The sequence below is a fragment of the Crocodylus siamensis genome, chromosome 6 (assembly GCF_052110815.1).
Source record: "Crocodylus siamensis isolate JL-2025a chromosome 6, ASM5211081v1, whole genome shotgun sequence".
Classification (NCBI taxonomy): Eukaryota; Metazoa; Chordata; order Crocodylia; family Crocodylidae; genus Crocodylus; species Crocodylus siamensis.
The window spans coordinates 93,980,067-94,110,698 of record NC_143400.1 but is presented as its reverse complement, the minus strand read 5'-3'; the positions used below and the strand labels follow the sequence as shown (position 1 = coordinate 94,110,698).

Below are 130,632 nucleotides of genomic sequence, written 5' to 3'. Positions count from 1 at the left end.
GATCCATGCATGAACTCACTGGCCCTCTCAGCCCACAGGATGACTTCACCATGGGGCCAGGCCCAAAGGGAAAAATCCCACCCTGGAAACCCAACCTCAGGAATGCCGATGGGTGTGGCGTCTCCATTCCCCCCTCCGGAGGGTTTCTCCTTGCCTGGAGCAATTGTAGGAAATCACAGGCTCGTGATGTATGATCGCCACCTCTTTCAGGGAGCGACAATGGCGCGCTAGCGACTTGCCCAGGAAATGGGTAGGTGGAAGGGTCATCTGGTCGAGAAAGGGTTCAGCCCTACGAGACGTCCAGGCTCGGGTGCACAATGGGATGGATGGTCCCTCTTCCCCCCAAGACGCGTGGTGTCCCACCAGTGGAGACGCAACGCCACTGTGCTGGTGCGAAGTTCCTGTAGATCGCTGGCTTTCAGGGTAACCTTTGCAACGACTCCGACCCAGCAGATCTCTGTCCTTCCTCCCAGAATGGATCTCGCTCCGAGAGTGAGTAAGAGATCAGCAGGAGCACGGCACACAGCTGCACACCTGGCGTAGTGACAACAGGAGGTGCAAGGAGCTGGGCGAAGTTGGTGGAGGGGCTAGGATTACAGGAAGGGGAGCCCTGGTGCGATGTTCGCTGCCCCCAAGATGCAGAGATGGAGTCAGCGAGGGATTTTTTTTCCTTCCTGTTGCTACAGGTGTCAGGACGTATTTTCCACCTTCCTCCGCTGCGCTGGGTGCTGGCTGCAGCCCAGGCTGGGGGTTTTGCCTGGGGTGTGCCCAAGACTACACCTGGAGGTTCCCGGCAGAGGCTTAGCAATAAGCCGTGGGGCAGCCCCGACCCCCGTTGCACCTTTTGAACAGCCCTTGCACAGGCAGTGCCCAAGCCCAGTCACTTCCCCCCTCAGTTATATGTCTGGCTCCTTGATGGAGGGTCTCGTCCCCCTGCTCAGGGTCAGCCCCATCTCTGCATTTGGGAACTGTGGTCGGATCAGGAAGAATTTGGGGGCTGTAGCCCTCTGTAGCCCTCTTCCTTGGCTCTCCTGAGTGTGTTTGAACCACCCCTGCAGCAGTGGCGGGACCTGGCCCGTGCCCTAATCCCCCTGCTTTGCCTGTTGGCGGCTCGGGGTGTTGGCGGTGGCTTGGGGCGACGTGCCTTGCATCTGTACAGCAGGGCTGACCGTGCAGGTGCAAGGTTAGACGAGCCCTTGTATGGGCTGCTGTGTTTCAAGGTGCAGAGGGCTGGGCGAGGTGACCGCCGAGGGGGCAAGGCCCCCCCCAGCAATGTGATGGGTGCTGTGTCTCCTGGCAGCCAGGACATGGTGGGCGCGAGGAGGCTGCTCAGAGCCTTGGGCGTGAAGGCGATTGGGTGAGGACAGATGCCCCGGGGTTTGCCTCCGGGGATGCCTCGCGCTCTCACCGAAGCTGGAAAGTGAAAGTCAGCATTTCTGGGCCTGAAGGACCTGGAAGGAGCCCAGCCGTGGGACGCTGGGTCCCCTCCAGAAGTGGCACTCCGCCGTGTCTGTATGTTTTTCCACTTTCCTTGGAGCGCGGGGCCTGAGCACGGCCAAGCCACGGTGCTCAGGTGACTGCTGAGCCCGGGTTTCCATCTGACTCATGAGAAAACATACAGGCACTCTGCTGCCTTGATGGAAACGCTGCATCAGCTGGCTCGCGGCCGCCGGTTCGGGGCCAGCCCTGGCAGGGAGGGCGCAGAAGACAGCAGCATCTACCTGATGTCTCTGCGACTTCGGCGAATACGGGCGGGCGGGCTCATCCCTGCGAGGCTCCGTGTCCTGCTCATCCGCCAGCTGTGCTGGCGCGTAGGAGCGACTGGGCTGCGAAAGCCGGTCCTCGCATCTCCGAGGGGCGATCTGGGGGAGTCCTGCTGCTTCGGCTCCAAGGGCGGTCACCTCAGCCCTTTTTGCTGGTGCAAAGATGCCTTGAAAAGCCTCCAGTGAGCCATTCCTCCGGCAGCCCTGCTCCTTTCCTCGGGGGGTCAGGCATAGCGTTTCCAAATTCTCCGTGGCCTAGAACAAGGGATTTTCTTCTTCTCCAGATGTTTCCCCAGCAGATTGGGGGGGGGGGGGGGGGGGTATAACGAAAGAGCGTATCCAGTCCCAGCCCTCCCACTTTGGAAGGTGACACTGGGACCTCTGCCTGGCGTGCAGCTTCGGCAACCGTTGCTTTGGCTCGTTTCGAGTGGCTCGGAGCCCGCGTTGCGGCTTTGGAGCGGCTCCGGCCTGGTGTTGCCAGGATGAGGCAGAGGAGCGAGCTTGTTGGAGGAGACATGAAGTCAACCCGCGGGGCTGAAACGCGTCTGCCCCCATGCCCCACGGAGCCCAGGGCCTTGCCAGCATCTCAGCCGGGGAGCCCCCGAGCAAAGGGGAAACTGAGGCAGGAAAGTGCCACGCGCAGGGCCGCACGGGGGGCCGGGGCCACAGCCCAAGGAGAGCGTGGAGAAACTCCTGGCTCTGTAACCAGGGGCCAGTGCCGAGATCCCCTCTCCAGCTGCCGATCCCATTGCTGCAGCCGCTGGCGTCTCCCTGCCCTGTCTCCGCCGCCAGCATCGGGCTCCCTTCGGCCCGGCGCAGGGCAGCGGTTCATGTTCCCTCCCTCCGCTGAGAGCCAGCGCGAGGCCAATTTCCCCTGCGCGCGCCAGCCAAGTGCTTGCGGGGCTCTCTCCGTGAGCCGCTGGAAAAGGAATAAAAAGCTCTCTGCTGCATGCAGGAGGGTTACTAGCAGTCAGGGCCGAGGCTGAGGATTTAAAGCAACAGCCCGGCTGCATCGCGGAGATCCCGGGGCATCCCCAGGAGCAGTGCTGAGGGGGGACCGGCGGCCCCCCAGCTCGGGGCAGTGCTCTGAGGGACCCTCTCAATTTCGGGGCATACTGGGCTTTTCCTCTCCCCCAGATGCCCTTTGAAAGTCCAGGCTGCTTGCGTGGCCTGTGGCCTGCGTTTTGTCCAGGAGCCCAGGCTGGCAGATGGGGTGAAACTTGCTCTCTGAGTCCAGCTGAGCGGTGCCCGCCGCTCCTGCCTGATAACCCGGTGAATCAGGAATCGACCTCCCCGCGCGGCACTCGGCCCACGCCAGCGCGACACATCCCCAGCCTTGGCCGTGTCCGTCCCTCGCTGTGGCCCGTGGCAGCGTGAAGTCCTGTTCCCAGCCCACAACCCAGCACGGCTCCTTCCCTCCCAGCCGGTGGCATCACGGCATCCCCCGCCGCCCGGGCCTGGGGTTTCTCTGACGCCTGCTGCAAAAGCACCATGAGACGTCAGGGCAGCGTCTGCCCACCCCCGTGAAGGGTCTGCTGAAAGGGGTCCCTGCTCCGCGTGTTTGGGGGGTTCGGTGCGGTCAGTGCTCGGTAGGGCTTTGGTTGTGCGCTCCTGAAGACAGGCATGCTCCCCTCCTGCCTAACCAGCGCCACCAAAATTAAAGGGAGGCTTCAAGCCCAGCCTGTTTCTTGCAGAACGTGCAAGAAGCTCACCGCTCCGGAGCAAAACGTGAAGTTTTTGCTTTGAGTGTCAGCAGCCCGCCCCTGCTCCTCGGGAGACTCGAGCCGGATTCAAGCTCAAGGACTTGGGTGCGACAGGCTGACCTTGCCGGGGCAGATTTGGGCCCGAACACACGGAGACTAGAGAAGTGCTTCCCTCACCCCCACCTTGATGGGACATTATTTCTTCCCAGGAAAAGTCCCCTTCCCAGAGAAGGCAGGCTCATGAATGAAAGGGCCCCCTGGGCTGGGATGTTCATATGCAAAAGCTTCCGGATGCTTTGCTTCTCGTTATGGAGCTGTTAATGATTGGCGAGTAGGAAGGACAAAAACGATCTTTCAATGCAAATAAATGGATTTTCCTGATGAGGGGGGATGGGGTGGGGGGTGGTTAGCTCTGTTTCTGGGCTGCCGTTCCTCACAGGTACCAGAGGCAGGTGGCAATGATCAGTACTGAGCTGGTGATGCCCTTCCAGAGGGATCCTCACCTGCCGAGACCCTGGCGTGTTGCGGGGAAGGAGAAGCTGGGGAAACTGAGTCACAGTGAGTCAGTGGCAGCAGTGGGTGCAGCTCCCAGGTGTCCCAAGGGCTGGACCTGTATTGGCACCAAGAGTTGCAGTATTAAGACCAAACAGGTTTCAGCGGTGTGATGGAAAGCCTATGATAGAGGATTTGTGTGTGTGTGCGCACGCGCGCGCGTGTATTTTATTAAAAAATAAATAAATTGGGTGTCTCGGGCTGTGTGGGGGTGGCCCAGGGCCCGCCAGGCCTGGAGATTGAAGCTGCTGGCGCTTTTCATACAGACCTGGTGTCACAGCTCAAGCCCTGAGCTTTCAGCTGTCACCTGGGCACAATCTTCAGTCCTTTTCCCTGCCAGACGTCTGCAGGAGGTCGGAGGCACTTGCAGCTTCGTTCCCGACATGGAGGCATTTGCTGCACCTCCCTACACAGGGGCACTGGGGGAAATGCAGAAGCCCTTGTGGTCCAGGCAATGTGCATTCACCCGTCGCTCTGGAAGAGCTGCAGCCTCTCTTCAGGGCCATTTTTCCTGGGAACAAAGCTAGGGACATTCCTCCACATGGCCCATCTGTTGGGGGTTTACATGGGCTGGAGAAGGAGGTGCCACTCCCCACATCTCCTCTCCCCTCCCCACTCGCTGCTGGTCCCTGCCTTGGTGCGGGTCTGGTGCCAGGGGGTTCAGGGCATTAGACGCGGGGCACGAGGGCCTTTTGCCCACCGCATGTGGCTGGCAGCTGGGTGCACGTACTCGCTGCCATGCCTGCCACTTCCTGCAGCTGTTCTGTGTCGGGCACAGGGGCCGGGCACAGCCTGGGCAGCCGTAGGACAGCCCTCACCCACGCCCTGCCCCTCACCAGGCCTCTGCCATACGTGGGAAGAGGCATCTCTCCGTGGGCGAGGGGCTCTCCATCCCACAGGGTCGCGGCCCGTCCCTGCTGTCTTGGTGGCGCCCGGCAGAGCGTGTGACCCGAGCCACGGCCTGCAGGGCAGCTCAGCAGACCGACCCGATGAACCGCAGGCTTCAGGTCCAGGCGAGACCACCCATCCCCCTCGTCTTTGGCTCTGTGAGCCAGCACCAAGGACGGTGCTGGCGTTCCCATGCCTCCTCACCTGTGTCTGCTTCTCCGCGGTGCCGCAAAAGTCTGGGCCGACCCCTCGGACCCGTGCTTCCGAGTCCGGGGATCCCTGGCGGTCCTCAGCCCTCCTGCCTCTAGCAGCAACGCTTCCCCCGCCCCTCGCCAGCACAGCTCTGCACCGTAGCAGAGACTCACTGGCTACTGTAGGCCTCCCTGGAGCATTGATCAATAGATAGATAAAAATATCTGTCTATAGAAATCTCTCTCTATGTCTGTGTGTAGATAGATAGATATATATTATATATATATATATCTGTATATGGATGGATGGATAGTTAGGTGGCTGGATGAATACTGCTCGCACAAAGGCTTTGCTAAAGTGCTGGCACGCTACCTGGTTGGCTGTTACCTTGTAGTCCCGTGCAGGTGTCTTGCTGTAGCGTGCAGACCCGCAGCACCTTAATACTGGTGTAATCTGCCTTTATCCCGGTGCAAAGGGGGGAGTAGACACTTAGGGGACAGGATAGCAGTCTTCAAATACCTGAGAGGCTGCCATGAAGAAGAGGGAAAACTTTTGTCTCTTGCTGCAGCGAGAGGGTGTGGCCCAATGGCCTGAAGTTGCGGCGGAGTCGGCTGAGCTTGCAGATCGGGAATAACTTCTTCGCTGTTCGAGCAGGGAGGCGGTGGACTAGATGCCCAGGGCAGGCATGGACTTTCCAACGCTGGAGGTGCTCGCCAAGGGGTTGGGCAGCCCCTGGTCAGGGATAATCGAGGCCTGTCTTCTACTATGGGCATTTCTCAGACTTCTGGGTTTTGCTGCTTGCCCCGTGATGCTGGGAAGGAATTTTTGTTCTTTTATTGTTGCTGCATGTGTCAAGGGTGTTGCCCCTGCTCCGATATTGTGTCACTCCTCTGGTCCCCATGAAGTGACTCATAGGGCAGGAATGCATTTCACTTTCTTGCATAAGAGTAGGTCATTCACCTCCCCAGGGGCAGGAATCTGCTGAAACTATGCATGCTTTTGCAGCTGAAGGAACTTTAATGCCTTCCGCTCTACCTGTGTCCAGCAGCTGGAGACATGCTAATCAAGGGTCTCATTCAGGGCTGCAGATAAGGTGCTTTGCGCCAATCCCTGGGCTCTCTTCTGCATTGCTCTCCCCTGTCTCTGGTTCAACGGGTCAGGGAGGAATTTCCTGATGAGCCTCCCTGAAGCCACCTGAAACCCAGACAGAGACTGGAGGGGAGGGCAGGTGGATGGGGCCTGCTTTGTTTTCCCTCCTTGTAGGCATGATCTTGCCCCAGGCATGTGGGAAGGGCAGAAAGCATGTTGACCCATGGCTTGGGTGGAGAAATCTGACCCATGGGGAAGGAAAGCGCAGGGAAGATGGATGAAGCAGTTGTCTGAGAGTGTCTAGGAGGCCTCTCCGAAGGGGCAAAATCCGCTGGAGAGCTGGGTGAAGCGGGGTTGTAGGACGAAAAGGAAAAATACCCCCCCCCAAAAACAAACAAACAAAACAAACCTCAAGGTTCAATTAAAACAAAACAGAAATCTGGTAAAATTTTCAGTAGTAATAGTGTGTCCCCACCTTGCATACTGCCCCCAGGTCTGGTCCCTGCACCGCAAAAGTCATGTAGAAGAGCTAGAGACGCCTTGTTGGACCTGGTGCTGGCCACGGGTGATGACCTGGTGAGGGGGCTGCGGGTGATGGGCCACCTGGGAGACAGTGATCATCGCTTGCTGGAATTCACCATCCAGCGTAAGGTGGCAAAGGGCTGCAGCAAGGCAACAGCCCTAGACTTTAGGAGGGCTGACTTCAACAAGCTAAGGAGGATCGTTGGGGAAGCGCTGAGGACCCAGAGGGGAAGGGAATCAGATGTCGAAGGTGAGTGGTTGCTCCTTAAGGAGACGATCCTCCATGCCCAAAGGGAGGTAATCCCAACAAGGGTCAAAGGGAGCAGGAGGGCACATAAACCCCCATGGCTCACTAAGAGCATCCGGGAATGTCTCCTTGCTAAAAGGGAGGCATATACCCAATGGAGAGATGGGGTCATCGCCAAGAAGGACTATGTTATAGTCGCCCGAGGATGTAGGGGGGCAGTCAGGAGGGCCAAGGCAGAGTTGGAGATAGGACTAGCTTCCCGGATTAAGGACAATAAGAAGTCCTTCTTCAAATACATAGGGGGTAAAAAGAGGGTCCCGGGTAATGTGGGGCCCCTGCAGGACACGATGGGCAACTTAGTCATCACGCCAGATGACAAAGCTAACATATTTAACGATTTCTTTGCCTCTGTCTTCCTAAGTAGGGACCAGTTCAGCCACCTCCCTGCTGGGCCCCCCTCGGGCCCCGGGAGAGACACGCCTGGGCCAGGGGTTAGCGAGGAGTTAGTTAGGGTACTTCTGGAGAGGCTGGACGTGTTCAAGTCCGCTGGTCCGGACGATCTTCACCCTAGGGTTCTACAGGAACTGGCCGAGGTCATTGCGGGACCCCGGCGCGGCTCTGTGAGCACTCGTGGTGCTCTGGCGAGGTGCCGGAGGACTGGAAGAGGGCCAATGTGGTCCCTATCTTCAAAAAGGGAAAAAAAGAGGACCCGGGAAATTACAGGCCAGTTAGTCTTACCTCAATCCCGGGTAAGCTCTTTGAAAAAATTATCCTGGCACACATCCAGGAGGGCCTTGCGGGGGAATGCATGCTCAGGGGCAACCAACATGGGTTCATCAGTGGCAGGTCATGTCAGACCAACCTGGTGGCCTTTTACGATCAGGTCACCAAATCATTAGACGCAGGGGTTGCTGTGGATGTAGTCTTTTTGGACTTCCGGAAGGCTTTCGACACTGTCTCTCACCCTGTCCTCATCAAAAAGCTGGGAGACTGTGGTGTCGATGCCCACATGGTCAAATGGGTCGCCAACTGGTTGGAGGGCCGCACCCAGAGGGTGGTAGTGGATGGGTTCTTCTCGACCCGGAAGGACGTGGGCAGTGGGGTCCGCAGGGCTCGGTCCTCGGGCCCGCGCTGTTCAACATCTTCATCAGTGACTTGGATGAGGGGGTAGAAAGCACCCTGTTCAAGTTTGCTGATGACACTAAGATGTGGGGGGATGTGGGTGCACTAGAAGGGTGCAATAGGCTACAAGCTGACCTTGACAGGTTGCAACGGTGGGCGGATGAGAATAGGATGGGGTTTAACACTGATAAGTGCAAGGTGTTGCACATGGGGAGGAAGAACCGGCACCACACTTACAGGTTGGGGAACTCCCCTCTTGCCAGCACGGAGACGGAAAAGGATCTTGGAGTCGTCATTGACTCCACGATGAACATGGGCCGGCAGTGTGGGGAGGCAGTCAAGAAGGCCAACCGTACCCTGTCATGCATCCACAGATGCATCTCGAGCAGGTCCAGGGAGGTGATCCTCCCCCTCTATGCGGCACTGGTCAGGCCGCAGCTGGAGTACTGCGTCCAGTTCTGGGCGCCACACTTCAAGAGGGACGTGGACGATATGGAAAGAGTCCAGAGGAGGCCACTTGTATGATCAGGGGTCAGCAGGGCAGGCCTTATGAGGAGAGGCTGCGGGACCTGAACCTGTTTAGCCTCCACAAGAGAAGGTTAAGGGGGGACCTTGTGGCCTGCTACAAACTGGTCAGGGGGGATCAGCAGGTATTGGGGGAGTCCCTGTTCCCCCGTGCGCTGCCAGGAGTGACCAGGAATAACGGTCACAAGCTGGCGGAGGGTAAGTTTAGATTAGATATTAGGAGGCGCTACTTCACAGTCAGGGCGGCTAGGGCCTGGAACCGGCTTCCAGGGGAAGTGGTGCAGGCTCCTAGCCTGGGGATTTTTAAAAGGAAGTTAGATGAGCACCTTGCCGGGGTCATCTGACCCCGGTGCTCTTTCCTGCTAAGGCAGGGGGTCGGACTAGATGATCTACCTAGGTCCCTTCCGACTCTAGCTACTATGAAACTATGAAACTATGACCACAGCCACGATCCAGTCTAGCGACCTTTAGACTGGCCAGTGGCCACCCTCCCTGGGGCACAGTGGTGCCTAGTTCATATATAAAAGCCTCATTTCATTTGCAGATGAACTGAAGAGGTGGACGCTGGTCCAGCCATCCTCCCCACCTGCCATGCAATATGTATAATATATGCACTGATGGCTGCCAGCTGGCAAGAGCCTGTAGCAGGACCTCTCCCCCAGGGCCTGCTGCTGGGGGGAGAGATGCCCTCCTGTGTTTCCCAAGAGTTTCCAGGGGGCTTGGAGCTGGCTGAGTTTCAGTGAATTCAGGAGAGGAATGGAGTCCCTGTGCTGGAAGATGCTCAGCAAATGCAGCAGCTAGCCTGCACCCTGAGTGCACTCGGGTCTATCAAGGAGGATGGGGTGCTCCCACATTCAGGATTTTCCTCCTCGCTTGGCAGCACATTGGGCCTTGCCCTGCTGCTACCTGCTCTCACTGCTTTCTGTGTGACCTGCCTTTGATGGGTGGCAGGACTCCTGTTGTAACTAGCCCCCAGCTCCTAGCAAGCTCTTGAGATCCTGGGCTAACACCCAAATCCAGGTCTAGGGACCCAGGAGCTCAGATGTCGTCTGCACTGGAGAACTGCTGGCAAAACATCGAGCGTCTCCGCCTCCCAAGCTCCTGGGTAAGCACAAGAAGATGCTTCCATGACTTGCCTCAGCCCCTGCGGACCATCCGACCGCCTCCCAGACTGTCCTCTGCTCCCTCGCATGCTGCAGGGACTTACCCGGGCAGAGACAGCCTGGTGTGGACGAGACCTCGGTCCTGGGCTTGAGGTCGCCCAACTTGCCAGGGCACCTGGGGCAGCACGTGGCAAAGCTTACCTCCTGCCGGGGAACGCCTGCAGTGACTTCCATTGAAGGGCTCGGGATGCAGCTCTTGGCAGACAACTCCGCTGTGTTTGTGCCACCCATGCTTGTCACGGGCCAAACCAGCGGGTTTTGCTACCCTGAAACTATTGCATATGTTGGATCTGCATTCACCTGTCCTCAGTGAGCGACTTCCAGAGGAGCTGAATGCAACTCAGGATCCTCACCCATGAGTTAAGGCTCTTCAAGTACAAAAAAACCCCAACTTCCTGCATATGCTCATAAATCTGGAGTTATGTCAAATGCATTACAGAGCAACCGCTCCGGTTCCCAGCTGCGCCCGCTCACTGGGCACCGGCCTCATTCATGTGCCTGGGCAGACATCTACCCCAAGCTGCCTTGAGCCCCGCAGGCTTCGGCTCTTTGTTCCCGTCTCACTTAGGGGCAAGATGTTATCTTTTGGGACGGGAGTTTTTGCATGATCCTTGCAAATCTCCAGCTCTCCGTCCCTGCCTCCCCCTACGTGCTGGGTGCGCCGGGGCCATGCAGCTCTGTGCTTTTCTTCCTGGACTGGGTTTGAAAAGAAGCCTTCAGGTGTAAAAGTGAGACCTAGTGCCTCGGGCTGGCTGCCAATCACATTTTATTTTTGCAAACAATTAAAAAAATGGTTCTGGGTTTGCAGTTTGTCACAGAAGGAACCTTCCTTTCCTAGAGGTGAATTCTGTGTGAAATAACCTGGGTTTTTTCCCCCTTTGCCCTTCAGAAAGAATTGGTTTTTTTCAGTTTTTGAGAAAAAAAATACTAGGTTTTGAATTTTATTTTGGGGTCCTTACCTCTCTCCCCATTTTTTTTTTTTAATTTTTAAATTGGGAAAAGGGAGAAGAGGTGGGAAAAATTATTTTTCAATTTTTGAGCAGAGATAGGTGTTAGACAGAGTCAGTTCACCATGCTAGTCTGAAGTCAGGCCAAGGGCAGGGTAATCTAATTACATGAATGGTTTTTAATATACGTCTCTGATCCAAATAGTCTATAAGGTGCAATCTCCCCTGCTTCACCGGTTTGGTCACTTTTGCTCCTTTTTGCTCATTTATCTGGAGAAGGAGGGGAAAGCAAACAAGGGAGAAAGTGGGGGGAATTGATCTTAAAAATGTTTTTAAAAAACTCCCAAATCCCCAAGACTGGGGTTTTTGCTTTAAAAATGGAAACTTTTACTACAAAACACACCGAGACCAAAAGTGGTTTTTTTTATGGAGCTGTCTGCACTGGAAAAGGGGGACAGAACTGCAACTTTTCTTCAGAAAGATGTTTCGTTCTTTCAGAAACTCTTTTTTCATCTTGTTCTTAAAACTTCAGCCCCTCTAAAAAAACAAACAAAGGAAAAAAAACCAACAACAACCCAAAAAACCAGATCCTTTTGATATGAGACTTGATTGTAGGTCTGAGGCCTTGGCTCTAGGCGCTCAGGTTTTGAGGGCAACGAATGTATAACAGCAGCTGCCAGCTCCCAGCAGGGGGGCTGCAAAGAGGAGGGAGCTGGACTGGTCTCAGTGGGGGCAGATGGCAGAAGGAGCAATGGGCTCAAGCTGCAGCAGGGGAAGTTGAGGTTGGATGTTGGGAGAAACTTTCTCACTAGGAGGGCAGTAAAGCACTGGAGCAAGCTACACAGAGAGGTGGTGGGATCTCCATCCTTGGAGGTGGCTAGACAAAGCCTTGGCTGGGATGGTGTAGCTGGGGCTGGTCCTGCTTGGAGCAGGGGTTGGACTGGATGTGACCTCCTGAGCCACCTTCCGACCCTCCTTGTCTGTGATGCTAATGGGAGCAGCTTTCTTACAGCCCAGAGAGAGGCTGTTTCCTACTTCTGATCGTCCCCGAGGAGACGGCCGCGGTGTTATGACTTAGCCGGGAGCTGTTCGGGTGCCTGAACTCAGCTGTATGATGCTGCCCTGCCACCTGCATGGGACATGGCATCACCGATCACCACGGCCGTTACGCTTGAAATAATCTTGCGATTCGCTTGTGATCTGCCAGGGAGCTCAAGGGAAGCATCACATGGCGAAAGCTTCGTAGACCCAGTGACTTTCCGGCCGGAAGGGACCACCCTGCAGGTCCTCCCGCCTTCACCGGGTAGAGACAGCCGTGATGCTGCATAGGAGCCAAATGGGGAAGCCCTTTAGAAGTGGCTGCATCCTCGCAAGTAGCTTGAGAGCAGCCGGAAAACCTCCTTCCCCTCTTGTGTGCACCTCTGAATAATCTCCCCTTGCTTTACTCAGCGGAAACTGGGCCGCAGCACTGGCTACATGCTCCGAAACCTCCTTATCCAGGACAGTCATCCTCCCAAAGGCGGAGCAGATCAGCTGCAGGGCTCCTTGGGGTGAACCCCCTGCAGCTCCAAGCCGGGCGGAGGTCATTGGAGTGTGGCAGAAGTACCTGCCTGTTCCCGGGCCCCGTTATTAGATCAACTTACTAATAAAAGGTGTCATTTTGGAACCAAGAGGTCTAGTTTTTGTACGTCTGCCTGTTCCCAGGCGCTGGACCCAATTCGAGGGGGAGGTAGGTGCAATTTAGCGCAGCCCCTAGGGCACCCGCGTTAGGGACTGAGCTCTCACCAGGGGTTGCAAACATGGCATGGAGCCACCTTGCCTCGCCACCCCATACTCTTGTGCTGCCAAAGCCATTGCCAGGAAATGCTGGGAGCGAGCCCAGGCAGACCCCCACAGCGACGGCAGTGCCCCACGCTCCTCGGCTCCCCAGCCTGCAAGCCTCTCCTGTGACTGGGCCAGGGCGCGGGTCAGTCCATGGCCGTCATGGGTTCGAGAGGGGATGGGACGGAGTTGCATTTCCAGCTGACCAAGTCCCAAATCCCCTTGAGGTGGTTGCCAGGCTGGGCCTCCATCCAGCCCAGGTATTAGTGTCCCTCCCCCCTGCCCCGGGCAGAGCGGGGAGAGAGGAACGGCCTTGCGGATGCTCTCGTGGCTCTGCCCTCGCATTCCTTCTCTGTCTCCATCCTGGGGCTGTGGACTTTCCCACCATGCAGGGCTCATCCCGGAGCCGGGTGAGCTCCCTGCTAGTGAGAAACTGCTTTGGAGAACAGGTGCCACGTGGCCCATTCCTGGCAAGGGGGGAGCCTGGCATCTCCCCCCTCACCCCGACATGTCCTTCTGCACTCTCTGCAGGATAAACCCATTTTCTCCCTTGGCTCCAGGCTTGCAACAGCCCTCCTGCATGCAGCCCAATGACAGGGTGGGCAGGGCCTGGGCCAGGGCCACCCCATGTCTCGGATGCCAGAGAGAGCATTGCTGCAGGGGCACCAGTGCCCGGGTTTCAGGTGGATTTGCTCCTTTCCTGATGGCCCTGTTGGGGTAGGGGCTAGATTTGCTGGAGCACAGCTCTGCTGGGCACAGCGCCAGGGTGGAGCGCTGCCATCTGCATAGTTGGGCTAATAGAGAAGGCGCTGGTGTACCCCAGGGCTGGCAGCAGGGCTTGCTTTCCTGGGACCGTGCTGCCTCTGGATGGCTCAGCGGCTGCGGAAAAGGATGGGACAGTCTGGTGGGCCTCCGCCGTGACGTTGTGGAGGGTTGGGGGCAGACGAGGACGGCATTGACCGCTCTCAGCAAGAAGGCTATGGCACCGGAGAGTTCGCTGGGCTGGTCCAGGCTGGCAGTTTCCTGGCAAACTTCCTACCACGCGGTATTGAGTGCCGTGATGTACAAGGCAGACCAAGTTCTTTAGGTCAGTCTGGTATCTTTTATTAGGCCGACTCAAATAGTTGGAAAAATGCTTCTTTGCAAGCTTTCGGTACAAGCGCCCTTGTTCTGGGGCAGGGAGATGGACAGATCTGGGCAAGATCTGCCGTGCCGTGATGCTTTTCACCAACACGCCCATTCTCCTCTACCTCGCTGCTGCAGTTCAGCGGATCGCGGCCTCTTTCGGCTCTCGGGGGTGCTGAGTCCAGCCGGGCCGGGGAAGCAGGAGGTCTCTGTGGAGAGACGCGGGCCAGGTGCCTGGCGGGTGGGTTTGTGTGACGACTGCAATTGGGAGCAGGGGTTTCTCTTAGGGGCAGAGAAAGAGAAGGCCTTGTGGGGTTTCCTGGGGATCGCCCAGCGTCTTCCCCCCAGGGATGCAGTCCAGTTGCGTGGCTCGGCTAGCGGGGGAGACTTTGCTCCTGGTTTTTCATGCCTAAAAAATTGCTGTCTTCAGCGGTTTCATTCAAATTCATTCAAGCTGAATTCTCTGCCAGTGAGTCCCCCTGCGCATAACAGGCTTGGCAGGCCCCCTCCCTGGAAATGCCCCTAGCCCTTAAGGAAGGGCTGGGAGCTCTAACAGGGACATGTGACACCTTCCCATACGGTTATAAGGTGCAAATCTACCCTGCCCCTTGGCCCGGCTTCAGCCTTTCTTCTGGAAAGGGCCCCAAGGGATTGCATGAAAGCATCCTGCCTTCGAGGGCTTGCTCTGCAAGCTCTGCAGCTCCAGGAAAACTCCCGCGCTGCCCTCGGGAAGCGAGGCGCTGCGCTGCGCGTGCATCATCCCAGGGGAGAGGGTGGGAAAGGACCATGGCAGGTGTTTTTTGCATCGTGTGCACACAACTGGAAAGCACTTGGCTGTGGCCGTGGGGAGTGTGGTATCAGAGCAGAAACAAAAATAGGAAGGCGGTCTTCTTCCACTTCTCGCAAAGACTTTCTCTGCGGGTCCGCGAGTCCTTCTTGGCATGGCGAGCTACCCTGTTTAAAACAAACAAACAAAAAAACCACTGAGCTGTTGAAGCCTATTATAGATAAAAGCCAGGGAGGCAGTGTTGATCTTGTACACTTGTACGTGGGTGCATGTGCGATACGGTTAAACAAACATGAATGAATCATTTCCAGGCATTTATCAATTTGTGGCCCAGTAGCTGCCAGGGGGGACTGGGGTGGGACTCTTAAACCCTAACTGAAATGCTGGGCCGGGGCTGTCGGGTTCCTGGTGTGTTTGCTTTGGAGGTGGGTTACACAATGGCACATTACCCACCATCCCTGGGTTGTCAAAGTACATGGAAATAAAATCAGATCCTTTATAGGTGGTGTTTTCATAGAGTACAGACACCGGCTTGGGCTGTTTTGAAGTTGTCAAACAGTTGCTCAGCCCCACTCGGCGCTGGCACTTGTGGGAACGCCAGCGTCGACAGTGCGCTTGTACAAGGAAGGGCCAGTCGGACATCCCCGTGATCCTCCCGTCTCCAGCAAGACGGACATCCTAGGAGACAAACACACCCAAGAGGTGGTTCCCTGGGACGTGGGTTGTATCTTGAGTGGGGCTCCAGCCCCCTCAGCTGCATTCAGATCTAGGCCCGTGTTTCAAGCCCCCCCCGAATTTCAGGCATGTTTGGCTGGAGGGGTTGGCCTTGGGGCCAGCTCTGGTCCTGGCGTTGGGTTGATAATGGCAGGTCTGGAGCCTTCTCTCCTGGAGGGGAGAAGGTGGTTTGACACTTTGCCGAGTGAGTCCCTGTCTGGGGCAGCGAAAGGACACAGTTGGGTACTCAGCCCCACGCAGGAGTCTGTTTCTGATCCCGAGGCAGGATGTGACTTTTGCATTTCTGAGAAGTGGGTTTGGGCGGAAAGGTTCAGGCGTGTGCACTGTGCGCGCTGGGGCCTGCGGACACCCTTGCTCGCGGCGTCTCCGTCGTGATCTCGCAGACTCTTGCTGCGCGGCATCGCTGGGGCTGGGGCTTTCGGATCCCCCTGCAGCCACGCCGCTCGTCCTCCCGCAGCTCGGCCACCGCAGCGCCCTGTTCGCCAGCCTAGACCAAGGCGCCCTGCCCAGCTCACGTCCACCCAGCAGTCGCTGCAGCTGCGTGCTTTCCCAGCCCTGGCTGTCCCCCCATCACCCCGCCCCGCGCCCCCCAGACCCCACAGCTAGGTCGCAGGCTCAGACTCAGCGTTCAGCGCCTGTCTCTTCAGAAACAACCCTTGCAAGCACCTTGCAGCGAGGCCCACCAACAGGTCCCGACCTTGCCCAGCACCGAGCGCGGGGGTGCCGGCTGGAGAGGCCCCGGGCTGCGCTGCTAGTGCCCGCAAAGTTTCCGAAACGATGCTCGTAACCGGGGTGGGAATGCCGATGCGCGTGTACAGCCCGAAAGGCGAACGGCCACGGGCGGTGCCCTTGTCCCGCCCTGCGGGGACCTGCTGGCGGCGAGCCCGGATGCCAGCGGGGGAGAGCGTGAGGCTCGACCCCAGGGCGAAACGGGGCTCCCGGCTCGGGCTGGCAGGGCGCAGGAGCTCCCTGGTGCTGCGCTCACGCGCGGAGTCTGGACCCCTGTGAACGAGGGCGGGCGAGGGGACCGCCGGGACAACAGCCCCCCCAGGCTGGCACCCCGCCCGGGGGCCGCCTGGTGCCAGTGCCTGGTCCTGGGAGGTGGCGCCTGGCCCTGCCAGCCAGGGGCGGAAGAGTTAAATACCTGCAGCCCAGTTCATCGCTTCTGGCTCCACCTCGGCGGCTGGGGCGGGAGGAGGACGCCGGTGCAGCCCCGCGGCAGGCAGAGCGAGGGGCGCGGCTGTGCGGGCGGCTGTGCGGGGCCGGGGGTCTCCAGAGCCGCAGCATGGTGCAGTGGTGAGTGCCCGGGGCTCGGCCCCGCATCCCAGCGGGGCTGCGGGGGGGCTGTGGGGGGGGGGCCGGGGGTCTCCAGAGCCGCAGCATGGTGCAGTGGTGAGCGCCCGGGGCTCGGCCCCGCATCCCAGCGGGGGTGCGGGGGGGCTGTGGGGGGGGGGCCGGGGGTCTCCGGAGCCCCAGCATGGTGCAGTGGTGAGTGCCCGGGGCTCGGCCCTGCATCCCAGCGGGGCTGTGGGGGGGCTGTGGGGGGGGGGCCGGGGGTCTCCGGAGCCCCAGCATGGTGCAGTGGTGAGTGCCCGGGGCTCGGCCCTGCATCCCAGCGGGGGTGCGGGGGGGCTGTGGGGGGGGGGCCGGGGGTCTCCGGAGCCCCAGCATGGTGCAGTGGTGAGTGCCCGGGGCTCGGCCCCGCATCCCAGCGGCGCTGGGCGGGGGCTGCGGGGGGGCCGCCTCGGGGTGCCCGGGGGGGCGCTAGCTGAGCGGCCCGGCTTGCCCCCCCGGCCCAGCGGGACGCTGTCGGCCCCGGCACTGCTTCGCAAGTGTTTGGCGGGGGGTTGCGTGGCTGGGCGCCCCCTCTTCTCCTCGCCAAGGGGCGCGGGGGCTGGTTGAGGGCCCCCGGGGCGCCCCCCGCCGGGCGCGGGGCGCGGGCTGTGCCGCGGGCGGGGGGGGGGGCAGAGCCGCCCCGCGGGTTTGGCCCCCCGCCGCCCCGGCGCCCGCACGCGCACGGCTCCTGCCCCCGGGCCGGCGGGGCGGGCCCCGGGCGGGCGCAGGACCCCGCTCCGAGCTGACTGCCGGCGCCTGGATGCCGGGGGGGGCACAGCGAGCAAGAAAGAGAGAGGCTCCGGTGGAGTCGGGGGGCGCCGGGGCGGCTCACCCCCCCCCCGGCAGAGGGCCGGGACCTCGTGCAAAGCGGGGGCCCCCCCAGGGAAAGCTGAGCTGTACGAGGGACTGTGGGGCTGGGGTCACGCCGCTGGCTGAGTTACACCCGCGTCACAGAGCTCGGCCACGGCTTTGTCCTGCTACACCCGGGGCTTCGTCCTCCGTGGTTTCCCAAGGTGGAGGTCTGGATTTGGGGTTTCTTTTGGGCTCCAGGCCTGGGAGCACTACCCTGAATGAAGGCCTGGCTTGACCAAAAGCTCGATGGACAGCCGGCGCAGTTAAACAGGAGCAAACTCCTGCGTGAACACCCTCGGTCCCGGCTAACTTGGACCAAGCAAGAGCAGCTTTTAGCTAACCCGAATGAGACTGGCTGGGGTGGGTGGTTTTCCTGGTCCAACTCATACAGTGCTATTATTCTGCACATTGATGAGACCTCCATTGAACCAGGAAACTTTCCAGCAGGCTGAGGTCTAGTTACGCATAGGACGTACGTGTGTGAGATACATACGCTGCATGGCTGCGAGGTGTGGGGAGATGGAGCGAAGCCTGGCCGGGCTCCTTATCTCGTAATACCAGCCCAGGCCCAGCTCAGCAGAGAGGGAGGCAATGGCAATGGCAATGAGTGGCTGCGAGGCCTCGTCTTGCTAGATAAATGTTTCCTGGGGGTAGTTGCGTTGCGTTAAAGCCAAATCAATGTGCTGGGTGTGTAGCTGGATGCATTTAAGCTGCATTGATGCAAGGGTGCCGTCCACAGGAGTACGTGTGTCGCACCAGGCGTGGCAGGACGGTACCCAGAACAACCTTGCGCGGGTCCGTCTCAGCTGGTGCATTTGTGCAGCGGGAGCAAACCCCTGAGACGGTGTCACGGACATCCCCTGGGCTCCTTTATGCTCCAGTCCATTTATACGGTGCCTCTGGGTTCAGCGCAGACTAGATCCGTCTCTCACAGGTGCATACATCAATGCACCTGTCCATCTCGGGTGTGGGTAGGGGTTGCAACGTTATTTGTGTGCAACACCCTGCGCGGTGTCAGCGGCATGTTGGTAATGAGGAAATAGCTCGAGCTCCCAGTTTTATTGGTCTTGTTTTGTGCGCCGGACAAGCAGTAGGGGTAGAGAGCAGGTTCCTCCATTTGCTCGCACCTTGTTGGTGCGGTTGAAATAATGCATGCCCTTGGCAATGAAGCCTTCTCATACCCACCGGAGCAGGGCGGGGAGGAGACAGAGCCAGATGGGAATGCAGCAAAACCCTGGGAGATGCCTGGGTGTAGGACTGCAGCGGGTCCCGCGCCTGTGGGCACTGGGCTCGGGGTGACAGCCTTCTGCAAGGGCATCAAAGACCCAGCCACGGTGGATGCAGATGCCTGTACGCATCTCCAGATCATGGCCTGATGCTTATTCCTCCATCCAAGACCTGACCCCGCCATTCCCCACCTGAGTGCCACGGCACTCTGGGGTGCTGTGACGTCCCTTTAAGGGTGCCGTGCAATACTAGCACTGGTCGGCGTGCAAGCACCTCTCCACGTGATTCACAAGGTCCACCCAGAGGTTTCCAGCAGGACTTTGGGCTGTCGAAACCACCCTGCCCCGCGCTGGGCCCTCCAAGTTCTTCGCAACACAAGAATTGCTCTCCTATTTTCCCGTAGTCAAAGAATGAGTGGGAGCAAAAAGCTGGGATTTTCCAAGTGGGGTTTGGAGTCTAACAAGGGGAAGCTTGAGTCTAAATTGGTTTGGGCCCATGAGGTCTATGGTTTGGACAGGGATTGGGCTGATCCTGGGACTACGTGACCTCTGGAGCCCCCTTCCAGCCCTGCACCTCCATGACTTGACCTTTTATCCTCGGCCATGTGGCCAGGGTGGGCGCCATGTCCACTCCACCTAGTCCCAAAGGCTTGGCGTGCATCCCCCACCAGCGACTGGGACCCCTGACCGCCCGGAAGTGGAGTCCTTCCCTGGGCGAGCATTGACCGGCTGCTGCCTGGAGCATAGTCTGTGGAGCAGCCGTTCCTCCAGGTGCCCTGTCACGGAGGAGCCAACGGAGAAGGGGCTCGGCTGTGCCAGGGGCTGTACGAGCATCGAATGAGCACTCCCACCCCAAGGAACAAGGCAAGACGAATGCAGGGCGGTGGGGGGACCATCTGATGGCTGTGAATGTCATGGTCAGGGATCCTGGTTTTCTCTGATTTAAAACCATCCCCAATTTTTGGTTAAAAAAAAAAAAAGGAACCCCAACATTTTTCCATGATTAAAATGAAACACAACAATACACACACACACACATACATACAAACATACATACACACGAGTGTGTGTGTGTGTGTGTGTGTGTGAGAGTGTGTATATATGTAGTGGCGTTAAGCACAGAAAAATGTGGATTTGGGGTTACTTTTTTTCAACCGAAAATTGGGGATTGTTTTAAATTGGAAAAAACCCGGATCCCTGACTCATGTTAGTGCCATGATTCCTCTTGTTTCATCTCCCCCTTTTCATGGGGTTGTGTTAGCCAGGGCACGGCTAGCTAGCAAGCAAGACAGCATCCTACGAAGCAGCGCTGGGATGATTATACAGAATTGTCCCATATTTATTTAACCTGTAGCACCGGTGCGGCCTGTAATGGAGAGGATCTCAGGAATGAGAGCGCAGACTTAACTATCAGATACGCAGCAGGGTTGCTGCGCTGGCGTGAAGGCTGCTCCAGGTCTGGGAGAGGAGCATTTTTAAATGCACACTAAACCCCACGCTGTCAGCACGGAAGCGAGAGACTTAAAGGAGTGTCGCTATTCAATCCAGTCTCGGGTAAAAGTGCACATGTAAAATACCCCGTCGCTATGTATTTATCGTCCCTTAACTGGTCACTTCCATGCTATCGGCTGCCACGGTAGCTTTTTCTGTGGGAATCGCTTTGCTTTTAAAAACTATAGGTTTTAAAGCAGGGATTAGTGGTTCCCTGAGGTTTCTAGTTTCTCTTGGCTTACTTTTCTCCGTGGGCCGCTGCTTTCGTAATGCCCCTTATCCAGCAGAGGTGTGGAGATGTCTCTCTTGTTTTAGCTAGGACCTGGAGCCTGCCTTTCCTTTTTTTTGCCTGCTCTTGTTTACTTGCAATAAACTTTGCAAAGTGCCGGGTAGTCCGGCCGGGATTGCTTTAACTGCAAGCCGAGATTGTCACGTAGTCGCGCGCCACCGGAGCTGGGACTTTATGTAAAATGTCAACTCTCCCACAAGTTATAATAAAATCCTGAGAGCGGCAATCCTGCAGCAGAGCTTGGGTTGCCTCTTCGTGGTCGTTGTAAACTGGCATCCACGTTGCTCCCCCCGCTGACGCCTCGTGTCCATTCACTCGAATATTAAAAGAGCAAATATTTGGCAACCTTGGCCATAGCTAGGGATCTACTCAATTCGCGATTTCGTGGAAACCGTGAAACCTGGGCTTGTCCACGTAATCAAGGCAGACAAGACCATGGCCACCCTTGCCCCTCCTCCACCAATCAGCGCTGAGGGGCGGGGCCAGCAGAGCACACCTGGGAAAAAGCCACAAAATTTGCCTTTCTGTGCTGTGGGCAGCCTGCAAAAACAGCGAAGTCTCGCCACAATTTAAGTAGGTCCCTCGCTATATCTGACAGGAGCTGCTCTCCCCCCAGGAGATTACCAGACATGAGCAGCGACGGGACTTTGTCGCGGTCTTTTCGGTTTCCTCCAGCCAAAAGGCGGCTTGATATTAAATCCTCAGGTTTTGTGTGTGTGTGTGTATTGAATGCATATTGAATTAAATATTGACTATATATTGAATTACAAAGGGATAAATGACATTTATTTATAAACTGCTCTCTCCTGCTTCACGTGCTGGATAGAGGCTTTGTAAAATCTCGTTCTAGCCCATGTGCTAGAAAAAAACCAGCTTGTAAGGACGACCAAGTAGTCCCGAAAGCAGTGACTCTCAGCTGGGTGCCACGAGATCTTTTTAAGAGTGCCACGCAATATTAGCCTGGGTTTATGTGTGCAAACATCTACACAGGATTCCCAAGATAAACCCAGAGTTTTCCAGCATGAATCCAGAGTGTCAAAACCATCTGCCGCGCTGTGGCTATTCTGAGATCTTTGCGGCACAGGCTTTGCTCCAGGCATTTTCTGTAATAATAATACAAAAGAGTGACATTAGTTCTAGACAAGTTACAAAGGGGTGACTTGAATTGGCTCTAAAGGCTTAAAGATTAGAAGGCAAAGCAAACTTACCCTAAATTATTGCTTTTTTTTTTTTAATCTCATGACTTTAAGCCAAATGTACAATTATGGGTGCCTGACTCATGAGTTTGCAGTGGTGTTGATGTAGCTGTGATGGTCCAGGGGTGTGAGAGAAGCCAGGTCCAGGATTCAGGATTGGAAATGCTATTAAAAAAAAAAAAAGCACTGCTTGAAGCGCAAAATCTTGCTGTCCAACACATACTTAGGCCCATCAGAAGATAGTCCCTCATCCTTATCACAGAATCACAGACAGCGAGGGCTGGCAGGGACCTCAGGGGGTCACGTCTAGTCCAACCCCTGCTCCGAGCAGGACCAGCCCCAGCTACGTCATCCCAGCCAAGGCTTTGTCTAGACAGGTGTTTAAGACCCGGGTAGACCAAGCCCTGGCTGGGATGATCTAGTTGGGGCTGGTCCTGGTTGGAGCAGGGGGTCGGACTAGATGCAACCTCCTGAGGTCCCTTCAACCCTCATTGTCCATGACTCCACGATAAGGGTTGTGGGGCGAGGGACCGTCTTCTGGTGGAGCGCTAGGTGCACGGTTGGAAGTGATAAGAGACAAGCTTTGTCTTCCTTTTTGGATAGTCAGTATTTGTGCTCCTCAAAACTGAATGCATAAAACACCCCCCCGCCCAAAACAAAATCACAGCCTCGCCTCCCAGATTGTTTCTCAAACTTCAAAATATTTTGTCTGGGTCCTAGACCAAGTCTCAGGTGCCCTGCAATAATCCCCCTGTGATTCGTGGTAGAGAAGGACTATTGCTAGAGCGGAGGGTGAAAGCCCAGTTGCCATCTCCACTCTGGAGCTGCTGCTAAGTGAGGACATGTGCAGGGCTGGGAATTGAACCTTTGTATTTCCTCTTCCAAACTACCGGCGTTGGAAGACCCCTGTGTCAGCACTGCTGATCTGACGGCTTTCCGTACATCAGCGAGCCAACTGCTCACGTGTGCTATAGTAACCTCTGCTGTTACTACGTTTGCTAATAACTTGTTCACAGCCAGTTTTCCTCAATTATATCTGGCATGTGAGTTTCCACAGAGATTTCCAAGAAAAACCCGACAGGATCCTGACAAGCTACTTTGGGATGGGAGGATCCTGCATTAACAATGAGGACCGTTATAGAAATGCTCTGTAGCTCCAAGTGACTTGGATGAATTGTCTTGTTTTCTTGTTTTCTGGTCTAATCGACTCTTGCTACGCAAGACTTTGGAAGGAGCGGATAAAAATTGGGCTAGTACTGAGACTGGGCCCCACCCTGCACTTCTGTTTTCCCAGTGAAAGAGTGATGGAGAGGCAGGCTGGGACACTGTGCAGATGCTACGGGCATGTCTACACATGCATTTTGGCACAGCTAAATTCAATGTGCATTAGCTTAGCGTGCATGAAGACGTCTACACATGCACGTGTTAAAGCTCATTAACACCGTGTGTGCGGAGTGACATGGGACTAAAGTTACTTCCAAGTCAGTCCATTCACAGTGTTCACGGGCCATAATGAATCTACACGTGCGTTACTGCTCTTTGGCTATTTGCATCTCAAATTTGCTACCTGCTTTTGCAGGTATCAAATTGAGGTGTGAATAGCCTAAAATCACCATTTTAAGACTCTTTAAGGGTGTGCACAGGTAGACACATGCCCTTAATGCACCTTAATCAGGCTAAAGTGCCTTAAATTGGCATGTGTAGATGCGCCCTGTGATGCCTTAAGCTACTGAAATTGAGGTCACGGATCCCGCTCCACAAGTTGCTCTTCAGTTGGTCACTTGTGATTCTTCATGAAAAAGTGCTACCAGGGTGTTTATATGCACGGGCTGTAATAGAGTCTGTCTGTGCAGCAAACAGGAATCACATAACACTTGCCTTCTTCGCTCTCTCTCTCTTTCTGTTGGTCAGTCCTCCACTGTGTCTTATTAATTAGAGCATGTTTACCGAGCAGTTTATCTGGGGTGTTACGTGTGCACATTGGTATGGCTCTCTGGTTATCAAGGAAGCAAGGTAGATTTGCATGTTATCAGTTAATCAAAGCAGATGCATACCTAGCTCTATATCAATGTGGGTCTTTAAATGGCTATAGAGAGCGATACCGATATGGATGTATAGGTCTATTTATATCTAGCACGGGCTTTTGTGAGCTGAAGCTCACTTCATCAGATGCTGACAAAGGACGTGTAGAAAGCAGAGTATAAGAAGGTGAGAGAAATTTGAATACTCCCACCACTAACTATTATGTCTCTCTGGATAAGACCAAGTAGTCAATTGACTCCCGAGCCAGGCAGACCTTGAATGTCCCTGCTCCACGGTGAAGCGAGGCTATGGAGGCCAGAGGCTCAGGGCAGGAGGCGGATGAGGGTGCTGGGCCAGTGGATGGAAAGACAAGGTCCAGTCTTGGAAATGAGATGGAAAAGCCATGTGGGGCAAGGTGGATGTAGGGGCTGGGGGGGCCCTGGGTGAGACAGAGAAAATGGCAGTGAGGACAGAGAGGGACAGGAAAGGAGGAGATTTGGGAGAAGGCCAGAAACTTCTTTTTGGGCCAAGATGAAGAGTTGGCAAGACGTCCGGGAGAAGGCGGCAGCAGGCTGAGCGGCAGGGGGGTGAGGCCTGGGGTCTGGTCCACGCTGCAGAGCTTTGCTGACATAGCTACGTCAGGCAGGGGTGCAAACATCGTGCCCCTCCTGGATGCGAAAGGGAGATCTGCAGGGCTTTGGTGCAGGGTGGAAGATGACCCCTCTCTCTGGGAGGATGCAGAGCTCAGTCTGGGCCCCCATGGATGGAGGCAATAGCCACCCTCCCCAGGAGATGTTGGTGCCAGGGGAGGACGGCACAGGTGAAGGCAGGGTGTCCAGAAGGAAGAGATCAGCAGAGAAGGGGCACGGGACATGGGACATGGCAGGGGGCAAGTTGCCATTGGGATGATTCAGGATGGACCAGGCAGAGAGGGACCAGAAAGCGGTGGGCAAAGATGGTGCATTGGGTGAGTTTATGGGGGGAGGGAAGGAGGAGGATGGCTGGAGGTGGAGGAACAAGGGGGTCCCTGATCAGGGATGCGGAGCATGACACCGGGCTGGTTTGAGCAGAGGAGCGTGAGAGGCCGAGGAGGGAAGTAGGGGTGAAGGGACTGGGCTGAGGGGTCATGAGAGGATAAAGCGGAAAGGGGAGCAGGGGCAACCAGCAAAGCCCAGAAGCTTTATCTCCGCTGCATTTCTATAGTGGGAGATGTAATGGGTGCTGGTTTCCTTTGGTAAAGCCGTGGCTCGTTGCATCGGTTGTGCCGGGGGCAAGGATGCAAGCGCTGTCTGCAAAAGGCGGCTTGGTGCAGGCTTGCCCGGGAACATGCTGTATGCTCTGTCCAGGAAACCCTTTCCAGACCCCTTGGCAAGCTGCACTGCCTGTTTGCAAAGCGCAACGATAACAGGGACCTTCAAAGGCCCCTGATGTCACCCCCTTGCTCCACACCCGGCCCCCGTCTGAGCGGGAGACGCGTCCTGCTACCTCGGCACAGCAGCTCCGCTCAAAATTTCACAAGCCCTTTCTATGTGGGGCGGGATGGGAGAAGCTGGCCTGGACGGGGCCCCGTCTGCAAACAGGAATTGAGCCGCTCTCTGTTTGCTCGGCCCCCGTTTGCACGAGGAGAGGCGTTGAGGCAGGCAGGACAGTTGGGGAGGAGGAAATGGGTGCGGATGTGCAAGTCTGGCCGGATGGCGGGGAGGCAGATCGGCTCGGGGATGCCAAAGCAAAGCATGTAACAGCCACTGAAGCCGGTGCTCAGCACAGAGCGGAGAGCTGGTTCCCTTGCAAACCTCGGGGCCAGCCGCTGATGGGGTGGTGGCATTTGCCGTTCCCCTCACCCGGCGGGTACATAGCACTGGTCAAAAACCGCCCCCCACCAGTGACTTCCCCCACGTTGCTCTGCATCTGGTGAACGGCAGCAGGGCTGGGCTATGGATGCAGCGTCGCGGCTCCTGTCTGTGGTCTTTCGTTTCTGAGAGTTGTCACACGGGAGAAATTAGAGTGACCCTTTGAGAGGGCTATCAAAGGAGGACACCTCGGAGCAGCTAAAGTTTGTGGGGTCTGTGGCAGGAAAAGAGCTTTTGCCTGAAAAGCTCATCCCCCCACCCCCGGTTTCAAACAAGCCAATTTTTATTTGGAGTTCATGTTCTGAACAGGTCTGAAGGCCAGCCCCTGTTTCATTTCGGCTTCGTTTCATGCCAAGTCTTTTGGTTTAGCACCCCATTGTGACATTTTCAATCACAGCCAAATTTGGTGTTTTGCTTCGACAGGAGAGATTGTGACATTTGGCATCGTTCTAGCCTCCCTGCCCCCAAAAGGGCCCCAAACCCCAGAAACAAAACACTTCAAAGGGATCAGAAATGAACACTTAATTTCTGAGATGTATTTTTTTGGCGTAGGAGAACCTTGTTCTTGAAATTGACGGGGGTGCAATTGGCGTCCTTCTTGAAACTGGCGTGATTGAAACCGAGGTCCTTGCAATTGACGCCTCGCTGAAAAAGGAAACGGTCGGCTCTGATGAAACTCGAGTTTTCAAGAAGGAAACGTTCTGCACTTCAGTTGCTCTCGCCTGTCCAGATGAATAGGGCTGTCCTTCCCATCTGTCTCGCCATCTCTCCTCTTTCTGTCCGTCTCCGTACACATTTTCTGGCATTTGCACTGAACCAGGATTTCTCCAGTCGTCAGAATAAAAACCTATGCAATGCTAGGCCTATACCATCTAGGATGGCGATGCTGGAAACAGGCTCTACTCCCGTCCAAGCAGTGCTGGGAGCGTCTAGCACCACTCAGCCCTGGGCGCATCCCTGGGCAAACTACAAAAATGACCCCAGGACCATTTTTTTGTGTGGAGAAAGTGGAGTAAGAGCAAGGGAGCGAGACTTGTTTCTTAGGGTTGCTTTGGAGCTGGAATAGACCTACCCAAAGAGAGATTAGGGCTGACCTCTGAGCACTTCCCCCAGCCCGTAGCTTCCTTTCTTTAACTGTATACCTTGTGTCCTTAGGAAGAAGACCATCTACAGAAGCATCTGCCTGTCCTTCGTGCTGGCGATCATGGTGATGGTGCTGCAAAGGGGAATGGCGCCCAGCCAGTTCATGTCGGGTGAGCCGCAGAAGGCGCTCCTTTCCCAGGAGCCGGTGAAAGCTCAGAAGAGAGACAGCATCTTCTCCATCACCAACAACTTCTGGAAGAGCAACAAGGAGATTCCCCCAACGGAGGCGGAGCCAGTCACGGAGGAGCAGGTGAGAACGTGGGATGTCACCACCACCAACTGCACGGCCAACCAAAACTTCACCCAGATAGACTGGTTCAAGGGGCTGGAGCCCAACTTCCGGCAGTTCCTGCTCTACCGGCACTGCCGGTATTTCCCCATGCTGATCAACCACCCAGAGAAATGCAGCGGGGACGTCGACCTGCTCATCGTGGTCAAGTCCATCATCACACAGCACGACCGGCGGGAAGCCATCCGGAGGACCTGGGGTGAGGAGAAGGAGATAGAGGGGAAGAAGATCAAGACACTGTTCTTGTTGGGCACGGCCTCCAAGGAGGAGGAGCGGGCCAACTACCAGAAGCTGCTGGATTACGAGAACTTCATCTACGGGGACATCCTGCAGTGGAATTTCCTGGACAGCTTCTTCAACCTCACCCTCAAGGAGGTCCACTTCTTGAAGTGGCTCAACATCTACTGCGACAACGTCCGCTACATCTTCAAGGGGGATGACGACGTTTTTGTCAGCCCCCGCAACATCCTGGAGTTCTTGAAGGACCAGAAGCAGGAAGACCTCTTAGTCGGGGACATCCTGTACAACGCCAGGCCCATCCGGAAGAAAGAGAACAAGTACTACATCCCCAACACCCTCTACAACAAGAGCACCTACCCTCCCTACGTCGGCGGCGGAGGCTTCCTCATGGATGGGCCCCTGGCCAAGAAACTGCACAAGGCCTCCGAGACCTTGGAGCTGTACCCCATCGACGACGTCTTCCTGGGGATGTGCCTGGAAGTCATCAAGGTGAAGCCGATGGGACACGAGGGCTTCAAGACATTCGGCATCGTGAAGAACAAGAACAGCAAGATGAACAAGGAGCCCTGCTTCTTCCGCAGTATGCTGGTGGTTCATAAACTGCTGCCCGCAGAGCTGCTCCAGATGTGGAGCCTTGTCCACAGTAACTTAACCTGCTCCAGAAAACTCAACATCCTTTAGCTCGCCCGCCTCAGGGAGCTGGGGCCAGGCTGCTCGCTGGGCCTGGAAGGGGTGCGGGGCAAGCGCGGAGACTCAGACAAGGCCGACCAGCTCTGCCACCGCCTTGCCTTCCAGAGACAGAGGGACAGAGACCATGGGGAGGGGGCAGGGGAGGTTTTGTAAGGGTGATTTAATGTTAATTTGTACTGTATTGACTTTATTTCATCTCCAGCTGGGTTGGGGGTTGCTGAATAAGTAAAAGGAGAATGAAGGAAAAACCGGACAAAGAAGGAGGGAGGGAGAGGGAAGGGTCTGTATGGGGAGGTCAGCTCCGGCTGCTGCATCGGCCTGCGTCAGGAAGGGAACAAGACCCAGAGCTGGGTGCAGGGCTGAGCTCTGTGGGGTGAGGAGGGAGGAAATCTGGAGTCAACTGACGCGTGGTGAAACCCTCCTTCCAAACCGGGTGGGAGTTGCGTGTCCTCCACCTCCCCATGCACTTTGTCGTCTGCTTCGTCTCCACTGTCTTCGGGGTTCCCTGGGCAGCTCAGCCCGCCGGGGCTGACGGTGGTCTCCAGCCCCACTGTTCGGCCTTGGTTTGCTCTCTCCTGACCCGTGCGGCAGTGGTGCGTTGTCCCCAGAAGTGCAGCAGGCCTGTGTGAGGGCCACGCAGCTGGTGCCCGCATGCGTGTCACCGCTGCTGGCTGAGGGTCACCAGAGCCCCATGGGCAGGGGTTGGCAGAAGGGTCTCGATGCAGGAAGGTGGAGGGGTGTAAGGGTCTGGGAAAGCCCAGACACTTCCAGGAAAAAAGCCCGAGTGTTTCCATGCCTGGTCTGAAAAAAATTGGGAATCTGGGGCATTTCCCCAGCCACGGGACCTCTCTAGCCACAAGGAAGTCTGCAGCCTTTGTGGCCAGCTGCACCCAGGAGCAACAATCTGGCCCGGTGCTGTTGACCTCCTTAATGGTGAGGTGGAGGGTGCTGAGCTCCTGACACCCCACGTGGTCCAGTCTTTATGGGGCAGAGCAGTTGCATGGATGACACCGGGGTTTGTGTGGATGCGTGGGCCTCCCCATGCCCACGCATCCACACATCCCTGACCGTGGCCTCAGCTGTCAGGGCCGGGGCAGCCCCGAGATGTGCTGCTGAGCAGGAGCCAGGCAGCTTTCAGTCCCTTGAGCCTTGTTCCTAGCGTCGTATCCAGGCAGCCAGGGCTCCAGGGCGGACCTGAGAGTGCCCATGTGAGGGGCTGGCATCCGCATTGCTGCAGTGAGTGAATCGCCCCCCACCCCACTCCCTGCTCACACACGCATTGAACATGGGCTGTCATCCATGCACTGGACTGCCCCTGGCACAGTTGGGTAGGCAACCACGCCTGTGCCCTGTCCTGCAGCGATCCGCCTTCAAGGCATGTGCAAAGCTACACACGTGTGCAGAGAGTCACATGCCCAGATCTGCGGGTGTGTGTGGATGCAGCCGGTGGTGGAAGTCGAGAAGCGTGTTGGCGTGTCCCCCCTGCCCGGCTGCACCATGTGTTGCAGTACACAGAGGCACACACGGCCCCAGGCATGCCCGCAGCTGCACACACGGCCAGAGCAACGACACGCGTGCTCGCACTCTCTCCCTGGTGTCAGGCAGTGAAAGGAAAGTATTTTGACTACCTCAAAGGTCCCCCCTGTGCAGCGCCTTTTTATTGGCTCTTGGAAATGTGCCCGTTTCAGTTAGTCCCTGTCTGTACGGCCCCAGGTTAGAAAACAAACAAGAAAGGGGGAAAACCAGCCAGCAAGGCCAGCCTGTGCCAGGCGCATCACATACCCTTGGCTCAGATGAGCTGCGACGTTGCAAAGCGGGGCAGAAGGCCCATCCGCCCTCCTCGGGAAGCCTCCGCAATGCAAAGTGCTGGACTTCAGACCGGCAAGGCTCTGCGCCGGGGTATTGCACATGTACAGCTTCGTTACTGTGAACTTCTATTTACGATAATGACTGGGACTTGGCCGGGGCGGCGGGGAGGAGCCGGACGGATGCGCTCCTCCAAGAAACTGCAGTGAACGTTCATGTTGTCTACGCCCGGCCAGGCCTGTCTTGTGCCTCTCACGGCAACTGCAGGGGCCGAGCAGGGAGCAGGGCAGACACTGACGTGTGTGCACGTGGGTGTGTGCGCGTGCGTGTGCACGAGTCTCGTTGTAGAGTCCAGAGGCCACAGCCAGTGCTACTATTTATGAACACACACACACACGCACATGCCATAAATTTGTGTTTGTAATTTATGGGTTCAGTATATATGTATGTATATTTATAGTATATACTGTAGGTGGTGTTATATGCAATGTGTGTGTGTGTGTGTGTGTGTGTGTGGATGGACACTAATACCTGTGCACATAAACCTCCTGCTGGTTCTTTTCACCTGGTGAGCGCTGGACAGAGAACGCCGGTAGATTTGATGAATATTTTAGTTTCTCAATAAAGGTTTAAAAAACGAACTCTGAGCAGGTGGATTTCTGTTGGGGGTGCAAGGAGAGCCAGAGCCAGCGGGTTAAGATTGTGATGTGCCTCCGTGGCTAGCGTCGACCCCTGTGTGCGACTCCCATAGAGATGCACCCGAGTGTGCCCCTGACCTCTGTGATTGTAGCTGCCCCTGAGGTCACCAATGTGCTCCATGTAGCCCTGGCCTGGGAGCAGCCCCCTCCCGCGATGCTGCGCTGCCTCTGTCTACGCCGTGCTGGAAGACAGGGCTCCACCGTGGAGCAGGTAACGGGTCCTGAAGGCTGGGCTTGGCGCGTGAGACCTCTTTACACAGGAGCAGTGGTTTAAAACTAGTCGTGCGAAGGCTCAGACTGGCTTTAAAGTGGGGAGGGAGGTGTAAAAATTCCCCAGCCACAGCCCCCAGTAGCACCTGCTGTCGTGTGTGCGGTTGTCAGGTTGTAGTGGGGCCGTACCCCTGCCTTCTTGAGGTGTGTGCAGACCCACCACGCGGGGACAGTGCACCCAGCCCCTCGCTCCCCTGCATACCGTGCCCAGGGGAGGTCAGGGGCAGCAAGCTGCCCCCCGTGCGGACGGGCAGGAGGAGGGCCAGGGCCAGGGCCAGGGCCAGGGCCAGGGCAGGGCACTGGTCATGCTGGCTGGGAGAGATGGATCCCAGGGCAGGGGCCTGGGCTGCCCCTTCTCCCCTTTGCTGCTCACCTCCCAGAGGCAAGCACAGCTGGAGCACAGCTGGAGCACGCAGGGGCCACCGGTTGGCACACCAGTGCCACCTGCCGGAGGGAAGCAGCAAAGCCGGGCAGGAGCTGGCAGAGAGCAGCCATCGCCCCCGCGAGCTCCCGGGACCCTTGCTGCAGGGTGGCAAGAGCCAGCCTGGCCTCATCCCTTCACCCAGGCTCAGCGCATCCGGGCTTCCTTCCGCAGCAGGCGCCTGCCGCCCCGGGCCAGACATCACCAGCAGCAGGATCATGGGCCCGGTTGGACCCCGACTCAAGGATGTAATAAAATGGGTGGTGGGTGGATTGCTTTCAGCACAGCCAAAGGCAGACGGCCTGAAAATAGTGATTAAGGTCTAGGGTGGGCTGTCCCATATACGGACGGACGCTAATACCTGTGCACATGAACCTCCCGCTGGGTCTTTTTACCTGGTGAGCGCTGGACAGGGAACGCCGGTAGATTTGATGAATATTTTAGTTTCTCAACAAAGGTTTCCAAAGCAAAAAACACAGCTCATCTTGAGAAACTCTGAGCAGGTGGGTTTCTGCGGGGGGGCGCTGAGGGAGAGCCAGAGCCAGCAGGTGAAGAGGGGCCAGGGTGTCACGTGCCTCCGTGGCTAGCATCAACCTGCGTGCATCTTCTCTAGCCATAGACACACCTGAGCGTGCCCTCTGTGAGTGAAGCTGCCCCCTGAGGTCATGCAATCTTCTCCGTATAGCCTGCCCCCCTCCCCATCCCTTGCCCCTTTTGCTGCCGCTGTCCCACTGCGAGTGGGCCAGGCCAGCGAGTTGCCCCCAGTGTGGACGGGCAGGGCAGGGCACTGGTCCTGCTAGCTGGGAGGCTGGGGGAGGTGGATCCCGGGGCAAGGGCCTGGGCTGCACCTTCTCCTCCATCTCCCCTCTGCTGCTCCCATCCTGGAGGCCACCACAGCTGGAGTAGTCCAGTACTTGCAGACCGGTGTTATCCCCGGCAGAGGGAGTTGATTCAAGACTCAGTTTGAGAGCTGGGCAAATTCCAGCCCAGGGACTAGCTGGCAGCTCCCCTTAAACCTGGGTGTCTTGCTGGGTTAACACATACACATGCTGTGAGTTTTGTTTTCAAGAATTTGGGGGCTGTTCCCCCCAAACCCCGTGCACCGATCTCCTTGAACCATGGCAGGCCTCATGCTCTCAGCAGAGGCTACCGCCCCTGCAAGTTTCATCCAAATCAGACAAAAAACAGCAAAGTTATAGATATTTCATGGATTCCCCATTATACCCTATTGCAGGATCTCCAAAGCTTTTCCGAACCGCTCCAGAAAGCCTAACGAAGCCAGCGCTTCGATCTGGACAGGCTGCTTTAGACACTGAAGTGTCTGAAACTTCTCCAGATCTGAAGCCTCGCACAGCCCTCAGCCTAACTGGCTGGACAATGGATGGGTCGTGTCAGGGTTCATTAGGTCGGCCAAGAAGATGGCCAACGGATTGGTCTAGGATGGGCTGGGTCGTGGTGGTGGGCCCGGTGAGCGGATAGGTTGGTAGGGTGTTAAGTGACAAAATGAGATTCCAGGCTAGCGTTAAAGAAGTGACACGGCAACTCATTGTGTTGACTACAAAGGACCCACTCATAGGATCCTCATAAAATTCTAGTTTATTAGACGTATGCAAAAGTCAGATCATAAACCTTGCGGCTCATCCCCTCCAATGCACGCACATTCACGCGCGCACACACTCACAGTAGCTCGCTATGAATGCTAAGCACCGGTGTCAAGATATACCTATCCCTAAGCGCTGGAGTCTGCCGTCAATGGCCAGTCGAGGCTTTCAGTGCCATGTTGCTTCAGAAAGGGGGTTGCCGGCTGGTCCATCCGGCTGGGCAGGCCGGGTGCTGGTCAGGTCAGAAAGGATGCCATCGGGGGTCATTCTTCACTGCCTTTTATCCCTCTCTAGTGACTCCCCAATATTCAGGCTTACCCAATCCAGGGGTTGTTGACCTTGTGGGACTTCCCCACCTTGGTGGTTGCTGGATGGCAGCTGTCAGCCCCAGGGGTCATGTCCGCAGGTACGTGCAGTCTTGGGAGGCATAGTTTCATAGTTTCTAGGGTCAGAAGGGACCTGAGCAGATCATCTAGTCCGACCCCCCGCCACGGACAGGAAAGAGTACTGGGGTCAAACGACCCTGGCAAGGTGTTCGTCCAGCCTCCTCTTAAAGACCCCCTCTTAAAGAGTCCATTGATGAAGTTTGATTAATTCACTGCTGTGCTGAATAGGGCTCTGGGGGCAGTTGACTGGGGGAGTGGGGGTGGTATTCAGTCCTAAGAGTCGGTCTTTGGCGTTGATTAGTTCAAACCGGGGTTTCTGTACCTCTAACAGTGAAGTTTCAGGGAGTTCTTGGCTCTGCATTGACCCTTTCTTCTCCTTAGTCTATGCTCGCTAACCCCACGACTGAAAGGGACTTGGAGGTCTTGACCGACCACAGGATGAACATGAGCCACCAATGCGATGCTGTGGCTGGCAAAGCAGGTCAAACTCTGGAGTGCATCTACCGATGCATCTCAAGCAAAACCAGGGAAGTCATCCTCCCGCTTTACCTGGACCTGGTGAGACTGCAGCGGGAGTACTGTGTCCAGTACTGGGCCCCCCACTTCAGGAAGGATGTGGAGAAGCTTAAGAGAGTGCAGAGGAGAGCCACTCGCATGATCCATGGCCCGGAGGGAAGGTCATACAAGGAGAGGCTGAGGGACTTGGGACTCTTCAGTCTGGAGAAGAGAAGGCTCAGGGGGACTTGGTGGCAGCCTACAAGTATATAAGAAGGGTACACCAGGACCTGGGAGAGCAGCTGTTCACCAGAGCTCCCCAAGGGATAATGAGGTGCGATGGCCATAAACGCCAGGAAGGCCGATTTAGACTGAACATAGGAAAAAAGTGTGTCCGGGGTCTGGAACAGACTCCCCCCAGAAGTGGTGCAAGCACCTACTCTGGACTCCTTCAAAAAACAGGTGGATTTATTCCTTGCTGGGGTCACTTGATCCCGGCTGACTTCCTGCCTGTAGTGGAGGGGCTGGACTCGATGATCTCATGAAGTCCCTTCCAGCCCCTAATGTCTATGAAATCTATGCTTCTCTCCCAAGGCTCACCCAATCCCAGTCTATCTGGCTGCCCTGCCAGGGGGCTGGAGGACATAGTCCTGGCACTGAGGTCCCCCCAGACTCGGCCCACAGAGCAGCTTGTAGTGGTATTCTAGCCTGCCGAGGTTCAGGTAGCAGGTCTTCTGCTGAGAGGTGCCAGCCGCTAGCGGTTCAACGCAGGTCCCCAGGAAGTCATCGTCCCACCCACTGTCCTTCTCCCATACTTGCACCTTCAGCCGGGGGGCCCTGGTAACCTTCACAGCCCCCAAACCTAGACAGATCTTCCAGATGGGGTTGTTGGTCACAGTTCTGCTTTGGTTCAGCCTCTCCTGGTAGAAAACCTTGATGTAGGCATCAGTCTGGCTTCCGTAATCTCCCCACAGGCCTTTGCCATGTTTGATTGTAACCTCCAGCTTACCCTGCCCCCAGTCCTGGGAGCAGCACGTGGCATTGGCTATGGTGTCCCTGGGGCAGAGACGGGAGCAGAGGGCTCTATGCTGGGTGTCGAGCCGGCACAGCTGGAAGCAGTTGCTCCACAAGGCCTGGTCATGGATGTATTCGCTCACCGCTTGCTGGAGAGCCTTCTGTCTTGGGTCCTGTTGCTTGACGAAAATGTGGAGAGGTGCCAGGGTGTAGGAGATTGGGTCAGGGTTGGCTTTGAGCTCTTCCAGCCAGCTGGTGTAAGTGTTGGCGTCCCACCCACTGGCGAAGAGCAATCGAAGGGGCCATGGCCTCCAATGACCTCAGTGTGACGATCCTTGTAGACCTCATCGAAGTTCATGGCAAGCTTCTCACGTTGCTTCTGGCACACTTTGGGGGCTTCCTCAGCTCTGCTGGTCTCAGCCCCAATGCTCATGGCCACTTCCAGGTCCAAGCAGAACTGGACCTTGTCGAGCGTCAGCCCATCCAGCACCGTCTGGCAGGTCTGGATGGCTGTGATGTCCCGGATGCGGCCCCCCCAGGTAGACCCGGGCAAAGTAGTGGGTGCCGTAGGTGGCAATGAACTGGCGATACTTGGGGCGTGAAGCCCAGTTGTAGTACCAAGGCAGGTCCTTCACGGCCCGCGTGAAATTAGGAGACATTGGGGGATTATTGGTGATGTTGAACCGGGTGGGGGAGAAGAAGGGAGAGCTGCCATCTTGGAGGGTGAGGGGAAGGGATGACTGCCTGACGGGGTCATGTAGTCCCAACTAACCTACCCATGACCTCAACCTGACCTGATCTCAACGCAACCTAGCCATGACCTCAACTCAAATCTACCAGTGACCCCCAATTCAATTTAACCCCAACGTAAACCTACTGATGACCTCAACTCAACCCCAGTCAAACCAGCCTGGATCCCAACTCAACCCAACCACAACCAGCCCACGACAGCAGTCAAACCTTAGTCTATTCACCACCCTAAGACAACCTAGATCTATTCCCAGCCCTAGCCCTGACCCCAACCCAGATCTACCCCCCAACCTACCCATCACCCCCACCCAGCTCAGACTTGATCCTGATCTCCCCTGACCTCTCTGCCCTTATCACCTCACCAATGTTTTGGCAGAAAACCTCATGGATGGCAAAGGAGTACTTGTCCTGCCGGGCCTTGTCCTCACTGAATTTAGCAATGCTGGGGCGGGAACCAGCCATCGCCACCTGCACGTTGCCCTTCAAAGGGACGTCCACATCAAGCATGACCCCCCATTTGTTTTCCATGGCTGTGCTGGCTTCCTGGGCCACCTCCACGACCGAGTGGTGCAGGGAGCTGTTGACTGTCCTCTGGCATGAGTCGTTGACCCTCCAGTTGACCACAGCCAGGGGAAGGCACTGGAGACTCCTGCCCTGGAGCATATTGGAGCACAGGGTGCAGGTCCTGTCTCACCTCTGCCACCGCTTGGTGTCCACCACGTAGGTCTTCCAGGCCAGTGTCGTGACATCAAAGCCTTTCCCAACCCGGCTGTGGCCAGGCACACAGGCCACGTGCTCCTTGCACTCCTCGGCTGTGGCCTGGCGGCAGTGGGCAGCTGTCGCAGGCAGGAGGAGGCAAAGGAGGAGGACTTCTGGATGTGGCATGGTGAGAATGGGGTGGTCCTTCATCCCAGAAAAGGTAGGGGTTTGTCTGGGTGGTCCCTAGGAGGAGAGAGGAGCTCGGCTGGCAACCCTTGGGTGGGGGGGGCCTGGAGGCAGGTGAGAGACTCAAACCCATCCCAGTTGCTCCCACTTGACCTACAGGAGCTGAGCTGGTTGAAGTGGCCCCGCGGGGCTCCCTGCTGCGGACAAGCATCTCCAGGGCCTCTGAGCTGCTCCATGTCCAGGGGCAAATCACACATAACAGGATCAGACCGGGGATTTACGTCCTCGGTGGCAGACCCAAGTCAACTACCAACGCCAGCCACGTGCCTCCTGGTTCAGTCTTGCCGCGCTCAGGGGACTGAACAGCATGAGCTGGCCCCGGAGACTGGCTTAAAAAACAGGGGTCTGTGCAAAACAACACGTCCTGGGCCCCTTTGGGGGTTCAGAGATCAGGTTTCTCAAGTGATTTTTTCAATGTGTACGAAGCGATGTAAAGACAACAAGGTGCGAGCCGCGCCTGTAGTCGCAAGACTCTGGGAGCCGGGGCGTGAAGCAGAAAAACGTGCATCAAACCCTGGGGAGAGCAGGCAGCGCGAGCCATGCGTTATACCGATGTCACCCCAAATGCCCTCCTTCCAGCTCCGGCTCCCCCGCTCCGCCGGCGGCCAGCCTCGGCACCCGGCGCGGGAGGTGCGGAGCGGGCAGGAGCCGCACGCAGCGCGGGGCCACGGGAGGGGCGTGGCCGAGCTCCGTGACGCGCGTGTAACTCAGCCAGCGGCGTGACCCCAGCCCCACAGTCCCTCGTACAGCTCAGCTTTCCCTGGGGGGGGGGGCCCGCTTTGCACGAGGTCCCGGCCCTCTGCCGGGGGGGGAGCCGCCCCGGCGCCCCCCGACTCCACCGGAGCCTCTCTCTTTCTTGCTCGCTGTGCCCCCCCCGGCATCCAGGCGCCGGCAGTCAGCTCGGAGCGGGGTCCTGCGCCCGCCCGGGGCCCGCCCCGCCGGCCCGGGGGGCAGGAGCCGTGCGCGTGCGGGCGCCGGGGGGCCAAACCCGCGGGGCGGCTCTGCCCCCCCCCCGCCCGCGGCACAGCCCGCGCCCCGCGCCCGGCGGGGGGCGCCCCGGGGGCCCTCAACCAGCCCCCGCGCCCCTTGGCGAGGAGAAGAGGGGGCGCCCAGCCACGCAACCCCCCGCCAAACACTTGCGAAGCAGTGCCGGGGCCGACAGCGTCCCGCTGGGCCGGGGGGGCAAGCCGGGCCGCTCAGCTAGCGCCCCCCGGGCACCCCGAGGCGGCCCCCCCGCACAGCCCCGCTGGGATGCGGGGCCGAGCCCCGGGCACTCACCACTGCACCATGCTGGGGCTCCGGAGACCCCCGGGCCCCCCCCACAGCCCCCCCGCAGCCCCGCTGGGATGCGGGGCCGAGCCCCGGGCACTCACCACTGCACCATGCTGGGGCTCCGGAGACCCCCGGCCCCCCCACAGCCCCCCGCTGGGATGCGGGGCCGAGCCCCGGGCACTCACCACTGCACCATGCTGGGGCTCCGGAGACCCCCGGCCCCCCCCCCCACAGCCCCCCCGCAGCCCCGCTGGGATGCGGGGCCGAGCCCCGGGCACTCACCACTGCACCATGCTGGGGCTCCGGAGACCCCCGGCCCCGCACAGCCGCCCGCACAGCCGCGCCCCTCGCTCTGCCTGCCGCGGGGCTGCACCGGCGTCCTCCTCCCGCCCCAGCCGCCGAGGTGGAGCCAGAAGCGATGAACTGGGCTGCAGGTATTTAACTCTTCCGCCCCTGGCTGGCAGGGCCAGGCGCCACCTCCCAGGACCAGGCACTGGCACCAGGCGGCCCCCGGGCGGGGTGCCAGCCTGGGGGGGCTGTTGTCCCGGCGGTCCCCTCGCCCGCCCTCGTTCACAGGGGTCCAGACTCCGCGCGTGAGCGCAGCACCAGGGAGCTCCTGCGCCCTGCCAGCCCGAGCCGGGAGCCCCGTTTCGCCCTGGGGTCGAGCCTCACGCTCTCCCCCGCTGGCATCCGGGCTCGCCGCCAGCAGGTCCCCGCAGGGCGGGACAAGGGCACCGCCCGTGGCCGTTCGCCTTTCGGGCTGTACACGCGTATCGGCATTCCCACCCCGGTTACGAGCATCGTTTCGGAAACTTTGCGGGCACTAGCAGCGCAGCCCGGGGCCTCTCCAGCCGGCACCCCCGCGCTCGGTGCTGGGCAAGGTCGGGACCTGTTGGTGGGCCTCGCTGCAAGGTGCTTGCAGAAAGCAGACACAACCCAGCAAGTCTCAGGGCAGGATGCAGCAGCCGTCTCCCAGCTTTCTGCCTCTCTCTTTCCTCCTTGCTGCCACCCCAGCACCAGTGACCTCGTGTAACCCCGGGGCCACTTGACCACAAGTAACCCCAGCTCTCCAGCAAAATTCATGAGCAAAGATGCATGGTTCACTCGTTCAAGGTTTGTCTCCTTACAGAGAGAGATTCAGCAAGCCTGGGGCTGATAGAGAGTGGGAAAGGAAGAAGAGGGGGGTGGGAAAACAGGCTGTGAGGCAGGAGAGAGCTGTGGAAAGTGTTTCAAAAGAGGGGAGGGAGTAAGAGATGAACAGAGTTTGAATGCTAGAGCAGGTAGGAAGAAAGAGTAAGCAGGCAATTTTAGGAATGACTGCTCTAAGAGCAGGGAAAAGGTGCAGTTGCTTTTAGGAAAAGTGTGTCCAGATCTCCAAGCGCCTGGGATCACGCTGGGGTCTGTCTGGGTTAAGTACAACTACTCCTGTCGCTGGGCCGATAGGAAGTCGGTAGCAGAGACAACTATGACTACGTCTCTGCTACAAACCATGAGTGTTTGTAAGAGAAGTAAAGCCTAAGAAGCGGGCTGTATCGCAGAGGTTGTCGAGGGGTTTGTGCAAAACAGGGAGTGAAGCAGCGGTGTGCGTTTGCTCTGTGCCTGTGTTGCAAGGCAGAGACTGCCACAAGTGTAAAAGTGTACTCTTGTTGGTAACGGGGGTGAGATACAGCCAGAAATAGTGTGGGTATAACACAGGTGTGCTAGGAAGAAAGGTGGTAGCAGCTGTTACGGTTGTGCTGTGATCAAGTGAATGAATGGGTTAATTGAATGAAGGCATTTCCTAAAGTCTGGGCAGAGAAAAAGGGGGCAAGAGGCAGGCAGGTGTCTTCAAGGAGGGACCACCAATGCAGTGTAAATATTCACAGGGAACAAAGAGGCGTCTAGCTCCTTGACAGTCGTTCGTTAGGTCAGGAGCTCATCGCACACAGGCTCAGTGCAATTTGAATTTTGCTCCGTTCTGAAAGGCCCAGTACCCCGCAATGATCGCAGCTGTAGCAGGAGGGGTCAAGTGGTTTTCAGTGTTACATTTCCTAACGCGGGTTTTATTGCTGTTTGCTTGGTTTCCTATCTCCTTGGTATAAAAGCCCTGGTATCATTTTAAATGTATGGTCAAGGAGCAATGGCATTGTTTTCCCCCGAGCATCCTAAAGCTTTCACAACGCCCAGCAAAGAGAACATGGAAAAGGCTTTCTGAGTACAAATTCGGAGGGAGAAATTGTCCCTCCTAAAGGAAAACCCCATCTTTAAAATGACACCTTGGCTTAATTGTAACAAGGGTATTGGCATCCCTCAATCTCACATTTCCAGCAATGGGAGGGCTCCACTGAGCAATTAATTTTGGGAGCCCCCTGGTTCAGTAAGTGACCTGACCCTCAAGGAACAGGGTAAGCCGTCTTCTCTGTCCTGCCGGCCACCCTTCTTGGCTAGCGGCAAGGACCGGCTCCGAGCCGCTGGGAAAGCCAGTCAGACGGGCTGGTCTGTGCCCACCCCGATGCTGAGGTAGGAAAAGGCCGAAAAAGCCCTTGACTTACGACGGCTGCCTTCCTGTAGGGAACTGCTCCCCCTTCCCTGCACAGAAGAAAACCCCCAAAATGGCAGCGCTGCGTGCACTGCCACGGTACGCGTCAGCGCTGTACGTGTGCAAATACGAATGACCAGCCACTGCAAGGAGTTTTCCTTGGCAGGGTTGTGTGTGCTTGGTTTCTTTTGCAGAAACCGCAGTGTAATCTCAATCCAGTAGCAAAGACGAGCGGTCGACCACGAGGCCCCATTACCCCCCGCAGCGTCTTCCTCATCTAAGCCGTGGCAAAAATTACGACAACAAAAAATTGTCTTGTCCGTTGGTGTTGTTTTGCTGCATGTGGTGCGGTTGGCCTGTTGGAAGTTGTCACAGTTTAAATACATATGAATAGCATAAAGGTACGAGACAAATCATTGGAAACACCCGCTCTAAAAATTGAATCTGTCTGCGGATCCTAGACCTGGGGCCAGTTCTAATCCCGGCCCCAGCAACTGTCACGCTCTTATTTTTCTCTCCCTCATCTTAACCCCCATCCAGCTCCCTCCTTCCCGTCCTTCCGGAAATCTTTGACCCTTAATTCCCCCTCCCATAGTCACCAAGCACCCTAGACACCCCAAGTCCCCCAAGCACACACATGCACACCGCACCACCCAAGTCAGGAACTCACCTGTGTGTGTAGGTGTGTGGTGTGAACTGGCAAATATATATATCATCGTATGCGTGGTGTATGAATTAGTAATCCGTGTACATGTATTGGGAGTGCGGGTACTGATTTTTGCTTATTTTTTGGTGTTCATGGTGTGTGTGTGCTTGAATTTCATACATTTCATAGACATCAGGGCTGGAAGGAACCTCGGGAGATCGAGTCCAGCCCCCTGCCCAAAGGGCAGGAAGTCAGCTGGGGTCATAGGATCCCAGCAAGGTAAGCATCCAATTTACTCTTGCAGGTGTTCAATGTAGGTGCTAGGTGTGCGTGCACTTAAACTGGTGATCTTGGATGCACATGTGCCTGAGTTGGTAGTGTGTGCATGCGCCTAGTGTGTGTGCATGTGCCTAATTGAGCGTTGTGTGTGAATATGTGCAATTGTGTCATACTCTCCCATCTAACAGCGCAATTTTGAGATCCTGAGAGTTGGCCTGGCCCCGCAGGACAACACCCCCTGCCCGCCCTACCAGTTATGGAAGAAGGAGCAAGCGATGTGCGGAAACAGCTGAGGAATGTGAAAACTTCCTCAGAAATGTATGTGTGACCCAGGACATAAAGGTGGCAACCGAGTGACAGGAAGACATGTAGTTGAATCATGTGGTTAGACCAACTGGATCTCGGCAAGCTTTAATTGCAAGCTTTCTGGCCACATCCTTTCTACAGCAGGCGTTTGGAGAAAAGATTGTAAAAGTTCTCCGGGGTTGAACTGCAAGTTCATGTTTCATAGTAGAGTTGAAGCTGAGGTTGCAACAGGTCATTTCATCTGCAGATTATCTGCACCGGCGTGACTTGCACTGGGCTGTACGCTGATGGGCGCTCCACGGGTGTCCAGATAGGATAGATGATCCTCTCACCCGGGGGGGTTATGCTGTTACAACACCTCATATGAAGGGAACTGGTAATACCCTAGCTGCATTGAACCCCTCTGGCCCCCCAGTTATAAGCTGACGGCAGCTGCAGACACATGACGGGTGCACCAGGGCAACTTATACGTGTGTGTAGCTACTGATGACCCAGAGGTAGTTACCCCCCAGAGGGGGGAGACTTACACTGGCCTAAGGCTGCACCTAGAGTCAGAGATGTGTTGTCGGCAGGGAGCTCCATCTAGTCCAACCCCTGCCTGAAGCAGGATCACCCCTATTCAAACCATCCCAGCAAATCCATTAGCTAATTTATCAATAAAACGACACTGTCAACCCTGATACAACGGCAAGGCAGGGCACCCAAACCTGCCCCAGGTAAAGCAGGGGGACAACAGTAGCCATCATCCTGCTGCTGCACAGGGTGTAAAAATAGACCTGAGAGCTGCCAGGGAGAGCTGTGCCTCCACTACGGAGCGGGGCAAAATCTCCCAGAGTCCAAGCCAGTCTGAGCAAGGGCTGGAATGCCTTCCTGATCCCTGAAGTGGCATCAGTCTGACCCTGAGCAGGGGTACAAGACCCTCTGGCCAGGCACCTACGGGTTTAAATATCAGCAGGAGCATTGGGACAGCTCAGGCAAAGTCCCAGCCTGGGCTGCAGCAACACCCAGTGCTTCCGAGGAAGGCTTAAAAACACCCGGTAGTAACAAAAGAAGAAACAAATTCCTTCCCAGCACCACGGGGCAAGCAGCAAAACCTGGAAGCCTGGGAAATGCCCATGGTAGAAGACAGGCTTCACTGCGCCTCGATCATCCCTGACCGGTGGCTGCCCAACCCCTGGCGAGCACCTCCAGCGATAGAGTCCACGCCTGCCCTGGGCATCTAGTCCACCGCCTCCCTGCTCGAACAGTGAAGAAGTTATTCCCGATCTGCAAGCTCAGCCAGCTTCAAGCCATTCATTGGGCTGTACCCTTCTCTCTGCAGCAAGAGACAAAAGTTGTCCCTCTTCTTCTTGGCAGCCGCTCTGAAGACCACTATCCTGTCACAGTCACAGAATCACTGAGTCGGGAGGGACCTGGACAGATCATCGAGTCCGACCCCCTGCCACGGGCAGAAAGCAGCACTGGGGGTGGAGGGGTCATAAGACCCCAGCCGGGTGCCTGTCCAGTCTCCTCTTGAAGATCCCCAGGGAAGGTGAGAGCACCACCGCTCTGGGCAGCCTATTCCAGGCTCTGGCCACCCTTACCGTGAAGTGAAGTCGTTCTTCCTAATATCCAACCTAACCTCTCCTCCCTCAGCTTGTGGCCGTTGTTCCTGGTGACCCCAAGGGGGGCCCTGGGGAACAGACTTTCCCCGAGCCCCGATAAGGTTGTAGCAGCCACAAGATCCCCCTCAGTCTCCTCTTGCGGAGACTGAAGAGATTCAGGTCCCTCCGCCTCTCCTCGTAGGGCTGGCCACGGAGGCCCTCGACCATGCGAGTGGCCTCCTCTGGACCCTCTCCAGGCTCCCCACGCCCCTCCTGAAGTGTGACGCCAAGGGCTGGACACAGGACTCCGGCTGCGGCCGGACCAGCGCTGCATAGTGGGGGAGCAAGGCCTCTCTGGACCTGGTAGTGATGCCCCTGTTGATGCAGGACAGGGTGCGGGTGGCTCTGCCTATTGCTTCGTTGCACTGGCGACTCGTATTCATCCTCAAGTCAACCCTGACTGCAAGATCCCTCTCTGCCCCTGTGCTGAGAGGGGCAGCCCCTCACCTATAACCGTAATGCTGGTTCCCTCTCCCCAGGTGCAGCACCCTGCACTTGTCCTTGTTGAACCGCATCCTGTTCAGATCCGCCCACTTCTCCAACCTCTCCAGCTCTGCCTGGACGCGGTCCCTGCCTGCCGGCGTATTCACTTTACCCCACAGCTCGGTGTCACCAGTGAACTTGAGCAGGGCGCTCGCCACCCCCTCGTCCAGGTCGCCGATGCAGATGTTGAACAGCACCGGCCCCAGGACCGAGCCCTGGGGGACCCCGCCACGCACACCCCCCAGGTCGACACCGACCCGTCCACCACCACCTCTGGGTGCGCCCCTGGAGCCAGTTTGCCACCCAGGTGACTGTGCATTCGTCCATGCTGCAGCCCCTCAGCTTGCCCACCAGAATTGGGGGGACACCACGTCGAAGCCTTCTGGAAGTCCAAGAGAAGACATGGACTTCCTCCTTCCCATCTAGGCTCTTTGTTCCCTGGTCATAGGAAGAGACCAGGTTGGTCGGGCAGGATCGGCCTGGCACGAACCCGTGCTGGTGACCCCTCAACATCCCTTCCCCTGCAGGGCTCTCACAAATGTGGCCCTTGATCATTTTTTCAAAGACCTTCCCCAGGACAGAAGTGAGGCTGACTGGCCTGTAGTTGCCAGGCTCTTCCTTCCTCCCCTTCCTGAAAATAGGGACCACACTGGCCCTTTTCCAGTCCTCAGGGACTTGGCCCGAGCACCAGGCGTCCTCGAGCAGCCGTGCCAATGGCTCCGCAGTGACACCAGCCAACCCCCTCAGCACCCGCGGATGAAGGTCCTCTGGACCCACCGACTTGGACACATCTAAGCCCTCCAGCTATCCTTAACTAGGTCTGAACTAACAGTCGGGGGACTCACAGCCTTCCCGGGCCTCTCTGCGCTGTCACCCGAGAGCGCCCCGTTGTCAGCGGACAGGGACACAGAGGCAAAGACCTTGTTGCAGAGTTCGGCCTTCTCTCGCGCGTGTCACCCACTGCCCTGCCCCGCCCCGTAGGGGTCCAATGTGACCCCAAGACGTCTTCTTGCTACCTATATACTCGAAGGACTTTTTGTCATCCTTAATCCCAAAAGCGAATCTGAGCGCCAGTGCTGCTTTCGCCTTCCTCACCAAATCCCTGCAAGCTCGGGGCAGGGAGGTGTACTCCTCCTTGCTCCCTGCCCCCTGCTTCCACCGCCAGTACGCTTTTTTCTTTGCCCTCAGGCCAGCCTGGATATCCACGCTCGGCCATGAAGTTTTCTTGGACCCTTTTCCCGCCTTCCTGAGCAGACGAGTTGCATCCTGCTGCGCCCCAAGGATAGCCTCCTTGAGGAGGGACCACCTTTCCTGGACCCCCAGACTAGCCACCCCCCGGGCTCCGAGTGCCTCCCTGACTACTGCCCTGAGCACATTGAAGTTGGCTTTCCTAAAGTCAAGCATTTGCCCTGTGCTAGTTCCCCTCCCCACCTTCCTCTGAATAGCAAATGGGATCATTTCATGATCACTGTCCCCAACCTCCCTTGTACTAGCACCTCCCCCAGGTCGTCCCCAGGGGCTAACACCAGATCCAGGATGGCGTTTGCCTCGTGGGGACGAGCACCTCCTGCACGAGGTGCAGGTCCTGGATGCACGTCAGGAGCCTTCGTGAGTGGCTCAACCTGCCCGACTGCCCCTCCCAGTTGATGTCAGGATAATTCATATCCCCCATGAGCACAACATCTTTGCACGCACGGCCTCCCCCAGCTGCCTGGAGAAGTCCAGATCCAGCTCTTCCTCCTGATGTGGTGGCCTGTAGTAAACCCCTACCGCCAGATCCCTCTCCTCCCGCCCTCCTTGAAGTTTGACCCACAGGGTCTCAGTTAAGCCTTCTTCTGGTCCCATTTGGCAGGTAGAGCTGGTATACTGGTCCCTGACACAGAGCACTACCCCCCATGCACCTTTTTCCCCCTTCCTATCTCTTCTAAACAACCTATAGCCCTCTATGTCTACTGCCCAGTCAAATGTTTCATCCCACCATGTCTCCACTAGGCCAGACAGGTCAAGTTTACTACTTGCAAGCAGGAGAGCAAGCTCCTCCTGCTTGTTCCCCAGGCTTCTGGCATTAGTGAAGAGATGCCTTAATCCCCCTGTGGGAGCCCTGGGCACCCCCCTTCCTGAGAGACAACTGGTCCCTTGGTGTATACCTGAGCGCTTACCTGGGCAGGTCCTACACCCGGTTGAGTTGTCTCTTGCTCCTGTGGATCCCCATCCCTGGATGAACTTAGTCTAAAGCCCGCCGGAGGAGGTCCTGTAAGAAAGAAAGCCTGTCCCCGGGTAAAGGCAAATTGCACCAGTATTAATGTGTCATGGGTGTGCACGCTAGAACAAGGCACAAGGTAACAGCTAGTGTGCCGGTGCTTTAGAAAAGCCTTTGTGCTGGCAGTATGTGTATGTGTGTGTGTGTGTATATATATACACACACACACAGACACACACACACACACACACACGTATATAAGGGGGAAGCATTGCTGATAGAAACAAGGCGGCTGAGGACTGTGCCCGGGGTTACTTACAGGCCATGTGGACCCCGGGTGCACCCATTTGAGGGGTCAGCCCAGGCTTGTGTGGCACTGAAGAAAAGCAGATGCAGGAGAGGAAACCAGAGCAGCATCGCAGCGGGTGTCAACACCAGACGCTGCGAGGCGATAGCGGTATGCTGCAGTGCTGGAGTGTCTTGGCAAAACCTGTGACGCTATCGCTATGTTGCCGGAGTCTGTACAGTGCATTCCTATGGTGACGTAGCAGTAAAAAATAGCCGTGCCTGGCAGGCACAGGGCAGCACGGGCTGTTACTGTGCCGTCCAAAAGGAAGTACTAAATGATGGTGCAGTAACAAATGCACGGTATGGCCAGGTGTAGATGCGCCAGCTGAGTCGTTGCACAGTGGCTGTCTCCTCGGGGATGATCAGAAACAGGAAACAGCTTTTGCTTCAGCCATGGGAAAGCTGGTCCTATTCTCATCATAAACTATGGGGGTGGACGGGACCTCGGGAGGTTGCATCCAGTCCAACCCCCTGCTCCAAGCAGGACCAGCCCCAGCAACATCATCCCAGCCAAGGCTTTGTCTACCTGGGTCTTCAAAACCTCCAAGGATGGAGACTGCACCACCTCTCTGGGTGACCTGTTCCAATGCTTCACCACCCTGAGCAGGGTGCAGAGCCCGGGGCAAATCAGCCCATGTGGTGCTCTGATCCCACGGGCCCCTGTCCTGAAGAAGCTGCCACCACCATCGATGTCGTCAGTGTGGGGGGGGATAGCAAGCAGCTGGATGCGAGTCACTGCTCCGCCCAGCTCTGCGGGGTCTCCCAAAGCGCTGGGTCCAGGATGGTTGCCCTGATTCACCTCCCCCAGGGATGGCCCTGGTCATGGGTCTGCACAACTGGCTAGTGTGCCAGCGGTTTAGCAAAGCCTTTGTGCGAGCAGTATATACAGAGGGCTGTATTCTATATATGAGATCAATGCTCCAGTGAATCCATCCTGATGGTTCCTGATCACCTTCTCCTCCGAGTGCTTCACAATGAATTCCTCGAGGATCTGCTCCATGATTTTTCCAGGGCCTGGGGTGAGGCTGACTGCTCTGGAGTTCCCTGGTGCTCTAGTCTGTGACCTGACCTTGCCTGTGAAGACTGAGGTAAAGAAAGCATTGACCACTTCAGCCTTTTCTGCATCTTGTCACTAGGTTGCCTCCCCCGCTTTCCCTGATCCTCCTTTTGCTACCGACATACTTGTAGAAACCCTTGTTTCCCTTCACATCCCTTGCTCGCTGCAACTCCAATTGCACTACGGCCTTCCTGACTTCATCCCTGAGCAATGCTCTTATACTCCTCCCTAGGTATTTATCCAAGTTTCCATTTCTTATAAGCTTCCTTTTTGTGACGTAGTTTACTGAAGAGTTCCCTGCTAAGCCACCCTGGTCTTCTGCCACACTTGCTAGTCTCCCTGCCCATGGGGATGGTTTGGTCCTGCACTCTCAGTAAGGCTTCTTTCCAGTGCCGCCAGCTCTCCCGGACCCCTCTCCCCGCCGACCAGCTTCCCAGGAGATCCTGCCCATGAGTTCCCTAAGTGCAAAGTCTGCTTTTCTCAAGTCCAGGGTCCTTACTCTGCTGCTCTCCAGCCTTCCTGTCCTCAGGATCCTGAACTCAATCCTCTCGTGGTCACTGCTGCCCAAGTTGCCATCCACTTCTCCATCCCCCTCCAACTCACCCATCTGCGAGCAGCGGGGCAAGAAGAGCAGGGCCCCTAGTTGGCTGCTCCAGCACTTGCACCTGGAAACCGGCCCCAAGGCTCTCCAAAACCTTCCTGGATTGCCTGCGTACCCTGTGTTGCCCTCCCAAATCTCAGGGGGACTGAAGGGCCCCGAGACCTTGTCAAGGCAAAGCCAAGGGTTGCTGTAACTCGGCAGCTACTAGCCCTGCCTGGGCTGGGACAGTTCATGAAAGCTTGTTGCACATGTGGGTGCACGCGCACACATTGTACACAAACACATCCATCACAAACTTTTAACTGTCCCTACATATAGTGCATGTGTACACATGTGCACAAATAGTGTACAGTGTATAGACTGTGTAGTGTTTATAAACACTGTACACACACACACAGTGTATATACATACACACAGCTTGTGTGCACACATACACAGCTATATACCATACACACACATATATAGCTTGCACAAACAACGCAGTGTCCATACATACGTGTATACTCACACTCACCTTGTGTACACAGTGTCTACACACAGAGCTTGTACGCACACACGTGCATGGTACATACACACAGACTGCCGACTGTGTACAGTGCATATACATTCACCCGCACAGACTGGGTACACATACAGACTGCACACCTCCTTGGGGTCATCTACAAGGCGCAACTCCACAGTGCCTGCTGCTTGACTTAGCCCAAGGCTGCGGCTCCCCTCATCTCTGCCCAGGACGGCTGACCCCTCCCTTCCACTCCCGGGCAAAGGGAACCAGGCGCTGGCACCAGGAGCTGCTCTCCATTTGCCAGCCCACGTCGACACGCGAACCCGGGACATACGGCAGCAGCTGGCTGCAAAGCCGGTGCTGCCACCTAGTGCCCCTGCAGGCCAGCGCAGCGGGGCTTTTGCAACCATTTGCCAGCCCAGCTCTCCCGTGCCGCAGCCCGTATCACCTAAGATGGCTGAAGCCCAAATCACCCTCCGCACCAGGCCATCGCAGGGCCGGGCCTGAGGCAGGCAACTGCAGCTGTCACCTGGGACCTGCCCGGCCACCCTCAAAGCAGAGCTCGTCCTCCCCTCGTCACCCTGGGGCTGACAACACAACCACCTCCAAGTCCCTGCACACGGGGCACTTGTGCATCCCCAGAGCATCAGTGCAAGAGGGACCATGCTCAGTTGTCACCAGCCGCTCTAGCACCAGAAGCTGCTACCTGGGGCTGCACCACCCCACTAGCCCCTGTGAAATGTTAACGAGACCCACAGCTGGCCCTGCACCTTGCTACAGCAGCTGCCACTGTCCCCAAGCCACCCTCCTTGCCCCAGCTTCTTCTGCCTCACCCAGCACAGGCATGGGCCAGGAGAGGACCTGTACAGTACAGCCACAGGGGAGCTGCCAGAGATGTGGTGCAATGGAGGGGGGAGCATCTGCCCACATGTCCGTGCAGGGGCAAGCAGTCCCTGGCCCTGTATGGAAGCACGGTACCTCCCCACCACCCTGCCCTGAGCTGGCAGAGGCCCAGATTTGAAGGCTGCCAGCAGTGTCATGGCAAGAAGCGAAGGACACTGCCCTCCTGCCCAAGCTCAGGGCCAGTAGTCCAGAGACAGGCGCTGGCTGCATGACTGGCACAAGTAGATCTTGACTCCTATTTCTCCATACGGAAAACACGGCTCTAGGGTGCCCCCGTGAGCTTGGTACCCGTTCAGCAAGTACTTCAAAGCAGCTGACCCAGCAGTGTGGGGACAAGTGTTGGAAGGGCAGTATGGAGAAGCACAGCTCTTTGCCCAGGTGGATACCTACCATCTGCCAGTACAACTACCGGCCTGCAACAAGGTGGGGCGGAGACACGCTACTGCTATGATTTAACCCAACAGACAACTCGACTCCAGTGGCACCAGGGTGGCTGCTGGAGTCAGGGAATGGTTGCTATCCCCCCTTATCCCCCTGCCACTAGCTTGAATTGATAGCAGCAATAGGCAGATGAGGTCCAGAGGCTCCAGTTTAACCCCAAGGGCCAGCCCTGACTTGGATGCACTTTGAGCCATGTACAGCGATGCAGGCTGCACTGGAAAGCAGAAGCTTCAGCAGGTAAACCCACAAGCTGCCCTCAAACCGCCAGGTAAAAGTCCAGGTCAGGCTTACATCCAGCACTACGCTGCAACAGGAGACACTGCCCTGGGACGCAGGGAAGTTTCCACTTTTCCATGGGCAGCTGGTACCAGCAGGTGTTCAGCACAGGGCTGTGTACAAGCATATGCTGCTATCACTCACTTCAAAGCCATAAGCACAGCATTTCCAGCTGCCTGGCTGGGAGACAGGCTCATATGTTGTACAACTCAAGCCGTAGTAAATGGGCAGGGGGCAGAAGTGTATGAATATTAGGAAGACATCTTGGAGACTGCCTGCTGCAGCAGCTTTGCCCCAGGGCCGGGGCCAGGACAAGCTCCTTCCTTCCTTGCAGTTGCCAGGGAATCCCTTGGAACTAGGGCTTTATACCATCACCCAAATATCACACCGCAGCCCCATCCCTGGGGTAACCAGGAACAGAAGAGCCTTCAACTTGCTTGCAGCACCTGTCACCATCTCCACATGGATGAGGCCAAGGGGCACAGCCCCACTGAGGCTATAGTGAGATCACCAGCAGGCTGGTTTTAGGAAGGAAGAGTTTGGGGAGGGGACCCCAGCCTTCTAGAGTAACCACTCTCTCATGACCACCTGCATTTAAGCCAAATGTTAGATGAGGGGCTGTGGTGCCTGGTGAGAGCCTGAATAATCTGCACTATCACCTTTGCATGGTGGTGCTCAGGACTCCTTGTCAGGAGATTCCACACAAATGGAAGGCCGAGGCAGGCCTGCTTTAGAAATAACGAAGTAGCCACTCATTTCCAGACCTAACAGTCTCTGTGGCACAGGATGTCTTTGCCCTAAGTAGGTCCAACCCTCATGGGCTCTTAGCACATAGCTCCTGTCACTTGCAGGCCTAGAGCAAGGGTTCCCAATCTTTTTATGCTGAGGATAGGTAAAACTGCGGCCTAGCAAGCCATGGCCGGGCTAGTCAACCCCCTTGATGACCCCAAGGAGGCTGCCAGTCCGCAGCATGCTGGTCACTTCCAGTCCACAGTCACTTCCGGTCTGGCAGACCGGCAGCCAACCCTTTGCGGCCTGGCTCCGCCAGGGGTTGGGAATCCCCGTCCTAGACAACTTGATTTTCATCCAGTATGCCTGTACCTCTGCTACCTGTGTGACCCACTGACTCTCCAGTCACTGCCCCCATTCACACTTGGATGCCTAGCAGGGGGTGAACGCCCAGAAACACACAGCCGCCAATTAAGCAGACCGGACACTGCTGTCCAGATGTCTGAAAGTGATAGCTGCTGCATGCCTGATATGCAAAACTCTTCTTAAAATGGCCACATGAGAATAAGATATACTGGCTTAAAAAGCAAGGGCAAAGAGAGCTGCGTATGTAGTTAGTGTAAAGCCTCAGCAGTCCTCCTTCCGACTACACCTCCAAGTTCAGGTGCTTATCAGCAACATGTATAGGGGAGAAGGCAGCTGAAAAAAAATCAGATAGGATGGCAGAAGGCTGGCGCTATTCCTACCAAAAGGAAGATCCCCCTCTCCCCTGCCCCCAACTGCTTGCTCCCCTCCTCCCCTTTCTGAATAGCAGAAACCAGGCACCAGTCGAGGCCCTTTAATCTGCCCGAGGCAGTGCGCCGAGGCACAAATCATGATAAAACGCTGTGCATTTTTACAGCAAAAAAAAAATGCTACAGAAGTTAATAGGAAAAAAAATATTTTTGTACATGGGTAAAAGGTTATAATAATTCAATGACAACTCACAGACAAGGGGAACTCCCACATCTACTGCTCATTTCTTTAAAATGTTCCTTTGAAAGTCACCATTCAAAATGGTGCTCTTCCTTGAAATGAAGTTTGCTGCTTTCCAAGTGGCTCTCAGTACTGCTTTGCATCTTGGAATGTCCTCGGGAGGCTCCGTCAATAACAAGGGGAGAATAAAAACCCCGGAGTCCTTTCAGAGTGTCTCAGAGAGGAGAGGGGGAAAGGGAAAGTTTAGTCGTCAAATTTGATCTTCTTCCCCTGGGGCTTGTGATCACCTCCTCCTCCTCTGCCTCCCCGGAAGCTTCCTCCTCTGCCTGGAAGCAGATTTAAGAGGTGATTAGAAAGCAAAGTCATGTCTGCACAAACCCAACAGCCGTAATGCCCTCCTGGATTCCTATCTGGGCAGGTCACAACGTGCTATATTCAACATAAGCAGCTCCATCGTTTGCTGGGGCTCTTGCGCTGCTGTCCAAAGCAAGCGGGCAAACCCAGTGAGCCCTGAACACATGGCTCAATAGATCACCTACCTCCAAATCCTCGACCACCACCTCTGCCACCAAATCCACCACGGCCGCCCCGGCCACCTCTGCCTCCACGGCCCCCAAATCCGCCGCCGAATCCACCGCCACGCGGACCGTCACCCTTGGGCTTGGCGAAATCCAGCGTGACTTTGTTCCCATCAATCTCGCCATCCTCCATAGCTTCCTTAGCCGCTTTGGCCTCTTCTGGGGAACTGAAGTCCACAAAACCAAACCTACAGAGGCAAGACGAGAGCTCAGCCATGACTGCAATGGCCACTGAACACAGCCCTGCAAGTCAACCTGCTCAGCCTTCTGGCATCTTTAATGGATGAATCTAAAGATGACAGAAACTCAGGCACCTTTCCCAATACACTTAGCCTAGAATCATTCTCTAATGCCTTGGTTTTTCAAAATTCAATTTGCTCACACTTGGCAATTTTATGTATGTGCATTAAGTAGCTAGATGGACACAAGGGGGTTTCACTACCGCATCCATCACTACACATGGTAGATTCTCCATCTTAAAGACACACAACACCACGTGCCCTCTGCCTTTATCTGGATGAGGACAGAGCTGGAACTGAATGCCAGATCTTGGTTCATATGCTGTGCTCAATCAATAGACTACACCTTTTGGCAGTGTCTTCAGGTCCAAATGCACTTGCTGTACTCAGCACTGCACCAGAGATAAAGCCTGACAAGTTTATGACAATAGTTCAGTTTTCTTAACCTGTGTAAGGAGCACGAAGAAAAAGCAGCAGAGTACAAAGCCCTGGCATGGAGTACAAAGCCCTGGCATGCAACATCTGTTGGTAGGTGAGGCACAATTAACACTGGCCGGCTGTCTAGGAGTCCCACATCTCCATAACTTTATTATCTGATAACAAATGCTATAAGCATAGTGTTGCCTGTTCGTCAGTAGCAAGTCAAGTCAAGTGTCCAGCCATAGCTAATCACGTTATCTGACAAGACCAGAAAGTGAATAAGCCAGCACTGAGCTTTTAATGTTCTTCTCGTGCGAATCCATAGACTGCCACTGATTTTATGGCAGGAAGGAGCTCATTGAGAAGGAGCAACAGAACATCTCAAGGTTACCAAAGGCAAAGAGGTATGCGGTGTTTTGTTCAAGGTAATGACTTGCCAAGATCGATCTGGATGGCAATGGATTGAGACCCTTTTCCAAGAGGAAAATTTCCTCTCAGGCAGATTAGGATGCGACATACCCTTTGGAAGATCCAGTGTCTCTGTCCGTGACTATTCTGGCTTTTATGGAGCCCTCAAACGACTCTCTCAATGTCTCCTCTGTTGTATCCTCAGAAAGACCTTTGACAAACAGCGTTTTGCTTTGTTCTAAAAGAAAGAAAACCCACTTGTAAATCCCCCACATTGTAACGTTTCTGTCTGGAAGCAGGTTTCTGAGAGCCAGCTTCCCATCAAGCCCTATCATCCATAAGGGGAGCTTAGGCAAACAGGTATTGTGCCCAGTTGGCAATATGGACAGCTTGAATTGTCCAGGAATCCATGAGTATCCACCACAATATTACATGACGATGCTGAGGTGGCATAGCCCTCTACCTCATTTCTGATAGCTAAAGCAATGACACTACACCAGGCAGCAAATTGGTTCAACAGAAGACACTCACAAAAACTGACTCATTTTCCTAACTAAGCTGTAACCAGTAAAGCTGGATCAGTATTGACTAACTAGGATTTCTGTGATAATTTTCATCAGTATCTCAGATAATCAGTCATCACCTCCAGCACCAGCTCTCAAGAAAGCAGGTCCTTCCACATCATCTATCCAGGTCTCGGACAACAGAATTTAAATTTTCATGGGTGAACCACAAGCATCTCACAGAAAAGAGAAAAAAAGGTCAAAGGATAAAGCACAGAGCACTTACGATTAAATCCTCCCCTGGCGCCAAAGTCCCTTTTCTGTCCTCCTGGCGTGGTAAATTCTAATCTGATCTGTCTGCCATCAATGTCTGTGTTGTTACAGGAGTTCAAAGCTTCTTTAGCATCTTCAACTGTAGAAAATTCTATAAATGCAAAGCTAATAGAAGAGAAAAGCATTAAGTCAGGAGCCTTGTTCCTGTATGCTGGATCACTATTACATCATATGCATTCTTTAAAATTAATGTTACCCAAACAGAGAACAAAAAACCGTAGTCAACTCTTACATACCCCCTAGGCCTTCCTTGTTCATTTTGTGGCATTCTGATAGATGAAGCTTTTTCAAACACTTCTTGAAGAGTTTCTTCTGTTGCACTGTATGCAAGGTTGTTCAGAATGAGGGTCTTGGACTCTCCTCCTCCCATGCCACCTACACAGGGAGACAAATGCACAACTGAGATCTCCACACTTACAGACTTTTCTGCATAAAAACAACGGTGTTGGGGGGGGGGAGGGGTGATACATGTACAGATTTTCAAGGCTCTAGCACACGGCAGGCAATTATTTCGGGTGCAGGGCTGCTTACTGAGTTTTGGCAAGCCATCAAGGGCCACGTGACAGGCAGCCAGGGGCAGCGAAATATTAATTTTCTACATTTTTCAGGGGCCCCACGGGCCGGATAGAATAGCTTGGCGGGCTGCATTTTGCCCACCCCTGCCCTAAAGATGAAGGAGGGGACAGGCAGCAAAAGGGCAACTAAGGCAGGGAGCAGAACACGAGCAGAAGACGGGCAGGGTGAGCCAACAAAAAACGCAAAGCATCAGATTGGGCAGGGAGAGGGGACTAGAATGGTGGTTGGGGTAGGTGTGGGGCCAATTAGTAGCATGTCCGCCAAAAAGACTGGCCCCCACTGGTCAAAAGATTGATGGTGCAATTTCCCCAGCCCAATCAATCATTTTCAGAACACAGGATTTAAAAAAAAACAAAACAAACAAAAAAAACCCATGAAATGTTAGCAATGGGAAGGCAAGAGGAGAACCATGCAAGAAAAGCATCTGCTAGTGAAGCAAGCACAAGACACTTGGCAAAACTGTCATCATGGCAGCCTGCATGCATCATCGGGCCCTGTAAATACCTTTCTGAGTTTTTTGCTGGCTCTTCTCCCCCGTGTAGTCTAGGATTATAGCACGGCCATCAATTTCAGTGCCCTGTTTCTCCTCCAGTGCTTTGTCTGCTTCAGCTTCTGTTTTAAACTCTATGTAAGCAATTCTGAAATGAAGGAGAGCATATTAACAATATTTCTTCTGAGCTGCCAAATGCATTAAGAACTGAATCACTGTTTTACTTTGAGTAGGTGTTCTCTCGCTTATTTTTTGAGGTAGGTTTTGAAACAGCAGAGACATTAATCCAAGGTAAAGAAGAGAGCTGCACTAGAAGCTTACATGTAAAACAGGCTGGTGGTTAAGAACTACCACAGCTACCTACCCTTTACTGGTCCCGCCCTTGCCAGGAACTAGCCGGACCTCCAATGCATTTTCAAATACTTCCTTAATTTCATCTTGGGTTACATGGTAAGGTAGGTTCTTCACAAAGATTGTTCTGGCATCTCTCTCTACAATAAGAAAACACAAAATGTACAGCCTTGCTAATATGCTGAAAAGGTAGTAACAGACCCTGTTCACTTTAAAGCATCACATCAGCTCCAAACACCAAGATAAGGCCATTCAGAATTAGACCAAGAAGAGCACCACATAAAGCTGTATATTTATGGGCATCAGTAAATATGGTGTATATACAGATTAAGAGCTACTCGAAAGTTAAGAAGGTATTTGTGCACAAACAAAATCCAGGTTCCACAATGAGAAAGATAAAATTATCTGCGTCAGTAAAGCTAGTTCCTTTCCTCCCCAATGCCTCCGTTGTTCCTCAAGATTCTACTTTCACAGATGTGGCACAAGGAGTATTAGTCTGAGATTTACCAGGCCATGAAGCAGACTTAAAACATGCACAGTTCAGATAAAACTGAAAAAGGATTTAAATCCTTTTGATGAGAACTTCATATTTTAACAGAGACAGACAGATGATTACAGCCAGAACTTGATCAAAAAAATGTTAACTTAAATACTTTCTCAGACACTGAAGTGCTTTTACCAGTTCTTCTTTGAAACTTAGAAGGACAATAAAAAGATTTTAGCAGACTGGCTTCCAAAGAAGCACTGCTAAGAGCATATCAGCAGTAATGTATAATTGACTGCACTGACCAATGCAAAGGTTCAAAGAACCAAAATGGTTTCCTACCTTTCTTATTTTCTTTCTGGCTTTCTTTAGTCCTTGCTTTGTCCAGTTTCATTTCTGAGCCCATGAGCTTCTTCCCATTGAACTTGAGAGCTTTCTCCAGGTCATCAGCTGATGAGAAATCAACGTAGCCAAACCGCCTGAAAAGGAGAGGCATTAAAATCTACACTGATCTTTTGACTTTGTACCAAAGGACATTATGGAAGTCATCCCCAGGAGGGACTGCTATTGAAGAGTTAAGCACAGGAAGCAGCTTTCACAGAAGCCATTAAAGTTTACAGCTGCTGCTAGACAAGAGATGGAAAGCATTCTTAGATGGCATTAGGGGCCAACCTTTTGGCAGGCATGCCACAAGTTTGCTCCACACCTTCCTCAAGTGCCACAATCCCCTTCTCTTGCCCGATCTGTTACCCCATTTTCTGCTCCCAGCCCTGTGCTCCCTGCCTGACCTGTTACTTTGCTGCCTGCTCCCAACCCTATCTGCCACTGTGCTCTTTCCCTGATGTGTGTGCCATACAGGAGGAAGCCTGTGCCACGGGTTGGCCACCCCTGCCTAAGGGAATTTAAAAAAAAAAAAAAAAGTAGTGCCCTCTGGCTCTTCCCCCCCAGTGCTCAGCACCAAGGGGGAAAAACACAACCGTGGTAGGTCTGTACTCAGGCAGCAACACAGGCTAGGTGAAAGGTGGGGGCACGTTTAGGCAGCAGCAAGGGGCCAGTGGCTGGACACCAAAGTCAGCCTGGGGGCTTGCTACCATGTGAGCATATCCAACAGGCCACACTGTCAACTTCTGATACCTCAGAAGTACAGGATTACCAGCCAGACAGACTGAACACCATTGCAAGCTGAATGTTTGACACCACTGCTTTAAGGGAATCGAAAATTTGAGTGACTCTTGTTCTATGTTTCCCTGGTTAAACTCACTTGGACGCTTTACTCTGCCTGACAGGTATGCTTAGAAAAAAGCCACAGGACTAGGAGGCAGCGACTATCAAATGAAATAACATGTGCTGCAGGGGAAACCCCACCTCTTTGAGCAGTCACACCTTCTCAGGCAGTTTTGCACGCTCTCCAACTATTCCTCTTCCATTTCATGTTCGCCTGCTAATCAAGTACACCTGCAATTTATATTGACCACTCCAAACATCAGCAGGCAGAGGTTTAGCAGAGAACTTACTTGGATGTGCCGATTCTGACTTGCAAGACTGTTAGGTTCTTCTTGCCAAAGAAATCCTTGATGCCAGTCTTCAGCTCCTCCAGGTCCTTGTTGGGGTCCAGATTTCCAACGAAGAGGGAGAAAGCTTCAGCATTTTCTTTAAATAAAAAAAAAAAAAACCACACGCACACACTATAGTTAAGTTATACGTCTTAAATACAACGCTGGTGTAACTCACTGACTGCACCAGACTTCAGCACATCAGATTTAAAAAAAACCTGACATCAGACTTCAGTATTAAGTCCCTAGTACTCATCACCTGTGCTGACCAGCCCCCAGCAGTCAAAGCCTTTGTACAAACCCCCCATCCAGCAGGGTTTCACACTTGGGAAGAAGTGCTTTAAGAGCTAAGCTGGAGACTCAGGAAGCTTTTTCAGACTGCTGCTTCTCTAACTTACCTTCACTTGTTTTCTTTTTCTTAACTTCTGGGCCACTCTTTTGATTGGCCATTTCTTTCTTTCGTTTCCCAGGTGCTTCCTTCACAGGCTCTATGGAACAGAGGGAAAGGCAGGAAGATGCTGAAATACAAGCCAAGGTCTAAGGCACCAGTGATAACCAGTCTTTCAAACTGGATCAGTACTTGACTATCTTGAGAAACGCTCATGTGTGATTTCCACCACATCATCATTTCAAACACTTTTCATCAGTTCCAGTTTTATGCAAATCAAGGACTTCAGGCACAACTTGCTCAAGAATTGTAACTGCTCTAGAAAACAGCAGTGTGCTACTGCACAGCACAAATTCGCACACAGCTACGTTCAACTCACTTCCCCCCTCATCCTCTTCATCTTCGTCATCATCATCCTCGTCGTCATCTTCTTCATCATCATCGTCGTCGTCGTCATCGTCCTCATCATCTTCCTCTTCAGATTCTGCCTTGGCTACTGCAGCAGCAGCCGCCTTCACTAGAGCTGCTTTTTTCACTTGAACTGGGGTGATGTCCATGGCCTCGTCCTCCTCAGAGTCTGAAGTGATAAGAGATGTTAGAACACAAACTGTAATTTTGTGCAATGCCAAGGAAACTTCACCTCATTCCCCTTTTGAGGGGAATAGGACACAACTCATCTTGTTCATTTAAGCCTGCGAGATCTAAAAAAGAACTCTTAAAGCATCTCCATACCTAGCATGAACCAATTTTGGCTGGGGGCCCATATGTGCCACCCATGATACCACAAGTCCTACCAACAGTAAGAAGCTCTGCAAGCACTAACTCACTAGTAACATGTTAACCACTCCTCCGTCACTAAGCTCTTGCAGCCCCATAAAAACTAGTTTAGACCTAAGTGGGACAGATGAGTAGTTGGCTTTAAAAATGCAAAGTTAAGAAGGAGTCTTTTGGCACCCTCTTAGCAAGTCACACCAATTCAAACCATGTGCTCCTAATCTCAGCCCTGTCACACCAAGCACAGCCTACATACCATCCTCTTCATCATCATCCTCATCATCATCTTCTTCCTCTTCAGACTCTTGCTTCGCTGGGACAGCGACCAGTTTTTTGGCTGGTACAGCTACAGGTTTTTTGGCTGCAAGCTTCAGAGGCACTGGGACTTCCTCTTCCTCCTCAGACTCATCTGTAACAATAGCCAATTACTCTGTGTTCTGCAAACTACGACCAAGCACATTATTGTTACTACAGCCTTGACTGAAACTTTAACATCTCACCAACTTGGATCCAGTTAGAAGCTCTGGAAACAGAGAGCTAGTTGTCAGTTTAAGCATCACATAATACTAACAGAGCCAATGCCATGTGCTTCCATACAGCTCCACCATTAACTTGCTTATCTCTCTTTCACTGCCTCCATCTTGAGGCTATGCCAGACCTGTGCCACTTGTGAGGAACTACATCACAGAGCTGCGATGGAAAATGCACAAGCAGCTGGACTGGACCATCTTAGTGTACTCGCTGAAGATAGCTAAACTACTGATAGCTTGGTGATTCCCAACCCGTGTGGTCAGGCACCTTGAGGTACTGCAAAAAGTGTGAGGAGATAAGCAGCTAAGGGCAGGCGGGGCTGGACTCAATCATCTTGTGAGGTCCCTTCCAGCCCTTTACAATCTATGAATCTATGCCTGCCTGTGCCATCTGCAAGGTGTTAAGCACTGCAATAAAGAAATTAGTTTCTGAATGGGGTACCACTCAATTCCTAAGAATTACAGGTGGCTTGAGACTAAAAAGGTTAAGAACTGCATGACTGTTGTCTTACCAGAATCCTCTTCATCTCCCTCGCTGTCATCATCTTCCTCTTCCTCACTCTCCTCTTTCTTGGCATTTTTTCCATTTTTCGCTCCTTTGGCTGGAGCAGCAGCCTTCTTCGCTGGTGGAGTCACTACCTTCTTAGCAGGAGGGGCAGACTTTTTTCCAGGAGGGGTAGCTGCAGCTGCTTTTTTGCCAGGTGTGCCTGCTGCTTTCACAACTACTTTCTTCTGAGGGACCACCACCTTAGAGAAAGAAACACCAAGTGAGGAATGATTAAGCAACTCCTACACGTGCTTCAAAAAGTTGGTTTCAAATTGTCAGCTACCAAAGTCACAACCCACAAATGAGACCATGTGCCAAAGTCTCTAGAAAGCTGGAAGTTTGGCCTTCCTGCCCAAGGGCCAAGTCACACTGGCTGTAACAGCTACCCTTCATTTGCACACAGATTAGGAACAAGCACGTTACAGCTGAACATGCTGTGTTATGGGAATGAACAGGCGTGATGATACAGCAACTCCAAGACAAATCATGTCCTAGAAGTGCCAATTTTCAGAGCCATTAGCAAGCTGGCTATCAACAGTGTCCTTGGTGATGCTCTGCAAAACTTGGGGGGTGGGGGGGATGGAGGCTAATCAGAGCATCCAACTTTATGGAGGATGGATACAAAAGACTACACAAGAGATGCTCAACCCGTAGCCTACAGACCACATCCTGGCCCTGCCTAGTACCACAGGACTAGATGCACTTTTGGAGCCATGCAGCCAAAAAGGTGAACCCCCTGTAAGGTTTAAGGTTATTTAGCAAGACGCAAAATACCCCTTGTCAAATAATGGCTCTGCTTCTGCCACCCTCCATTTAAAAAAGGATTAAGCAATTTCCCCCCCGCCTTGGTTTAGGGAAAGATTAAGTGTCCCCCTCCCCCCATCTTGGGAACGATGAAGCGACTTGAGGAACGAAACGCTTGGCTGCAAAAAAAGGCGCGAGAGAAGGGCGATCACCTCCTCCTCGCTGCTGCTCTCTTCCTCCTCAGAAGACTCCTCTTCCTCACTGTCGTCCACGTTCTTGGGAGGCGGCGGCAGCGCTTTTTTCTGCTTGACTTGATTCTTCGCGTTCTGGGAGACGGGAACGGAGCCCGCGTGTTAGGCGAGTTAGGGCCCCGCAACTGGCCCCGGGACACGGGGGGGCGAACAAAAACCTTCACCAATTTCAGGATAAATTTGCTCCCACCCAGACTAGGCCCCATCCAGGCCTGCCCCTCTAACACGTGTGCCCTGGTCGAATCAGTCTACAAGGTGCCGTTTCCCGCCCCCACCCCCTCTGCGGCCCACACCACGAGGCCCGGCCCGGCCCGGGGGGGGGCCACGTGCGCGGAGACACCACGTGGCCGCCCCCCCCCACCGGCGTCTCGCCCTTCGCTTCCCCTCCCCGCGGCCGGGCGCGGGAGCAGGGCCAGGCCGGGCCCGGCCTCACCTTGGCGAGCTTGACCATGATGGCGGCGACGCGGGAGGCTGCGACTGGCGCCTCGGCCTGCAACGACGGAGTGAGCGCGGCGTCTCCGCGCCCCTCCCAACCTCCGCCTTTCGCCCCGCCCCCCGCGTCCGGTCGGAGCCAATCGCAACCCGCTCCGCGGCCCAGCCCGCCCCCGCGCGGGGTAGGAGCCCAATCGGCGCGGCTGCCCCCAGACGGCGCCGAGCCAATCCGCGCAGCTTTCGCCGCTGGCCAATGGGGAAGCGCGTTCCAGGGAAGTGTCGAGGGGGGGAGAGAGAGCCAATGGGGGAGCGCGATGTTAGGCGTCCGCGCGCTGATTGGGCTGGGTGTGGGGGTTGGGGATGAGGCCGAGCACGTGGCGCCTGCGGGACCACGTGGGGTTGGGCCTTGGGCTGGGGGTGCGGGTCTGGGCCGTGTCGGGGGGCTGCGAGCGCCGGGCCCCTGACACTGCCCGGGGTGGGGGGGTGCGCATGTGCGGGGAACAAATAGATACGTGTACAGCTACCAGGTGGGGACGTGTAGACATGGGGATCTGTCGGAGTGGGGCTAATAGCGGGTGTCCAAAGACCCTTGTCCGCACACGTGTGTAGATGTGTGTGCGTGTGCATTCGTGCGTGTCTGGATAGATATGTGTGTGTAGATGCCTGTATATGTGTATAGATGCATGTGTATGTGTGGATACGTGTGTGTAGATGTTTGTGTGTGTGTGTAGATACGTGTGAGTATAGATGCGTGCATATGTGTGTGCATGTGCATATATGAATATATAGATGTGTGTGTATGAATGTATCTGTGTATTAAATTCATGGGGGACACATGCAGGTGTAGATACGTATACACCCAGGCACACCGACAAGGGCTTGCTCTCTGCGAATCCATGGATGGGGATGTGATTTAAAAGTGCAAAGTTTTCCCCAGGCAGCTCTGCATGAGCAGACTGCCCTGAGCAGAGAGGCGGTCACCGTCCAGAGTCTGCAGGCGGAGGGAGGCGCACCTTACAGACTAACCAGAGAGTGGGGGTGGACAGGTCATGTTCGACCTGGAAGGAGGTGGGCAGTGGGGTCCCCCAGGGCTCAGTCCTCAGGCCCGCACTGTTCAACATCTTCATCAGCAACTTGGATGGGGGGGGCGGTGTAAAAAGCACCTGTTCAAATTTGCTGATGACACTAAAATGTGGGGGGACGTGGGCATGCTAGGAGGGAGGAATAGGCTGCAATCGGACCTAGACAGGTCACAGGGGTGGGCGGATGAGAATAGGATGGGATTCAACACTGACAAGTGCAAGGTGCTGCACCTGGGGAGTAACAACCAGCACCATACCGACAGGCTGGGGAACTCCCTTCTCGTCAGGGCAGAGGCAGAAAAGCATCTTGGAGTCATCATTGATGCCAAGATGAACGTGGGCTGGCAGTGCGGGGACGCAGTCAGGAAGGCCAACCACACCTTGTCGTGCATCCACAGATGCATCTCGAGCAGGTCCAGGGAGGTGATCCTCCCCCTCTATGCGGCACTGGTCAGGCCGCAGCAGGAGTCCTGCATCCAGTTCTGGGCGCCGCACTTCAGGAGGGATGTGGACAACATGGAGAGGGTCCAGAGGAGGCCACTCGCATGGTCGGGGGCAGCAGGGCAGGCCCTACGAGGAGAGACTATGGGACCTGAACCTGTTCATCCTCCACAAGAGACGGCTGAGGAGGATCTAGTGGCCTGTTACAAACCAGTCAGGGGGGACCAGCAGGCATTGGGGGAGTCCCTGTTCCCCCGAGCATGACCAGGAGTGACCAGGAATAGCGGTCACAAGCTGGCAGAGGGGAGGTTTAGGTTAGATATCAGGGGGCGCGACTTCACGGTCAGGGTGGCTAGGGTCTGGAACCAACTTCCAAGAGAAGTGGTGCAGGCTCCTACCCTGGGGGTGTTTAAGAGGAGGTTAGATGCACATCTTGCTGGGTTCGTTTGACCCCAGTACTCTTTCCTGCCATGGCAGGGGGTCGGACTTGATCTGCTCAGGTCCCTTCTGACCCGACTAACTATGAAACTATAACCAGTTGCTATAAAGGGGCTTTTGTAGCATTTGGAGAAGTGAGCTGCTGGTTGTGAAAGCTTCTCCAAGGCTTAACTCAGCCCTGCCTTCTGCCAAATGTTATCCTGGACACAGTAGCCAGGTACCATTACTGACTTTGGGAGCAGCTTGTGCAGATGAGCCCACCGTAGGCATTTATTCTGCCGCCCAGCACTGTCAGAGCTAAATCCCTTCTATGTAAAATCAGCTGCTATAGTGTCGTTCATAAGAGAAGTCAGCACAATTCACTGGCAGATTCTATATAGGCCTGAAGAAGGGTGTTTGTGTCCAAAAAATTGCAAAGAACAATTTTTCCAACTGTTTAGTTGGTCTAAAAAAGATCTCACATCTACCCAGAAAACCTTGTCTGTTCATAGTATCTTGGGCACTTTGGGGGAGGACGGGGTCAGATTTCTGCATGAGTGTTGGTATAGATACATTTTCTCCTTTTGCTTGATAAGAATTTGGGAATAAAAGATTGGTTTTCCCTCCTCCTTTCCCCTTCTCCTGTTCGTGATTTCCTTCTGTTTCTATTCCTCTTACTCTTCCTTTTATTTTTGCCTCTTCCTTCAGGAAGACAGGTCTGGTGCAAGTCCTGCTCACCTCCGATGGCAAGTAAAGTGGAAGAGTCCTGAGTTCAGATAGCAAAAAAAGCCCGGAGAGGAGTCTTTGATCTAGTAAATGCCCTTTGCTACCACATGTTTATGGAAAACACACCCAGCTCCTGGAGCAGCCCATGGGAATCCCACAAGTGCTGGCGGACAACACAGAAGCTATTAATTGCTACTACCTCGGGAACAACCCAGATCAAAGAACTGTTGTGCAGGGCCTATATATGCTCATAGTAAGAGACAGTCCCTCCTTTAAATGCTGTGAAATTTTACTCTCACTTAGCAGTAGTTTTATTTTAACCTTCTAATCTCTTTAATCTTTAACAAACCTGCTGTGTCAATCTGCAACCTGCTTTATTAAGCTGTATTGATCACTAACAAGCCTGCTCTGGGTAGTGCACATCAATTCATTTTCTGTAAAAATGGGTGTGTGGACATGCTAGTCTGTCTGCAATCTGAGATGCGTCCTCCGTACCACGCGGCGTGCTGGAAGCCGGCAGTGTAACCGCCTAACCCCAAAACAGTACAGTAAAGGCAGCATGATAGGAGCACGCAGTTTGCATCTGCTTTGTCATGCAAATACCACAGAAGTCAGCAAAGAGCTGGAGTTCCCATGGCTGCCAGTGGGGATTTCCCAATGGGGGGTTGCGTTCAGAATGGCTAATTTAGAAATCGTGCAAGCAGGCTTTGGGCTTTTTTGACCAAAATGCCATAGAGGTGGTCTCCACGGCCCACGGAGGGGAGGGGTGAAGTCTTTTGTGCTTCTAGCAGCTCTTGGTGGATTATGCTAGCGGGAGAAGGTGAATGTAGGCCCTACCCGGTAAAACAATGATGTGTTCACACCTGGAGCAACTCTATAGCCCAGACCCTGCTTCCAAATTACACCTGCCCTTGCAGAGCAGAGCAAGGCCTTGGCTTCCCCAGGCTGCTCTGGTGGCTAGGAGTTCTGCCGGCACCTGCCCGAGCAGTTGTACATCCACATGACTCCTGCCGGAGACAATGACTCATTACCGGCATATATAGATGTGCAAAACTCTAGAACCCTTAGTTCAGAGATAATACCTTTTATTAGTCCAACTAAGACGTTGCAAAAAAAAGCAAAAAACATGGGGACCCCGTGCCCCCCATAGGAGCAGGGTGGCAGCCAGAGAGGGGGGCCGGACCGGGTGGGGAGAGTGTGTCCTCAGTGATTCACTCACAGGCTGCTTGGCAGAGGGGCTGCACCGTGTGCTCGGGGACTAACAAATTGCCCTTGGCCTTTGTGCAGCCGGCTCATGAATCACCTTAGCCTGAGAGGGCATCTTGGTGCTCATGTAGGCAAGGTATCCAGGTTGTAGCCGTATTGGTCTAGAGGCAAAAGCAATCAGGACTCGTGGTAGAGGCGATATCTTTTATTAGACCAACTAGATTTTTTTTGCAAAAAAAATTTCTTTCATTGCAAGCTTACAGGCACAAACACCTTTCCTCAGGCATCGGAGAAAAGACTCAAATTCTCCCAGGTAGAAATCAAAGTTCATATTTTCTTAGGAGAGTTAAATGTATGGTAAAATCTCCAGTTTGGCACCGTTCATTTTATGCAGGTTAGGCCCAGAGAATCGTTGGAATAGTCTGTTTGCCTCAAAGTTATCTGGGGGCCAGCAGGAGGCAGTCAGATTTCCTTCGGGTTATGCTGTTTCATATTTCACAGAGGAGTAAAAAGATGGAATGCTCTTCCCAGCAGGTACCTGTCTGTGAAATATGAAATGGTATTTTTTCAGCAGTCAAAAAAGAAAGCTTTTCAGCACTCAGAAATCAAGCTTGAAGGGTGCCTTGAGTCTAGCGAGGGGACCTTGAGTCTGCAAATTGCCCTGCCTCTAGCAGCCCCAGGCCCACGGCGCGAGGGCTCAGCACCATGGTCATGTCGTGCCTCGAGAGGACGGACACCGACATCAAGAGCTGGCAGGAGCGGGCTGTGATGCAGCTCCAGCGGTGCCACAACCTCAGCCAAGCGGCAGCTGGTTTCGAGGTAAAGTGTCTTGCCCTTGAAGCAGAGAAGAGTGAACGGAGGAAGGAAAGGGAGGGGAATCCCAGCCGGCAGCCTACTCTCCCCTGCAGAAAACCTGCAGGATCTGCGGCTCAAGCACTGGACTCTTCACCACAAGCCCCATCCATGAGTTGTGTCAGAGATCATCCTCAATCGAGGGACTGCCTAGAGTCATCTCTAGCCTGGTCAAGGGCCTAGCAGGTGAACCGGGGGGCCATCTCCCTGCATCTCAGCTCATGCAGGGCCGCCTTTCAGATCCCCCAGCACCAAAAACCCCCCAGTGCTTTGAAACACATCACTTCTCCATGGCACTGCATAGGGGAGCAGTCAGCTGTCCTCCAGGTCCTGTGCGGTGGACACAGAGCAGCGACTGCTCGGCTGGCGCCCAGGGAAACAGGCACAGACCGGCAGAGGCATTTACCAAAGGCCGCTGAGGGAAGCAGGGGCAGTTCAGGTGCTCTGGACCCAGGTCCACAGTCAGTTCATTAGACTGCAAGCTTTCTCCATTGGATGCCATGTGTGAGCCTATGACACTGGATAAAAGCAGCGAGTTTATCCCAGGGCTGACTGCCCCAGGTTTTGCCTCCCATCAAAACAGGAGGGACTACACATGCTGCTTGAATGGCAATTAGCTTGGATTAGCCACTGTGGTTGGGGTGGGAGGGTGCTATTTTGAGTCCTTCACAGGTACTTAAATTGGGACAATGAGCTTGTGATCTGCAGGACCTCTTAGCTTACCCTCTTGCCTGGGCTGTAGCTAGAAATACACACCTTCCACATGCCTATCTAGTGGGAGGAGGCCTTGGGCTTGTCCCTGCAGCAACTGCTCCTTCCCCCACAGCCCTGGGATGGAGAGAGGTGCTGCCTCTCCCTGTACCACAGATGAAAACAGTGGCTCAGAGAGACAAAGGGACTTGACCAAGGTCACGTGTCTGTGGCAGATCCAAGAACAGGATCCAGGTTCTCCCCACCCTCCTCCAGCTTGCACCCTCCTAGTTTAAAAGGTATCTTTGATCTCCACGGGCAATCAGGACCGTGGACTAAGCACCGTGCCTCCAAGCACCATTGCCGGGCATGTCATCCATGTCCTGAGCAGGCTCCATCTGGGATGTGGAAGCCAGTGCAAGTCGACGGGAGGCAAAAGAGCTATGAGGGATACTGCTGGCCTCAGGTGCAGCAGGTTAAACTGGCCAGGAGGCTGGGAATCACAGAAGAAGACAGGCTCGGGTTCTGGGATAGCATCCCATAGGGTGTCATGGGGTAAAAAGTCCATTGCATTTAGGGTGATGTCTTTATAAGGGGGATTGCATGATGTGGGGCTGGGCTCGGTGCTCCAGCAAGCTCTGTGATGTGTGATCCATGACACCAAGTAGATGGCACCCACCCCTGGCAGGTACATCCACCCAGCCGAGGGCTGTATCTGCACTCCATGCTCCCACTAGATGGTGACAAAAGGCTGCAGCAGCGTCGGCCCTGCTCTGTGCCAGGGTAAATCCTCCGCTGGGAGCTGGCCCAGCAGCGATAACTCATGCCACCAAGTGCCATGGTTTATTCCGAAGCCGCCCGAGTCCTAAAACACAACGGCCTGTCTATAAAGATGATGCATGGGGATTTATGGGGCAACCTGTGCCTGCAGCCTCTGGGTGCCTATAACTGAAACAGCCACCCCTGTACCAGCCAGCCAGGAACAGGGACTGGGAAACAGTGGCCCAGATGTGCACCTGTATAAAGCCATTCCTTGCAAATGGCATGAAATATATCCAGAGCTTCCTGGCTGGGATGCAAGGTAGCTGTCTCTGGGTAACCCAGCCGTGGCATGGGCAGCTGGCCCAGCTGCTGTGATCTCAGGGGTTGGCAGGGGCTTGCCCAGGGGTTGACCCATATGAGGTTGATTTGGAGAGCTCCCCAGGGGCCTGAGGCTGCCATGCTCAGACGCTCTTTGCCAGCAATGTATTCCTTAAAGCGCTGCCACTTTGGGCAGGAGGCTGCGGGTCGGGAGTGAGGGACAGAGGGAGGTCCAGGACTAGAATAGTAGCGGGGCTGCCTGTGTGGACTGGGGAGACATCCTCAGAGCCCAGGACTGAAAGGGCCCTGGGCTGGCAGGGGGGCATCGAAGCCGAGACCCTGTGGGCTGAGGCAGCAGACACAGGGGTCCTTTCAAAGTAGCATCCTCCAATCTAGCACCTGTGCCCCGTGAACTGTCTCTTCAGGATGAAACAACTGCATTTTAGTTGGGGCTGAGGGGATGGACATCCCACTACAGCTTTCCGTGAGCATCCATTACCTGCCCGGATGCCTTTCTGCCTTACTTCTCCTCGAGGGCACCTTGTCAGGATAACTTTTGGTTGCCTGCTCCTGACAGCCTCTTTCCACAGAGGCTGAGTCTCTGCAAACAGCTCTTCTGATGGTCTCGCTTCTCTTCCCTGTTATCTCCGGGCCATCCATCACCACTCAGTGCTGCTGCTCTGCCTCCATCTATTTCCAACTAACGCTTGCTGCTCATTACCCTGGGTTAATGCCAGCTCTCCTCTTGCAGGAGGGACTCTGGCAAAGCCGGGGGTGACACTGCTAGAAAAGGGTGTGAGGGAGAGAAGAGGGGGGAAGAGAGTGCGTTAACTCAGGTGGGAGAGGACAGGGAGGGGATGGCTGAGGAGTAATGACTGGGAGAGAGAAGGGAAATGGGAACTCTGGTCTGTCTTGTCTCTGAACGCAGGGACTGTGGTGGGTTGTCCATTCACATAAGACAGTATTTCCCTTGGCAGACTTGGCTCCACAGGACACAACATAAGCCATCAAATCACCAAATGAGCAGTACATAAGCAATAAAGGATTAACTTGCACCCTGCAGTCTTTTCCTGTACCCTGGCTCAATGATGCTGCTGCCTCTAGCCCCACAGCCTTCCCCCTCTCTCAGCTCCCTTCCCTGGGAGCTTTAAACTTTCTCTGGGATGGGCAATTATCTCCATCACCTGGCCCAGTTCTCCTAAACAGGCCTTCAATCACCTTCTCAGTGCCTGCAGCTGGGCTGCAGTCCCTGAGATGTGCAGCCTGCTACAAGGACAATCAGAGCAATGGAAATGGGGAGGCATTCAGAGGAACAGATATGTGCCTGTCATCCAGGAAGCCACTCACCTGGGGAACTCGCTGTTGCAGGAAACCAGCAAGGCCAGGAACTTAGCCCAAGTCAGAACAGGGACCGGGATGGAGAACAGCTCCCATCCGTGTCATGCCCAGACATTCATCCCTTTTGGCAGTCAGGGATGAGCCCCTCGACTCCAATCCCAACGTCACCAGAGCAGAGGACCCGGCAATGACAAGGCAGGCTGCACCTGCGGGATGGGAGAAGACTCACTGCCTAGGCATGCTCCCTCGGGAAGAAGGTCACGGGCTGGGCTTAATGAGACCTCCCTCCCCATCCTGGCAAGGGTGCTGAGCTGGGCACTGCAGCGGCAGTGAGGATGAAGGGCCCCATGCCTGGAGCTCCCCTTGCACAGGATGAAACCCAGAATATCTGGAAGACGCTGACGATGTTCCTTCGCTAACTTCTCCCCAGCCAATGGGAGAGGGCTCTGGACACAGCAGGAGCTCCCGAAATGGCTGCAAGGCATGTCCCTACCCTGGAGCACACCTCCCTGCAGCTAGGTCGCACGAGGGCATCCCCCACTGTCTTCCGCCCCCATGTTCAGTGCCATTCAGGCTGGGTTTTTGCCCCTCGGTGCTCCACATATCAAAGAAACTTAGCAATTGCATCTGTATCATACCAGCCACACACACCCTGGTCTCTGCAGAGAAGTGCTCTCGTCCCTGTAAAAGCAAGGCTGAGCTGCAAAGGGGGACAGCAGCCTGTGGAGAGTGAGCTAGAAGCGCTTTCTCAGGGGCTCAGGAGGGTTTGCTTGCGGAGCTCTACTGCAGCCACTGTGCTCTCCTCGGCACTGAATTTGGTTATTTCAAGGCTTGCTTAGGGTCTCCTTCCAGGCGGCAGTCAACCTCTCCATCCCAGTGTAGGCGGGCACAACGAATGTGCTCACACCCCCTTGGGATCTTAATCACATACAGTCATATAGCTTCAGAAAATGAGGGTTGAAGGGACCTCAGGAGGTCACTTCTAGTCCAACCCCCTGCTCCAAGCAGGCCCAGCCCCAGCTACATCATCCCAGCCAAGGCTTTGTCTACCTGGGTCTTCAAAACTGCCAAGGATGGAGAATCCACCAGCTCCCTGGGGAACCCGGTCCAGTGCTTCACCACCCTCCTGGTGTGAAAGTTTTTCCACGCCCCGGGGCAGCACGGACAGGGCTGGCCGGGAGCCCCGGTGCCCAGAGATCACGCAGCCTGCTGCGGCTTCACACTTTCCAAAAGGCTTTGCGAGCCCCCCGTGAGTCTGGAGGTGCTTCACTGCAGGAGAGTGAGCACCATGACTTGGCATCTTGATGCCAACCCAGCTAGCTCTGCGGTGCGGAAGCTATGGCTGGGCCAAAACTGTCATTACCCTGCACTTGCCAGGGTCAGTGAGGGAAGAGAGACCGCCACTGCCTCAGCCTCTTCACTACAAATTGAATCGTCTGCGCCTGCTGTAGTTTATGGCTGGCAGGCACCCAGCCAGCTGGCAGTCTGGCACCGGCTCCGAGGCAGGCCTGCCCTCATTAGCAGTGCTGGGGTTGCGGGGAGCGTTCCAGGCAATTGATTGCATTGCTGTTGGTGGCTTTTATTTTTTTCAAGCATCTCCTTAGAACTGGCGGCACCGCACGGGGATATTAAATGGACCGGTCTCCCCGAGGCTGCCATCACATGGCAGGTGCTCATGGGCGGATGGGCGGCCACCGTGTGAGGTCAACTCAGCTGGGGAAGAGCTCGTGTCGTGGTATTAGAGGAGCCAGGGACCAGGAAGAACCAGAGAGAGCAGGAATTCAGAGCCTTGCTGCAGCAGACTGGGGCAAAACTGTTGGCTGGCCCGGAAACCTGGTGCCCCGGCTGGATCTAAATGGAGAGGCAGCACTCCTGGCAGGCAATCGGGATGCTCGCTGTTCCTAAATTGGGCAGAGTTGGCTACCCGGTGACTCACTGCAGGTGTGGCCGCTTCAGTCCTAGCCCAGGCTGGCCTGCCTGATCAGGGTCCCTGACACCGGGACTCATGCTGAGACAGTCTCTGTCCCAAAGTGTTTCTGATTTAATTAGACTGCACAGTGGGAGATGGTGGGGAAGGAGGAGGAAAATGCTGTTTTCTCCATTTTCCTCAAGGGCAAGGAGGGAGCGGGTTTGTACTTGCTGAATAACACAGGGCCAAGCCTTAATGCGGTGGGAACAGCCAGGCAGAGGCTGAGCACACCTCATTAAGCGGCAAGGCAAGGGCTGTTCCAGCAGAAGAAAGGGGCAGGCTGAAGCCTCGAGGTAGAAAGCCAGAGGATGGGGCAAAGGGCTCGTGCTGTCTGCATGATGCAAGTGGCTCCCAGAGAGCCTGGCAGGCCTCTGACAACCCGCTCTGCTGAATGAACTCTCCTGGCTGCCAGCATGCAGGGGGACCCCGAACTCCTCAGAGTCACTCGCAGATCCCCTTGCATTCACCCCGGGCTCGCTCACCGCGTGGAAGTTGCAAGTGCTGCAGGGGAGATTTCAGCCTGGACCAAAGTACCGATTTAACTGGAAATGGAGGGACACGTTGCAGTTAATGACAATATTGTCAATGAAAATAACACACCCTGAACCCTGGCCTGAACAGCCCAGCTGTGTCCCGTTAGCCGGAACAAGGGGATTAGCGGCATCCAGGCTTGTTTCCGCAGTTTACCCGTGACTCTCCAGCGTGCTGTGCCTAAGCAGGAACCAGCGCCGGAGAGAGGGAAGAATTGTCCTTCCTTGGGGAAAAAAAGCTGTCTTGCCCCCCCCCGAGCCATCACCAGAGGCAGGAGAATCGCATCCAAACCCAGGCTCCTGCTAGGCCCAGGGCAGCTCATTTCTAATTGTATGGCAAACAAACAAGGCGATTTATTCACCCAACTGGGCAGTTAAATCCTTAATGCTATTGACTGGAAAGCCATTATGGCTCCCCAGACCAATTGCAGCGTGTTATGAACCACTTCAACATTTGGGAAGAAAGGAGCCTGCTCGACTGAGAGAGGCGGGTATCCATGTTAAACCAGGCAGTGAAGGGTTGTTTGCTGAAATGCGGGGGCTGGATGAACACCTTGCCGGGGTCGTTTGACCCCTGTACCCTTTTCTGCCAGGGCAGGGGGTCGGACTCAATGATCTGCTCAGGTCCCTTCCGACCCGACCAACTAGAAAACTATGAAACTATGAGTGACGGTGCTGACCAGCCGGAGGGACAAAGGGAGGGCTGGCAAGGGGGCATTGAGGAGGGATGTGGGGGGTGGTTATGGGGGGATCTAGGGAGGGTGGCACTGGGAGGGATGGACCCTATTTAGGCAGAACGCAGGAAAATGGGTGGTGCAGTGAGGTCTGACCAAGGCAGGAGGTAGGAGGTCCTTGCCCTTAGGACCTTGAAGCCCAGACAGGCCAATACGCTGCAGAGAGCAATCCCGCCTAAGCAGAAGGAGCTGTCTCTGGCTCTGCTCTCAACATTTTCGGTAGGGAAAGAGCTTTGCCCCCCCAGCCAGGACCCCCAGAGCCTGCACATGGCACGGATGGAGGAGGGAGTAAGACACAATTAGGACCATCATGGTTCCTCCCTTGAGTGCCAGGGCCAAGGCCAGGCACAGGGCAGGGCTGCGAGCACAGGCCAGGAAGGGCTGCGGGAGTGAAGACAAACACCCGAATCCAGATGCCCAGCACCTGCCCACGGCAGCGAGGAGGCCCCTTGTCTGCCCCTCTCCTCCGTGGCAGCCACTGGCCGAGGTTTTGGGTGTTGCCGCTGCAGAGCGATGCAGCTCTCTCACGGGAGGACGTGTGGCATGGGGGCACCAGAGATGGGAGCCCCACATCTGGGGGGGTCCCCGGGTCTCCTCTCCCCCAGGTCCCTTCCTGACCTCTGCTTACCAGTATCTCTCCCCTGAAGCCTGCACATGGCAAACAGCTCCCGCTGGCGAATCCTCCTTGGACCCCTCCAGCCGCCCTCTGAGGTGCGGTGCCCCTTCATTACAGCTTCCTGCGCCGGGTGATGCAGCCCATCTGCCCAATAGAAAGGGGCCAAGAATTTATGGCAGATCTTCCCTTATCCGGAAGCGCAGGCTTCGGGCACCTGAGATAAGCCTCACCTGGAAAAGAGATTCTTTGCTTGTTTTCTCTGGCCCGGGTAAATGATCAACCTGTCACTGTGTATCGCCTGATTTAGCTTTGCATGCACCCGTCGTTCCAGGGGTTTGATTCATGCCTTGAAACAAAGCCACTTTTAGGTTTGGGTTTGTTTGTTTTTTAAAAAAAGCTTCTTAAAAGAAAAAAAGAGAAAGGCAAGATTCAGCTCTCAATACGATCCCCAGGGTCTGCAGGGAGGGATGCCTGGCTGGCTAAGAAAACACCCCGCAGCCACCTGTGGATGGAGAATTTTCTTTCTGGTGCGATCCTGCCTTGGCCTCTGTCAGCCCTTAACCCAGGTAACTATTCGGGTCTGATTCTGAGTTCATGTCCAGGCTGGCCTTACCACGACTCTTCACAGTCTCTTTTTATATGCAGGCATCGTGCCCAGTGAATGTGGAAGGGCGCCGGGCCAGCCCAGCTCCCAGCCTCCTGCCTCTGGTCTAAGGCAGGGCCGGGCTGGGGTGGGGGACGCATGTGGTGGGAAGGCATTGCTACTTCCAGCAGCCCGGGGAGGTCGGAGGTAGCAGAGAGCAAATTAGACCAGCCTTGAGGCTGCTGTTACCTACCACAGGCACTGGGGAAAGCCTGGGTTGGAGGCCGCGTGGTTGACATAAGGCGTTTGTACACGAAATGAAATTTCCCATTTATGCCAATGCAGCTGCATTTGCATTTGCATGACCTCGATTTCCCACCGCTTTAAAGTCCGTTTTAGCGCTGTACGCTAACACTGCTCAGAGAGATCTTAGCGTGCATCGCTTTCGTGCTACGGAGCTCCATGTGTATGTGAGTGTCACGGGATGGGGTCCCCAAGGATGGCCGTGTTACCCCTAAGGCCCCCTGACCATGCTAATTCAGCCCCATGGGCACTCTCTATTCTCGCCCGCCACGTCTTGATGGATTTGTGGTATAGGGAGGTTGCCTTCATGTCCTATGAATCCTGATGGATTTCCTTGAACCCCATGGGTGCCTGGACCCCTTGTGGGTCCCGTTCCAAAATAGATGACACCCCAGCCTTATGGGCTAGATGCGTGGCTCCAAACCACCTCTTTACCATGCCCCAAGCCTCGCAGGTGGTACTTCCACAGCATCCCTCCGAGGCCTTGGTTTCCTGTTTACACCGATGTAACTGTGTTTGTGTTTGCATAACCCTGATTTCCCACCGTTTTAAAGTCCTTTTTAGTGCCGTATGCTAACCCTGCTCAGAGAGGTTTTAGCGTGCGTCGCTGTCGTGCTACGGCGCTCCTTGTGTATGTGACCTACATAATCCCACCCACTTCGTTCCTGCCCCAGGCACAAGTCTGGAGTCACTGGGTGCATCTACACATTCATTAATGCACTGGAGTTACTGCGCATTAAGTTTAGTACTTGGTTAACCAAGTACTAAATCAATGCACAGTAACTTGCACTGTTGTCTACATGAGACGCTTAATGCACAGTAGACCGAGTGACTGCGCATTACAGTGTCATGGCAAAAATCATGCTATTAGTCTACTGTGCAGTAGTATTAGTCTACTGCACATTATCTGTGCTGAAAAAAGTGTGTGATCACACTAATGTGCAAGAGGGCAATCTACTGTTGATTTAATTAATATCTCCTTTTGCGAGTACTAAATTTAATGTGCAGTAGGCACTGCACATTGATGAACATGTAGACATGCCCACGGAGAACTGGATTCCTTCGTTCAACACTGCTGGAAGCTCCTGGGAGTCCCTCACAAAGGAGCAATGGTCAGGGCACAACCCTGCCTAGTTTCTGGGCTCTGTTTCCCAAACAGGCCCTCCTTATATCATCTCCCATCACCCTCCAAATGCCCCACCCCCACCTGGGGTCTTGTTCCTGCCTCTGCAATCTCTTCCCTGGGCCCCAGCCTCCATCAGAGTCCCTCTCCCCTTCTACCCCAGGGGTAATTTTTACCTCTCAAAGGCTTGGCTCTATGCAGCCACTGCTCTCACAGCACCAGGGAAGTGGCAGTCGTCCCGTGGCTCTGAGCAGGTGCTGTGGGGTGGGCAGCCAGACCCACGCTTGCCATAGGCAGAGGTCTGCTGAGGATACAGAGACCGGGAACAGCCAGCCCAGAAAGCACAGGGCCTTTCTGCAAAGCACGAGACCACCAGGGATTTTATGCCTGACAGGAAAATCTATCGGGAGAGTTCAAAACATCTTCGCCTTTGCTTCGCGCCCAGCCTGACCCGTGCTGACTCACAGCTCCGCGCAGGCTGGAGGGGACTCAGCTTTAGCCCCTTAAGATAGCGAGGGAATTTATTGCTCCTGAAAAAGAGGAATTTGCCCTGGTCAGATGGTGCCAAGACAGGTAGGGGCTGGCCAAGCCGCCTGCTTGCTGCGCTGCTGGGCCTTAGGTCCCCGGCTCTCCTGCATCCTGCACAGCCCCGAGGCTGCAGATGACCCTCCGCTCTACCCCTTTGGAAGCAGGTTAACACTTCCCCCAGTCCTGCTTACTGAGTTGGCGCTGATCCCGTCTCCTGGACACCAGCCCCGTGCACCCCCATCTCTCTAAGCCTGTGCCCATTTGCTCCTGCTGTTCCCATTGCCCCTCCCCATTGGGAGATGCTGCCTGGGTGTAGGGGCTGTGTAGCAATCCTAGATGTGTCCCTGGGCAGGGCTGGGGTGGGGGAAGCATGTGGTGGAAAGGCATTGCTATTTCCAGCAGCCCTGGGAGGTTGGAGGTAGCAGAGAGCGACCTAGAGCAGCCTTGAGGCTACTCTCACCTACCCCTTGGGAAAAGTGTGGGCTGGAGAGTGCATGATTGGCTTAGAGCTGCATAATCCCACCCACTTCCTTCCTGTCCCAGGCACAAACCTGGACTAACTGGGTGTGTCTGCACATTCTTTAACGTGCTGTCGTTACCGCGCAATAAATTTAGTACGTGGTTAACCCAGTACTAAATCAATGCGCAGTAACTTGTGCTACTGCACAGTAGTGCCAGCGCATGGGGTTTTAGTGACACTTACTGTGCAGTAGCATATGAGCACAGTTTTTGCCCGGCATCCTGCTGTGCAGTGTTATTAGACTGCTGAGCAGTTAGCGTCTTGTGTAGACGCACCCACTGCGAACTGGATTCCTTCGCTCGACGCTGCTGGACGCTACTGGGAGTCCTTCACAAAGGAGCCATGACTGGGGCATGGCCATGCCTCTGGGGTTGTTCATTAGGGAAGGATCTGCAGGGGCTGGGCCAGCAGCTTCACAGCAGGCTCTGGGGACAGTCAGACCCTTTTGAAGCTGGGATCGTAACAAGGAGGCTGAGCTCCCCCTGGACCCTAATGGAGAGGCTCTATCCCATAAGAGCTGGCTGTGAGGGAATCCTTGCCCAGTGGGATGGGGGTGCCCTGAGCACAGAGAACTGGCATGGGAGAGGGGTAGCTGGACTCCCTGCAGCCCCTGCAGTTGGTAAAGCAGGGAGCAATGGACAGGTGAAGCAGCTGGGCCTCCGATTTGCCATCTTTCATCCATTTGTCCTGCTCCACTCCAGCTGGGACAGTGTGGCTGCCCAGGTGCTACACAGGGCCGGAGCACTGGAAAGCAACACCCAGGACACGACCCGTGGCCCCATCCCAGACCCCAGTCTGCTCCTAACCAGATGTTTTTGGGTAGTATCTTTTACTGGACCAACGGCATAGCTGGGATAGAGCTAGACAAGCTTCCAAGTGCCAAGCCCAGCTGTAGTCAAGACCGGAGGCAGAGCATGAAATTGGAAGGGGGAGAAATCCCCAGGGGTAGCAGATGAATTAGCAGCAAAAACGTAGCTGAGCACTGGGGGCCCTTGTACACGTGGCGAATATCGCTGTCATTTGTTACGTAGCAAACTACAATATATCGGATGTGTTTTACTTGGCTTCTTAAAAAAGTCAGTTAGATTGAAATACGCCGCCACAGGTGTACACTGTTACAAAACTTATTCGCAATATGCTGCCAAACGTGTACACTGTTATGCAACTAAATCACTAAAAAGGGCAATTACACCACTAAAAGGTGCAATTTTGTCATGTGTACAAGGGTCCTTCCGTCCTATGTACAAGGGCCCTGGCAGATCAGGACCTCCCCAAAGGGAGGAGGGTTCATAGATTTCATAGACATCAGGGCTGGAAGGGACCTCGGGAGATCATCGAGTCCAGCCCCCTGCCCAAAGGGCAGGAAGTCAGCTGGGGTCACAGGATCCCAGCAAGATAAGCATCCGATTTACTCTTGAAGGTGTTCAATGTAGGTGCTTGAACCACCTCCGCTGGCAGGCTGTTCCAGACCTCGGGGGCTTGGACGGTAAAGAAATTCTTCCTTATGTCCAGCCTGAAACGGTCTTGCAGGAGTTTGTGACCGTTCGACCTAGTCAGGTTGTTCACACCTGCAGCGTGGAGGAGGGATTTCAGGAATCAGGTGGGTTATATATAGTATGCCCTGAAACCCATACCCGTGTTCAGTCTGCGGTTCCTTCTGTCCCACCAGCTTATAAATATCTGTTCCCAAGCTCGCCTTTTAAAAGTGGTTTGTAGTTTTCCCTTGATCCTGGAAGCTCGTGAGGTTAGGAAGGGAGTAGTTTTTTCACAAGACATGGGCTCCTATGGACATATATATGTGCATCTCCATCCTTCATCTTTTTTCCGTACATTCCCAGGTGCGGGTCCTGCTTGGCTTCACGCACAAGGGCACTGGCTGCATTGGTTCAGCAATATCACATCCTGGGGAAGGCGTGGGTGGGATCCACGGACTCGGATGGGTTCATTAGGAAGGGACTATTCATTGCTGCAGCAGTGGAGACGTGCTAACAGGTTCAGCATCTACTGCCAAGGCCAGGCTGTGTCGGCTGATGTCTGGTGAGCAGTGGGGCGTTTGCTTCTGATGATGAGCTGGGCAAGATTTGGGGGCGGCTTGAAAAGTCACTGGTGGCACATTCCCCGCTCAGGGACAGCTGGAAACCCCCAGATGTGGGGAGATGCCTGTAGGGAACCCCCTCTAGCGTTCTCAGCCTGTAGCTTTAGTCCCGTGTATGAATCCTCAACCTAAGTCAGCGCTGCGGCACAGAGATCACTTGACATCCAGAGCTGATCAGAGGGGCAAGGAAAAGCCCTCCATGCCCGGTTGAACATCAAGCACCTCTCAGCAGAGTCCTGGAAGCTGCTTCGCTCCTGGAGAGATGAGCATGGGGTGCCAGGGCAGCGGGCCAAGCACGCACCCGCCTCTGCTGGGTATTTGTGCAGTCTAATAAAACCTTCATTGCAAGCCAGCTCCAGGCTGGGAGGTACCAGGAAACCTCTCTGCGAGCCCCTGCTCTGGGAAGGGCTGTGTTACAAACCATGGGCCTGGCGTGAGCAGATCTCGCAGCCATCGGTGTGACGAAAGCAGCACGCGCTCTGTGCTCCAGGGAGGGTGTTACAGGGCATTCACAAGGCTGCAGGGGTGGGGCAGATGGGGGGACACCGGCAGATGAGCTAATGGGGCGCCCCGGAGCTGCAGGGGAAGGAGATCAGAGAGGGGCAGGTTGAGATGGGGGCTTAGCAGGGCTGTGCATGAAGAGCCCTGCCCTGGGGTGGCAGGGGGTGCGTGCCGTGCCCGGAGCGGCTGGGAGGGAGCTTTCAGAGGATGCCAGGATGTGCTGAGCCCCTCTTGCCCTGCCTGCCAGCAGCCCCCGGCGGAGTTTAACGCTGGCTCTGCAGCTCCCCTCTGAATACCCAGCACGGTGACCGCTGCAGGTCTTTGGCTGAGGGCAGGCACGGGTCTTTACCCGGGACCAAACTACGACTGCATCATCCGAACAGCAGCAAGGGGAACGCCAGGACCTGCGCAAGCAGCAGGGGATAAACGGAGACCCCACGAGATTTCACTTGGGGCTGGGGCTGGGTTAGAGCAGTGGCCTGGGCTGGCTTGGAGGAACCAAGGCAGCTGTTTTCCCTGCCAGGCTTGGGGGGAGCAGTGGCTCCCCAGGGACCCAATTGCTTCCAGGAGAGGGAGTCCTCCAAGCGCTGCAGAGCTGCATGCCGTGCAGTGCCAAGAGGGGCGGAAATAGGAGCAGCAGCTTGGACGGAGCAGACTTTGTAAGTCCATACATCGTCTCCCTTGGCACCTCTATACCTGGGATCCCTTTTCCAGCCAGCTCCTGGATCAAACGGAGACCCCTTCTCTACCAGCTCCTGGGTTACTGCAACACCCTCTTTCTTGGTCTCTCTGTCTTTTCCCATCTCTTGCCTCTGAGGCACCCCGAGCCACCGTTGACCATTGCCTGATATTCCCAGCATGCATTGCACATAGGCTAACTCTAACTGCAGTCCCCAAATGCTCTGGGCTGAACTGGGCAACAGAGATGCCGACACTTCGGTGTGAGGGATGGAAACACCAGCAAGAACCAGGTGGTGCCAGCAAACCTGCAGTCCTTCCCTGGGCCTGGATAGTACGAGATGCCCCGGCGGGGCTTCAGCTCCTCAACGAGACAAGAAAGCACCAGCCACTGGTGCCTCCAGACCCAAGCATCACCTGGAGTTGTAGACAAGCGGGGCATAAATACAGAGCGTATGTCGAGCTGGCGCCTGCCCATCGCTGCAGCACAGCGCTCATGCCCGTTGGTCCATGGGCAGCTCCGTGCTTTGCTGCCTGTTGCAGCCGCTCCAGCATCAATCAATCGGCTAATTGGGCGCCGCGGCTCAGTCTCCCGAAACCAAATTGTTCAATCAGAGACACCGCTGCCCTCCCACAGCCTTCCCCAGTGGGTTTGATTGTCTTCTCTCTTCTTTCTCATGCTCATGCTTTGCTAGATACTGTCCCCCCACCCTTCCCTCCCCTCCCTGCTTTGTGCCAGCATCTGGCACGTGGTATAAAGTGAGAGAAGTTGTAAGCTGCTAGTGCACATTGTTCAGTTTTGGGGTGCTGTTCCCAGAGCCCCTTCCTTGATCTGGGAGATACAGGAGGTGGCAAGACCTGTTTTACCCTCCCGCCTGCACTCTTGAGCCTCGCGGTGTCTGCATCGACGGTCACCTGCAGAGGGTGCGACTCAGGGTGACTGCAGCTGGCTGGCACCTGTGCCACGTGCCGTTTCACATAAGGAAGATCGCACAGGGCCGTGGCCGTGGTTTCGCATTAACACCCAAAGCAGGCAGTGCTGGGTACACTGCAGGGGCGCCCGTGAAGCCCCGGCTAGTCACTGACCTCTTTGCATTGAATGGGCAAAGACGCCACCCCTTAACAAAGACAAAGAGGGCAACAAGATACACTTTGCTAATAGACCCCATGTTAGCACCGTCTGGCCAGGCGTGTAGCTGGCAGGGCCCAGCTGTGCCCACGGGACTGGGGCCCATGTTGGAAGGCCCCCCGGGCCCTACTTTGCATCCCCTGCGACAGCTCATCCCTCGCTGGGCTATCGGGCTGCTTCCAAATGAAGTCCCTGCATGACCTCCATGCAGCACGTACTCGGTAACCGAGCTATGCAACCCCTGGCCTTTCGATGGGCGGCTCACCCGCTATGGGTCCGGCACGGCTGGGAGCTGAGCAGACAGTGTCGTAGGTAGGGGGCCCAGGATCTGGTTTTGGGACAGGCTGAGGAGGGAATTGGGTGCCCAGAGTGGGTGCGGGGCTTGGCTGGGTGGGCAGAGGGTCTTGGGAAAGGACAGGTGGGCTGTAGCTGGCAAAGGGGTGGGATAGCAATGTTTCTGCTGGCGATGGAGAAGTTGCTGTGGTGAGCCTGCAGACGGATGCTGCACCGTGGAGGGAAGGGGAACGGCGCTCAGGAAGGGGCCGTGGCAGTGCCCAGCTCCGGGGCCACGGGGCTGCTGGCCACCCGCTGGTTTTCTGCCTGCCCTAGGGAGAGGCACGCAGCAGCAGCTGCAAAAACATTTAAACAGCCAGTACATTTCCTGAAAAATGAACAAAGGGACCAACAGTGGGCCAAAGTATGTGGGCAATTTTGGCCAAAAAACAATTTTGGCCAAAAAAAAGGGGTGGGGGATTATTATTTTAAACATCCAAAAAAGGAAAGAAAAGGGGGGTGGGGGGGAAGAAAGGAAAAACTGAAATCACCAGCCATTGTTTTCAATATTGCTATTGACCACTGGTTGCCTTTTCATTTCAAAGCAGCACGTTGTGTTTAAAAAGTGACCTACCTTCAAAGAGCAAAAGAGGAAGAAAAGCAAAGAAAAAGAGGCTTATGCAAAGGCAAAATCAGTCAGAAAAGCAAAGGCACATTTCTTCTCAAGCAACACAGTTGGGATTTGCTTTTCATGATTCATCTGAGAGTTCGGGCAACTATTTCCTGTGGTCCTGCCCTGGCTGATATTGAGGTCTGATTTTTCACTTCTGCCACTGAACCGAGCAAACCGGGATCCACCTCCGCGCGGCTCGGGCAGGAGCGAGCGATGGAGTCGACGGGCTGGGCCAGGCCGCCGGGGGAATTTTCTACGGGAGGAAACTACTGCTGTTCGGCTTCAACAGCACTCGGGACTAGGCCTGTGCCCCAGCACACACCTGACTCCTGCTCCAGCTAGAAACAATCCCACGAGATCCCACCCGCCAGCTCGCTGTGGGGCCCAGGTGTAACCTTGCCCCGCGGAGATGCAGACAAGACATTGATGAGCCACTCTCCATCTTCCTGGGATCTGCTTTGCGTGTTGAAGACACGAGCCCCGATGGCTCAGAAGAGCCCGGGAGTCTCGCTACTAAAGCACGACCCCCCGCCGAAGGAGGCGTTTGAGAGAGAGAATCCTGTTTCTCCGCAGCGCACGGTTCTCCCTGCCCTTCTGGCGCCGGATGACTAAGAGATGTCTGCATGAAATCAGGACGTATTTTTCTCGAGTGTGTGCTAGCCCCTGCTGCTCGCCACCTCCTCCGCATACCTGCGGCACAAGGACTTTATCTGTGACGTCGGTGTTGTGCTCCCAGGCAGGAGATCACAAGGGCAACCCTGTATGTCGGGGAAGAGAGGAGAACGGAGATGCCTGACAGCCCAGGAGAGCCTCCCGTGGTTTCGGTAGGAAGAGAGCCACATCCAGCAGAGAGCAAGAGCCCCAAACGCAGGCCCAAATGCCTCGGGGCTTGTCCACACTCCTATTTGACGAGTTATTTTGTCCTCTTAGGGCAGCTGCTTGGAGCCTCTGTTGGGAAGGGTGGCATATGCTTCAAATCAATAAATAGTAAATGAATAGCTCGGCAAATTAAATGTATTGAACAAATGTTTAGCGACATCAGAGCTACAGATGAACACAACAATCGTATCTATGTCAACCAATACCACTATGAGCTGCCCTCCCTGCTTGCGGTGAGAGTGTGGCCAGACCACCGTAGATTTAATCCCATATCATGCAGGTTTAAAGATGCAGCAAATAGGCTCCCTTGTACAACGTTCCAGCTAAAGCAGGGTCCAGACACTTTTAAAGCATCCAGGTGGCATCTATGCACAGCCTCACGGATGCATCGTTCGTGCTGACTTTCCCCCTGCTTCATTAAGAGAGACCTTCTGGGCCCTCGTTTGTGCCACGGGAGTTATCTCCCCGACGGGCACCTTGTATTTGGATGAGGTGATAACGGACTGTCTGTCAGCTCCACATTGCAGCACTGGGCTCTGAAAACAGATCCGGGTCACAGAAGTGAAAATGGAGGTGTCCGAGTAGAGCTCATCCCAGCCGCCGATGCCGACGGGACGGCACGGGGCAATGTCACCCCGTGGAGCAGCAGACCTGTGCCCCGCGGCCTGGGGTTCCCGCCCCGTCCTGCCACACCTCGTGCCTTTGGAGAGAAATCTCTTCTGCCTCCCTCAGAAACATGGCCATGCCTCTTCCATGGGGGATACATTTTTCAGGAGGTCAAGGTGATATTTCGGCTGCGGTCATCGTGCCAGGACAGATGTCAGGCAGTTGCGTCATGGCCAGAAGCCCCACCTCACACAAGGTCTGGTGGCTTGGCATGTCCCCACCAAAAAGTTGCCCCCTTCCCAGACTGGCAACTGTCAGAGCCCTCAGGGCAGGTGAACGGTGGGGAGACAGCCCTAGTCTTTCCCTTTCCGCCCAGGGCTAGTCTGCCATCACATAGCAGGTGTCTACACGTGCAGGTGTTAAAGTACATCAACTAAAGTGAGTCCCAAGTCAGCCAATACACACAGTGTTAATACACTTTAATGCTTCTACACGTATATTAATGCGCTTTAACTATTTGCACCTAAATTGGATACCTGTCAGGTATCCAATTTAGGCAGGAGTAACCTAAATTTGCCTGTTTTAATGCGCATTAAAAGTGCACACATGTAGGCGTCCGCCCTTAATGTGCATTAACTTAGGCTAATGTGCATTAAAGCGTCACATGTAGGCATGCCCGTATGGATGCTTTCACCTTTCAGGGCTGTTCACTTGCAGCAGGCGCGAGGTGCGTTGGAGCTTCCAGTTGCACCCAAACACACAGTCGGAGGCAAGGCCATGTGCAGAAGGGAGGTCTCTCCAAGGGGCCGGCAAGCGGGCGAAGACACATGGGCTGGTCAGGAGAGAGAAGGAGCCTCTCCAATCCAGGTGAGAAGAGTGTGGCCATTTCTTTCCACCTTAGCGGGTTTTTCTCATTGGCCTCAGAGTGTCCAGCAAGGGTTTTTCCATGAGAGTCCCGGCATAAGTGGAAGACTAGCCAAGAGCTGCGGCAGCAGAGAGCCAGCCGGCTACACAGGAGATGACAAGCACCAGCTGCAATGGGAGGGACTTGCAGCCGTCATTAATGGTGCCATCTAGTCCTTGCTGGCAGACACAGAGGATCGGGGCACTAGGATCACTCCATGCAAAGCGCCTGTGAAATCTGGCATTGGCGGGACCGCGGGCATCGTGTCCCTCGTTCCCACGACCACGTCCTGGTGCGAGAGTGAAAGGATGGAGCTCCCCGGAAGGCGCACGGGGACTCGGCCCGATGCCGAGCGCGGCCCCGGCGCCTTCTGGTGTGTGTGCGGTCATCGAAGAGGAGCCGTTCTGCGGCGGGCTGGGATGCCACCTCCGGACCCTGGAGGAGTCTGAGCAGGACCCCGCTCCCTCGCCCAGGCTCTCAAGCTCGCAGGGGAGGCACTCACATGTGAGTCCTGCTCATGAGGCATGACAGGGTCCAGGCTGGCAGTGCCAGGGACTTGCAGTCATGCCTGTTGCAGAGTCCTGCCTGCCATACACTGATCTCTGCTTATCCTGATATGCTCCCACACCTGCCACGGCTCCTGCCTGAAGCATCCCAGATTCTTTCCTGTTGTTTTAAATCATCCTCCTGGAGATAAATAGAGCGAGATCCAGGCATTGCTAGCAGTGCCATCCCAGGGAGATACAGGCAGCTTTGGTATGTGCTGGCTGGCCCTGAGGAGACTGAGTGACCCATTTCAGTGTGGAGAGAGAAGCTGAAGCCGTCTGCTCTTTGGCGAGGGCGTCAGGAGCAGTTTTGCCAGGATAGTACGTGACTGGCGCAGTCTTGTTGAACACCTCAGATTTCATAGACATCAGGGCTGGAAGGGACCTCACAAAATCATTGGGTCCAGCCCGCTGCCCGGGGGCAGATCACCCCAGCAAGGTGAGCATCCAGGCATTTCTTGAAGGTATGCAGAGTAGGTGCTTGCACCACTTGTGGGGGGTCTATTCCAGACTTTGGAGACTCCGACAGTAAAGTTTTTCCTTATGTCTGGTCTAAAAGGATCTTCCAGCAATTTGTAGCCATTAGATCTTGTCTTCCTTTGGGGTGCCCTGGTGAACAGATTCTCCCCCAGATCCTGATGCACCTTCCTTATGTACTTAAAGGCTGCTGCTAAGTCCCCCCCTGAGCCTTTGCTTCTCCAGGCTGAAGAGTCCCATGGCTCTCAGTCTCTCCTCGTTAGGCCTGCTCTCTTGCCCTCTGATCATGCGCGTGGCTCTCCTCTACACTCTCTCAAGCTTCTCCACGTCCTCTCTAATGTGTGGAGCCCAGAATTGGATGCAGTAAAACTCTGGCTTGCATCTCCCAATGCATCTCAAGCAAGACTCAAGAAGTCATCCTACCACTTCACACAAGTGAAGTGAGAGGATGATTTTCATAGATTTCATAGACATCAGGGCTGGAAGGGACCTCGAGAGATCATCGAGTCCAGCCCCCCGCCCCAAAGGGGCAGGAAGTCAGCTGGGGTCATAGGATCCCAGCAAGATAAGCATCCAATTTACTCTTGCAGGTGTTCAATGTAGGTGCTTGAACCACCTCCGCTGGCAGGCTGCTCCAGACCTTGGGGGCTCGGACAGGAAAGAAATTCTTCCTTATGTCCAGCCTGAAACGGTCTTGCAGGAGTTTGTGACCATTCGACCTCGTCATCCCTTGGGGCGCTCTGGTGAACAGACGTTCCCCCAGATCCTGGTGGTCACCCCGATAAACTTATAGGTGGCCATCAGATCACCCCTGAGCCTGCGCTTTTCCAGGCTAAAGAGCCCCATGGCTCTCAGCCTGTCATCGTAAGATCTGTTTTCCTGACCTCTGATCATGCGCGTGGCTCTCCTCTGGACTCTCTCAAGCTTCTCCACATCCTTTTTGAATTGTGGAGCCCAAAACTGGACGCGGTACTCCAGCTGCGGCCTCACCAAGGCCGAGCACAAGGGGAGAATGACGTCCCGGGATTTGCTCGAGAAGCATCTATGGATGCAAGCCAGCGTTTTGGTCGCTTTACTAGCCGCAGCATCGCATTGCAGGCTCATGTTCATCTTGTGGTCAGTGATGACCCCCCAAGTCTCTTTCTTCTGTAGTGCTATCCAACGTAGCACTGCCGAGCCTACAAGGGTGCTGCAGGTTTTTCCTCCCAAGGTGGAGAACCTTGCATTTTTCAGTGTTAAACACCATCAGGTTCTCGTCCGCCCATTTGCTGAGCTTGTCCAGGTCAGCCTGGATCACCCGCCTGTCTTCTGGCGTGGATGCTTTGCCCCAAAGTTTGGTGTCATCGGCGAACTTGGCCAGTCCACTCCTGACTCCAGTGTCCACATCGTTAATGAAGATGTTGAACAGGATGGGTCCCAGGACAGAGCCTTGAGGGACCCCACTGGTCACAGGGCACCACGATGAGTGACTGCCATCAATCACAACCCTCTGGGTCCGACCACAGAGCCAATTTCCCAGCCAGTGGATCGTGGTGGAGCCAAGGCCACAACTGGCCAGTTTGGCCAAGAGGTGATCATGGGATACCAGATCAAAAGCTTTCTTGAAGTCAAGATATGTGACATCAATCTCTTCTCCCTCGTCCAGGTGATAGGTCACCTGGTCATAGAAGGATTTCTTGGGTCTTGCTTGAGATGCATCAGTAGATGCAAGCCAGAGTTTTGCCTTATTTGCAAGCCAGATCCAGACAGTAAAATTGCGCAGGCATCGACAAAGCTCCTGGCATCGACCATGGGGAAAGTTTAACATGGAAGCAACTAATATCTCACTGGGACATTAAATTTTTGGGGTGGACTTGAGTCGCAAAGTGAAGACAAGGAGGAAGTGACCTCCCACTCAAGGCCTGGGGGTGGGAGAGACTGGAGAAGAAGGGTCTACAGACAATATGTGTTTACACAGTGTTTTATGTGATACCCGAGTGTTAGCAGAGTGTGTGTCCAGGACTGAGGGGTCTGCCCAAACCTGCTCTGGAGAATGAATCCAGCCAGGGTTTGAAATGAGGTGGTGATCCTGACTGCCCCAAGCTTCATCCCTGGGGGGGTGCCCCACAGCGGGGAGGCCTGCTTTGCCCTCCTGGGGGAAAGCCCTGACAGCACTTGGGTTTGTATTGGAGACCCCAGTCACACAGAATTGAGGACACGCTTACTCTGGGGTCTGGGGATGTCTGATGGCTTCATCTGCACAGGTCGTGGTCCTGGAGACATGTGACAACCCTAGGGCTGGATGGGATCTCAAGGGCAACACCCTGCAGAGACAGAGGATCTGCTCCTCTTAACCCATCCCAGACAGATCCATCCTAACACAGCCTGGCCCAGCCTCTTCATGAAGCCTCCCAGGTAGGAGACTTCACAACTTCCCCGGGCAGCTGATTCCATATTCATCTAAACCTGCTTTGCTGCTGTTTAAACCCATTGCCTTGTGTCCTTGTGCTCTCTGTGGCAGGGGGGCAGCAATTTTGGCCCAAGGGGGTTATAAATGTAAGGTCCAAGTTCTCTCTTCTGCGTCCCATTAGCATTTTAGTGTCCTCTGAGGAACATAAGAGCTACTGTTGACTAGGGCAGACCATAGGTCCATCCAGCCCAATCTCATCTCACATGGCACCCTTCACCGGCTCCCCCAACACCTGCCCCTTCTGTGGTCAGAGGGAGACCCTGGTACACACCTGCCTCGAGTGTGCCAGGCTGTAGCCCCTCCATCACCTCTGCAGGCACCTCCACCGAACAGCTGGAGACGTCTCCTCAGGCATTTCTAAACCAGAGAGGGTGGAGGCCAAAGAGGGGGTTGACTAGGGGATAGATCACCCTGCATGCATCCTGTTCAGTGCTCTCCTTCTATAGCATCCACACCTCCCACTGTTGGAGACTGGATACTGGGATAGATGGACCATCGGTCTGACCCAGGATGACATTTCTTATATTCTTATGTTCTAGCTCCACATCTCCCTACACTTTCTCTTTCACTCACTCCCCATCCATGGCCCACCAAGTATGGGGGACCTCCTGGTCAACCTCCATCAGGCTCTGGCCAACCTTCACCTTTCCTTTTTATCACCCGGCACCCTCGGTATCAACTTGTGCCCTTCGCTCCTAGCCTTGTTTTCTCTTTTGGGGTCCCAAGAAATCACTTGCGATGTATCTAGTGCCCTTCTTGACTGAGGGAGGCTTTACGTTTCTTGGTGGGCCCGGATCCATCACTCCCTATACAACAACAAGGCTTGTCTCACACAGTGGCTGGGGGGGAGGATTTTCCACTTCCTACTCTCTTCCCACTGCAGCTTCCAGCAGTCCGAAAATGCTGTTTCCCTGGAAACTTTTGGGTATGATTTATGCATTGCAGATATCAAACCTGACAGACAGGGAGGGAGATCTAGTCAGATGGTTTAACACGTTCTAACTTCTGTTTGCCTGTTAGTTAGCTGATAGTATTTAACTCTGATACCTGATATACAGCAGGGAGAAAAATGTTCTTTGTGAGAACCACCCAACGTCACTTATACTCGTCTATTCTCCTTCAAGTCAGAGCTGAGAAAGTTCATATCCAGCTGGCCAGTCCTCCAGTAAAACAAGGGAAGACAAAGACCAGAAGCAAAGTGAATGAACTGTGGGGGGGAAGGTTGGGCTTTCCGTGTGCACCACAAACAATGAACCACAAAAGACACAAGCCTGACTCTCCCCCCAGTTCTTTGGCCCATTGCAGCTCACTCTAAGGACATCCAGTTCACCCGGCTCATGGTTTGATAGACAATCCACCCTAAGTGAGCGTTCGCTATTCCTGCCAGCTGTGCTGCAGTCTGCAAGCCAACACGGTCATTAAAAATGCAAGAATGAAAACAGAATTGCCCAGCCAAGGCCGTTCGTTTTCCCATCTGTGCAAGCGAGTAATTCTAATCAAAGCGGGGGGGAGCCCGGGAAGGAACGACGCTCATTCAGGGCTTCCGGTTGACTCTGGTGATGGGATGGGAAAAGTGGTGAGTCCACCTTGATCTGCATTAGCAACTCAGAGAGAGGGCCCTGAAACCAGTATATAACCAGTATAACTGGGGAGGCCAGAGAGCTGTTCTGCAATAGGACGCAGAGGCACTGCAGGTCCGGGCAGGGGAGAGTTGACTGCCAGGAGCACCGGAGGCATGAGAGAGCATAAGCAAGGAAAAACTGCCCGAGACACAGACACTTGGAAGCAGCAGGAGCTAGAGCAGAGAGGATGCTGAGCCAGGACTCCTGGGGTCTTCCACCACCTTAGCTCTGGCTGCCTGTGGGACGTCCAGTCACTGCTTTGGGCCTCAGTTTCCCCCTCTGTCCCCTGGAGAAGAGGGAGATGCTGTTGTAACACGCCGAGGGCAGCAGGGGTGGGGGGAGGCTGGTAAAAGGCAGGGACTAGAAGGCTTCTTGGTGCTTGGGGGTAACAAGACGGGAGTACAGGGCTTCCCCCAGGTTGCGATGGATGCTCGGCCCCTCTGCTATTCAGCCCAGTTACAGCAGCCTGGTCCTGCTCCTCGGTGCACCTGAGCTGTGTGCACAGGGCTGCAGTCTGCTGCGTGCTATGGGTGGGCCCTGTCCACCCTGCACTGTGGCCCGAGAGGGGGAGAAGAGCACCATGTGGCAGCTAGGCACCCCGATACAGTGGCCCTGGGGTGCCACGAGATCTTTTGAAGCGAGGTAGGAGGAGATAAGCAGATACGTTAAGCAGATCAGCACAGGCTCAGGCTGGCCCCTGCCTGAACGATTGCCCATCCGCATTGCCCAGCCACTCTGTAAGGAGATAAGCACCATAACTTATAAACAGGTTTTGAAACCAGGTGCCACTTGGTTCACAAAAGTGATACGGGGCGGCCTCGAGTCCAGCGACAGGCGCCAGGAGCCCAAAAAGGTTGAGACCCACAGGGCGTTGCATTGCTGGCTCACAGAGAAATCAAAGAGAAGTAGGGCTACGAGGGACTTCCAGAGGCCATCTATGAGGCAGCAGCATCCTGATCCAAACCATCCCATACAAATTCATGATGAATCTAACCTCTGGTTGTTGCCGTGCGGTTGCAAAGCTGATGGCCCAACAATCAGTAGGGCTCCGACTGTTGCCGCCACGCTCTGTTCGGCAGTTGTGCCTGTATCACGTCGGTGGTTGACGTGGCAGCACCAGGCAATATTAGACGCTCCTTGCACTGAGTAGGATAAGGGACCCCACGTTGCCATTTCTTAAATCACCGGTAATTATGGGCCAGTCCTTTTTCCTACATTTAGCTGGCAAGGGACACCTGTTCCTCTTACCGAGGCCTGACTTTCTGGCAATTTCTAGCATCCTGCCGCAAGTTTGGTTTGAATGAGTCCAACCACAACCCATGATTCCTCCTGCTAAGCAGCTTTGCTGGCACCTCATTCACCGTAGCACATACTTTGTTCCAGGACGCTTGCAAAAAGAAGGCCGTCTTCTGCTGTACAGACCCCGCCTCTTCTTTCACAAAGAGCAAGGCTGTGCACATTGTCAGCCAGCCCACTGGCGGCTGGGTGGTACAGCGCACAACGGATACGCCAGATGCCATGTTACTCTGCAAACTCTTGACACTCTGAATTGCAGGCCTTTCATACGATCACAGAATCCTAGAAAATGAGGGTTGAAGGGACCTTGGGAGGTCACATCTAGTCCAACCCCCTGCTCCAAGCAGGACTAGCCCCAGCTACATCATCCCAGCCAAGGCTTTGTCTACCTGCAGCTTAAAAACCTCCAAGGATGGATACTCCACCACCGCTCTGGATAACCTGCTTCAGTGTTATACTACCCTCCTAGCAATAACATTTTGTCCTGATATCCAACCTCAACGTCCCTTGCTGCAGCTTGAGCCCATTGCTCCTTGTCCTGTCATCGGCCCCCACTGAGACCAGCCCGGCTCCAGCCTCTTTGCAGCCCCCCTGCAGGGAGGTGAAGGCTGCTATCAAATCCCACCTTGGTCTTCTCTTCTGCAGACTAAATCAGCCCAGTTCCCTCAGCCTCTCCCCATAAGTCCTGTGCCCCAGCCCCCCAAACATTTTTGTTGCCCTCCACTGGGCTCTCTCCAATTTGTCTGCATCCTTATCAGTGACATGTTCTGGAGATCTGGTCCTTGCAAACAGCCGTTGCAATTTGTCTACTGTCTCACCGCTGTTAAGGGTTCTCATGCAGACAGCTGGGCATCCAGCACCACTAGATACGTCGTCCTTAAAAACAGTCCAACAAAATTAACATGGAGGTGTCGCCAGGGAATGGACAGTCGTTCCCATCGGGTAGTGGTGCCGGTTTGGGTACCCCTTCTGTACCCACTGGCACCCCATACATCCCTTAACACTGTGCTCTATTTGGTAGTCAGCACTTGGCCATCATACAAAGCTTCTGGCTAATACCTTCATTTTCACAGCCCTGAGCGCTCCTACCTGTAGCTCTCCTAAAATTTTTGTAGGCAGCTAGCTGAGTAACAAATCCCCCCATCTTTGCTGTCCAGTAAGTTCATCTTTGCCTGCATAAAATAGACTCAGTGATCTAATAGGTCCCTTCTGACCCTAAATCTATGAAAAAGGTGCTAAATTAGGATTTTCAGTATATTTCCAACTTTTCTGGGTGGCTTTATACACCTGTGCTGGTTCAGGATCTTTCTCGGCTTCTTATCTAGTGAAACAGGTGGGGCACAGCCCAGCAGAAATAAGTCAACAGTTGCAGCAGATTCAGTTTCAACTGATGAAGATGCTTTCACAAGTAAGGAAGACAGCCCACCAGTATGTCCATGTGAATTGGTTCTTCCGTATTCCGTCATAAAAAGAGAGCCCACGGTTTCACATGTGCTGCACTCAGGCTGGAGAACCGAGACTAGGGATTAGTGATCTGTGACCAAAGGAAATGTTCTCCTACATAGGTATTGTTTAAATTTCTTCTCTTACAGTCAAAAGCTTGTCTAATTCTATCCCAACTCTGAAGCTGGTGCCCTAAGAAATCCTCTTGCCTAATTCCTGGACCGTCACAGACACAACATCCCTCTGACGCTACCTTCGCTCTGCACGTTGGACTTCAAGTGTCTTTGGTATTTATGCATCATCCTGTTCTGCTGCTGTCAGTGATCTCAGTACAAATCCTATGAGCCGTTCAGTACCATCGGCCACAATACATGATATAACAGCCCCAGTGCCATGTGGGGAGGCATCACATGCGCAATTAATAGGCGATCATGGGCTAAAGTGAACGAGCACCGAATCAGATGTCACTCGCCTTTTTGCTTCCAGGAAAGCTGCCACTCATGTGATCCAACTTACTTGCTTTGCAGCAAATGATTTAAAGGATGCAACACAGTTGCTGGGCTTGGCACAAATCTACCATAGTCATTTATAAATCCTAGAAAAGACAAATTGAGAAACATCTTCTGGCTGTGGAGCTTCTAACACTGCTTTAATCTTCTTGGGATTTATGTAGGCTTTGCACATGAATAACATGCCCACAACAAACAACTGACTCTTTGAAGCATTCACATTTTGCACAGTTTGCCAGCAACCCATATCCTTCCAGATATCTGAATACTCCTCAAATTTCTCAGATGTTCTTAGAATCATAAAATCACAGAGGATTAGAAAATTTAGAAAACAAGGGCCGGGAGGGGGCCTCAGGGTCATCTAATCCAGCGGTCATCAAACTTTTTTGATCGTGCACCCCCAATATATGTATATTTATTTATTTATTTATAAAGTATATACATGTACTACTGTACTAATATATTATGTATACTATAAAACATACACAAAAAATAGAAATTAAATCGTCGTTGTTTTTACCTCGTAATGTGGCTGACGAAGAGCACATATTAGGAGTAGGAGAAGTGTCAGCTCTGCCATTTTCTTGCTGTTCGCTTGTGCTCGCATTATTAGTATTATCTTCAATCCGTGGTATCTTTGCAGGAATCTTTTAAAGCCACTTGTCCATTTTGTGAGGGTTAGTTTAGTTAAAACTAGATAATATAGTCCGTAAATCCTCTTAACTGGGCACGCGTAAACTGCAATACGTCACAATATGCTGAAAGCAAACAAAGGCTTCTTCCCTGGGGATACCTCGCGTACCATACGTGACACGTGACCGTCCGACATACGGACTGAGTGAGGGCGCCAGTGTCAATCTGTATATTAAATATTAGTAAAGCTTAATTTCTTTCTTATTTTTTTAAGATAAAAAATAAATAAAAATACAAGTTTTAATATTTTCTTTGCGCACCCCCTGGGATAGTCTCACGCACCCCTTGGGGTGCGCGTACCCAACTTTGTAGACCACTGATCTAATCCAACCCTCTGCTCAAAGCAGGACCAGCCCCAACTACATCATCCCAGCCAAGGCTTTGTCTGCCTGGGTCTTCAAAACCTCCAAGGACGGAGGGTCCACCAGCTCTGGGTAACTTGTTCCAGTATTGTACTACCCACCCCATGAGAAAGTTTTTCCTAATATCCAACTTAAACTTCCCTTGCTGCAACTTGAGCCCATTGCTCCTTGTCCTGTCGTCTGCCCCCACTGAGACCAGCCCGGCTCCAGCCTCTTTGCAGCCCCCCTGCAGGGAGGGGAAGGCTGCTGTTCAATCCCCCTCAGCCTCCTCTTCTCCAGACTATGTAAGCCCAGTTCCCTCAGCCTCTGCCCACCAGTCCTGTCCTCCAGCCCCACAACCATTTTCATTGCCCTCCACTGGACTATCTCCAATGTGTCCACATCCTTTCTGTAGTGGGGGGCCCACAGCTGGACACAGGACTCCAGATGTGGCCTCCCCAGTGCTGAATAGAGGGGGGAATCACTGCCCTCGATGTGCTGGCACCGCTCCTGCCGATGCAGCCCAGGAAGCCGTCAGCCTTCTTGGCACCGAGGGCACACTGCCGGCTCCTGTTCATCTTATTGTCCCCTGTCACCCCCAGGTCCTTTTCTGCAGAGCTGCTGCCCAGCACGTCACCCCCAGCCAGGTCTTCATGACTTTCACCAGTTATAGTAACATCACCCAGCTAACACGGTGGTCTTGGGAGGCTGTGTAACACTGGACCCGTTGCTTGCTGGCATACAGCAGGAGCAGAGCCAATACCAAACATGGACCGATTACACCAGTATAATCCTTTCTGCATAATTATACGACAGCCCTTTGAATCTTCTACTTCCATCTCCCAGTAAACTCACACTAAATCCATTTAGCTGTATCTCTGTCCCCCTGTTATGGCAAAGATATCTTCAATTTGAGGCAGGGAATATTTATCAACTTGCAGTACAGGGTTCATAGTAACCTTACAGTTCCCCTTACCGTGCCACATTTTTTTTACAATTGGCACTATAGGCTTGGCCCATCCACTCCAGGCTACTTTGGCAGCATGCCTTCTCTTTCTAGGTGGCCCAATCCTGCATCTCCTTTGGCGCACAGGCTGTAAGGAAGTAGCCGTGCTCTGTGAAACCTGGCCTGGGCATTTTCCTCTATCATTGTCCTAGCTTTGATGTGTTTTAAAGTTCCTGAGCACTTGTTTAATATTCCTTGTAGTTGTTGTTGAACTGCTTCTATAGGGACCTTTGACACATAATTCCAGTTCAGGGGAATCTCTTTTAACTATTCACGACCCCATAGAGCCAGTTCCCTTCTTCAATGACCTAGACACCCGCGAGGTGTTGCTTATTATATTCTACTGGCGTTGATATCTCCCCTCTGGGCACAGTCTTCTCTCCTGCATGTTTTTAACAACACCAGGGTCTCCTTTCATTCCATATTTTTAAAAGATTTTTTATAGTCCAACTACAAGATAACAGCCAGTGCAGACCCTGTATCCAGCTCCATTTGAAGGGTTTTCCCAGTAACCCAGGGTGTCAGCCAAATGGCTGTTGTATCACCCTTGTTCACATGATACAGGCCCAGACTAGATGCTCCACTCTCGCTATCCCTATCTATTACATATACCTTGTTCATTCCTTTTTCTATACCTTCTCTTCTTGATTTCTCTTAGCACAGCGCACTGCCTGGATATGTCCTTTTTTACTACAACTTCAGCCACAACATTTCTTGAAACAACAGTCAGTTGGCGTGTGAGACCCCTTGCCACACCGATAGTAGACATCAGGCTGCTGTCTGTCCTGGCTCTTGGTTGCATGTGTAATAACTCATCCATTCCTATTTCTATAAGCACTCGTCCATGCAACTGGGTGGCATCCTTTGCTGCAGTTTCCACAGCTATTCCAGTCTCAACAGCACGTTTGAAGGTGAGGACTTTGTCTGTTAAGAGCTTCCTTTGTATGGCTTCATTAAGTAGCCCACACAGCACTCTGTTCCCGAGGGCCTCATTAAGTCCATCCTTAAAATTGCAATGTTCTCACAATTTCCATCGCTCCGTTGCAAAAGAGGAAACAGATTCACCTTCAAGTGGATTCCACTTATGGAACCTGAACCTTTCTGCAGCAAGCAAAGGCTTCAGTGTCAGAGGCGCTGGGACAATTTGGACTAACTCCTTAAGGGTTTTTGGCTTGCTGGCTTTTCTGGGGTGAGCAGGCTGGGCAGTAAACTACATGTCATTCCTTTGATTAAACTCAATGATGTGGCTACATGTTTCATGGGGGAATCTCATGTACTCCACATAAGTGCTCCATCTTCTCTATATGCATAGGCCAGTCCTCCAGGGTGCTATTGTAACCCAGTTATTCCAATACAGGCTTCCAACAGACTTCAGGTACTTGTGGTGAAAGCAAATTCTTGGTGTCAAGTATGGTCCTTCGTGGGATCCCGTCCTGGTTGCCCATTGTCATATTTGTCCCAGAGCCTCCGTAAATAAAGGACTCCAGCGCCAAGTATGGGAAAGAGCGGCAGGCGCAGGATATATTGCACACAGAAAGTAAAATTATACATGCATTGGCATCAGCAGATTCAATAGAAAGTAACTTTAGATTCACACGTGCAGATCTGGCACATTCACATCTCTCGAGTTACCCCTGAGAGACGAGGAGCCGGAAGCGAACGTGGGCAGCAGCATGGACAGGAGCTAGCAATGCACTGGCTGAAGTGGCAAGGCCAGAGCAGCTGAAAGCTCCTCTCTGGGCTGGTCCTGAGGTGCACACACAGATGCCCCAAAGAGCTTGCAGCTACCCTGTGGCAGTGCGGGGTGGCCGTTATCCTCCCCCTTGGCCAGGCAGCAGGCACACCCCCCCCAGCTCCAGGGGGAACAGCGCCAGCTTTCAGCAGGGTTCCCAGCCTCCGTCTTTGCGAAGGAGGGGATTGCAGTCCTGGTGTGAAAATCAGACCTGAGCCTGGAGAGTAGAAGGCAGGAGTGGGCTGGGTCTGTACTTGCAGCCCCTGGGTATGGAGCATGGTAGGGATGTAGCTGGACAGTCCTGTGTTATTATTCTGGGCTGTCCCACCGGTGCCAGCTGCTGTGAGATGTGCCAGCTGCATGCGAGGGATGATGACATGAGCAAAGCTGCCAGCCTCTTGGTCCCAGGACAACTCCAGGGGATCCCACCGCTGTGGGCAGAGCACCTGCAAGGCCCAAGGGCTGTGCTCAGGAGAAGAGCTGGGGCATGCCAGGGTCGCTGGAAAGGGACCAGCTACGTATTGTGTGAAAGATCCGGCTGAGCCCCATGGCTTGTGAGTAGATCACCTTTGCCTTGCAGGGGCTGGCAACTCTTTTGGCATTTTTGGACGAACCCCTCCTGCCTCTTTGTGGGACTGATTGAAAATGAATAAGTGGGCCGATTAAAAACCAATTAACACCCTCCACTTAACTGGAACCATGCCCTTCTCTTATGGAGGTGGCAGCGAAAACAAATTAGTTAATGGCTTAACAACCATGTGGAACAGAGGTGACTGTCATGATCCCCAGGTTCAGTAAATACAGGCATATAATGAATGAGGAGAATTACAAGCTTCATTTGTGGAGCAATAGCCAACCTCTGCCAACCCCAGGTCTCTCTAGCTGCTGCATCACTGGGGGACCATCTCTCAATTCCTGGCTCCCTCCATCTCTTGTTAGGGAGCCTCTCTAAGTTATAATGCAAGGGTGGGCATTTATTTTGGGCAGAGGGCCGCTTACTGAGTTTTGGCAAGCCATCGAGGGCCGCATGACAGGCAGCCCAGGGCAGATAAATATTAATCTTCTAAATTTTTAGAGGCAGCCCAGGTGGGGTAGAATGGCCTGGCGGGCCGCATCCGGCCCACGGGCCGCATTTTGCCCACCCCTGTATAATGTCTATCACCACATCAACAACTCCTAAGGCTGTTAGCTTCAGTGCCTGAAGTTACTTCACATAGGCCTAGTCCTGAGGACACGTTAATCCCAGTGCGTCTCTGCTTCCCAACCCTCCCCTATGGGAATCAAACTCTTTGAGGGAGGTGGGTAGACAGCCAACCGCTGAGCCCAATGCACTCACTTTAATGCTGCCGGGTTTAATTTCTCTTTTTCCAGCTGATTAGTTTTACACAAAGACCCTCATACTACCACTGGGGTGATTTCAGATGGAGAATGGCACTGAAACAAGCCCCCGTTCCCTCCCGTAGGGATGTATCATGGCTGAATCTCAAAAGGATAGGTGCGGTGCACCATTCTGTATAACACAACACACATTTTTCTTCAGTTAAAAAGAAACTAGAAACTTTGCTAATATGCCAGGGGCCTGGAGCTATTTTATTTAGTTTAAGACCAAAGCAAAAAAAAACAAATAAAGCTTTATTGGCATATGCACTAATTTGGTAGCTGATATATGATGTTGAAAAAACACAACAAACTAGGCAAAAACAGTCAAAAGAGATTGCCTTATTCATCCTGCAGTCATTATAGTTAAATGTCCATCTCTTACTCACTTGCATGGACCCAGAGGGACAGACTTCCATCCTCAACTCCCTCTGTGCAAAAATGAAGTTTATTTCTTACCTATGGGGACTTTTTTACCATCTTTAATTTCCCCTGCACCAGATGAAGGGTGTGTGAGGCTGAAAGCTTGCGGGAAAAGACAATTTTTTTTTGGGCTATTTCTTAGTTGGTCTAATAAAAGGTATCATGTCTGAACCAAGAGTTCTAGATTTTTGTATTTCTTTTTGTCTCAGACCAACACGGCTACCAACTACATCCCATCTCTTATTCAGGTACATAAAACAAAAACTAGCTTTCCTGAGCACCTTGAAGGCACGGCCAACACTTCACTGTCAGTCCTGGCAACACCTGAATGAATGCTGGCCTGAGTTCATATGACCACACCTGACTGAAGGCTTTTAGCTGAAACTAAAAACAGTATGAAGGGCTGTAACGTGGACAAGAGAGACCACCAGGGCTGGCTAACAGACAGCACAATTGGGAGAAAAGCATAGCTTAATGAATGGAACATCAAGCCCGTTAAAAACAAGAGAGGGTCGTTATTGCCTGTGAAATGAGGAGATATTAGCAGGAATCGGGGAGGTTACAATGAGCCATGAAGGCAATTGTCTTTCTCAGCACTGCTGGCTAGACAAGACATGCCTTGGGACAGGGCAGCTGCAAAGTAGGCGGTGGGCGCTCTGCTCCCTGGGCATCGGGTCCTCGCCCGGCTGGTCCAACACCATGCAGGGTCCATGAGGGAGCAGGGGAGAATTCCCTGGGCCGGGGCGACACTGCCCGCCATGAGCTTGGGCCATGCCAGCTGGGTCAGTGTTGGCTTAGAGCTCATGGAAGGACAGAGACGTGGCTTCGGGTAACCCTGATGCTGCCCCTCTATCCCGCCCCATAGACCCTTGGATGCCTCCTGCACGTGGCGCTGCCAGAGGGAGGGGAAGGTGCCCCTGACCTGCTGTCAGCTCATTCCTGGCTTTAAATGACCAACCAGACTCATGCATGCAATTCTGTGATGTGGGCAAACGACTCCCTGGAGGCTGGCTGGCCCAGGGAGACCCCTAAAGCTGCTCCCCAGGGTGACCCCAGCAGTGACAGCCCCTTCACCCCGTGCCTTCCAACTGCCCTCTCCTCCCCCAGCTTTGCGACCACCCCAAGACCACCATGCCGCGGGCCCTAGACACAAGCCAAGCACCACGGGACACTGGGATTCAGGTTTCTAGTTCAACGGGTCCCAAAAGGTTGGATCGGGTGGGGGGTGTCAAATGATGGGCCCCGGCAAAGCGGGGGGGGCAGCATTCAGGACCAGCTGGAGTCTAAACCAGCCCTGGACTCACACCCTCTTCCCTGCCCATCTCTTAACACAGCATCTGCCCTCAGCAGGTCCTTCTCCACGCCCAGCTCGCTGAGCAGGACAGCTCGTCTCTCACTCATAACGCCCGCGTTGTGTTTGGGTGGTGAGCACCTGTGAGCTGGTAGTACTAGTAGGCTTTTATCCTCGGCTGTGGGCCAGCTCCTGGAGGGGATCCCCCTTCAAGGAGCATGATGCGAAGAGCATGGGCTTGGACCTTGGCTGAAATCCATCCCAGTGGAAGGGAGATGGGATGCGTCTATGCTGATGGACGCACAAGCAGAGCAACGTCCCTGGCTTGTGGGGAGATCTTTTCAGTGCGCCCCCGGAAGGGAAGGCATTCCCATGGAGGCTGCCCTGAAGAGGGATGGATGTGTGGTGGCATCATGGCTTCTGCCCTTGCCGGAGGCAGGGCAGGGGGGCACCTTAGCAATTAACTTGCTCAGAGAGGCTCGATCTTCCATAGGCACCAGCGTGCTTCGTCGGATGCTCGGCATGGACTTGCAGATAGCATGGCCGCTGCACGGCCGCCTTGCCCCGGGTCTGGCGGAGCTGGGGACCACAGGCCCAGGGGCTCACATTGAGGCTGATCATTGTAAGCTCCCTTCACTTGGGGCTTGGAAGAAACCTGGCCCTTTCGTTCATGCCCCGCTGCTCAGGAACCCAGGGCTTTGCACTTCCCCGGCAGATGACAGCTGATTCAAGGCCCCAATTCCTTTGGCGAGTCCTGCCCTGAACTGAGTGCGATCTCTCACTTGCAGCCCTCCTGCCTTTAGGAGATGACGTTTCCCTCCTGGGCTCAGCCTAGGATGGGATAATGAGGCTGCTGATTAGCTCCCAAGCCCAGCAGCTTCCAGCTCGGCAGGATGAACTCAGCCGCCCGCCTTCCCACACCATGCGCTGGTGTCTGGCCAGGGGGTCGTGCCGGGACCTGAGACCCCCAGAGCCTCGCTGCTTTGCTAGGCAGGCATCTGCCTGGGATGGAGTTGGACGAGCGCATCCTGTGTCTGTGCAGGGGTTGGACTAGACGGCGTCTGGAGGTCCCTGCCAGCCCGACTTCTCTAGGACGTTCCGATTTAGGGCAGAGGGATCTGGGCTGGGCCTGTGTCGTCGGCAGAGGGGCCTGAAATTTGGGGGCCAGCACAGAAACCCAGGGTGCAGAGCCCCACTGGAGACGCGCGTCGGCAGCAGAGGGGAACGAGCTCCATGGACCTCTCCTGACGACACTCACCCTAGCCTGCCGCTGAGTCCAGATCCAGCAAGAGGCCCTGTGGTCTGGATCCGGCCCAGGATTCGGCCCAAACAAGTGTGACATCCCTGATTCAAAGCCTGGCAAAATCCTGGAGGGATGAGTCCAGCAGATCAACCCCACGGCTGCCGCCCCGCGGCTGTCCCCTCCAGGAGCATCTTTCTCAGGCCGCAGGTACCAGCCTGCCCGGCGCTGCGCGGTTTCCCCCTCCTCTTCCCATCTCTCTGCACTCTCTGGGCACTTCCCGAAACATCCACCGCCCGAACAAGAGCTCCGCGGCCCATGCCAGAGATGGCCTGAGCTACATATTGAATGTGTGCCTGAGGCATTTATAAAGCCCCTGGCACGGTGGGGTCTGGGAGGCAGAGAAAAGATGAACGAAGCCCCGTTAGCTCCTTAACAGACCTGTCAGGGCTTAAGTAATGAATAAAGCAGGAGACAGGGATTAATAAACTGCAAAGTAGCCACAGAGGCATGCATATGGAGGGATGGAGACAGGCCTCGAAGGTCTCCTACGTGCCATGTGTGGGCAACCATCCTTCCCCTTGTCCCTCCACCTACGGCTGGGGAGCAGCATCTTCCCTGATGCCACCCTTCCCTCCCCACCTTCCTCCAGGCTCCCTGCCTCTTGTTCCCTCTCACCACGCCTCCCCGCTCCTGCTTTCCTCATTGAGAGTCTCGGCAACACCAAACCGGGAACAATTCTCCTTAAGAGTGATTTTTTAATCCCTGGAGATAGGAGGGCGTACCGACAAAATGAGGCGGCTCATTACCCATGCAAGCCGGATGGCAAGTGTCTCTGCTGTTGTTCCCGCAAGAAATCAATTCAACGGTATCGCACTCCCAGCTCACTCCAGATAGCAAGGCAGAGGGAGGGGTGGTGCGGCTGGATGTCTCACTTGAAGTAGCCGAGGACAGGGGAAGGCAACATCTTTCTGGCAGTCGTGATAAAGCCCAAAAAGAATAATAAGGCGGCATTAAAGTTTTACCACCGAGCAAAACAACCCCGGGACAGATGGCCTCCTGGGAAGGGATTTTTTTTTTCCTTCCATGCATCTGTTTTCATTGCAAATTAAATGCCCGACGCGTCCGCCCTGTTATCATCACACTGAGCTTTTAATGCTGCTGGAACCAAAGGCCGAATTAGCTGAAGCCGCGATTTGTGGCAGAGATGAAATAAAACCCCTTTTTAAAATTTGTTCTCCACCTGAAGAGCCAGTTCGTGCCTGGAGTGCCATAGGCAAAATCCTGGTTCAGGTTAAGACAGAACGGAGGGTGGAGGATTTTGGGGGGTGAGGCTGCTCTCGGCTCTTGGGGGCTGGACGGGAGCGGGGCACGGTGGGCACGTCCTGCAGCTTGCATGGGCCTGCCCTGCCTGAGCGGAGGTTTGAAAGGGGGCGTCTCGCTCTGGAAAAAGCACCTGATCTTGGTTTAAACGTCGCCAACCATGGAGCGTCCCTGCAAAGCCCGCTACAAATCTGCCCCTTGTTTGGAGTGCGCCTGGATCCAGCCTCCGCTCCCAGCCACTGGGTCTTGCTACCCCCGTGTGGTGCTCAAATTCTTTGCCTGGCCCTTCCACACTGGCCCGTGGGCTCTAGCCAGTGTATGGGATGGGTACATCGGGGCCTGATCGGGCCACGCAGGGGGTAGCGGGCAAGGCCTGGCTCTGATCCTGCCGCGCTAGAGAGGGGGCTTGACCTGGACCTGGTCCAGCCTTGGGGTTAAGCAATTTGGCAGCCAGGAGGGGCGGCAGTATTACATCCTGCTGCTGCCCTGCTGCAAGCCATGTGAGGAGAGGCTGACAGATAAAGGGACTGCTCAGCCTAGAAAAGCGAAGACTTCGGGGGGTTTTGGTGGCAGCTTACAAATATATCAGGGGGCTAGGTGAACAGCTATTCCCCAAAGCGCCCCAGGGGAAAACCAGGAGCAAGAGTCACAAACTCCTAGAAGAAGGTTTCAGGTTGGATATAGGGAAAAACTTTTTCACGGTTCGCGTGCCCAGACTCTGGACTAGACTCCCCGCGGGGTGGCGCAGGAACCTCCCTGGAGATGTTCAAAAGGAGACTGGACGCACACCTCGCTGGGTGACTTGACCCCAGCTGTCTTTCCTGCCCCGACCAGGGGGCTGGACCCGAGGATCTCACGAGGTCCCTTCCAGCCCTAAACGTCTGTGAATTTGTGAATCCATGAGTCACGTGGGCCAGATGCCACGGCTCTGTGGGCCAGATTTGGGCCAGGGCTGGGGGTGAGCACCCATGTGCTGGATGGACAGAAGAGCCCATGATCTCACCTGGATCCCCCTGGTAGACACCTCAACCATGACTGAGTTTCCTTTAATCTTCTCTGTGCCCGTGTTTGACAGAGGTGTGTCTAACAGCTGCCCTTCGTTCGGGTTCAACATATGGAGCCAGGAAAATCTTGAACTAAAACCCAGGCTCAGGCTAGCAAAGGCAGATGGGAGCCTCCTCTGACTTCTGTGCCAGGATGGCAGACAGCCTTGGTTGAGTGCGGCAGAGGGAGAAAGAGAGGCGGCTCAGAAAGAGCCAGAAATGAAACTAGAAGTTTTTCGAAGTCCCAGTCACACAACCCAGTAGCGCAACGGGCAGTTAAATGGCTGCACCTGGCCCAAACCCTGCCTGCGCTCTGATGGGCGCTACCCGTGCAGGAAAGAGATCGGGGAGTCACCGGGGACAGTTCATACATCAGCTCCGTGCTCAGCAGCCATTAGCCAGGGAAACAGCATTTTCGGGATGATTAGAGAAGGGAATTGTGATCCTAGCAGAAAGTATCATGATGCCCCTTTCTAAATGCATGGTGCATCCCTACCTTGAATACTGCACCCACGTCTGGTCCCCAGATCTTAAAAAAGATGTAGAAGAAGTAGAGAAGGTGCAGAGAAGGGCGACAAGGCTGATCAGTGGCACGGAGGGGCGTTCATAGGAGGAGACGAACAGCACCAGCCTTATTCCAGTTAGAAAAGCGGCGCTTGAGGAGAGACATAAGGAAAGTTTAGGAAATACTAAATGGCAAAGAGAAAGTCAATAGCAATTTCTTATTTATTGACTCTTGCAAGACGAGAACTGGCAGGGGCCACCAAACAAAACGAGTAGGTAGTGAGTTTAAAAGCAGCAAAAGGCAGTTCTTTTTCACCCATCATGTCGTTAAAGTGAGGGCCAGATGTGCTGGAAGCTGACAATTAAAGCCAGGTTCATAAAGGGGTTGGACACATGTTGGAGGAAAGGGGCATCCGTCGCTATTGAGCGTAGGAGCGAGGGGCACTGGACCTTAAATGTCAGAGGCTGCAAGGGCGAGAGGAACAGGGGCAAAACCCTGGTCAGCCCCAGGTTACTCTCCCTTTCAGCCTCCGCTCTCTGCCCCTTTGCGACACAGCACCCTGGGCACGACGGACCGCTGGTCCATGGCAGTCCTTGCTTTCTGTGTGAAGCTGAGAAGGACCCTCGGGAGAGTCGGGGCTTGGTGCTGGCTGGGAGAGGCTAGGAGATGTGAACCTGGAAACCATCTCCCATTGCTCCATCACCCCTGTATTCAGGGAAATGGGGCTTTGCAACCTCCTTTGTCTATAGACAGTAGTGCAGCAGTGCTATCCTCAGCTGCTTCTCACTGGCAAGGACCAGAAAGACCCCAAATTTCTGCCCGGCTGCTTGAGTCAGAAGAGCTAACAGACCCGTCCTGCCCCAGCCGTACTGCTCTGCCCATTACAGCGTCACCTACCCACCCTTTCAGCACAGACTATGGTTGCAACACGGGCCAAGCACTAGCCCCCGTGGAGCTGCGAAAGCCCCCTCCCTTCAGCACAGACCCAGCACCCAGCTCACTTTTAATGCTGTGTTAATGGCGTCTCATTTCCACTCCTTAATTAAAACATCACGTGGAGCCAGGCCAGTGCCTGCGGGAAGCAAAGCCTGGGCCATCAATACTGTTATCTTTATTAACCAAACTTGCAATTCTGTAAGGAAACAGCAGCAAGTTTGCTTGGTGGAGGCTGTTTTCCAGAAGCCCGGGCTGACTAGCGTTAAGTATATCACCCGCCACTAAGTCTTTATTAATTCTTTGTTTGAGCCAGGAATTGGGTGCAGATGATGTTGGGGACTGTGACTGAGCTGTCACACTCCTACGCTTTAGGGCTTTGTCTCACAAGAGGGTAGCACGGGGTAGTGGTTAGAGCAGTAGGCATGGTGTTGAGACCCAGGTTTTGCTTTGGGGGTGGTGCTGGGTAGCAGTGCAAGCATGTCACCGGGATCCATGTTGCGTGGCCACCAAGTCCCTCTATGTACCAGAACAGCCGGGTAAGCCCTGCGCTTTCTCCGAGTGCCGCTCCAAGCCCCATCCCGTGCCTGAACTGCTGCTCTGCTTTCTGCTCCTTGACCCTGGACCCCCACCCATTCTACTGCTCTGCCACAGAGGCTCTCTATGGACTGCAACGAGCCTGGTGGCGCTGGGCTGGAGCCCCGGCATCCAAACCACAGCGTCTCCTGCTGTTGTAGCCCCCCAGCCTCTGAGGGCTCCTGGGCGAAGGGATCTGCTGCTGAGCAGCTGGTTTTATAGCAGCCACCTCATCCCTACCCAGCTGGGACGGGGCTCAGGTGTACTGGAGTCCTCCTGTTGCCTCTTCGCTGGTTGGAGGGCCCCGATTCACCCTGTCCCAGAGCAGACAGCAGAGCTCCGAAACCTTTCCCTGGCTCATGGTCATTTCCAGAAGACGCAGCAATGCAAACCAGGCTGGGACCTGCCGTCGCGGCCTTCCCAAAATGGAGCTTTTGAGTTTCTGGAGCCCTTGGAAAGCTCCTTCAGAGGCATGCAAACATGTGCATTTGCCTCCCTTCCTGAGCTCAGCCTTATCTGCCTTTGCCACAGAGCTGACGAAGGACCCTTTAGTGTCCCAGAGTGGGTCCAAGCCCCCGCAGAGGTCAGCAACTCCCCCCAGCCACCCTGCCTCTCATTAAAGAAAAGCACCCTCTGGCAATCAACCCCCACCGTTTTGTCTGCCCTAATGCACTCCTTCGGAGTCACCCATCATCCCCAAACATCCCAGCTTCCCACCGCTCCCCTCTCAGCTGCCCGTGGCTGCACGTTCCCTTTGTCCCGGCAGAGGGGCCTTGAACATGGACCCCCGTGTCCCCCGCTGCCTAGTTTCCCCAGACACTGGTGAGGGAAGCACCGTTGCAAGAGCCGTTGGCTCTTCTCCTTACACAGCAAGAGCCTCAGCTGCTAGGATCACAAAGCAAGCCCAGCGGGGCTCAGTGGCACAGAGGGAAAGCCCCCCGCCCCCCGGCTAAGGTGATCTCCTTAGAAAGCAGTGGGCTGAACACCCCGATGCCCTACGGATCCGCGCGGGCAATGCATCACTTTGCTCTCAGCACACGCTGCGGATGTGAGTGCTTGTTCCCTGCCAGGGGATCCAGTCGTGTGCCCCTGCAATGCCGCCATGCAGCCGGGCCCCCTGCACAAAGCCAGGGATGGAGAACCCCAGTGAGTTCAATGAGCCAGTGCCCAGCTCTGTCTCCTCTCCTCTCCTCTCCTCCTGCTTGCTGAAGCCCTTACAAGGAAGGACACAGTGGCTGGCTCCAGAGACTCGGCCCCAGTGGGTTGAGCTAGCCTCCAGGCTGCCCCGTGGGGGTCCACGCAGCTCCCTGCACCTGCAATCCAAGCCCAAGATGGAAATACCCAGCACCGTAGGTCCAAATCCTGCTCCTCCCAAGATGGGGTTGAACCACAGCCAGCTCAGCAGGGTCCAGGCCTGATGCCTTCCCATTGCCTTTGCCTCCTGGTGAAGTCTCAGTGGGCACTTGGTCTGAGCTCTGCCTTTGTTGCTACACAGAGGAAATTGCCTGGCACTCAGCTTGCAGCTAAAAACCAGTGCGACTCTCCCACCCCCGACCCTGCAGTGCTAATGGGCTCGTTTCCAAGCCCTCCAGAACCGGTGGGGGTGCGCGAACAGTATTTCTTCATCCACCAAATTATGCTTCCCTCCCCCCACATCTGCCCATCCTCTAGCGACCCTGCTCTCCATTAAGCAGTTCGTTTCTTATGCAAATCTGCCTCTTCTCCAGTCCCTCGAGGAATGGAGCGGGAGCGAGGCCGGAGCCCAGCCAGCTGGAAGTGTGCTCAAATGCAAGCCGAGGCCGGTTTTCATCTGCATCTCCAGCATGCAGGATGGAGCGGAGCCCTGCTGGGGAGATGGGTCGACTCAGAGCACCGCTGATGGATGGTCAGAGGCTCTGTCCAACTGGGCAGCTTTGCCCAACGCTCCCTTGGTGGCACCCACCTGCCTGTCTCCGCTCCACTGGCTTTATGCCAGAGATGCGATCCTGGGTGGGGGAAAAAGGGATATCTTCTCACCCGGAAGACTTTACGATCTAAAAAACTCATGCAAAGAGGACAAGCTTCACCGTGAGAAATAGCAGAAAGGCTCCCCTGGAACATGGAAAGACCGTGTTCTGGTTTCAGTCAAACTGGTATAAACCTGAGCTAAATCTGTGGACTTCAGTGGAATCACTGTGGCTGCGAGCAGAAGTGTAAACCAAACAGATTTCCCTTTCCTTCTCTTATTGCTCCATCCATCTGTGTAGGAGCCTGGCCTCCCGATGTATTTATACTGGTTTAATCAGCTCTTACGTGGAGATATAGAGCAGATGTATGATGTACAGCATCGGAGGAAGTGAGTTTGGACTCACAATACGCAGCTCTGATTTAGTCAGTCTGTAAGGTGCGTCTCTACCCAGCCTTCTACATGACGTACAGCCGCGCAGTGGTACAACTTACAAGAGTCCAGTGCAGAATGACCCCGGGCAAGATCAGAGGTAAAACTCCGCCCCTATAAAATACCATCTGTCGTGGCTAACCACGTGCTCAACAGCCAGGTTATCACCTGCTCTCTAGCCCCTCGGTGGTGAGGCATTGGAATAGCCACCTATTGCATGCGCCTGTTCTGGGATAGGTGCTGTACATCTGTTCACTTTAGATCGCAGTCTACTTAGGATCCTATCCTGGGATAGGAAACCGGTATCAGTTACACCAGTTGGGTGTCTAGGGCCTATCTATACTGCTAAGTGGGTGCATCCATACGTGCCAATTTAAGGCATGTTAGCCATTTTAAGGCACATTAAGGGTGTGGGTCTACATGTGCATGCCTTTAATGTGCTCTAAAAATGGCCATTTTAGGCTATTCATGCCTAAATTTGATACGTGCAAAAGCAAAATTTATGCATGAATAGCTAAGGCACCTTAGCGCATATGTAGATGTGAAAAGGCACATTAACACTGTGTATGTCAACTGACTTGGGGCTAACTTGAGTCCCAAGTTGGTCCACACACCGTGTTAGCGAGCCTTAGCGTGTGCACGTGTAGGCATGCGCCTAAATTGCCGTAATGCACATTAGGCAAATGCACATTAAGTTTAGGCATGTGTAAAAGAACGTGTAGACATGCCCACTCCCAGTACCCACCACCATAGTGTCCAGGAGCTACGTAAGACTTTTCATCTCACACAATAACTTAAGGTAGCAGTGGCAGCTCAGTTAAGAACCAATCTAGATCTTGATCCCCTTTTTGACACTCCTTTGCTCATCCTTGTTCCAGCCAGTAGAGCTCAGATCCCAGAGGACGGGCTGTTCATGATGGTAACTGCAGTCCCGGGAGAGAGAAAAATCCCATCAAATTCCACCCATTAAGTTCCTCTGCACAGGATGCAGTGAACAAGGACTAAACGTCGTGTCGTCTACAAGCGCCCATCGATACTGTCTGGAGAGGCATCTGAGGGTGCATCTACAAACGCTTCTTTGGGTGTTTGCCCTGTTGCTAACAGTGAGATCCAGCCGGCAGTTGAGAAAACACGAGGTGGGGGTGAAACAAAAGCCCCGTCATTGGCGCCCAGGCGGGAGAGGTGGGGACGGAGCTGGCGTTTTTGCAGGTCGTTCATCACTAGTCAAAATACACAAGACAATTGAAATGGAGCTGGGATTCGCTACACAAGGGGGAAAAAATCTCTACTGCAAACAACCACGGGACAAAACTGCCTTACAAGGCCGACACGGCTTGGCAGATTGATGGTGTTTTAATCCCAAAGCCGCGGCAATGAATCTTCTCATTGGAAGCGCCGTAGACAGGGTGTCATTCACACAGTCCCGCGGCGCGAGGAGAAGACAGCTGCTAAGCCGCTCAGGAAGCAGCAGTAACTCCCCAGACACGGAGGCAGGGGAGACGAGGGCTTGGGCAGTGACTGTGGGTATGGAGAGAGGCTGGGAGCTTGGGCGAGAGACCGTGTGCGCAAGTTGTTTGTGGTGGAGATTAGCCCCAAATCCAGCAGCGCGTCTGTCTGGCTGCAGGCGCCTGGCACCCAGGCTTCACGCGAGCTGCCACCCAGAGCCACGGTGGCAGTCACGGGGCTGGTAGGCCTCCACTGCGAGGTGTCCAGAGGTCTTCACCGCATCCTGGCTGCATCCCGGGGTGCATGGCGGGGGGACCTCCCTCTGCTGAATGGCCCCTTGGGCTTGTCTCAACCTGGCCCCGAGACCTTGTGCTGAAGCCACGGATGTGGGACGCGTGTCCTCACACGTGACGCCAATGCCAAATGCAGGGAGAAGCAAAGCAGGAGCCCATGAAGGGGCTGAGAGCCGAATCCATGCTAGCTGAACACGCCTGCTCATGTGCGCACACACAGGCCCCACCACAAATGCCATGGGACTGCGCTCCTGGTGCTGCATGGGCAGATGCTCCCACCAACACTAGTGATGTGGACGTGTCCTGAGGCAGTGCTTCCATTGCAAGGTTTTCCAGATTCATTAGGGTGGTGGCTCTTAGCCTTAGCATCTGCTAATGGCCCACCTGAAATCCCACCTCCTCCCTGGCTGTCACCAGAAATGCACCACCACTGCATTTGTAGTGTGGTCACGGATGCTGGCGGCATCATTCGACAGCCAAGGCTGTGGGCAGCACCTAACGATCTCCAGGAATGTACAGAGTTACGGGCCATGCGCCATATTCTCCTGGGCTGCCAGAGAGCAGTGAGACACTAGGCAGAGCCGCTGTGCCCAGCTCCCAGCACCACTACCCTGCAATAACGCTTTGACTGCCTCCTGAGAGCACTTTGATGCCAAGGCAGTGCCTTTTTATAGCTCGGCAGCAAGCAGTCCATTGCAACAGCCTTCTTGGGCCCCAGCAGGAACCCCCCTGAGCCTGGGGGACGATCCAGGTGGTCCTGTTAAATGAAGCTGCCAATGTCACGAGCCTATAAGTGCCTTTGGCTTGTAAGGAAGTCTGGGAGGTAGAGCTGTCATGTTACATTTATATCTCTAAACCTTCCCTTGGCAGACAGCTTCAGTGCTACCATGATCACATAACTCTTGATAGAGAAAGTCCCAGCACCGTAACGGGGTTTAGGAGCTGTAGAGGCCAGGCAGACAACAGAGGGAAGGGAACAGTGCAACATCCCTGAGCAGGCCCATGGGAGAATAAAGGTGTCCTGGGGAAACCCAGGTGTCCTTGGAGCCTGTCGGGCACTGGGTCCCCTACATATCACTGCATAAAGATGCCATGGGCCTGTCTTCAAGCCACCTCTCCACCAGCCTCTCCTTGTATTTCTTCTCCCTGCAACCTCCTTCCAAAGCAGCGAGAGCAAAGCGGATGCCCCGCTGTCTTCACCCCGGGCAGATTGGGCCAGTGCGGTCACTTGGCCTCGGCAGGCTGCTGCCACCCCAGTGCTGCACCAGCTAAGAGGCCTTCAGGAACAAGAAGGGAGGGAGATCTGGGCCTGACAGATCGGGCAGGGAGCAGAAAGCAGAGCAGCAGATCAGGTGGGGAGCACGGGGAGCAGAAAGCAGAGCAGAACCTCATAGACAAGTGAGCGATGTGGGCATGGGTAGGCAAATGTGACGATGCCGCACCACCAAGGGGCATCTCCCAGTGCCTCTGAACCTGCTCAGCGGGGCCTGGAAGTGGTGCAGAGGCTGGAGGAGACTTCAGCAGGGCTGTGCTGGGAGCTGGTACCAGCGTGCTCTGCCTTCAGGGCTGGAGTGGCTCCACAAAGCCTGTTCTCCCAGGAGGATCCCCTCAGTCCTGCTCAGCCGGGAGGCCAGAGAAAAGTGGGGCAGGTGAGAAGGGTGCATCTGGGGCACCCTCAAGGCTGCCTGTCCGTCGTCATTGATCCTACCACATGCTGTCCTCCCACGGGTCTCCCAGGTAATGCCTGGGGCGGATTCCTTCAGGACCTACCTCTTATGGACTGGAGCAAAGTCCTGGCCAGGGACGAGACGAGATTTCCCAAGGGCTGTGATTTCGCACAGGGCCTAGCACGACTAGGCTGCGCCCTACGACGGGGACCCCTGGGTTCTCCAGTATCGATCATAACCGCCACATGAAGGGCCATGCAACAGGGGAAAGCTCTCCCAGCGTATTGACAACCTCTCTGAGCCAGCGAGCTCTAGACCAGGGTGGCCGGCTCATGGCAGGTGTGCCACGGGCAGTCTCTTGCCTGGCGCACGGCAGGTCGGGGAGGACTGAGCAGGGGGCAGAAAGCAGAGCAGTAAATCAGGCAGGGGAAGGGGCTTGGGGTGGCACTCCGTGAGGGTGCAGGGCTCACTTTGTGGCACACCTGGCAGGGCACGGCTGGCTGCTCTGCCCACAGGGCTCTCCATCAGCAGGCTGACCCCAGGGGACAGTCCTTCCTGACCCTAAATGGGGCAATGGGTCTGACCGTGAGGACCCTATAAAAGAGTCCCTATACGTTTTGCCCGGGGCTCTGCTCTGGCAGTGGTTTCTGTGCCAACTTCCACTGCAGTTAGACGCTCTCGTGCGTGCGAAGCGGAGAGGCCGCAGGGGCAGGGCCAGGCTCTGCAGCATTTCTTGTGTGTCACAGCATGGAGGGAGCACCTTCCTCTGGGGCCGGGGGCTGCCTGCCACCCCGCTGGGATGCTGGGGCTGGCCAGGCAGATTTGGGGCAGGGGAAGGTCATGGCTGTTGTCCTGTGAGTCTGTCCCCCAGGCGACGGGCCGGACCTCTCCTGGCCCTGCCTGTTCTGCTCGTTCCTCAGCACCGGGCTCGGTCTGTTTGTGCATCCACAAAACGCCTCTTTCCCTGCCCTCCGGCGCTGGAGAGCTCATAAATAACAGTGCTCCACCTTCCCCGGCCGCACCGGGAGAGGTCCGTGAATAACGTGCGACCAGCTGGCACCCGGCCTGGATGAGGCCTCAGTGAGCAGCACGGCTGCGGTGGCCCCTTGTCACCGCTCGCCTTCGTCCTCCCATGTGCAGGCAGCCGCCCGATGGCTCTCAGGAGCTTTAATGGCTATCACGGCAGCTCTTGATTGATCTAATCCCGGTTCTCCCCCTCTGCCAGATGCTGATGGAGAAAGGAGGACTGCAGGAGGAGACAAATGGCTTGCTGCTACCATGGTCCGGGCATGTGGTCCGGCCTCCAGAGCAGGGACATGTCAGCAAACTGACTTGGCTTTTGCATGCCTCTCCTGGCTGCCTTTTATCCTTGAGCCAAAAACCCCATGGAGGTGATGGGAGATAAAGCGCAGGGTAAGATACAATGACCCATAGATGCGTCTCGCTTCATGCAGCGCCCTCCTGGCCAAAGACGACTGACCCGTGCCCACAGACTGCTGAGGAGGAGAGACTGGGGCTGGGAGACGCATGGAGCAGAATTGCTGCAGTCTCTGGAGATCACAAAGCTGTGACCTGAGAGGCTGTGGCCCTGCTCTGTCCCCTGCCCCACCCCAGCAGCCCTTGGGATGGAAGAGTCGTTACGCTTCGATCCTCCCCACCCAGTGACTGGCCAGTCCCTTTGTTGATGGACAGCGCGCACAATTTCCCTGGCCATCTATCATTGCCTCCCTGCTCTGACAGCAAAGATGTTTTTTCCCGATCCCCAGTCTCATTTACCTGCTTTGCTGCAACTTCAAGCCACTGGTCTGCATCCTACTCTGCAGCAAGAGAAAAAAGAAGCAAGAGAAAAAGCTGGTCTGCTTTCCCTCTTCTTTATGGCAGCCCCTCAGGCATTTGAAGACTGGTATCATGTCCTCTCTTAAGTGCCTTTTCTGCAAGCTGAACGTGCCTAGCTCTCCACAGGAAGATTTTGATCCGATGAGTCCCTAAAATCACCACTTCCAACCTGAAAACATGGCAAGAGGGCATAGCCAGAGATGCCAGAGGCAGCCTGCAATGTGCCCCCGGCAACTACAGGGAGATGCGGGCATCCCCAAGGTCCTGCCCTGCAGTGACAAGGAAGGAGCTGGTCCATACAGCCTCGGAGGATGTGCAAACCATGCTACATGGTGCGTGTTTAAGGCAAAACCCCCTTACACCACAGATCTGCTGCTCAGCTAGAGTGAGGCAGGCCCACTAGGTCCTTAGCTGGTGAGTTTGCTGGGAAAGAGCTAGGGCATGGAGGGAAGGACATTGCTGGTGCTGGGAACTGCCTGATCAGCATCTTTCCCAGCACCCTGGAGACCCAGAGGGCTCGGGTTTTTTGGAAATTTTTTCCATATTCTAGGTCAAATTAAGCAAATCATTTCCAAATCCTTTTGACTGAGCAAAACTCAATCATTCAAACACCATATGTGGTGCTACAATCAGCAAGTATCCTCCACCCCAGACTTTTCAGCCTGGGGCTTCAGATAGTCCCAAAACCATTGGCAGGCATCCTACGTGCAGACCAAGCCTGGAGACTTGAGGTTCGGATGTCCCGGGGTCTCACTTGCCCTTAGACAAAGCAAGCTAGGGAGGAGTCCCCCATTTCCACAAAGCAGGCGTGTAGCTGAGCTCCTCCCGCTGGAAGCTGGCCAGTGGGAAACTAATTACAAGACTTGTAGGGCGCCCTGTCCACAGTGCATTGGACAGGGGTGCACCCTCCGCTACACACTGCCATTTAAATCCATCTCGGTTCGGCTAACAGACCCGTGCAGCGACTGCACTTGATCTTAGCCCACATTCAGGAGTCTCCCTGGCTGCAGCGGGGCAGGGAGAATGCAGCCGCGGAGCCGAAGAGCTACTGGGACAACCCAGCTCCAGTTCCCTGAGCCCCCTCAGCCATGACCGGGGCTCTGTAGCACTGCTTTGCCATGTTTTCCTGGTGCTCCCAGATGCCCTCCTGAGCATCCTCGAGACACAGACCCATGATTTCCTCCCTGCAGAGTGATGGGCCACCAGCGTCCCTGCCCAGGGAGAGGTAGGTAGCTGCATGCATCTGAAGCTAGCAACCCACCTTCTACCAAGAAACCCCGTCATAGGCTGATCCACGCACTGCCTTGTCCTGCTAGTGGGTTTAAAGGCAATGAAATCCCCAGCCCTTTCATGGAAACCACTTGCAGGCACTTGCAGCGCTCCCCAAATAAAGCGAGTTTGTTGGATCTCATGCTGGGCATTTGCTGGTGGCCCGGCCTCAGTTAATATTGCTGCAAACTAGGGGCCACCCGCTGACGTTAGTGTAGGCAGGCAACTGCCCAACCACTGGATCTCAGTGTATACATAAGAGGTCTGGTCAAATCCATGCACTGTCTGAGTTGAAGTCCAATTTTACCTTCTTTCTGGCTTTACTTCCATCCACGGGATCAAAGCTGCTCCACGCTGAGCTGCTCTTGGTGCCAGGTGTTCCCTTCGGACCGGACGGGGTTCTGCGTGCTCCTTCCAGCTTTCTACACTGATGTCGAATGACTTCACATCATTTTTGCAGACATTGTGGCACCAAACAGAGGGCAACCCTGCTTTCTAGAGCCATCTTGAATCTTGCTATTGCTATACAAAATAGGGATTCCCTATTGCTATACAAAATAGGGATCCAGTCTCCTCCCGTTCGCCTGACACGCCTGACCCATTGCAACCTCCTCTTCTCGAAAGTGGTTTCTAAGCACATCAGTCCTGCGCGCTCCATTATGTCTGTGTTTGGGCTCTGTCTTCCCATTTTATTTTCAGGATCTTACATACACATCTCATGTGGAAGCTGATTGGTCTCTTCATGTGCCCAGCATATGTAGCCTGTGCTTCAGAAGCATAAAGCAGGGATGACGGCACACGAGTCTCATCTTCACCTTAGCTGATAGTTTGCTGTTATTCCATGCACATTTCTATAATAGCCCGAAAACGAGTAGGTGACAGGCTTAAAACTAATGAGAGAGGACTTTTTTATGCAACATGTCGTTAACTTGTGGGATTCGTTGCCATGGGAGGGGGTGGAGGCGGAGAGCGGGCTTCTAAAAGGGAAGGGATAAATTTATCGGTGATAGATCTAGTAATGGCTCCTGAACAGAACAGCTTGAGAGGCTTCCCCCGGCATTTCTAAACCAATAAATGGTGGAGGCAAGGCAGGGTATTGATTAGGATACATATCACTCTAGAGATACTCGGTTGGTTGCTCTCCATGGGCAGCATCCGGCCCTGCCACTGTCAGAGACAGGATCTGGCCTAGATGGACCACTGGGCTGACCCCATAGGGCACTGCTTCTGGTTTGAGGCACAGACCGCTGCCTTGCCCCCAGCCACGCAGGGTCCCTTCCCCCAGGCACTGCCATGCCGCGGAGGGATAATCATTCATGATGATTAATAGTAAGTAGCAAAGTGCCCACAAGAGGCCCCAAGGTGGACAAGCAGGACAGCGGTGAGATCCCAGCTGGGTGGGTGCAATGCTACCAGGGAGCCCAGAGCCAGGGGAGTTAAGGGGGGGCTGGTCTGGCGGGTAGGGGCCCAGGGGTGGGATTGAGGGGCCTCTCTGGTGCGGAGGCACTGACTCCACATGCTCTGCCCCAGCCTTCGCTCTTGCAAGGCCAGCCCAGGAGGCAGTGCTAGGCTAGAAAAGGAAGCAAGGGGATTTGGGAGCTGGATCACCCACCCCACAACACCCAACTCCGGGCTGCAGGAGGCTTGCTGGGAGCCGACGCTGGGCCAGCTTCTGGTAAACCACCATCGAGTGTCCCCAGGGCTGCTGACTGCAGAGGCCATTACATCCCAATTAATCTCATTACCGCCCCTTGGCATCATTCTCGCAGCTGCTGCAGCTTAATAAAATGCTATCGACTAGCGATTAAAAAGCCATTCCCTCTGGGCTCCAGGCTGGGTGGCAAATGATGGCCATCGAGGTGGGATTAGTTATGTCGGTACCTAGGAACCCTCTCTCGAGCATTGCTACCCTGGGCCTGTTTCCCCTCAGAGAGCATGAGGAAGAAACAACAGCTCCCTGAAGCCAGGAACGGGGACGAGCCGGGGAGCGAGGTTAGCCTGGGGGGCTGGATTCTGCATAACCACCCTCATCCTCCAAAGTCATCGTCCCCTCTGCTGCCACCCAGGTTTCTCAGCCTTCAAAAGCGATACAGGACCCCCACAAGCAAGGGGCGGGGGTCCCTAGCAGTGCACTGTGGGCAATGGGGCTTTGGGGGAAGTGTGGCGTTGTGTGGGATTGTCCCCGGGAGGGTTTTGCAGGGCACAAGGGTTTGATGTGGGGCATGGGACATACATCTTCTCATTCCCAGGATCGTGGTCCCCTGGGGTGAAGGATGCTGCAGGATGCAGGAGGGGAGGCTTCCCCCGCAGGGCTCAGGAAGCGGGGGAGTGCTCCCCTGGCCAGCATGGGGACTTCACAACCCCTGACCCTGACCCCGACCCCGACCCAGCTCACGAGCCAAGGGCTCTCCAAGCCAGTGACATCTTCCTCATAGGGCCACTGCCGCCTCCTCCGCAAAGCCCTGCCCCAGTGGCCATCCCAAAAGCGGGTGCTTTCCCGGTCGTGACCATCCCTGGATGGGCCTGATTCTGAGGCTGGAAGTGGGGGAGCACAGCAGAGGTTTCCTATGCCAGCTCCTCTCCAAACCCCGGAGCTAGGAAGCGGCTGGTGGAAACCCCTCTCTTCAGACCCAGCTCAGGCACCGGCTCCTGTATTTTCCTTCCCTCGTTCTTTCGGGGACGTGAAAACAGAGCCTGGGACACAGTGCAGTCCGGACCCAAGGCTCCCTGAATGCAAGGACTCCCGATGACCTGGCTCGGGCTCCTCGGGGCGAGGCAGGACAGATCGGCAGGGTCTCCATGGTCAGGCCGGCTGGTCCTCGCAATGTCCGCAGTGCTCGGTAAGGGAGGATCCGTGGGGGCAGTGGTGCAGTCTCACCCCCCTTTGATTCCTGCTCCACTAAACTTGAAGACCAGCTGCCTGGGAAGAGCAGTGGGATTTCTATTTGAGCAGCAATGAGAGAGTTGATTGACGTCATAGCTCATTATCTTCTTCCAGACTCCTGCTAATCTCTCTCCACTCCCCAGGTGTGAACCACCCTTTCTCCTTTCTGCTCGGCTTGCTACTCCACTATTCAAACAATCCCTTCCTCTGAAGTTTTGTTGGTTAGCCATTCCCAGGACTGTCTCTTCTGTTTCCTGCAGCCTGTTTTTAGCTCTAATTTAAAAAGTTAACTCAGGTGTAGTCATATTCACTCAGGCATAGAAATGCTGATAGGGAAGTCTTGGATGCACTGTGCAGGTGCTCAAGAAGGCTAGATTTTATTTTATGACTCTCAATGAGAGACATACATCTACCTATAATGGCGGCAGGACTAAATGCCACAATATCTTTAGACCTTTTTTTTGCTGAGCATGTTGTGTGTGCTTTAAACCTTATCTATTCTCTAGCAAATGAGTGCATGTTCCAATAAAGTCATGTTTGTTTCTGCTTTGATCTTGAACTGAGTAATGTAGCCTTAGCCCCCTAGTTTATTGGTAAAGCTTTTAGCTTCTCTTTAACTGGGGAAAAATAGGTGTGTTGTATGTGCAGAGGGTTTGATGACGAGCCGCACCCTCCGCATCCCCCCCCCCGCAAATCCTAGATCTGCCCACAGTGCTCAGACACTTCATTAGCAGGGACCAGAAACCAGAGGAGAGAACAGTTTCATCAGGGCATCCCTGGCTTTGCCAGCCGGATGGCTTGGAGATCTTCAGGTGGCATTTTGGAGGCAAGACATGTCCCGGTGGTGTGGCTGGAGGAGCTCTCGGGGGCGTTGGGGGGTATCGATCTTCAGGGCTCATCGATCGCCCGTTCTGGCTCAGGGATCGTGGCTGCTCCAGCCGTGCTCCTTGACATTCAGTGACATTTTCCGAACGCTGCCTTTGAAGAGCAGCTCAAAAATCGTTCGTTGACCTGGCACTGCTTCTCTGGTGCACTTTGGAGGCCACAGACTCTGCTGGGACGTGGCTGCTCATGGTCCGTGTGCCAGGCCTCAGCCGCTGCCGACGGAGGTCCTGCTCTGTCACCATGACCCCCCTTGCCCCCTTCACAAGACTTCGGTGGTGGCTTCTCACCATAGCTCTGCAGTCATTTCACTGTGCTGTGCCAGGCTGGGGAATGGCCAAGTGACTTGACCCAGGCCACAGAGTGCATCAGTGGCAGGGCCGGGGAAAAAGCCCTGGGTTTGACTTTGTGCACTGGCACCAAGGCCCCATGAAAGCCATGGGGAGGTTCGGATCTGGTCCTTACAGGTCGTTAGGCCCAGCAGCTAAGCGACGAGGAGGGATGGGTTATGGGGCGGCTGTGTGAGGGAGCCACATAGCATGCCCCCCTCATACGTCCCCAGACTTCAGGGTGTTTGACAGCCCAAGCCCCCCCAGAGCTCTGCTGCTGGGCCTCCTGCCCCCAAGACCAGGATGGGAGCCAGCCCCGAGGCTTTCTGAACCAGAGGCCAAAACATGACTTGCTCAGCCAGGTGAAAGTCAGACGGCAGGGCTGGGCCACCCCCTTGGAGGGGCAAATCTAGAGCCCGGTCCGCCCAGGTGCTTGGATTGGGCCCATTTTACAGCCCCCAGACACCCACGATGTGGCACAGGGTGACCTGGGTGAGAAGCTGGTGGGACGCCCCAGCCCATGTCGGCCTGGCTCAGGCCCTAGCCTCGAGGCCCCGGCTGTGGGATCAGGAGGAAGCCAGGAGTAACCCCAGGACAACGCAATGCCCTTGTCCGGCGCAGGCGGGAGGATGCAGCAGCTCCTCTGCCTCCCTCCATGCCCAGCCAGACACCGCGCTCCCTGCAAGCCCCTGCTGGGTTTTACCCCCTGCACTGCTCAGTCCCCAGGCCACGTGTGGCAGAGGTGACAGAAGTGACACCGCCCCACTCTCCAGCAAGCCACGTGAAGGCTGTTACACGACTCTGGGCAATTCCCAGGACCAAGGGGGAACTGGGTTCTTCTAAACACACGACAAGGAGAAGAGGACGCGGCTTCTCTACATAGGATAGGCTGCAATGGCCGTATCCGGCTGGGACACCGCTGGCACGGGGCGGGGAGCGCGAGAAAAAAGCACTCGAAGGACCGGCAAGAATCTCTGCAGGTTTAATTCTCAAGCCGAGTGACAACCAGCTCACAGACACCGGGGAGAGGGATTCCCTCGCTTCCCAAAAGTGCTCACAGGGGGAGTACAGGGGGTAGCTGCCCGGGAAGCAGAGGAGCCAGCAGCTGGCACAGGGGGCTGGCAGCTGGCGGGAAGGCTCCCGAGTCCCCACGGGGAGCATACACGCTCCAGGGCAGCAGCCACCCCCTCCGCCATGTGCCCCCAGCCCGGTCTGGGGGACGGATGGTGTCTCCGGGACGCAGGGAAGGGGGCACGGGGTGGTCCTGCCTCATCCGAAGCAGAGGCGGCGAAGCCACGATGTGCTGGGGCAGCCAGGCGGCCGTGGGTGCCGTAAGCGTGGACAAGCTGGGAAGAGTCTGCCCTTGACCCTGCCGTCCTCAGTCGGAGCCGTCGAGCCCCGGGCCTGTTGGGAGATGCTGAACCGCTGCGTCTGCTCAGCCCCAGCGAGATCCGGTTGCCGATTCCCTCCACACCAGCCCCCCCCGACCCTCTGCTGCCCCCCGACGTGTCCGGGCCAGCGCCACGGCTGCCGGCTGCTGTGATATGCGGTGTGCGCTCCCAGCAAGCTCCAGCTCCCGGAGGCCTGTGATTAGCTCGGTTCTCAGCCACGGTCCGTTTCCAGCCCTCGTGACCGGGCAGAAAAGCTGGGCTGTGTGCGATTGCCCTGCACGCTGGGACCCGGAGAGAAAGGGATGAAGCCTGACTGCTTTGTTCTCCTAGAGTCACACCAGTGCTGGGGACTGGAGCTGCGATAACAAGCTCCTGCACATCTGAACGGGCACATGGGGAAGGCGGTGCGAACCAGAGCACTGGAGGAGGTTGGGGCTGCAGGAAGGAGGGGGTCGGGGTAGGAGGAAGCCCGGGGGGGTGGTGTGTGAATGGGGCTGGTATGGGAAGAAATTGGTAAAGAATTCAGAGCTGATCCCTGGCTGCACTGAGGGCTGTGAACAACTGGGCCACATGGCTGACACACTAGCACCCCGGCTGTGACAGCCCTGAACCACCCGGTTCTGGCTGGCACATCACGGTGTGATCCTGCCACAATGCCACCCTGCTGTGATGTGCCCTTGCTGCCAGCTGGGCATGGGCAGCCAGGGGCTGGCCCGCCAGAGGCAGGGCAGCACAGCGCACCGGGAGACCCAGCCCGGGATCAGCAGGGGACAGAGGCAGCGGAGAGACAGATCTTCCCTGGCCTACAGCAGTGTGGGGAGAGCGCTGCCCCGTGGCCATGCTCCAGCCCTCTGCATGGCTGAATCTCCATCTGAGTCCCTGCTTCTCAGGTGTAGCAGTGGCTGCAACCCCAGACCTCTGTCGGCTTCAACCCCTGGGCTCAGCTGCGCTCACCAGGCTCCGTTTGCTCCCTTCGTCTTCTATGAAGCTGCTTTGGGGCTGCCAAGCGTTCCTGATACAACCCGCCCGTGCTCAGTGCCAGACCAGGGGCTCTGGCTCTGCCCATGGAGACAGCAAGGGCACAGACCATGGTGTGGGCCAGCAGCCAGGAAGAATTGTTGCTCTTAATGTGGACCCAAATTTGACAGGTCCCCTCCCACACCATCCGGAGGCCCTTGGCAAGCTCAGCCCTGGGGGGGTGAGATGGAGACAGAAGCCTGTGTCTGGGCAGTGACAGCGGGTACCACAATGCAGGGGAGATGGGAGTGGGTGACCGCGAATGCCAGTCCTGGCCTGTCCCATCCCCTTGCGGTCACATCCGAGCCTGGCGGGTGGGGAAGGCTCTCAGTCAAAGACCTCCCCGTGCTCGTTGCCACGCTCGCCCTCCCTGTCCATCTCATACTCCTCCAGGTCAGCCAGGGGCAGCCCGTTGCCGCTGGGCACGTGCTCGCACACCGTGCTGCGGGTGGTGACCCGGGTGACGCTGGGCGAGTACTTGCGGGAGCCAAGGCGCTGGAGGTGCTGGTGACACATCACCTCCTTGAACATCTCCCGGAAGCGGGTGGACATCAGGTTGTAAAGGATGGGGTTGGTGGCTGAGCTCAGGTAGAAGAAGACCCCCGAGATGACGTGGATGTACTGGAACATCTCGTGCATGTTGCCCGTCCAGTTAGAGATGAAGCTCCAGACCAGCCGGTCTGTGTGGAAGGGGGCCCAGCAGATCCCAAACACGACCACCAGGACAACTGGAAGGGAGAGGGGAGAGCGGCGTCACCGGGCACCGATGACTGCCTGCCTTGCAGTCCCTGCCTTTGCGGCATCCTTCCCTCCCTGGGAGCTAGGAGACCGGTGGCCAGTGTAACACACCAGTAAAAATGTGCGTCACACTCCCTCTGCAGCCATACACCTTCACAAGGAAGCCAGGTTTAGTGGTTAGGGCATCAGGAGACGAGGGTTCAGTTCTCTGCTCTGCCACCGCCTCTACCCATGTCCCTGGGCAAGTCACTTAGCCACTGTCGCCCCAGTAGGGCTGCCTCCCCTGCCTATCCTGAACAGAGCTCCGGGGTGCTCAGATACTGTGGGAATGGGGCCTGCATAAAGGAAAACAACCTACTGCTCCCACCAGTTGCTGAAATGACTCCTCGACTTGTGCTGGATTCTGCCCCAGAAAAAGCCTGGGTGGGGTGGGCTTGAACAGGCACTGGTGAGCCTCCGTGTCACCTGCTGAATGGGATCCCTGCCCCTTCCCCCCTGGCTCCGGACATGCCCTTGCAAGCCGGCTGGCAGCCTGACCCCAGGACCGGCAGCTACCGTGCTGGAGCGAGTCAGCCCGGAGATGCCCGGCGTGTAGGGAGAGACCGCTCCAAGCCCGAGGCCAGCCCCCTGCTCCCAAAGTCTGGGAAAAGCCAGCCTGGGAGGTTTGAAATCCCTCAGGCTGTGAAGGTTAAACCCCAGTGCTCTGGGCACTGTGGGAGACAGGTGCCAGGCCTCCCCATCTTTGGCCTTCCCAGAGCTTCTGCTTCCAGCCCTGTGCAAATAGCAGGGCTTCTCCAGCCTGCCAGAGACCCCCCACCCACGCCAACAGGGACAGTGGGTGCTCAGCTCTGCATCAAGGAGGCAGATGGGGGAAACACCTTGGGAGCAGGGCTGCTCTGGAGGAGGCAGCAGGACCTGAGCAGGGTGTCTGCCAGCGTGCGGGGCAGCAGGCCCTGGGGTGCTGGGCCCAGGGCTTCGGGGGGGTGCTTCCACGCTCCGGCCGCTGGCTGCGCCCCGCACCGTGGGGATGCGCCTCCTCATGCAAGGTCCATCGCCAAATGCTTCCAGTCCCTGCTCCAGGAATGGTGGATGTCTCCTCAGCCCTGCTAGCTGGAGGTGCCACATGCCGCGCAGCTCCGGGCTTCCCGGGAGACCGACTCGGGGTCGGCAGGACTCGGCTGGCCTCTGACTTGGCTGCACCTTGTTTTTTCCAGGGAAGCGCCCGCCTCTGTCTGCAAGGGAACGGGAATCCAGGCTTCCCCTTGACCTGTGCATTCATGGGAGAGGCCAGGCCCAGGGGATGGGAGTCCCCGGCCGCTCCAGCGGGTCTGGGCTCTGCAGACCAGCCTTCAGCGCCCATCGGATCCAGGGGTCACAGCCGCTCAGGGACCCCAACCTTCAGCTCATCGGGGCTCCCTGGCAGCAGCCCCCGCAGACAGCCGAGCCCACAACAACATCTGCTCCTCGATGTTGCCAGCCAGCAGTGCTGCGGGCACTAGCGAGTGGCTGGGACGGCTGCTGAGTGTGGGCACAAGGCTTTGCCCGGCCCGTGGCGGCTTGTAAGGTGTGGCAGATTAGTGGCTGGCTACGACTATCCTGGTGAGGACGAGAGGCGTGCTGCTCGCCCCGGGGACTGTGGCTCTGCTCTCCGGGGATGTGCTGCAGCAGGGACATGGGGTCTGGTTAGGATCTCCCCCTCCATTGCCTGCCAGGGCTGCTCCAGACATCGCTCTGCCACGTGGCTCTGTGTCTCGGCAGGCCCACGCCCTGCCGTCAGGCCCCCCGAGCTGCAGCCAGGCTGGGGCAGGGAGCCTGCGGCTCGGCACACGGAGGCAGGGGGCTCGGGGAGGCAAGGCTTCCTGCACTGGGTTGCATCCAAGTAGCAGCCGAGCACACCTGGCAAACCCTGCTGCCTTGGAAGGCTGCCACCGTGATTAGCGAAATTAAACAGCCCTTCATTAATGAAGCAATCGTGCCGGTGACCCCAGGCTCCGCTCCCAGGTTCAGGCGGCTGGCTCGGGGGTGGGGCCACTATCTCCAGCTCTCTGCTGGGGGCGGCCAGGGGTCTTTCAGCGCACCCTCTCCCTGCCTGCTTGACCATCTCTGCTGGCCAGTGCAGACAGGGACCTGGGAATCGGGTGTTGCTAGAGGCAGCAAGCCCCTATGAAGCTCGCCCCCGGGCCCAACACCCCACCACCTCGCCCATGGGCATCTCTGCCCAGCGTGGCACCAGATCTACAACAGACCTGGGTCGCGCTGCCTCCCCGCCAGCTCTAGACTCGTCCTCAGGTGTCCCCCAGCAAAGCCAGTGGGATGGAGGCGTCTCTGCTACAGCGCTGCATTGCAGTTACCTCCCTGCTCTTCCTGCAACAGCGCGATGCGCCCGGCTCCTGCTTCACCCGAGCGCTGCAGCTACAGGCAGCCTGGCTGCAGCCCCCACACCCTCCGCTCTAGCGTGGTGCGGCACCGAGACCTGGGAGCAGCTCCCGGGTAGGGAAACAGGAGGCAGGACCAAGCCGTGAGGCAAGGCCTGTGTCTCTTATCTCTCCGCACAACTTTGTGCCCGCCGGCCATTCTGCCTTGTTTGAATTGCAATCAAGCTAACGGAGAAGCCTAGGGGCACTGTGACTTCCCGCCTGTGCCTGTTGCCCTGGCACAAGGGATCAGCGTGCAAAGGCAGCTTGGTGCTCACACACGGGCTGGAACTACAGCCACAGCTGGTGTGCGTGGGCTTAGCTCCATCGTCTTGCATGGGGCAACGGGGCTTTGCACCCTGTCTGGCCCAAGGTGTCTCAGTTATACACCCGAGCATGGAGCGAGGTCCCTGCTGGGCGCTGGAGCCAGGGGATGCCAGGCAGTGCAGACCTGGCTGGTGTGGGGGGCACCACAGGGCCTGGTCTGTCACCCCCACCCCCACAGCCATCTCCAGAGCAGGTCCCTACTGTAGCCTCGCTCCTGGCTGGGCCGTACGGATGCCGGGGGCACGGCACCGAGTAGCCTCCTGAGCCCCCCGGCCTTCCTCTCTCATGCAGGCTGCAAGGGCTGGGCCTGACAGGGGCTGAAGGCTTGCAGCGGGGCTGCTGCGCACCCCACAGACCCTGCCCAGGGCTCAGGCCACCAGGAGCGCACGCACGCACCATGTGCCCGGAGATGCGGGTGTGAAGGCAGAGCCTGCCTGGAGGGGACGAGCTCCCGCTGAGACCCCTCACTCCCGGCATCATACTGCCATTATGGGAGTAAAGACCCTTTGCAAACCCTCGCATGGGGAGGCTGGGTAGTGCCCTGGCTGAGCTAGCCTATGCCATCTGCTGTCCCCCTCGCACCCTCCTGGCCATGCCGGACACCTGCACAGGCCAGGGGTCATCCCGGCCCCAGCCCACATCACTCCCCTCCCGTCTGGACTTCAGCCTCCTCCTCCCATAGCCCGCGAGGTGCGGGGTGGCACCGCCCAGACATCTTTATGTCCCGAGTGCTGGGCAGCTCGGAGGGGCGCGAGGTGTCCCCCCGAAGCCCCAGGAGGCTGGAGGTCTGGCCCACGGACTTACACAGCATCTTAGTCACCTGCCTCCTCCGGACCTTCTTCTGCTGGGCTCGGACATGGTGGTAGTCACTGTCCCTGCCCGCCTTGGCCTCCAGGCTCTGCAGCATCTTCTCCTTCCTCAGCTGCAGGCCGATGAGCAGGTAGAGGATGCTGAGGGTGCCCATGGGCAGGAAGAAGAAGAGGATGGTGGTGATCTGGATGATGAGGTTGTAGAGCACCAGCGGCTTCACCACCATGCAGATAGCCGAGTCGGGCACCATGCCCCGGCCCGGCACGTACAGCGGCCTGATGCCATGGAGGCTGGTGTTGGGGATGGAGCAGAGCACCGAGAGCACCCAGATGGCACCGATGACCCGCTTGGCGTGGTTGCGGGTCACCACGTACTTGGCCTTGAGCGGGTGCACCACGGCGATGTAGCGCTCCACGCTCAGGGCCGTGACGTTGAGGATGGAGGCGAAGCACACGGCCTCGAACAGCAGCGTCTTGAAGTAGCAGCCGCCCGCGCCCAGCAGGAAGGGGTAGTTGCTCCACATGTCGTACAGCTCCAGCGGCATGCCCAGCAGCAGCACTAGCAGGTCCGACACGGCCAGGCTGAACAGGTAGTAGTTGGTGGGTGTCCGCATGAACTTGTGCCGCAGGATCACTAGGCAGGTCAGCGTGTTGCCCACGGCGCCCACCACGAAGATCAGCAGGTAGGTGGTGCAGACGGGCACGAAGAAGCTGGACCGCCGCGGCCCCAGGTACTTGTCCCGCAGCTCGTCCTCCGTGAGGGTCATGTCCTCCGGGTCCACGTGGCTCTGATTGCAGAGCACCTCGGCCTCCAGCCGGGCCAGGTAGTCGCCGGGGGGTGCCAGGCTGGTGCAGTTGGCGTAGGGGTACATGGCCTCTGGCTGCAACGAGACTCACGGGCATGGGGGAGATGCCGCGAGCAGCCCAGGTGCTCCCAGCCCTTCTCCATGCAAGACGTCCGCCCTGGGCCCACCCAGCTTCTAGCCCTGTCCCCGGGACAGCTCTGAGTGACCGAATCTCTATCCGAGTCCCTGCTTCTCAGCTGTAGCCACGGCTGCAACCCCAGGCCTCTGTCGGCTTCAACCCCTGGGCTCGGCTCAGCTCAGCAGGCTCCTCTTGCTCCCTTCCCCTGCCACGGGGCCGCCTCGGGGCTGCCAAATGTACCCGATACAACCCACCCCCCCTCAGTACCACGCCGGGGGGCCGGCGAGGGCACAGACAGCAGCCGGGAAGAGCTAATGCTCTTAACGCAGACCCAGCTTTGGCAGCCCCCTGCCTCAGTGCCTGGGAGCTCTTGGAGAGCGCAACCCCCTGCCCCCTTGGTCCCGTGCAGGGTCAGGGCCCCAGCCCCATGGCGCGGGGAGGCTGGACCGCGTGGGGCTTTGCCCGGGGTGCCGCTGGATGGGTCCGGCCCTCAGCAGGGGCATGTCCATCCCCGCCCGCGACAGGCTGGCCCTAGCACTGCACTGGGCTGCCCCCCCGCTACTGCACCAACGCTGCAGCGGGCTTTTCTGGAGGTGCCCACCCGCCCCCCAAACCTCCTGGTCTCTCTGGGCCAAGCCTGCAGGCCTCCAGCTCCTGCTCAGCGCTGTCTCTGCTTGACTTGGGGGGGGGTCCTTCACGTGCCCGCTGGACCGGGGGGCCGGGGCCCTTCTCACCCCACAGTCCCTCCGGCACCAGCCTTGGCACGTGGCCTCAGGGTCGGCCCTTGCCCTCGTCACACCGCAGGGGGGGAAGCCAGAGGGTGGTGGCGTCGCATCTTGCCCAGACACTGGATGAGCTTTCATAGCCGTCAGGAGAGTCCGGCTGCCCCCCGGCTCCTTCCAGCTCAGCCCCCCGGCCAGGGGCTGGGGAGTGGGGCGGTGAATGGGACCAGCCAGGTCCTGGCAGGAGTTTCCCACTTACCTGTGCGAGGGGCACCGCGGCAGCACGCCCGGGGAGGCGCTGGAACGACAGAGCAGAGCACGGCTCGGGGTGCGTGACGGGGACACCCTCTCCAGCTGGGGCACGGTCCCCTCCACCCCCTCCAGAAGAGCCGCTGGCGCTTCGGGGCCCCAGCGCTGCATGTAGCGTCCCACGCTGAACTGGAGCCGGCCGGGGAAGCTTCCTTCCTTGCCACGGCCACGAGCAGAGCCGGAGGGGGCAGGAGCCCGCACCCTGCCCTGCTGCGGCCATCCGGCACCCCCTGCGCCCACATCCCCGGGGCCGGCTCCCGGGGAGCTGGCAATCAGGCTGGGTCTCGGACACCCAGCCGGGCACCTGCTCACACGCACGTGCTCACAGCCAGAGCCCCCCTCTCCGCTCTGCCTGCGTGACGTCCAGGGACTGGACCCCCCACGCCTGCCCGGCGGCCTGCACAGAGAGCAGCCCCCTCGCCTCCTAGCTCCGGCTCCTGTGAATGCGCCGGTGCTCCCCACAGCAGCCGGCCCCCCCGGCTCCAGCGCTCCAGCACCCGGCTCCCCCCGGCTCTGGGGTCTGGCACCCCGCTCCCCCCAGCTTTGGAGCTCTGGCATCCTGTTCCCCGGCTCTGGGACTCCAGCACCCCGCTCCCTGCAGCCCAGCACGCTGCGTCCCCAGGGTCGGGGCTCCAGCACTGTTCTCCCCCAGCCCTGGGGCTCCAGCACCACGATCCCCTGGGCTCTGGGGCTTGGGCACCCTGCTCCCCTGGTCCTGGGGCTCCAGCACCACAATCCCCTCGGCTCTTGGGCACACCACTCCTCCGGTCTGGGGCTCCAGCACCACAATCCCCTTGGCTCTGGGGCTTGGGCACCCCACTCCCCCGCTCTGAGGCTCCGGCACCCTGCTCTTCCTGGCCCTGGGGCTCCGGCATCCCCATCACTAGGGCACCAGGTGCTCCAAGTGTTGCTCGTCTGGAGGGTCCCGCCTGGGTGGGCAGGGGGCGGAGGGGGGCTCACCGGGCTACAGGGTCCAGGCAGAGAGGGCTGGGGCTGGCCCGAGCATCTTCACAGCTCCGGGCAGAGTTTGAGGTGGCAGCTGAAGTCCTAACTCCATCGGCGCTGGTGCCCGCTGCGTGTGGGCGAGCTGCAGCGGGCTGGGGGGAAAGAGCATCACTGAGGCGGGGAGGGGACAGGGGCGGGGGCTGGCCGAGCCGCTGGCTTTTCCAGTGCCACCAGGGGGCGGTGCGGCCCCACGGCTCCCCCCCAGCCTCAGCTGCAGCAGTGCCCCTCACTCCCCACCCGCAGCCCCCGGCCTCGCCCTAGCTGCTGGGTCAGGCTGTGACCAGCAGGTCCTCTCCTCCCTCTGGTCTCCTTGCCCCTTTTGGAGACCCTTGCCCCATCCCGTGTGTAGCTGGGGCCTCCTGAAAGCCCCCGTGCCTGCCCATTTTGAGAGGGGAAACTGAGGCACAGGGGGGAAGCACTCACCTGAGCCTATGGAAGCTGAACGGGACTCGGGAGTCCTGATTTTGCCCAGCCCCTGGGGGCTAAATACCAGGCCCCTCTGGCCACGGAGGGAACCCAGGAGTCCGGGTGGCCAGGCCGGCTGCCCAAGGAGGTCACCCACCAAGGGCTCCGGCGCCGCCGTGCCAGCCTCCCAGTGCCCAGGTGCTGAGGCCACGTCACTGCCTGGGCCAGGCGCACTCCTACACCTGCTTCAAGGTCCCCCCCCACCACCACCAAATAGACCCCGGCGATTTGCTCCAGCCTCCAAGGCAAATATTTGCCCGGCGGTTTATGAAAGCTGAAACCCCGGAGCTGAGCGGGACCGAGGAGATAGGGCCATTGTTTGGCCTTACTAAAAGCCGTGATTAGCCCAGCTCAGCAAGTGGGGGGAGGAGGGGTGCAAAACGCCCCACGCCAGCTCAGCAGTGGCCCAGAAGGCAGCTCAGGCTGGTCGCGGGGCCAGGGCAGCAAAAAAGAGCCCAAGTCAAGTCAGGTGTGGGGGAGAGAGCGCAGCGTGTGCATCTCACCCACGACCCACGCAGGGTATCCGTGGCCTCTCCCCTCCCAGACAGGACGGGGTGGGGGTTAGATGGGAGCAGGGGAAAGCCACGTGGCCCCGTCCTGCCTGCCCCAGAGCCCCAAGAGACAGAGAATAGCAGCCCCCACTTTGGGCAGAGTCAAGGGAGCCCAGTTCCCTGTGGTCCTCGGGGAGCCTCAGGCTCTCAGTCGTCCCCAGGCCAGTGACATCCTGCTGGAGCCAGAGCACGGGGGCCAGGACCCCGAGGGAGAGCAGATGCCCACATAGCCTCTGCTTTGCCAGGCTGAGAAGTGCTGGGTTTTCCTGCCAGGCCTCCAGGCTCGTGCAGCCTTGTTGGACTCGAGGGCCCTTGAGCAAGGGGGACCATGAGAGATGGGAATAGTGGGAGGCTCCCGGGCCGAGGGATGAGGGCAGTGCACGAGACCCCGGGCTGCGGATCGGGAGTGAGGCTCAGGCTCTCCCTGCCTTACGGAGGCAGGCCGTGCTGCGTCCCCTGCAGCCGGGGGGGTCACAGCTCCCCCAGCCCCGCTGCGAATGGCCTTCGCCAGGGAAGGGACACGGGCTTGTGTGCTCAGGCAAGGGGAGAGTCTGCGGCAGGCGATGGCAGTACAGAGCCCATGACACATGGCAGGCAGTGCCATGCTCAGCTGGGAGGGGGCAGCAGTGCCAGCTTCGGTGCCGGGTGTCTCAGACATTTTTGCTGCAGGGTGTGCATGAGGCCACAGCCTTCCTGCTGGGTCACTCCCATCCGCCTGCAGACCCCTAACGAACGGGCCTGGCTCCCAAAGCGCCCAGAGCCCCCGTGCCTCAGCGTCCCCACTTCCTGCACTGATGAGCTTTTCGGGTGACTGGCAAATAGGGGCAGGGGGCTGAGAGAGCGGGGGATGCCCAAGCACTGGTTGGTGGCGGTGGCGACTAGGACACAGGGAGGGCATCCGAGCAGCCCCAAGGCTGCTGTAACGCATAGCCGAGGGTCGTCTTTCCACCTCGCAGCAGCCAGAGGCTCTAGGGCTGCGTGGAAATCCTGGGGCTGTCTCTGCAGACCTCAGCCCCTCTCGCTCGGGGCTGGCTGGGGCAGTAGTGAAAGCGCTGGGTGCAGCTATAGGTCCGTGGGCAGCTGGCCTGGCCCTGGGGAGCAGGGGGCTGGGAGCAGCATTCGCCGCCCAGCGCCCCACAGCCCCCAGCCCTAATCAGCAATCTGCAAACAAGGACTAATGAGCAGAGCAAACTCAGGGGAAGCAAATAATGAGCAGAGCAAACGCCGGAGCAGGGAAAGGGCAGGAGGGGGGAGAGCGGGCTGGCGGAGAGGGGCTCTCCAGGGAGCAGGTGCAGACAAGGGCCGGGGGCGTGGGGGGGCCTGTGACAGGGAGTGCCCGGTGCACCCGGCTTCCCCAGTCCGGCAGCCCTGGGCCCGGGGGCTGCAATAGAAGCTGCTGTCACTGGAGCAAAGGAGATGCCAGGGGCTTGGGGCAATATCCTAGCCCCCCTTGCTGCTCCTGGGGCTGTCCCGGCCCCAGCACCCCTGCCCATCTCCAGCCCTGGGAAGAATCGGGCCCGTTTTGGGGCCCGCGGGCTGGGAAAGCAGGGCCTTGACGCGGGCACAAGGGATGAGCGGCCGTGTGAGAGCAGGGCTGGATCGGGGCAGGGGGAGCAGGATCAGAGCTGGGGCCCAGCCGGGACCTCCTGCCCGCGAACAGTGTTTTTGTCCTGGCCTGGGAGAAAAACTTGAGCGTCCCCGAGATGCCTCCGCGGGTTGCTGCAGGGAGCGTGAAAGGCAGGGACTGGAGTTCAGGGAAAACTTCTTCCCTGCCGGAGCAGCAAGTCCCCCAGGAGCGCAGGCGCCGGCGGCCTTTGGGCTCTGCATGAGGGGGACGTTGGCCTCCGCGGAGGCTGGGGTGTCTGTGGGGCGCAGTGCTACAGCCCAGGCAGAACCGCAGCGGGGCCCTGCCCTGTGTTTCCCTCGGGGTCAGGCCAGCCACTGAATTTGGGGTCAGGAAGAGGAGGGGGGCTGCCTTCCTCCCCCGTTTGCTAGGATCCCCCCAGCGTGGTTCAGGAATCACTCAGAGCCAAGGGTCCAACTCAATCAGGGCCGGCGCTGAGTCCCGCGAGCCTCCGTGCTCTCCCATGCCAGCTGCCTCTTGCCGGAGCCTCTTGCAAGACACGGCCCCCACATTTCCCTTCCCGGCCACGCACGCCACCCCCGTCACACCCACCCCTGGCCCGCCACGCGGATGCTCATCGGTGGCTCAGTTAGCCTCCGAGGTACCGTGGGCTGCTGCGTGGACCCGCGAGTTTCCCAGGAAACGTCAGCACCGCCGTCGTCAGCCCATTAGTTCCGGTTGTGACGTCCCGGGGCTCGGCTGTCGCTGCCTGTTACGGTGGTTGTCTATCCGGGACCGTCTCAACCGGCACAGCTGTCTCAGTGCCCCCACCTCTCCTGCTTCTGGTATTTGGAAGAGGGGACGTTTTCCCCCACCGGTGGCATCCCACGGAGGGACAACCACCTGCGATGTCCCCCTGCACGCAGGCCATCGTCTCCTTCCGTCCCTGGTGACGCCAAGCCTGGCTCTCGGTTGAACGCGACGTCAGCAGGCGACAACCCACGCAGCATCGACGCCGTCCCTTGCGGAGGCCAAATGCGGATCGGAGTCTTGCTCCATTAGCCGGCACTTGGTGTCCTCTCTACCCCATTTTGCACCAGCCTGTTGGACTGAAGATAATAGGAACCAGCAGCGACAGGC

The 130,632-nt window shown here is 55.8% G+C and overlaps 4 protein-coding genes, 1 long non-coding RNA gene and 3 other non-coding genes across 16 annotated transcripts in view; 1 reads left to right on the top strand and 7 right to left on the bottom strand.

The window, feature by feature from the left end:
- The first annotated feature begins 15,983 nt into the window (after positions 1 to 15,983).
- On the top strand, positions 15,984 to 30,251 carry B3GNT7 (UDP-GlcNAc:betaGal beta-1,3-N-acetylglucosaminyltransferase 7). 3 transcript variants are annotated; one of them, XM_090052644.1, is made up of 2 exons: positions 15,984 to 16,477; positions 26,598 to 30,251. In XM_090052644.1, exons 1-2 carry the CDS (start codon positions 16,467 to 16,469, stop codon positions 27,793 to 27,795), a joined length of 1,209 nt encoding a protein of 402 aa, XP_089908770.1. In that variant the 5' UTR covers positions 15,984 to 16,466; the 3' UTR covers positions 27,796 to 30,251. The 3 variants fall into 3 exon arrangements, with proteins under 3 accessions (XP_089908770.1, XP_089908772.1, XP_089908771.1); XM_090052646.1 differs by lacking the exon at positions 15,984 to 16,477 and adding an exon at positions 16,547 to 16,573; XM_090052645.1 differs by lacking the exon at positions 15,984 to 16,477 and adding an exon at positions 16,833 to 16,861.
- Positions 19,702 to 38,398, bottom strand: LOC149863225 (uncharacterized). 4 transcript variants are annotated; one of them, XR_016443050.1, is made up of 3 exons: positions 37,745 to 38,398; positions 21,583 to 21,735; positions 19,702 to 21,477 (listed from the first exon to the last, which is right to left on the bottom strand). It is a non-coding gene; the product is annotated as an uncharacterized LOC149863225 (long non-coding RNA). The 4 variants fall into 4 exon arrangements; XR_016443052.1 differs by lacking the exon at positions 37,745 to 38,398 and adding an exon at positions 37,564 to 37,601; XR_016443051.1 differs by lacking the exon at positions 37,745 to 38,398 and adding an exon at positions 37,469 to 37,502.
- LOC149863226 (perforin-1-like) lies at positions 32,578 to 37,461 on the bottom strand. Its single transcript, XM_090051225.1, has 3 exons — positions 35,541 to 37,461; positions 34,868 to 35,085; positions 32,578 to 34,814 (listed from the first exon to the last, which is right to left on the bottom strand). The coding sequence occupies exons 1-3, from the start codon at positions 35,906 to 35,908 to the stop codon at positions 34,093 to 34,095; spliced, it is 1,308 nt and encodes a 435-aa protein (XP_089907351.1). The 5' UTR covers positions 35,909 to 37,461; the 3' UTR covers positions 32,578 to 34,092.
- Positions 38,399 to 51,220: 12,822 nt separating the features above from the next.
- NUCLEOLIN (nucleolin multifunctional protein) lies at positions 51,221 to 61,111 on the bottom strand. Its single transcript, XM_090053291.1, has 15 exons — positions 60,975 to 61,111; positions 60,503 to 60,616; positions 59,512 to 59,746; positions 58,726 to 58,878; positions 58,075 to 58,272; positions 57,706 to 57,795; positions 57,269 to 57,404; positions 56,097 to 56,233; positions 55,284 to 55,410; positions 54,934 to 55,067; positions 54,090 to 54,228; positions 53,807 to 53,958; positions 53,129 to 53,255; positions 51,912 to 52,138; positions 51,221 to 51,698 (listed from the first exon to the last, which is right to left on the bottom strand). Exons 1-15 carry the CDS (start codon positions 60,990 to 60,992, stop codon positions 51,616 to 51,618), a joined length of 2,070 nt encoding a protein of 689 aa, XP_089909417.1. The 5' UTR covers positions 60,993 to 61,111; the 3' UTR covers positions 51,221 to 51,615.
- LOC149863224 (small nucleolar RNA SNORA75) lies at positions 52,839 to 52,977 on the bottom strand. The gene has a single exon (XR_016443373.1). It is a non-coding gene; the product is annotated as a small nucleolar RNA SNORA75 (small nucleolar RNA).
- Positions 53,591 to 53,665, bottom strand: LOC149863223 (small nucleolar RNA SNORD20). The gene has a single exon (XR_016443380.1). It is a non-coding gene; the product is annotated as a small nucleolar RNA SNORD20 (small nucleolar RNA).
- Positions 57,504 to 57,573, bottom strand: LOC149863222 (small nucleolar RNA SNORD82). Its single transcript, XR_016443375.1, has one exon. It is a non-coding gene; the product is annotated as a small nucleolar RNA SNORD82 (small nucleolar RNA).
- Positions 61,112 to 118,228: 57,117 nt separating the features above from the next.
- The window catches only part of NMUR1 (neuromedin U receptor 1), a 15,897-nt gene continuing 3,493 nt past the window's right edge, over positions 118,229 to 130,632 (bottom strand). The window contains exons 1-5 of one of the 4 annotated variants that reach the window (XM_090053572.1): positions 130,158 to 130,632; positions 126,868 to 127,004; positions 125,858 to 125,896; positions 123,948 to 124,833; positions 118,229 to 120,392 (exon numbers count right to left, since the gene is read on the bottom strand). The exon at positions 130,158 to 130,632 is cut by the window's right edge and continues 3,493 nt beyond it. In XM_090053572.1, the coding sequence (XP_089909698.1) occupies positions 119,992 to 120,392; positions 123,948 to 124,824 (1,278 nt within the window). In that variant the 5' untranslated portion in view covers positions 124,825 to 124,833; positions 125,858 to 125,896; positions 126,868 to 127,004; positions 130,158 to 130,632 and the 3' untranslated portion in view covers positions 118,229 to 119,991. Of the gene's footprint in view, positions 120,393 to 123,947; positions 124,834 to 125,857; positions 127,028 to 130,157 lie in introns of those variants that run through there. The other 3 variants (XM_090053570.1, XM_090053569.1, XM_090053571.1) reach the window with 3 other exon arrangements.

What these genes read in the sequence shown, in the direction of transcription:
- NUCLEOLIN (XM_090053291.1), bottom strand. An exon ending in GAACAAGGAAGGCCTAGGGG is followed by an intron (nt 53,959 to 54,089) that starts GTATGTAAGAGT and finishes CTCTTCTATTAG; the next exon opens with CTTTGCATTTATAGAATTTT. An exon ending in GACACTGGATCTTCCAAAGG is followed by an intron (nt 52,139 to 53,128) that starts GTATGTCGCATC and finishes TTGCCTCTGTAG; the next exon opens with GTTTGGTTTTGTGGACTTCA.
- LOC149863226 (XM_090051225.1), bottom strand. Translation starts at nt 35,908, where the DNA reads ATGCTCCAGGGCAGGAGTCTCCAGTGCCTTCCCCTGGCTGTGGTCAAC. An exon ending in GAGCTGGGTGGGGGTGATGG is followed by an intron (nt 35,086 to 35,540) that starts GTAGGTTGGGGG and finishes TCACGCCCCAAG; the next exon opens with TATCGCCAGTTCATTGCCAC. An exon ending in CAAAGTGTGCCAGAAGCAAC is followed by an intron (nt 34,815 to 34,867) that starts GTGAGAAGCTTG and finishes CGTCACACTGAG; the next exon opens with GTCATTGGAGGCCATGGCCC.